The sequence below is a fragment of the Pongo pygmaeus genome, chromosome 15 (assembly GCF_028885625.2).
Source record: "Pongo pygmaeus isolate AG05252 chromosome 15, NHGRI_mPonPyg2-v2.0_pri, whole genome shotgun sequence".
NCBI classification, from domain to species: Eukaryota; Metazoa; Chordata; class Mammalia; order Primates; family Hominidae; genus Pongo; species Pongo pygmaeus.
In genome coordinates this window covers 49,381,815-49,525,993 of record NC_072388.2, presented here as the reverse complement: position 1 = coordinate 49,525,993, position 144,179 = coordinate 49,381,815, and the positions used below count along the sequence as shown (strand labels likewise).

The 144,179-nt window shown below is 41.6% G+C and overlaps 1 protein-coding gene and 1 non-coding gene across 10 annotated transcripts; one reads left to right on the top strand and one right to left on the bottom strand.

The window, feature by feature from the left end:
- Positions 1–10,138: 10,138 nt before the first annotated feature.
- Positions 10,139–10,226, bottom strand: LOC129013444 (small nucleolar RNA U83B). The gene has a single exon (XR_008493920.1). It is a non-coding gene; the product is annotated as a small nucleolar RNA U83B (small nucleolar RNA).
- A 15,556-nt stretch (positions 10,227–25,782) lies between these two features.
- On the top strand, positions 25,783–136,382 carry NIN (ninein). Of its 9 annotated transcripts, XM_054447652.2 has the most exons (32): positions 25,792–25,958; positions 26,457–26,510; positions 27,035–27,184; positions 34,398–34,601; positions 49,389–49,470; positions 63,504–63,673; positions 77,614–77,653; positions 79,284–79,474; positions 83,312–83,458; positions 83,935–84,102; positions 84,927–85,063; positions 85,403–85,543; positions 85,833–86,007; positions 89,511–89,621; positions 90,005–90,094; positions 92,181–92,319; positions 94,170–94,291; positions 95,708–96,210; positions 97,430–99,568; positions 101,181–101,306; positions 101,416–101,485; positions 103,311–103,526; positions 107,950–108,063; positions 111,752–111,874; positions 112,579–112,692; positions 114,378–114,524; positions 116,628–116,807; positions 117,830–117,973; positions 120,472–120,573; positions 126,486–126,686; positions 130,126–130,239; positions 132,522–136,382. In XM_054447652.2, the coding sequence occupies exons 4-32, from the start codon at positions 34,419–34,421 to the stop codon at positions 132,729–132,731; spliced, it is 6,399 nt and encodes a 2,132-aa protein (XP_054303627.2). In that variant the 5' UTR covers positions 25,792–25,958; positions 26,457–26,510; positions 27,035–27,184; positions 34,398–34,418; the 3' UTR covers positions 132,732–136,382. The 9 variants fall into 9 exon arrangements, with proteins under 9 accessions (XP_054303628.2, XP_054303630.2, XP_054303631.2 ...); XM_054447653.2 differs by lacking the exon at positions 27,035–27,184 and having other exon boundaries at positions 25,783–25,958; XM_054447655.2 differs by lacking the exons at positions 27,035–27,184; positions 111,752–111,874 and having other exon boundaries at positions 25,783–25,958.
- Positions 136,383–144,179: the final 7,797 nt, after the last annotated feature.

Sequence of the window (144,179 nt, the reverse complement as noted above, 5' to 3'; positions counted from 1 at the left end):
ATGCCCACTTACAATTTTATATGCCAGAGAATTATCAGAATTTTCCAAAGACTAACTTCTCGCTCTGCACATTTTGAGCCTGGTTTTCCTCTCTACCCACATGCCTCTGCTGCGAGGCTCTGTGGGACACATTAGCATCACCATGTCCTGCCCTGCAGCACAGTGGACCCTGGAGTCCTAGGAGCTGCTTCCACACAAGCATGACCAGCTGTAACCAAAATTGGCAGGAAAGTGAACAAACCACGTGGACATTCCCACACTAAACCCAAACTAAGTGTGTCTCCAACTCAACTTCCTGTTAGCTGGATCCCCAAATGCCCATGGCCACCTCAGTGCCACTAACATAAGGAAACAGATGGCATCTTAACCAACTGTGGTTAAAATATGTTGCTTTTGCAAACTCGACTAAAGCACCGCATGAACACAGTGTGAGGGCCCCTCTCAGACACCTGGAAGGGGCCTGGCACGTGAGGACTCTACCTTCACAGTGAATCCACCTCTGCCTCTAGGACACCAGTTATGGATGTGTTGGCCACAGTGAAACCACTGCTTAAAATAAAGTAGCTGACAGTTACATAGCACCTACAAAGGGAAATGCTTTGTATGTTATTAAGTTATTTAATCCTTATAACAACCCTAAGATGTTGGTGTTATGATAATCATCATTTTATAGATAGAGAAGGCCAGGTAACTTGCCCAGGGTCACACATGTAGTAAGTGTTGGACCTGGAATTCGAACCCAGGCAGCCTGGCTTAAGCTAGCACCTTATACAGTTTCCACAGCAGCCCCACAGCCTCCACCACCATTCCAGGACTCTACATTCTTACCTATCACCTTCTAACATAGCACACATTTTACTGATTTGCCTATCATCTATCCCTTGTTACTAAAATATAGACTATGAGGACAGAGCTGTTTGTTTTGTTCACTGCTGAATCACCAGCACTTACAACAGTGCTTGGCACATCATAGGTATGTAGTGAATCTTTTGTGATTCTCTCTTCCTCCCTCCTCCTCCTCCTCCTCCTTCTTATTCTTAGAGACAGAGTCTCACTCTGTCACCCAAGCTGGAGTCCATTGGCACCATCAGGGCTCACTGCAGCCTCTACCTCCCTGGGCTTTGGTGATCCTCCCACCTCAGCCTCCTGAGGAGGCACACCATCATGTCTGGCTATATATATATATGTGTGTGTGTGTGTATATATTTATATATATATATATATTTTTTTTTTTTTTTTTTGTAGAGACAGGGTTGTGATCCACCTGCCTCAGCCTCCCAAAGTGCTGGGATTACAAGTGTGTGCCACTGTGCCCGACCAAGCTTCAGTCTTAACAAAGCATCCAACTTTCAGCCTTCCCATTGAATGACCTCGAGAGCTCTTGGCTTGAAGGACACTTCTTTGACTTGCTGGCACAGCCCACCAACAAATTCTCAATCTTGGATCCACCTACCCACCTGTTTTCCTTGGCTCTTTATATTACTGGAAAAAAAAAATCACATAATTATACAGTCAGGTGCTCATATAGATTTTTAATTTTAAACCTCAACTGAACAGTCAAGATCATCTGAAAGTTTTTGATCATCCTTAGTTGGCTTTCTGTACAACTTGCCTGGTCTGAAATATGTGGGACTATGAATCACTGGCACTTAGGACAGAGCTAACTAGCTTCTTCTTTTTTTTTTTTTTTTTTTTTGAGACGGAGTCTCGCTCTTTCGCCCAGGCTGGAGTGCAGTGGCGCAATCTCGGCTCACTGCAAGCTCCTCCTCCCAGGTTCACGCCATTCTCCTGCCTCAGCCTCCAGAGTAGCTGTGACTACAGGCACCCGCCACTGCGCCTGGCCAATTTTTTGTATTTTTTCAGTAGTGACGGGGTTTCACCGTGTTAGCCAGGATGGTCTCAATCTCCTGACCTCGTGATCCGCCCTCCTCGGCCTCCCAAAGTGCTGGGATTACAGGCGTGAGCCACCGCGCCCGGCCGCTAACTAGCTTCTTAAAAAGTATTTTCTCCCTGGATTTCATGTGAACCAGACTGTTCACATTTTTTGGTGTGTGTTTTCCCTCTCTTATTTTTATTTTCTTTTGCCGTTTTCAGGAAGTAAATAGGTTACTTTCTGGGAGGAGAAGTAAAGCGTTTAAGGGAATCACAGCTGGGTGCGGTGGCTCACACTTCTAATCCCGGCACTTTGGAAGGCTGAGGTAGGTGGATGGATTGAGCCCAGGAGTTTGAGACCAGCCTGGGCAATATGGTGAAACCCAGTCTCTACTAAAAATACAAAAATTAGCTGGGCGTGGTGGTATGTACCTGTAATCCCAGCTACTCAGGAGGCTGAGGCATGAGAATTGCTTGAACCTAGGAGGCAGAGGTCGCAGTGAGCCGAGATTGCATCACTGCACTCCAGCCTGGGCAACAGAGCGAGACTCTGTCTCAAAAAAAAAAAAAAGACCGAAGCTTGGCAGGATGAAGGTTGAAGGTGTAGGGGAGGGAAAGGGTATGGGGTTGAGGACAGAGTGGAATTTCAAAGTTCAAGATTTCAGAGGAGAAGCAATTATAGGTGACGACCAGGTCTTGTAACAGGATAGGAGATATTGATGACAAGTGAGTAGAGCTCTAAGATGAGTCACAGGACAAGAGAAAATTTGATATTATGTGGAATAGGCACTAATGTGTACATTTATAAGCTGGAGCCATGATTTGTAAAACCTACAAACTGTAACTCCAGCTTTAAATGTCACCTTCTCCAACAATCTACTTTTGATTGAAAATACTCTGTTTATAGTAATTCTAGGCCAGGCGTGGTAGCTCAAGTCCTGTAATCACAGCACTTTGGGAGGCCAAGGCAGGTGGATCACTTGAGGTCAGGAGTTCGAGACCAGCCTGGCCAACATGATGAAACCCCATCTCAACTAAAAAATATAAAAATTAGCCACGCTTGGTGGCGGGCACCTATAATCCCAGCTACTTGAGAGGCTGAGGGAGGAAAATCGCTTGAACCTGGGAGGTGGAGGTTGCAGTGAGCTGAGATCGTGCCACCGCACTCCAGCCTGAGCGACAGAGTGAAACTCAGTCTGAAAAATAAAAAATAAAAAATAAATCTAAAATAGCAATCCTCCTAAAATTAACAAACCAGGATAGTAACATCACCTTAATTTGGTAGGTTCATAAAGTTGGGGATTGTGAGTTAGGCTTGTTGAAGGTTGATTCTGTTCAAAGAATCATTTGCAATTCAACACATACCAAAAAAAGTATGAATTTTATAGCTCCAGACTAAAGTCCCTTTTGAGATAATACTGAAGAATCCATATTTTATTCAGTGCTACATACATCATAGAAGATCTTTAGTCTCCAGAAGTTCACATTGCAAGGCTATAAGACACTCAATAAATACATAAATATAATGGTAAACAACGGTAGGGTGGGAAAAAAGCACTTAAATCTCCCAGACACTCAATCCATTGAAATGCTCCAATTAGATGTAACCAGCTGATTTTCAGAGAAACAAAAAACATAGTAGTTTTTTGTTCTCTGGTCACTTAAAAAAAAAAAAGATAATAGGAGGTTGAAATTACATGCAATGTCTAGTGAGAAGCAAAATTTCAACTTTTTTCACTGCCAAGTATAGCTAGGAGAGGGAGAGAAATTTTTTTTCATATTTTAAAAAATCCAGTACTTAGCTTGAAACATTGAAGAAAGAGATCATAAATCCCAAATCAACTGTAGCCTGCAAGTAAATTGATTATATTCTTCTTTGAGGAAATTCATAATAAAAGAACCAATATGTGCATTTCATTAAATTCACCTGAAGTGATAAGAAGCCTTACTGAACTCTTTCAAAGTAGTGGCTGGGTAAAAGGCTTTCCATCCTGTGAACTTTCCAACCAGGAGACAAACTAAGCAGTATCCCCTTTCCCTGCTTTGAAAGGCACAAGGGCCTGGAGCCAATGCACCTTGTTTGGCAGATTGACAGGCACCTGGGTAGTGTTGTGGAAGTTAGAAGTGAAGGAATCCATGCACCAGAGCTTACGTATGAAATAATTTTCAGAAATTTTATAAAACAAGGCAAACAATTTTGCCCTTTCCATTTTTCCTCTACTGAGTTTTCATATCTCTGAGACAGATGGAGCACATGTAACAAAACCAACCCAAGGCAGAGGATGCAATCTGGGATATTAAAAATAAAATCTTTTCCAAATCTTCATAAGCTCCTTTAAAAACACTTCCACCCAAGTGTTAAAGCCTCTAACAGAGGTATCTAAAAATGGAAGGAAGAAGAGGTGCCCCAAGGGTTCTTATTTCAAAACCAGTCAGAATTAATATTTATATCTTTACACAATCAGCAAATATGACCACATTTAGTCATATGTGAACTAGAAAATGAGTATATCCCAGAGGACCCTCCGTTAAGAATCTTAAAATATAAAAATGCTGAATTAAAAGACAAATCAGCAAATGCAACTGATGCTCACATATTGTTAATATATTACTGGACTCCAAATAAACACTCTGTACCATTGAATTTTTCAAAAAAGTTAGTAAGTATGTATGTGTACAATGCTATATATACCATTGTATGTACAATTGTATATTATCGTTGTATACATACATACTTGACAATGTGTATATATATAATTCTATATACATATATAGCTAGATTTTGACATTGTATTCTCTGTCCTTACTAACTATAAGTTCTTTATTATAGAAACATCGTAGCTTACATTTTACATTTTCATAATATTTAATTTTATATTTTCATAATATTTTAACATAGGAACCTATCAATAGTGGCTCCTGGGTTTTACATTTTCTATGAAAAACTTATTTATTTTGAGCCATATGTAATTTCAGGTTTTCTAGGGGTAGATTAACCTCATAAAATTATGTTCAAATATCACTGTTCTATTGGCACTATCCAAAAAATGCATCAATATTTAATTACATGTAAATAAAATTATTTTTTCTCCTTTATCTCTTTTCCACTGGGACATGTAAGTAACCTGTTTGAAATATATTACTGATGGAAATTAAATGTAAATTACTTACTTCTTTTTTTTTTTTTTTTTGAGATAGAGTCTCTTTCTGTTGCCCAGGCTGGAGTGCAGTCACACAATCTTGGCTCACCGCAACCTCCACCTTTCGGATTCAAGCGATTCTTCTGCCTCAGCCTCCCGAGTAGCTAGGACTACAGGCGCCCGCCACCATGCCCAGCTAATTTTTTGTATTTTTAGTAGAGACAGGGTTTCATCGTGTTAGCCAGGATGGTCTTGATCTCTTGACCTCGTGATTCCCCCCGCCTTGGCCTCCTAAAGTGCTGGGATTACAGGCATGAGCCACTGCACCTGGCCTTCTTTTTTTTTTTTTTTTCCCCCCCAGAGTCTTGCTCTGTCACCCAGGCTGGAGTGCAGTGGTACAGTCTTGGCTCACTGCAACCTCCATCTCCTGGGTTCAAGTGATTCTAGTGCCTCAGCCTCCTGAGTAGCTGGGATTACAGGCACGTGCCACCACACCTGGTTAATTTTTGTATTTTTTTTTTTTAGTAGAAACGGGGTTTCACCATGTCGGCCAGGCTGGTCTCGAACTCCTGACCTCAGGTGATCCACCCACCTTGGCCTCCCAAAGTGCTGGGATTACAGGTGTGAACCACCACACCCGACCTAAATTACTTATTTCTTGATTTATGAAGGCTCTATGCATTTGGGAACTTTTCTAGGTGATGGGTACAGCCATGAATCAGGCAAAGAAAGGCCATTTAGTCAAATAGGGAAGACTGGAAACAAACTCATAAACAAGCAAATGAGCAAAGACAATTTCAGATAGTGATGAGTGCTATGAAGCAAACAAAATCTGCCAATGGGATGGATAGTGGCCGAGAGCGAGTTGTGGAGAGAAAGGGGACAAAGTGGTCAGGAAATTGGAAAAGGTGGTATCTGGATCAAGACCAGAGTGGGGGAAGAAGCTAGCCTTGGAAAGAGCTGAGGGTGGTAGTGGGGGGATGCATGGGCAGAGTATTCCAGGCAAAGGAAGGACCAGAGAATGCAGAGACCCTAAAGCAGGAAGGAACTTGGGACTACAGTGTGGGGAAAAGGCAGGAGTGGGGCTAGTGAGAGATGAGATCCAGCAGTAAGGCAGGGCCAGATTTTGTAGCAAGGAATTAGGGTTTTATTCTAAGGAGAAGAAGCCACAAGAACTGGCTGTATTTTTAAAAGATCACTCTGTCTACCATGAGGCAAATGGAAGAGGCAGTGTACATAATAAAAATATATGTATTTGATCCAGGCATGATGGCACATGCCTGTAGTCCCAGCTACTCATGAGGCTGAGAGAGAGGATCACTTGAGCCCAGAAGTCCAGCCTGAGCCACATAGCAAGACCTCAGCTCTACAAAAAAGAATAAATAATAATATATGTACACACACACACACACACATTTTCTGTTTTCAGTTCCTGGCACAGAGCTTCTAAAACCCTTGTAATTTCCTGACACAGAGCTCCTAATCTCTTGGATCCCTTGGAATTTCCTGGGTAACAGGACAGTCTTTTGTTCTAATGAAGTGACTCTTGGTGGCCTCTACATGGGGGCTGGTCACTGGAAGGTCTAAGCCATGATTAGATGCTTGCAACTTTCAGCCCTACCCTTCAGACTCTAGGAAAGGGAGAAGGGATGGAGATTGAGTTAATAATCCATCATACCTTCATGATGAATCCTCCATAAAAATCCATGAACTAAGAGGTTGGGCAAGTTTCCAGGTGGGTGAACCCATCCACTTACCGAGACGGTAACGCACGCCAGCTCCACAGGGATAGAAGCTCCTGCACTCAGGACGCTTCTGAACTTTGCCCATGTGAGTCTTCATCTGGCTGCTCATTTTATCCTTTAAAATATCCTTTGTAATAAATAGGCAATAGTAAGTAAGCTGTTTTCCTGGATTCTGTGAGCTGCTCTTGCAAATTATTGAACCCAAGAAGGGGGTCATTGGAGCCTCTGATTTGCAGCCAAGTTGGGCAGAACCTGGCAACCTATGACTTGCAATTGGCATCTGAAGTGGGGGGCAGTCTTGTGGATTTGTGCCATAGGGAACTTGGAGATCTGCACTAACTCCAGTTAGTGGCAGAATTGACCTGAATTGTAGGACACTTAGCTGGTATTTGGAGAATTGGTTGTTGGTGGGGAAAAATTCACATATCATTGTGACCAGAAGTGTTCTGTGTTGAGTGTGAGTAGAGAAAAAACAGTTTGACTTTTTGCTGTAAAGGAAGGGACAAGAATGGAAGCAGGGAGACCGGTTAGGACACTAACACAGGAGTCTAGGGAAACACTATGGTGACCTTAGGTAAGGTGCTAGCAGTGCTCCCCATGGGGGTAGTGAGAAGTGTTCAGATTTAAAATATATTTTAGAGATACAACCTATATGACTTGCTGATAGATCATTTCATTTTCCCTAAATATTATCTCTCTTGAGCCACATTTCCAAAGATTTTCCGAAACAACTTTATATCCAAGCCCCTTTCCCTCACTTCCCCCCACCCTTTTTTTTTTTTTTTTTTGATACGGAGTCTCACTGTCACCCAGGCTGGAGTGCGGTGGCACAATCTCTGCTCATTGCAACCTCCATCTCCTGGATTCAAGAGATTCTCCTGCCTCAGACTCCTGAGTAGCTGGGACTACAGGTGCTCTTCACCATGCCCAGCTAATTTTTTCTTTTTTTTTTTTTTCTCTTATGGAGTACCCTGTCACCCAGGCTACAGTGCAATGGCGCAATCTTGACTCACTGCAACCTCCCAGGTTCAAGCGATTCTCCTGCCTCAGCATCCTGAGTAGCTGGGATTACAGGAGCGTGACACAATGCCCAGCTAATTTTTTGTATTATTAGTAGAGACGGGGTTTCGCCATGTTGGCCAGGCTGGTTTCGAACTCCTGACCTTGTGATCCAACTGCCTTGCACTCCCAAAATGCTGGGACTACAGGCATGAGCCACCACACCTGGCCTACCCTTTTTAAATCACAGTTGGTCCAAATGGCTTACCCAGCCATCCATTCCAGGGCACCAAGTGCATCTCAGTCACTGCTGTGTCTGCAAAACCCAGAAGTAACTCTCCAGCTAACTGTTCCCAGGCCTTACGATTCATACCCTCCTACAGGCTCCTAGAGAAATTCTTTTCATACTTGTGCATGACTCTTTGCATGCCCAAGACTTCTGCACCTCTGAGGGTCTACTCCGTAAACCTCCAGCAGCCCCAGTAACATGCAGTCGACGGTAATCAGGGCCCAGTTCAATACTAGGACTTTTATATGATTCATTTACTTAACTGTTCGCCACTCTCAGAGAACAGAACTATTAGTACCATCAGCCTATGGCTGAGGAAAACAGTTCATAGACATGTTTCGCAAATTGTGAGACAACACCCAGCTAGGATTCAAGTCAGGTGGAGCTCAATGTGACTGTTAACTTCTGCCCCACAGAGAACTTCTTCTCCAAGAACTGCTGCCCCAAGAACAACCCTCTCCCCTCTTAGTTAATCATCAGTTAGAACACAACTCTGGAGCCAAATTGCCTGGAGTGGAATACGAGTGTCACTACATTTTAGTCTCATTACCTTGGGCAAGGTATTTAATATCTCTGTGCCTCTGTTTCCTCATCCATAAAAGAGAGATAATCATAATGCCAGCCTCATTATAGGTGAGGACTAAGGGAATTACTATATACAAGGGTTTAGAATAAAACCTGGTATACAACAAGTGCTATATAAATATTAGCTATCATATCTCATCATCATCATTCTCCTGTCCCAACCACTGACACATCACCCTCATTTAATATTCGTGCATGTGATCACTGAGCCATTACCAAAAGCCCCTAGGCAGGTGTCTGTTGAGTGGGTTGTAAAGGTAATGCATGGGAAGGTCATTATATTAAAAAAAAGTTGGTGGGGCAAAGTGATGAGGTGACTGTCAAAGATACTGAAGAGACACTTAATAAGTTGTGATTAATTTACTCTGAATAATGCATTGAAATGAAGACACTTTCAAAGCATTATTTGGATTAAATTGCTTACTGTTCCAAGGCTCATTTCACTAACCAGGAAGTGTATGGGGTGGGTAGAGATGAGTCTGTCCTTTCCAATATCTGTTTAGTCGTTGACATATACTGCTCCCAATCAGTTTCCTGGCAACTCAGGGTTAAGGTCCTGCATCTCAAGCTCTTGCCTTCACTTCATTGTTTTCAGTACTACAGCTTTTAGGATGTCTTCTAGTCAATATAGACTGCATTTATCTGTGATAACAAGAATAACACGTTTCAGCAGCAACAATGATCAAGTTTATTTCTTGTCCATTCCACATGTCCATTGTGGGAGGGACAAGAAGGTCCTGCTTATCATAGTCATTGAGAAACAAGGCTAAAGGAGGTTCCACCTCAGCATGCTTCCCTGATCATAGGGGCAGGGGAAAGGAAGCACGTCAAACCACATATTGACTCTTGAAGCTTTTACCTGGAAATGGCCTATCACACTGCTCATGTTTTATTGGTCAGAACAAGTCACATGGCCAGGCCTGGGCTTATAAGGGAGAGTATGTACAATCTTCCCGCAGGGAAGTGCCCCAAATATTTGGAGACAATAATAGAGGCTTCTGTAGGAAAGATTTGACTGAAAGCAAAAAACCCATCTAAAAGTGGCTTAAATAATTGAGGGGTTATTTTCTCACACAACAAAAAGTCTGGAGGTGGATCAAGGCCCAAGGAGGTAAATTTGGCATCTCAAAGATGCCTTCAGGGATGCACTTTATTTCCATCTTTCTACTTTACCATCCTTAAGATGCCGGCAATATCTCCCTTCACAGTTCCAAGATGGCTGCAGCAGTGCCGGGCATCACAGGTAGACCAGCGATATCCAGAGAAGGGTAGAGCGTTTCCTCCATTAGTCTCATATTGTTTTGTTTTTTGTTTTTAATTTAAAAATCAGGCCAGGAGTAGTGGCTCATGCCCATACTTCCAGCACTTTGGGAGGCCGAGGTGGGAGGATGGCTGGAGCCCAGGATTCAAGGCTGCAGTGAGCTGTGGTAGTGCCACTGCACTGCAGCCTGGGCAACAGAGTGAGACCATGTCTCTAAAATAAATAAATAAATAAATAAATAAATAAATAAGTAAAAATAAAATAAATTAATATTTCCACAGTCTGATTCAGGCACTGTGTCCAGCACTTATTCCAGGGTCTCATCCCAAAACTCATCACAGTTAATCACGTGACTCATCACAAAACTACTCTTGCAGTTTTGAGAAAATCCTTCTCAGAACCCCAGCTTACTTCCTTTTGGGTCCCATTAGCCGCAATGAAATCGTATGTCTATGACTTAGCCAGTCATTGGCAAAAGGAATAAGACTACCTTGACTACCTTGTGGGGTAAGAAAAGACCTGTATTCCCTTTGTAGGAGCAACTCTGTTTTCTATAAGAAATATGGCGCTGAGCATAAGACTCAGGTAAATGTAACCTTATTTCACCAATTATGGGAAGGTCCTTTTTTCAGAGTGTAAATAAAGTGGGACCACAATGTCCATTAGTGAAAAGCCTTCATTTGTGCTTACGTAATTAATTTACAGTGGAACAACTATGGGCAAATAAAGCAGTCAAAACAGGCATTTAATAGGGAAGGATCATTTACCAAAGGGTCAGGGAAATAAGAAACTACTTTGGGTTGATATTACATCCGTCTCAAAAGAGTTGACCAAAAGAATTCACCACTCCCTTCTCTGTGGCCCCCTGACTAGAATCTCCATTCTTCATCATTTCACCCACCACACTTACCATGCTTTATTGCCTTTATCTGTGTACCTGTCTGTCTCCACCTGCAAAACTGTAAGCTCCTTGAAAATATAATCTGTTTCATCTTTTTATTCCTGTGTATAATATAAAAGAGTAGTGGCTAAAATCAATTGATAACTCACTGTATCCAAGAGCCCATTCTAAATTCTAAATGAATTGACTCTTTAATATTCACAACATCCTATGAGGCATGTGTTATTATTATGTATGTTTTATAAATGAAGAGATGGAAAGTCAACAAGTTATGTCCTTGACCAAACGTACATAACTATTAAGTGGGAGAGTTGGGTTTCAAATGAAGGCAGCCTAATTGGGTTATGTTTAGGACATTTGCCCAACAAATGGGTGAACCCAATATGCTTTAATATACGATAGGAAGGGGAGAGAGAGAACAAGGGTGAAGAAAAAGTGATAATCTTTTATTTATACATAGAATCTGAAATCAAGTATGATAGACTTATATTCCATGAGAGTAGAGATCGTGTATGTTTCACTTGTTTACTGTGGTATCTCTAGCTTCTAGTACAGTCCCTGGCACACAGTATGTATTCAATAATTCCTGGAAGTGGGAGAGGAAGGGAGAGACAGGGGGAAGGATGAAAGAAAGAAGGGCAGCAGAAGTGATTGAACGAATAAACACAACCAATGACCTCTTTCTCTTGCTTTCTAATTTTCTTACCTTCTCTTCCTCCATTATTTTCACGCATAACTTTACTTCTTAAATCTACCTCTTGCCTAGGATAGGAGGAAGTGGTAGAGGCTCTAAGTATTAAGGGTTCTCAAAGAGAATTTAAATGTAACATTGTTACAGAGTAGCAAGTCCTCTCTGCTGCCCTAATTCATTTGGCTTTTGAAACAATGTGTCTTGTATGAAGTAGACTTTTCCTCAAACTAAAACATTTTTTAACAATTTGGACTTGTGCTTTTTCTTCTAATTGTGTGCTGCTTAAAATGTCAAGGCAATGCAGGGATGCCAATTCTCACATGGGCATATTGATTTTTGTAAAAATCAATGCAGGCTGGGTGCGGTGGCTCATGCCTATAATCTCAGCGCTTTGGGAGGCCAAGGCGGGCAGATCACTTGAGGTCGGGAGTTCAAGACCAGCCTGGCCAAAATGGTGAAACCCTGTCCCTACTACAAATACAAAAATTAGCCAGGCATGGTGGTGCACACCTGTAACCCCAGCTACTCAGGAGGCTGACGCAGGAGAATCACTTGAACACGGGAGGCAGAGGTTGCAGTGAGCTGAGATTGTGCCACTGCACTCCAGCCTGGGTGACAGAGACTCTGTCTCAAAAAATAAAAATAAAAATAAAAGACTGTCTCAAAAAGAAAAAAGAAAAATCAATGCAGAGCCATAGCCATAAGCAAATGAACAGCAATAATTAAAGGCTAGGAAATGACCACTGTCCATTGATGGGACTATTACTCCAAAGCCCCTCTACAAAAACTGGTTACATTACACAGATAATAGTCTGTAAACACTAAAAGCACTATTTTTTCTTCTTGATTTCAGCACCATTGTCATAGGACTCTGCTTTCAAAGATGGCTTCAAACAGCCATACAGATTTAACATTTCAGATTCAATCTTTAGACCGTACAGACTCCTCACTCTAGTTTCAATAAGAAAAGTACAATCGTGATGAAACTGAAGCATTGGATTCAGAATTCTAAGTGTTCCTATTCCTATAGGATGTCCGGGTTTCTGTTGTTAATTTTGTTATTTTGATTCTTGTCTAGAAAGCTTTTTTTTTTTTTTTTTTTTTTTTTTTGAGACGGAGTCTCACTCTGTCGCCCAGGCTGGAGTGCAGTGGCGCGATCTCGGCTCACTGCAAGCTCCACTTTCCGGGTTCACGCCATTCTGCTGCCTCAGTCTCCCGAGTAGCTGAGACTACAGGCGCCCACCACCGCGCAAGGCTAATTTTTTTTGTATTATTAGTAGTGACGGGGTTTCACTGTGTTAGCCAGGATGGTCTCGATCTCCTGACCTCGTGATCCGCCTGCCTCGGCCTCCCAAAGTGCTAGGATTACAGGCGTGAGCCACCGCGCCCGGCCTTAGAAAGCTAATTTTTAGAAGTATCTTTTTGTTCTAATTTTTTATTAAGAGACAGCGTCTCATTTTGTCACTCAGGCTGGAGTGCAGTGGCACAGTTCTGCTCACTGCAGCCTCAACCTCCCGGACTCACAGGATCCTCCCACCTCAGCCTCCCAAGTAGCTGGGACCATAGGTGTGCACCTCCACACCTGGCTAACTTTTTTTTTTTTCCCTGTAGAGATGAGGTCTCACTATGTTGCTCAGGCTGGACTCAAACTCCTGGCTCAAGCAATCCTCCTGCCTCAGCCTCTCAAAGTGCTCGGATTACAGGCCTGAGCCACCGTGCCCAGGCTTTTGTTGTAAAATTGAACAAGAACTTCATGAGTATCCAAATATTCTGACTTTTTTTGTTTGTTCTTCATTCTCAGATTACTTTGATTCCATTCAAATGTACTTGAGTAATTGGGGATTTTTTTTTTTTTCCCAAAAATGAATTCATTGACTTTTCTTCAGCCTGACTTTCTCATCCTGGCTTCTCTCTTGGTTGATGACACCATTATCCACTGTGATCCAGACCAACACCTCAGCCACTTTTGACTTCTCACGTTATTGCCTCATATGTCCAGTTAGCTGCCAAGTCCAATTGTTCAATCTCTAGAGCTGCCATTTTCTTTTCATTCTCATGTCAAGGGCTCTAAGTCAGGCCTTTATCATCCCCTCTTAGAATATTGCAATGACCCTCAAACTGGCTTCCACTATTTGTCTCTTATTCTCCAACCCATCTTTTGTATATTCTCCAACCCATCTTTTGTATTTTTGTTCAATTATTTTCCCAAAAGATTTATCATATTTCTCCTCTGCTCAAAAACTTACAATGGCTCACTATTGCCATTTTTTTAGATTTTAAAAGTCAAACTCTTTAATGGCATTGAAGACTCTTCAGTTCATCCCAACCAACTCTAGCAACCTCATCTCCTGTAACTCGCCATCATTACCTTGATTATTCCTCCATAAACGTATTTTCCCCCAGATTTATCATGACATTTCTTAATTCTATCTGTCTGGCAAATTCCAAATTATGTTTCAAGGCCTTGCTCAAATGCTCTCTCCTTTTACGTAAACTTCCTTGTTCTCCAGGCAGAACTAATCCCTCCTTTCTATGCTCCCATAGCATTTTGTTCAGATTCCTATTATGCCCCTTATTGGGTTCCCAGAAGCAGTTCATGAGAGGAGGATTTGTAGGGAAAGGTTTTGTTAAGGAAATGCTCCCCAAAGAGTCTGGCAAGTGAATGAGGGAAGTAAGACAGGGAAGAGAAAGAGACCAAGCAAGGGTGAGAAATTTGGTGAAAGTCCCAAGGCGAGTAGCCCAGCTCAATTCCATAGGGGAACTCTGGACATTAATTGATGTCCTTCTCTAAGACAAGGGAGCTGAGCTCGCTTTCTCCCACACTGAGCAGTCACTAGCTAAGGATTCAGTTCCCAAGCACTTCTTGCCCTCTGCATGCATTTGCACACAGCAGCCCAAGGGCAGCCACCAAAAGAGAGTCATAGGTGCAGGCCAACGGCAGCAAAAGCACTTCAGAGTGGATGGAAGAACACACAGAAATGGTAAAAGACATCCCAGAGTACCTGGGAGGAGACTGACGATGTCAGCTATGCTTCTTAGTATAGTCTGCCTTGTATCCACCTAATCATGCACTGTCATCCCCTGCCTCCAGCCAGTGGATGCCGAAGTACTTAGGAGCAAAGACTGCATCTTAGTCATCCTCATGTCCCTACAGCAGGCAGGATATCACTTTGCACCTGGAAATTGCTTAAATAGGATTTATTGATTCAAATGGAATATTCCTTGTGCAACATTTTGCTTCTACCAATCGTTTTGCAGGAATTTTTTTTTTCCCTAGCTGGTTTTAGGTCAACAACAATAAAACATGTGAATTCTGGAGATTCAAAACCTCAAATCTTCAACTTTTCACCTCGCACTTTTATTCCTGGGACAAAAACTTGCTCAGCACATCTCTTCCTAAATTCCAAGACAGGCTGCTTGTTCTGTTCAGTCAAGAATGCCAACCCAAGAAACATTTTTGAAAGATCACAGTCAACGTCATTGCCAAAAGAAGAAGCTCTTGGCACACAAAGAACCTGGTTCAATATGAGATGCCAGATGGTGATTTCAACTTCAGCTAAATTCCTGCTGAGAAGTGTTTGAACTGCAGATGAGAAAATCTTCTATGACAAATTTCCAACTGTTAGAAGCTTCAGAGGAAAATGGCAAGTGTTGATACCCTCCCTCCCCGCAACCACCACCACCAACCACATGCACACATACCATGGAACATACCTGCATCTGGTAGCTAAGATTCCAACAAAAATGCCTCTGCCTTTTAAAAAGCCTATGGACCCTGATTTGATTTTTACTAAAATTATATTAACTGAGTCCATTGGAAGCAAATACCATTTGATTAATATGCAGTGCTTTTTCAAAGGGTGTGTTCCCTTAGCATCGGAGATAACTCTTTCCTGTCTTCCAATAATTCTATTGTAATTGATAATTAATTGATAGTCAACTGATACTCAGTGTATCTCCCCTCCCTAAATACTTTCAAATTCCAGGAGATATATGTGAGGCATAAATTGATGGTGCTCTGCCCGGATGCCCTTGAATCTCTTTTGCTGGTTCTGTGTGCCCACGCCCCAGCTTCAGTGTATTTTGCTTTCTAATGATTAGCTTCTGCAACTGTCTTCAGAGGGTTGCCCTTGAACTACTGGAATTTCACCTGTTTGCACAGAGAACTGAAAGTGCCTGGGAGCTTACTGTGGCCCTGAGATGCCCACAGCCAATGAGTTACTGGTACAAGAAATTGAAAGCCCAGCTCCCCTGAATCAAGTCTGGGAAAACTCTGAGGTGTAATATATGCTCCAGAGCTCCAGTCAGCAATAGGCTGAGACTGGGACTCTGCCTGAATAACACCTGCACTTGGCTTTTTCCCTCCTTCTTTCCCTGTGTTGCTCCTGCCTCCCCACATACCCCCTTTGAGGTCTCTCCTGTAACACATCTTTCATATAACTCATGTACAAATTCTCGTCTTGGGATCTGCTTCTGGGAAACTGACCGGTGATGATTCTGGGCAATGGAAAAGCTCGAGTATCCTGCTAATAAAGAAAACAGAAATTCTTTCTAGAGCAAGGAACATATGCATACCTACTTTATCAATCAAAGTCTCAGAAGGAAATAGTGGATAAAGTCAAAGTAGGTATTTGGAGAAAGATTAGTAATAAAGGGACTATTTACAAAGGTGTGGACTGGGTTCAGAGAGACAAGGATAAGTGCCCACCTGGAAGCTAGGATCAGGAGGTGCCATTGCCAACTCTAGGCCTCACTGGTAAAAGGAGAGTGTGGCTTTGCAAGCTGGTGACAGAAATGTGTGGAGAGGCTGTGAGACGGGAGCTGTGACTTTACAGGTTGCAGCCAGCCTGCAGAGACCCTGCAAGGAGTAAGCACCAACCTTATGCTCCATCTTGCCTCCGATCTTGTCAGCGCTACCCCATCAGCTGAACATAATGGGAACTAGGGCTTGAGGGAGCCTGTTAATGTCGTACCTCTAGGTTAGCCTCTTGGGGCATACAGCAGGTGGAGAAGAGTAGGGAGAGGATCTGAAGGGACAAACAGAAGCTTTCCAGCACACTTGCTTACCTATCTTACACACACACACACACACACACACACACACACAGTTTGGCTGGTTCTTGATCTTGACCTGTGACCAGATACACCTAAATAAACACTACTTTTCTCTCTGTTGACCTTGTCTCCTTCTATATTATTTGTTTGCACATTGAGGGACCCAGAGATAGGCTGCATGATGTGTGAGAAGGGAACATCAAAAATCAAGTGACAAAATACATTTTTATTTAAGTCTGAGTATGGCATTTCGGTATCAGCATAGCCCCAGCACTTCAGCCTCTAAGACATTTTATGTAGAGTGAAACATGACTCACAGAACCCACTGCCATAAGATTTATCATCACTTTGACTTTGTATTTTAGTACAAAGAGGTCTAAACTACATCTTTAAAGAATTATACCCATTCTCTCACAGTTGACAACAAATGCAAATCAAAGATCTTTATGTTGCTTTTTGTAATGCCCTAGCTAATCACTTTCTTATCAGTCCAGGTGCAAATATGTCCTCATTATTCAGATTACTCCCAAATGTTCTTATTATTCAAAGCAATGCTCTCTTCCTAGTGGGCTCATTTTCCGTTTTTGAAATGGTCACTTTTCTTGGATTTTGGCTTTGGCTTGATTCAGAATAGAAAGCACTACAAAGTGTGTAGAGTGGGAAAAAAAAGGTCACTCAGTTATTTTAAGGCCTTTGAGATTAATCATGGCAGACAGCTTGGGTCCTTGGGATGCTGGCAGGAGCTGATGTGGGTGGGACGGAGGATGGAGGACGGAGAAGCACCCCTTCCACGCATTCCTGGAGGATGGCAAGACCCAGCAGCTACTGCCTTCTTGGCCTCCAACCCTCTGTCTGCTGGTACCCTTCAGATGCCAATACTGCTGAGTCAAAACAGGTGGGGTGTGCTTTAACAAATGGCCTACGGGGTTGTCATTTCTAAGTATTAAAATAGTATATATTGGGGCCAGGCGCGGTGGCTCACGCCTGTAATCCCAGCACTTTGGGAGGCTGAGGTGGGCGGATCACTTGAGGTCAAGAGTTTGAGACCAGTCTGGCCAACATGGTGAAACCCTGTCTGTACCTAAAAATACAAAAATTATGGGAGGCTGAAGCAGGAGAATCGCTTGAACCCAGGAGGCAGAGGTTGCGGTGAGCCAAGATGGCGCCATTGCATTCCAGCCTGGGCAACAAGAGCGAAACTCCGTCTCAACAACAACAACAACAAAACTTAGCTGGGCGAGGTAGTCCCAGCTACTCCGGAGGCTGAGGCAGGAGAATCGCTTGAAACTGGGAGGCGGAGGTTGCAGTGAGCTGAGATTGCACCGCTGCACTCCAGCCTAGGCAACAGAATGAGACTCCCTTTCAAAAAAAAAAAAAAGAAAGAAAGATAAAGAAGAAATAAAGAAAGATAAAGAAAGAAGAAATAAAGAAAGATAAAGAAAGAAGAGCTCTGCCTCTCCCTCTCCCTCCCCCTCCCCCTCCCTCTCCCTCTCCCCTCTTTCTTCGGTCTCCCTCTCCTTTTTTCGGTCTCCCTCTGTTGCCGAGGCTGGACTGTACTGCCGTGATCTTGGCTCGCTGCAACCTCCCTGCCTCGGGCTCCTGTGATTCTCCTGCCTCGGCCTGCCGAGTGCCTGGGATTGCAGGCGCTCGCCGCCACGCCTGACTGGTCTTTGTATTTTTGGTGGAGACGGGGTTTCGCTGTGTTGACCGGGTTGGTATCCAGCTCCTGGCCTCCAGTGATCTGCCCGCCTTGGTCTCCCGAGGTGCTGGGATTGCAGACGGAGTCTCGCTCACTCAGTGCTCAATGTTGCTCAGGGTGGAGTGCAGCGCGTGATCTCGGCTCGCTACAGCCTCCATCTCCCAGCCGCCTGCCTTGGCCTCCTAAAGTGCTAAGATTACAGCCTCTGCCCCGCCGCCACCCCGTCTAGGAAGTGAGGAGCGTCTCTGCCCGGCCGCCCATCGTCTAGGATGCGAGGAGTGCCTTTGCCCGGCCGCCCCGTCTGGGAGGTGAGGAGCCCCTCTGCCCTGCGGCCCCCTATGGGAAGTGAGGAGAGCCTCTGCCTGGCCACCATCCCGTATAGGAAGTGAGGAGCGTCTCTGCCCCGCCGCCCATCGTCTGCGATGTGAGGAGCGCCTCTGTCCCGTCTGGGAGGTGAGGAGCGCCTCTGCCCGGCCGCCCAACGTCTGTGAAGTGAGGAGCGCCTCTGCCCGGCCGCCCCGTCTGGGAGGTGAGGAGTGTCTCTGCCCGGCCGCCTCCCCGTCTGGGAGGAAGTGAGGAGCACCTCTGCCCGGCCGCCCCATCTGGGAGATGAAGAGCACATCTGCCCAGCTGCCCCGTCTGGGAAGTGAGGAGCGCCTCTGCCTGGCCGCCCGGTCTGGGAGGTGAGGAGCGCCTCTGCCCGGCTGCCCAGTCTGGGAGGAAGTGAGGAGCGCCTCTGCCCGGCCGCCCCGTCTGGGAAGTGAGGAGCACCTCTGCCTGGCTGCCGCCCCGTCTGGGAGGAAGTGAGGAGCACCTCTGCCCGGCCGCCCCGTCTGGGAAGTGAGGAGGACCTCTGCCCGGCCACCCCGTCTGGGATGTGAGGAGCGCCTCTGCCCGGCCACCCCGTCTGGGAAGTGAGGAGCACCTCTGCCTGGCCGCCCTGTCTGGGAGGTGATGAGCGCCTCTGCCCTGCCGCCACCCCGTCTGGGAGGAAGTGAGGAGCGCTTCTGCCCTGCCGCCCCATCTGGGAAGTGAGGAGGACCTCTGCCCGGCCGCCCCGTCTGGGATGTGAGGAGCACCTCTGCCCGGCCGCCCCGTCTGGGAAGTGAGGAGCGCCTCTGCCCGGCTGCCCTGTCTGGGAGGTGAGGAGTGCCTCTGCCAGGCCGCCCTGTCTGGGAGGTGTACCCAACAGCTCCAAAGAGACAGCGACCATCGGGAGCGGGCCATGAGGACGATGGCGGTTTTGTTGAAGAGAAGGGGGGGAAGTGTGGGGAAAGGAAGGAGAGATCAGATTGGTGCCGTGTCTGTGTAGAAAGAGGTGGGCATAGGAGACTCCATTTTGTTCTCACTAGGAGAAATTCTTCTGCCTTGGGGTGCTGTTGATCTATGGCCTTTCCCCCAGCCCCGCGCTCTCTGAAACATGTGCTGTGTCAACTCAGGGTTAAATGGATTAAGGGCGGTGCAAGATGTGCTTTGTTAAACAGATGCTTGAAGGCAGCATGCTCTTTAGGAGTCATCACCACTCCCTAATCTCAAGTTCCCAAGGACACAAACACTGCGGAAGGCCGCAGGGACCTCTGCCTAGGAAAACCAGAGACCTTTGTTCATGTGTTCATCTCCTGACCTTCTCTCCACTATTATCCTATGACCCTGCCACATCCCCCTCTCCGAGAAACACCCAAGAATCATCAATAAATACTTAATAAAAAAAAAAAAAGAAGAAAGAAAGAAAGAGGAAAAAAGAAAAAGAAAGAAAAGAAAGAAAGGAAAAAAGAAAACAAAATAGTATATATTGGGCTATTTTCTTCGGAAATTGTATGTCTAACCATATTTTGAGAGGCCAATGGACTTAGAGGATGGTGATTGTTTAAAAATGTTAGTAAACCCTGGGTTTCATTCCATGGCAGCTGTCTGAGTCAGCCATAAGCCCTCTCAGTAGGCGAGTGCTGAGGTGGACAGGTCAGGCCTAGGGGTGTCATGCATCCACCGTGTGATCCTGAGCAAGGCATCAAAACTTCCTGAACACAGCTTTCTTTTAGCCATAATGGAATTGGGTTGGACAGATTCCGAATCCTCTTCTTGTTCTGATACTGCATTTGTGGCAGCCACTAGTCCCGTGTGGCTGGTCTGAACTGAGATGTGCTGCAAGTGCCAAGCACACACCAGGTTTCAAAGGCTTAGAACAAAAACAAATGTAAAATATCCCATTACTACTTTCTATGTTGATTACATGCTGAAGTGATCATATTTTGGGGTATGTTGGGATACATAAAATCTAAAAATTAATTTTACATGTTTTTACTCTTTTAAATGTGGCTACTAGAAAATTTTGAACTACATGTGTGGCTCACATTATATTTCTACTGAACAGAAATGTTTTAAAATGTATGTTTCTGGGTTGCCATTTCTTTTGTGTGCACATCAAATTCTAGAGAATTCAAAGTAGTCTTGCTTGGGGAAAAATGTTTCATTTTCCATTGAAAACTCTTCTAACAAAAAAGTAAAGATTTCATGTCATATTGGTTAAGTGTTTAAGAGTGTATGAGGGAGGGGCCAGGCGTGGTGGTTCATTCCTGTAATCCCAGCACTTTGGGAGGCTGACATGGGCTGATCAGCTGAGGTCAGGAGTTCGAGACCAACCTAGTCAACATGGCAAAACCCCATCTCTACTAAAAATACAAAAATTAGCTGCGCATGGTGGCGTGTGCTTGTAATCCCAGCTACTTGGTAGGCTGAGGCAGGAGAATTGCTTGAACCCGGGAGGCAGAGGTTGCAGTGGAGGAGCTGAGATTATGCCACCACTGCCCTCCCGCCTGGGTGACAGAGTAAGACTCCGTCCCGAAAAATGAAAAAAATAAATAAAAATAAAATTAAAAAAAAAGAGTGTATGAGGGAGGGAACGCTAATGTTTCTTAAAATAACATTTCATTTCCTCCCCCCTTCAAATGAAGCTACAGTGGCAGTCCTTTGGCACTTACAGTCTTTAAAACAGTAGACCATTGCCAGCATCCAGCCACATGAAAAGGGATAATTCCAAAAGTAAAGATCAACCCCCCACCCACCCATCCCATGTATACATATGCAACATCTCTTCTCCACGTGAATGCCAAGTATTTGGAAAGTACCTAAGTGCTCAGCCCATGGGATCCAAAAGACACATGTGCAATAACCACTTACTGCTATGCTTCAATTGCTGGGCCAAACAATGAACAGAGACAAGGCATTCAATACACATGAGGACTGATGATCTGGGCTGAAAGAGCAGCAGAGGGAAGATCAGAAGGTCCACATGAGCAGAGTGGAGGGAGGGTAGGTTTCCTGCAGACACTGAGGATACATACATTTGCATTGATCAGGAAGGACCTTGAATGTCAGGAAAAAGATCTAGGACCTGATGTGAAAAGCAATGGTCAGAATGATCAAATAGAAGCCATGTTTTAGGGAAATCATTGCTCTCTTCTTGCCATGCTGTAGCGTGTGTATGTCCCCCAACTGGAGAATGTAATTAGAGTCCAATGCCACCTAACATCATTCCCTTACTGTCTCAGGAGTTCATATTTTTACCTTCCCAAAAGAGAATGATGCATTCCTCAAGGGCAAGAACCAAGGTTGATTGTTGCTTCATTTTGTTTTGTTTGAGACAGGGTCTCACTCTGTCACCAGGCTAAAGTGCAGTGGTGTAATCGTTGTTCACTGCAGCCTTGACCTCCTGGGCTCAATCAATGCTCCTATGTCAGTCTGCTGAGAAGTTGGGACCAGAGGCATGTGCTACCCATCCTGGCTAATAAAAAAAGAGGAGTAGAGAAGGGGGGTCTCACTGTGTTGCCCAGGCTGGTCTTGAACTCCTGAGCTCAAGCCATCCACTCACTTCAGCCTCCAGAAATGTTGGGATTACAGGTGTGAGCCACCATGCCCAGCCTGATGTTTATTTTGAACATCGTGTGACTTTCAGGACAGTATTAGGCACAGGGTAGGCAATCAATGCTTACTTTAAAAAAATAAATTGTATGGAATCCTGGTTTCCTCTTCTTTCATTTTCTTCATAAGGAAAATGAACAGAGAATCCTAATTTCTAATAGGTGTCCCCCAGGGGCAAAAGTGTAAATCAGTTTGCCTTCTGTCACCTTCCCTTCCCTTTTCTATACTTTTCCTCTTTCTTCCTGGGTTCTTAACCACCAACATTTTGCTGCTGGAACTCTTAGTCCCTGACTTGTATGTCTGGAACTCAAATTTCTCCCTTTTTCCTTTCCTCATTCATCTTCCTTAGGGCCTTGGGGAGATCATTGATGTCCCTTTCTTTCACCGAGTGAGTTCCTGGGCCAAACTATAACTAATCATCTACTTTGACAATTTGGCTGTCTTTGACACAGCTCTGCAACTTGCCTGAAAACTGTCCTGCTGAGTTCAAATGGTCACAGAAATAAGAAAGATATCGATTAAAGAAGTTTAGAAGGAGCCAGGAGTTGCTACATGAGTGACAGGCTGTTTGACTATTCTGTGAATGAAAAATAGTTTATACCCAACTGTGACTTGGGAGAGGGTAGACTATGTTTGGTTAGAGCCTTTTTTGACTAAGGAAAAAAAAAATAACTTTTCAGGTCCCAGGAAGTTTACAAAGCCTGACTTTTTCTCTCTCTCTTTCTCTCTCTCTCTCTCGTTTGTCATCTTGACTCTAAACTGATAATTTCAAAATTACTTCAAGAAGAAACAAAAAGTAGGCCAGGCGTGGTGGCTCACACCTGTAATCCCAGCACTTTGGGAGGCCGAGGCAGGATCACTTGAGGTCAGGAATTCAAGACCAGCTTGACCAACATGGTGAAACCTTGTCTCTACTAAAAATTCAAAAATTAGCCAGATGTGGTTGTGCACATCTGTACTCCCAGCTACTTGGGAGGATGAGTCAGAAGAATCGCTTGAACCCAGGAGGCCAGGAGGTGGAGGTTGCAGTGAGACAAGATTGCACCACTGCACTCCAGCCTGGGCGACACAGTGAGACTCCGTCTCAAAAAATAAATAAATAAATAAAAAGAAAGAAAAGAAACAAAGAGTAACTTTCTCTTCCCTGGATTATTCTTTAGTTAATGTTTTAGAGCTTTAACCATCTGAGAAAGCCAGTTCAGTACCGTGAAATATGACAGAAAACCCTTCAAAAACTTCATGTACAAATACTTCAAGGATCCTAGGTCCTTGAACAAGGTTCTTTGTAAAGTGAGAGTAAAAATCAGAGGCAGATAAGCTGCAACAGATAAGAGTGAAGTTTTGTTTGTAAAGGGTAATAACTCTGAATGAACATTTACATTTCTTTTTTTCTCTCTTACATTGGTTATAATGTAGAACTGGAGCCTGGTTGCTACTTCTGCTGTTATTTTGTGTTTAACAGAGAAAAGATGAAGTAATGGGCTCTAAAGGAAGTCTCTGCTTTTTTTTCCCGTGACTCCAGTTTGGACTAAGACTAACCATTTGCTCAATGCAAACCAAATTGCAGGCCCATTGTGTTAAATAAATGATCTTTCTTGGTAGGGTTGCTCTTGCCAACCCACACCACGCAGTAACCATGCTCCATGCTTTCCCTCCTTTGTAGCAAGGCTGGAGGTGATCCCAGTTCCCAGTCCCAGCGCTAACTCACCCCACTTGCTCCTCTCAAGAAAGCGCATCTTGTGTTTTTCAAATTACACAACCCCCAGCAATTCTGATCTTCCTGCACAGGGAGTGAATGCCACTTCCAATATCCCCTGACCCCCAAGAATCACTGTTTTAAACTAATGATCAATATCATCCTTAAGGATTCTTGCAGGTTAAAAAGCGATGCTTGGAGAGGTAACCAGTAGGATGAGGCTTCCATGGCAGAGATTAGGTGAAACAAGAAAGACACCTCTACATTCTTACCTTCCAAGACTGTTGGCTGTTTTAGTGCCCAGTGAGCATTATTGTCTGTCTTCCAAGACGACCTCTATGTAAGTATTCTGGTAACAGGTTAGCTATCCTCTTAATGAACTGCTTGTAGGTGTGTGTGTTGTATCATTATTACTGGATGACTGAACAACCATGCATACAGTGTATGAGTGTGTGTGTTTCTGTGTGTATGTGTACTTATTCAAGAGTGTTTAAAAAGGAGAGAGGAGCATAAATCTCTCTTATTCTGCAGGCACGCTTATATACTGTGTTGAAAGAAGAGAGCCTGGGCTTTTGAATAAGACTGAGCTGTTTAAAATTTTTTAAAAAATTTTTGAGGTAACTGTAAATTCGCTTGAAGTTGTAAGGAATAATAGAGAGATTCCCTATAGACGCTTCACTCAATTTTTCTCAATGGTAACATTTTGCATAACTGTAGAACAATATTACAATCAGTAAATGGACATTAGTGTAGTCCAAATGTCTTATTCAAATTTCATGAGAGTTTCACGTGCTCTCATTTGTGAGTGTATATTCAGTTCTTATGAATTTTGCCACATATGTGCTCCGCTTTTGAATCTCAGTTCTGTGGAGTTCCTGCTGTGTGATCCTGAGGAAGCTCTTTGACTTCTGGGAGATCCATTTTCCTCATCTGCAAAATAATGTCTGCCTCCTAAGGGTGATGTGAGAATTAGGTAAGATAATTTCTGTCGAGTTTCTAGCATACTGGATTCTCAAGGAATGCTGGTTTCCTCTTGTCTATTGCTTGCTCTCTCGGTAGAAAGGGAGCTATCACCAGTTTCTTGCTGAAATAACCAGACCTGTGGGTTGTAATCCATCAGGCGGATCCTTCAAGGGCAACACATTTAACCCTGCGGCTCAGAAAGAACCATGGCCTGGACTTGGGATCCTATTTGACTGCAATGAGATCAGAAGAAGTGTAGGGATGGGGGAGTAAGAACGGAGACTCTGGGGGTAGGGGTAGGAGGCGGTTAATATCGAGCAACTGTTGGGCTGGGAACCACCAACTCCAAGGAGTCTCCGTCCTGTGTGGCTTGCGACCAAGGGTTAGCTTCACCCGGAGAAGGCTGCACAGGGCGGGAGCCTGTGAGGACGTGGTGGGCAGGTGCGGAAGCCAGTGTAGACCCGGCAGGAGGGTCGCGCTCGCTCTACAGGGTTCCAAGTCACTTCTAGAGCCCTTCTGCCTCCTGAACACCCTTTCCAATGTTGATGGCCAATCGACACCCGAGGGCTGGGAAATCCAGGGCCGCCTGGGAGCAGAAGAGGCACAGGGATCCCCCTCTTAAAGTCCCGCTTGCTGAAGGCGGGGGCCCTTCCTCTGCGCGAAGACGCTGCGGCCCGAGTGTCCGCGGTGCGGGTGAGTGTAGCCGTGTTGGGAAAGAAAGGGAGGCGGACAGCCAGGGGGCGAGGGTGGCAGCGCCAGCCCCAGCTCGGCGGCGACCTCGGGGCGCCAGCCTTCTCCACCCGCACCCGGAGCCCCGGCGTTTCTAACTTCAGATCTCAGAGGCGGGCGCTCGGAGGGGAGGGCGCGTCTGCGAGGGCTCAGGCGGCGCCGCCCGCTCCTCCCTTGGCTGCCAGAGCCGCGCGGGCCGCAGAGGAGGAGCCGCGCCGGGGCCGGCGTCGCCCTGACTCCTCCTCCCCGCGCGGGCCCGGCCCTTCCTCCCCGGCGTCCAGAGCTCCGGGTGGCCGCGGCCGAGCCGGGAGCCGAGCGCGCTGGGCGCGGCCGTCCCGCTGCCGCTGCCAAGCCCGGAGTGCGCCAGCGGCCATGGTTCCCGCGGCCGCGCCGGGCGCCTGAGCCCCGGGACGCAGTAAGTGGCGCAACCCCGGGGACCCGGACCCACGGCCTGGGGGTGCACGGAGGCCTCGCGCTGCCCCCGCGCCGTCGGCGAGGCCCTGAGAGCCCGGAGCGAACTGGGCACCGGATCACTCGGGGGCTTCCCATTTGGGGTCCGGGGCCAGGGGGGCGCAATCCCTGCGGGCCGGGAGGAAGCGGCGGCCGGGCGGGAGGACGAGGCGGGGACGGGGCTGCATCGGAGGCGGGAGGAGGGGCCGGTCCCGGAGGCGCGGGCTGCGCGGGCTGCGCGGGCGGGGGGCGGGCCGGCGGGGGCGGGGAGGATGCGCGCTGTAGCCCGCGGCCCCCGAGAGCTGCGCTTTTGTAAGAGCTGGGCCCTTACATATGGAAATGACGCTCATGCGGGTCCCCATTCGCGTCCTTTTGAAGGACGCCCGCCCGGAACCGCTGCGCCGGCTGCGAAGTATTGTCCCGTTTCTCCAGCCCTAACAAAGCGTCCTCCTTCGCTTTGCAGAGAGCTGGAGGCGGGCGGCCGGCTGTGCGGGCGCTCCGGAGAAACCGACAGAAGGTAGGCGAGGGCGGCGGGGCCGGGGGAGCGCGCTGCCTGCCCACACAATGGGGTGTCTGAGGTTTCTGGTAGTGGCGATGGGCAGGCGAGTTGAGGACGCATCGCAGGTGGCCAGGGACTTGGGAGGCGCGCCTGTCCTGCGGCCGCACCTCCGCTTCCCCGCCCGGCAGCACCGCTGTGTTTGGGTACCTCCAGTACCCCCGACGCCCCGGCCGCCTGCCCGGAGCTGAAAGCCGCTTCTGTGCGCTGACCGAGAGCAGACTTGAGTCCCCGAGGGAACAGAAAGGGTGGTGGTTCCGTTGGCATGTGCCGCCCGCACAGCCTTGTGATTGAGACGCTGAAGAGGAAACTGCGTGGGGAAACCCGAGGTATTAGCCTGGGCTGTCTGAGTAGCGGAGAGCTGCTTGGAGCCCGGAAAGTGGAGATTTTGGGAGGTATGTGGGATCGATGCGCGTAAACAGTTTCCCAGTGTAATGCCCAGGAGAAAGGAAAAAACAAAATGACATTTGGTTATTGCCTAAAAGGTGTGGCATGGAGGTATGGAGTGTCGGGGAAGGAAGCTTCCAGCGGCTAGGCTTCTGTAGCTACGGAAGCGGCCCCTGACAGAAGGAACTAGGTGATGGGAACAGTCACTGCTTACAGCTCTCGCTGCGAAGTTAAAAGAGATAGAGACGGTAAGAGGCAATTTCCCTAACCCCAGCCCTGACAACCCGAGGTGAAGGCACCAACAAAATGGGAGCTGGAAAGACTGCCCTACCATATATCATGTTTCCAGACAACTTGGATATTACGAGATCTGCTTTCTGCACCTAACTAGGACAGATTCTCTCCTGGTGTTGAGGACTTCTAAGATGGGCTTGCCATACAGCTCAACTCCTGAATTTATTACATCGAAACAGATTGCGTAGTTGTCTTTTGTGACTGACATGGTAGCTTTGTAGGATGAGAATCCTGATAAAGTCCATCCTGACACGTGAGGGAAGCCCCTGGAACCACAACGTTTCTCAGTTAGGTCCGCGTAAACACCATAACATACACATATGTTTGCATGCTTCCGGAGGCTTGATGATCTAACAAGGAAAATGGCTTTTTTCTGTCAGTTTAATTTTACCTTGAGTCTTCTCTCGTGGTGAGCATATTATATAGGTGGCTGACCTGGAATATTGGTGGCTCTTGCTCTGGAGTTGAAGGGAGCTGTGAGGATTTCCAGAGTGTGTATAGGAGGAACATTACAGGCTGGCTGAAAAACGAGTTTGTGTGTTGTGGTCTCTTCAGCTGTTGTCAGTGTCCTTTGGGAGGTGATGTGAACTGCCCGGGAATTTGTTTGCAGATTTGTTTATTTTCCCTGTTCTCTGGTGATTCTTTAGAGGGAAGCATTCTGCAGAGTGGGGAAAAGGTAGGATGAATGTTCCACAGGGTTGGACATCGGCAAAGTTATTACCAATACAGAGAAAGGCTTCACAGGGGGCAATAGAGAGGAAGCCGTCATACTCACAGTCTTTGCATTAAAATGTCAAGGATCAGTCATTTTAATAGGCGCTTGCTCGGAATGGCGTGGGGTTCTTTTTTCTTATTTCTTTTTCATTTTAGATGTGTAATGACCCTTAATATCAAAAGATGTTAACTGTCACAGAGGGGGAGAATAGGGCTCCAGTGAATTCTGAACAGCCAATCTTAATTTAATAGGCAGTATTCTTATCATGAGTCAAATGTTCAAATAAATTGTTTTAAATGTCACTGCAAATGACTTTCTAAACTAACATTTCAACTATCTTGATGCTTCCATTTTATGTTGATAATGAAAATACATTTTATCAGTCTTACATTGATAAAGGGTGGGCAAGCTTAGCCAGAGCATTTTAGAAGGATTTAAACAGCGTGAAGCCTTTTTAGAAGGCTTATTTTTATAGATGCCAATTCATTTGTAAGCCAATAAATTATCTGGTTTGAATTCTGGCTATTGAACTTGCATCTGTTGGGCAGGGGCTTATGGAGCGACTTAGTGAAGCTTGCAAAAAGATTTTTATGCTATTTATGAATAAAATAGAATTTTGAAAAGATTATGAGATTCTGAAAGTGAGCATCCTTGTTTGAAATAAGGACACTTCTTTATTGCAATTTAAGTCAGCAATTAACCATTTATTCAAGCATTTATTTAACCATTTATTCAACCATTTATTCCATTTGGATGGAAAAATTACAAAGCATCTATCTATACCCTAATGCTCACTTTAAAAACAAAGTTGGGAAAATATTGTTCATAGACGTGAGAAGAGAAGATCACCTTCACTTACGCCTCAGGGTACCATACTCATAGCCTCAGGCATCCCAAATTAATGTGAGTCAATATGGCTCAAGAAGTGGAAGTTGTTATAAGCTTTCTCCTTTTTTTTTTTTTTTTTTTTTGTATTTTTAGTAGAGACAGGGTTTCAACGTGTTAGCCAGGATGGCCCTGATCTCCTGACCTCGTAATCCACCTGCCTCAGCCTCCCAAAGTGCTGTGATTACAGGTGTGAGCCCCCTCTTCCGGCCCTTTTTTCAAATTTATTTAATGTGACTTTTTTCCTGTGCATTTAAGCTTTTGTGTTATGTTTTTATGTCATGATTTCATTCACAGTGATATTGTTGTGCTTTTGGTATCCAGCTAGAAGTGAGACACTGAGCAGAGAGGAGGCATTCTGACAGTAATCAGTTTGCTGCTAAGCAGCACTGGTTTTTGGCGGAAGTATTCTCCTATATAAACTCGTAAATGGCTGCAACTGCTTTTTCTATTGAGTTTTTACTAAACTTGAATTTATCCTTGTCACTCTTTCCTTTTATACTGAAATTAGTCCAATATGGTGAGCCTGAAAATCTATGCAGCCAATTAAAGTATTTTCAGAAAAGAGAGAAGAAAAAGAAACACTTTAATTTGATCATTGGCGTTATTAGGCTCCGACTTGCCAAATGGTGAAAGCTAAAGGCATAAATGGAGAGCTTTGCCCAAGTGGGGTTTGTCGGTGTTCATCACGTCAGCTGTAGAGTAAGTAAATGAGTCACTGGTGGTCACTGCCTGGTCTGTGGACCCCCAACAGCTATGTCTGCACACAGGTCCAAAAGCATCTATTATGATGCCCTCTCAAGGAAAGCAGCTGAGCCGAGGGGCATGCAGACATTCCGCAGAGCTCTTCAGCTGCTGAACCATCTGGATGGGAAATAAAAGGCCTGGGCTAGGGGCTCTGGCATCGTGCATATTTATTATTTGGTTTTCACTTGCCAGACTTTGTCCCCTTTTCACTCCCTCTGGCCCAGAACAGACGTCCCCTTTAGCTGGGGTATCATTCTTACAAGCTCCTTTCTGTACCTTGGTTGAACACTGAAAAGTTCATAAATGCACGTATCCACTCATGATTCTAGCCACACCTCCACCTATTTTGTTTGCAGTCCTATTTGGCACTGTGATTTCATCAGCTGGGGTAATGAACACCACTGTCAGAGTCGGCAGCATTTTGGCAGCCTTATTTTGAGTTATTTGGAAGGAAAATGCTCAGAATAATTGTCATTATGGGTGGTTATTGAGTGGTAAATGTTTTGATTAATGGTTCTGTGCATCTGCTTCTTATTTAACCATCCCCAGTTAGAACTCCAAAATATTGCCCATACTGGTTCTTTCATTCCGAAAGAGAAATAAAGCCTTCTAACAATTTGATTGGAAAGGTAGATGGTGAGGAGAGGCCCAGGTTTATTATGGCAGGCTTCGTAGCGCTGGAGCTCTTCTTTGCAATTTGAAGGAGAATTTCTCACTCAAAATGTAACTTTCTTAATCTCTGAGTAAGATTCCTGCCTCTGGTGGGTACCAGTTAGGGTCTGACTCTGGAAAGCATTGGATTGCACAGATTATACATACTTAAGTGTTTATTCAGGGGAAGTCATTTACAAATTATCAATTCCTGGACAATGCCCATTATTGAAGATATGGGACGCTTCATGATCATTTTTATATAAGAATTTATTTCTTTCATGCCCTAAATCCCAAAGCTGCTTTAGAAAAAAAAGGGAATGTGTATTCTATTTGTATATCCCTGGTGCCTTGTAGGCTATAATTATTCAATAAATGGATCAAGGGAGGTAGGGAGGAAGGAACTCTGCTTCTCAATTCCAATTTGGAAAAGTTTGTGGCCATGGAGTGTTCTGTGGGGATTTCTACTGCTTAGTACTATTCAACTGGCTAACACATAAAGGTGGAGATAAGTGGTTTGCCAATGGCATCATTTCAGAGGTCTCATTCATGTGTTCTATGTGCATGTGTAGGATTGAGGGATAATATAACTGAGTGTCGCACTAGAGTTCAAATCTTGGCTCCACTCCCATTTTGTTCAAGGAGATTAGTGCTGTATCCTTGGACAGTTGCTTAATTTTGTCAAGCCCCAATTTCTACATCTTGCATGGGAAAATGAGAATATCCACTTCTAAGAATTGGGAGGATTAAATGAGATGATATACATAAAGTACTTAGTTTAGGCAGACTCATAGTAAATATTCAGAAGTAATTCCCAATTACAGTGCAGCTTTCTGCTTTTATTTGACATTAAATTTATCAATAACCTGCTTTTAAAGATAGAGGAAGCTCTGAACATTACCTGCTGCCATTATCATTTAGTTATATAATGATGTTTATATACATAGTACACTCCCTGCCCATTCTCAGTCTGTTCTATACCATTTCACATCTCCTGCTTTGCTTCTTTGGAGGTAGATCTGTAGATGATTCACTTGTTACCTCCTCTTCAGTTTACCACTCTTCTGTAGCTGCAGGTATTCTTTTGGTTATCTTAAATTCCCTCTTGTATCAGCTTTCTCTGGGATTAGCCACTCTCGCTTGCTTGCCACATTTAACTCTCAGAACAAACCCTCCAGATGGATATTGTTATTCTCATGCTGTAATCGAGGGAACTTGAGAAAGGTTTTAGTATAGATTCTGCTCCAGAGTTTCATCCCATAGCAAGACAATGCAGCCGAAGTTTGTGAATCCATTTACTTAATTACTAGCCTATTGAATTAAACTTCAGACAGCGCTGCATGGTACAGATTGGCAGTTGGTGTTGGCTTTCTACTTGCTTCTGAGGCTGAAAATGCCTTTGAGAAAGGATGGGATGGGGAAAGCGGAGGTGTGTAGGTGGATGAAATAGGCATTCCAAAATTTTCATATGCCCATTTCTGTAGACCTCATTTAGGGTACGTTTCCTCTCAAGGAGTGATCTATACAGGAAGTCAATCCATGATATTTACCAAATCCCTGGCATGAAGAACAGACTGACTGTACTATGCATTTGGGGGTAGATATAAAAGAAATAGGAGCGTGGATCTTACTGTTAAAGAACTTTCTGCCAAGTGGGGAGAAAATAATTCTTGCACATGAAATTACTGATGAACATTTGGGAAATAATATCAACCAGTAAAAATGCCTTCTGTGCCAGATGAGCACTGACAACTTGTCACCTAAGCGTAACATCTCCTGGATGTTTCAGCGTGAGCATTTGTTCCACAGGGGTGGTGCTTGTCTCCCCTTCAGTCAAGCACAGTGTTTTGAGAAGGAAGGAGATGAAATAAAAAGATAAAGAAAAGAAAGCTGCCATATAATGAAAGAGGTTTGATTTAGTGAAAATCCAATGACCTCCCAAAGAGTGGAGCATGATAGTATATCAAATTTGACACCGTGGATAAGATCAGGGCTTCTCAGTACATCAGTGTTTTATTCCTCTCTTTCATTGGTTTAAGATGGACAAATCCCCGCCCCTTAAAAATAATTTTTAAAAAGGGAAGTGTTAGAATTCTTTTGCTTTTGAGTTTTTAAACATATATGCAAAATCAAGCAAAAGAAGAGTCTTGCTTTTATGAAGTTGGTCAGATAACAGCCTAGGGGACTGTAAAACTCAGAGTGAGACTAAGAGCTACCGCAACACTGAAAATCCCGGAGCACCTTGGGGATTCTCAGCAGATCTTAGTTGACAATTAACTGGTGGACTCTAAGTGAATCTCGTTAGCGAAGTGTTGGCCTTGTCTAAATTCTTAACTCCTGTGGCTTTGCATAACAACTTGGTGTTTCTTTTCTGAGGCTTTGATGTTTATATAACACTCTCAACTTATTTTGAAAACATTTACATAGTGATTAGTTAACCCAACAGACCAATCCTGGGAAGACAGCCAGAGCCTGCAGCACCTTAGTAACAGAAAAACTGATAATTAGGAGAAGAGACCTGTCCAAGACCCGGAACCTGGACCAAAATTGTGCCATGTTGCTTTACTTTAATGAGTGGCCCCAGTAAAAACTGAGCTGTGTGGCAGAGCTGTTCACATTTATCTTCTGTGTCCACCCAGTTCTGCTGAAACCCCTGGCAAGATCGTGGCCCTGTTGTAGCTTGTCATGTTTTGAACAGCTGTCTATGGAAAGAAAGCAAACACAACCTAGAGCAACACTGATTTGTTTTAGAAAGCTCTTTTATTTTCAGTTCTGGCTGTGTTCAACATCTTAGCTTACGTTTTTCATGTTGTAATGATCTGCCGTATGGACGATCACCTCTAAGTTAGAGAGTTTTCTCTAATTTGGCTTGGATTAAAGACGCTTGGTTAGTGAAAGCTGCTGCTTTTTTTATAGTCAAGGGACTGGTTCTGAGAGCCTTGTTGCAGATGGCTGAGGTCACCGTCCCAAGGGTGTATGTCGTGTTTGGCATCCATTGCATCGTGGCGAAGGCACCTTCAGATGTGCAGGTTTCAGGCTTTCATCGGAAAATTCAGCACGTTAAAAATGAACTGTCATGCAAGGAAAAAAAAAAAACAGATTTCATTTGTAAAATACGAGCTACCTGGAATTTTATGATGTATATTTTTAACAAAAATGACTCAGTTATTGACGTCTCCAAGTTTTTACTGATCCTAAGGAAAGTGGCAAAACGGAAAGCCTGGAGTATGGGTAGGTGAGAGACACGGAAGACAGGTTAACCAGGCATAAAGAGATGAGATGCTCTAGTGAGTGGAGGTTCCCTGAGATGCTGTATGATTCATATAAACCAGTCTGTGGCTCCTTTAAACCTCACTGTCTGAAAGGTTGAAATAGTGTCTTCCCTTTTCTCTAGGCAACTAAGCATTACCTAAAACTCGCTGGGACTAAAGCAAGCTTCTGGGAATATTCTTCCTGTCACACCTCATGTAACTGCACCAGTGAAGTTAATTGAGTTGCTTTTTGAGGGACTCGTGTAAAAGGCATTTAGTTTCATGTAAACAGGGAGGTGGTTTTGTAGCAGACATCGTGTTCATTTAGTGCCTCTTGCTGCAGCCCTCCAGTCTAGCTATGATGGGGGCCATCTAAGCTGAATGAAGTAGAGCGAATCAGCTTGGCCACACTGACTGATTGCAACATCGGGGCACGTTGTCTAAAGCTTGCCAGCTAGCATGGAAGCTCTGACCATGCAGTTTGCTGGCGCTAACAATTAGTTCACTTGAATAGTATTGCTGTCAAAGTGGCTTTTCACCTTCTTAAAATCCTGAGCTAGAAGAGCTGAGAGATAACTACCTTCAGCCTTGAGTTTGGCAGTCTGGCTGTCCGCCTGAGAACCAGGCAAGAGAGGAGGGTGTCTTCTACCGTATGTGACCCTCTCATTCTAGTAATGTTGCTCCCAGTGTGATCTGACCTTGTGTATATGCCCCTGGTGTGAGTGCATGCAGGAGTGTCACTGGCCAGGGCTGGTCCTACAGAGACTGGGGGTCTTGCTGTGGGATGCATCAGAAACTGGGTGTTCCTGAGCATTCCCTAGAGACTGGTGGGGTACAGAGAAGGGGAATGTGCCAGGGGGTGACCACGGTAGGACTGGAGAGGCTGCCACAACCTGTCCTTGTCTCTGTCCTACACAGGTGAGCGCTGTGGGCTATGGGATGGATGAGGTGGAGCAGGACCAGCATGAGGCCCGACTCAAGGAGCTGTTTGACAGTTTTGACACGACGGGCACAGGGTCCCTGGGGCAGGAGGAACTCACCGACCTTTGCCACATGTTGAGCTTGGAGGAGGTGGCCCCAGTGCTGCAGCAGACGTTACTTCAGGACAACCTCTTGGGCAGGGTAAGATCTGGGGAAGAACATGGCTATGGGAAGTGGGGTGCGGTTTCTGCCGGGGTGCTGGGGGTGGGGCAGACCACACATGTGGCAACTTGTTTCTAGCATCCTGGCTGTTACATGATAAAAAGAAGAATGTAATGGGTGTGACATCACAGTCCAGTTTGCTAGTCCAGAGCCTGCTTTAATTTGTGCTCTGGAATAATAGTGTACAGTGAGCATCTTAGATAAAGAAAAAGAGGTAATGAAAGGATGTTTTCCAACTTTTTCTTGTTCTTTGTGGTTTATTTTATTGACTCCACATTCATCACTGGGACAGAAAGGAGAAGGGTGAGATTTCCATTGAAGAGAAAGAAAATGCAGTAAGAAAGCTATTGTTATGACTTTTACTCCCAGTGAAGCTATTTGTTGTGTGGATTATTTCTGGGTGAAGTATTAATTAAACCTTCTACCCAGGAAATAAGACAGCAGGGTAAATAAATACAGTGCAGGTTCATTTAAAACCCAGCACGACTTGCTTCCAGCAGGGATGTGTGTGCACACGTCAATGTTAACCTCTGTGTTTGACGACAACTAGTCATGTTATTACCATAGATCAAGTCACAGATGTGAGTAAGAAGTGAGAGAGGGTCTTTTTTTCCTCTTGCCAATGGTGGATATTTGATCTGCCATGACCTGAGATTGCCTTCAATTCTCCTCATTATGATTAATAGCTTTTATTATTTGCCTTATTTATAATTAATAGCTATTTATAATCAATAGGTTTATATGGCTTTGAGTCAAGTCTTTTGCTGTTGGATTTTGGAATGATGAGAGAAAAAGAAGGACAACACTTTTTGCAGTCTGTTGCTGCGTTCTGGTTTTTATCACATATAAATTGAGGAAGCAGTCGTGAGGCTTAACTTTATTCTAGTGACTGAACTTCCTTTTCTTCATTTCATTTTCACTGTCTTTTAGCTGACAAGGGAGGTAAGTGACTTCAGATATAGTACCATGTATTGGCTTTCTGTAACCTGAGACAGACAGGAGTAGCCATCATCCTGAAATTAATGCGTAAAAGATGGTATTCTCAGTCACTTGGCACATGAATGTGATGTTAAATGGGACTCACACTTGAAAAAAATATGTGACTTCTTTGCAAAAACTGGAGCCATTCTTGGCCTCTTGTGGCGGGGGGAGGGTTAGCTGTCTATAAATACATGTGGTCCCCATAAAATGCTAAAAATCTTGCTTTGATAATCTTAAAATGAAGCTTCGAAGATTGAACCATTTGCTCCTCATCATATCATGCACTCACATATTTTCCAGTTCTGCCTCAGTCTTAGACTCTGTGGGTAGCAAAAAAACTGGCATCTCCCTGTATGGTCCTTGGGGATCTCAGTACTTTTGGTGTCTAAAGGATAGTATCAATGGGCTGATCTGTTTTAATGCTCATTAAAGTCTGAAAAGGCATGATATAACTAAGGTTTCCTTGAGTGGTTTTCTTAGAGTCTGCATAAATATGGAATGCCACGCCATAAACAGACTGCACCTTGGCAGAAGGTCAACAGTTTGCTCTCCAGATGTTGCACATCTTTGCCCTCATTTGGTAGACTCAAACAGGGAACAGTTATCGATTGATTTGTTAACGACTTGACACTACCAGCCTGCTTTTGACGCTTGCTATTTGCCTGAATAATGAATACTTAAGTGGTCTATAGTGTGATATTTACTTAGTGAGCCAGTGATAAAAGTTAAATAGATGGATGCATATTGATTTCATGTGGGAGGTCCCTGGTGATAGTCTTGAGAGTGGGGGGTTGGCATGAGTTAATGCACTACTGTTAAATTTGCATTTTTTAATGAAACCAAATTATTCTCCTCAGATGATCACACAGACTTGGCCATATGCTATTAAGATACTCTATATGGTCTATAATTTTAAATTATAAGAAAAAATGCCATAGGATTCACTGGAGCCATCCAAGTGTTATCATTTTCATGATGCATACAGTAGGGATTATAGTTGTAAAATTATAAGTGGTTTTTACTGCCAGTCATCTTTCTTCTCTTTAGAAGATATTTGTAGAAAAACTTATAAGGGTTAGCAGCTAGGTTTAATTAAAAAAGAAAGAAAGAAAGGGTAGCATAACAAATCTGAATATATTAATCTATTCATTAATTCAACAAATATGTATTGTGTGTGTCCTGCCTGTCAGGCATTCCTGTAGTCTTATGGCATGGGATCTGTATTAGTCCGTTTTCACGCTGCTGATAAAGACATACCCGAGACTGGGTAATTTATAAAGAAAAAAGAGGTTTAAGGGACTCCCAGTTCCTTGTGGCTGGGGAGGCCTCACAATCATGGTGGAAGGTGAGAGAATGAGAAGATGAGAGACACACCTTACATGGTGGCAGGCAAGAGAGCATGAAAGCCGAGCAAAAGGGGAAACCCCTTATAAAACCATCGGATCTCGTGAGACTTATTCACTACCCCAAGAACAGTATGGGGGAAACCACCCCCACGGCTCAATTATCTCCCACTGGGTCCCTCCCACAACACATGGGTATTATGGGAGCTATAATTCAAGATGACATTTGGGTGGGGACACAGCCAAACCATATCAGGGTCCAAGTTATTTATATTTACATTTACTGTAAACTACAATTTTCCATTAAGTTGGCTTTTGGCTGCATTAGTATCCATCAACTTCCTGGATGCTTCTGGCTTTAATTTTGTCTTTTAAATCTTAATGAATATAATTTTTAAATCAAATACAACTTCCAAGTTTCCTCTATGTTGACTTAGGCTGAATTATCTTAATGAATACAATTTTTAAATCAAATACAAATCCACCTTACCACTATTGGACTTGGGCTGAATTAATCCTTTTTTTCTTGAAAAAGAAGTAAGATGGAAAGCATTGTCTCGCTCAACCAGGAATGCAAACATTGTGTATTTATTTTTAAATATTACAACACATCTTCAATAACTTGTTTTTTTTTTTAAGGCCTAATGTTTAATAGTTGTTAATGAAAGTAACTTAAATCAACTTGCCATTTCTATGTGTTTTACCAATAGGTCATTTCCCCCCAAATTATTTTTCAATTCATTTGTCTTGCTTTATAGCTTGAAACCATATTCACCTGAGCAAGGTGGTTACTCTACAGGTGTTTGAAATGCCTAAAGCTTGTGGGTCCCTGATTTGAAGGAAAAGGGATATTGCTGATACGTGTTTACCAGTAGGTTATGAAAAGAATTCCATCATATCTTTGTCATCAGTTAAGCACCTGTCAGCTAGGTGAGGCCTCATCACAAGGGGCTTCTCAAGACACTGAAAAACTTACAATCTAGTTGGGTAATATACATGGCAAATGAGTAGCACGGGGAGAAAATACTACCAAAATCGAAGGGAACCATGAACCAAGTTTTATCCAAGCAATCATACTAATTGTAGATGCTTAAATGAAGTGTTTCTGCATACCTCTCTATCTCCTTTATTAGAAATCAGGACCTGAAGATAATTTGTCTTGGTTTTGTTGAAACATTTAGTTATATCCAGTGTTTTTTGTGTGTGTGTGTGTGGTTTTTTTTTTTTTTTTTTGACAGAGTCTCGCTGTCACCCAGGCTGGAGTGTAGTGGCGCTATCTTAGCTCACTGCAAGCTCCGCCTCCCAGGTTCACGCCTTTCTCCTGCCTCAGCCTCCCGAGTAGCTGGGACTACAGGCGCCCGCCACCACGCCCGGCTAATTTTTTGTATTTTTAGTAGAGACGGGATTTCACCATGTTAGCCAGGATGTTCTCGATCTCCTGACCTCGTGATCCACCCACCTCAGCCTCCCAAAGTGCTGGGGTTACAGGTGTGAGCCACCGTGCCCGGCCATATCCAGTTTTAAAAATGCATTCTTGGCCAGGCACGGTGACTGACGCCTGTAATCCTCGCACATTGGGAGGCCGAGGCAGGTGGGTTGCCGGAGCTCAGGAATTCGAGAGCAGCCTGGGCAACACCATGAAACCCTGTCTTTGCTAAAAATACAAAAAATTAGCCGGCGTGGCAGTGGGTGCCGGTAATCCTAGCTACTCGGGAGGCTGAGACAGGAGAATTGCTTGAACTCGGGAGACAAAGGTTGCAGTGGGCCAAGATCATGCCATTGTACTCTAGCCTGGCGACAGAGCGAGACTCTGTTTCAAAAAAAGCATTCTTCCCTTACGTAGTGTACCAACTTTGAGACAAAACAGCCCCTGAAGTTCTGAGGAGTTTCATTGCTATATTGTTAATATGAATTTGGGTGCTGAAATACCCTATGTCCCTGACACACTTTAAAGTGAGAATAAGCCTCCAGGCAGCAGAATCACCATTGGTTTCTAGAGTCCCGTAGGTACGTGGACTTTGGTAATCAAAGACATGTTGAAATTTTTAGTATTAAAATTTGATAGCTGTACAAATATATATAATTTAGCCCAATTTTCTTACATTTCTGAAAGGATTTGAGGTTCTTCCTAAATTTCTTGATAAATTTCATGTGGTGGATTTGTTTCCAACTCAAAAGCTTTTTAAGATTTATTTTTCTTATATACATTTTAATCATTTGAAGTGTAAATCGAAAATGGAGAAGTACTTTCTTGTAGTGCTTATTTGGACTTGTTCTCTGTATGCAAAATTACATTCAATATTAACTGCCATTAGTTTGTAATAGTGGTGCTGCCGATGGGGTTGTCATAATATAACTCATACAAAAGTCAGACTGGTTGTCTCTGACTTGTGGAAGGGAGGCTAGGGAGACTTAAACCGGTGAAGGGAAATGGCCTATGCTTTGGGAGAGGAAAGATAGCTAGGAGGAGGTTTTTTGCATATGTAGACTTGGATCTAGTCTCTAAGTTTGAACTCCTAAGGGTCCTGTGGTTCCCCATTTATAGACAAGAAGACCTGACTAGGAGACTGCTCAACTTGCTTTGACTCTGTATTAATGCTTTCTCATCAAACTCATTGCAGAATTAAGTGCGTTTTCGTGTACAGTACGTCGTTGTGTCTGTCAGAGATATTTAGTGTGACAGGGATTAAGAAGGGAGAGCTGTGGGGAGGGCCTGGACTTAGAACAGGCAGGGAGGAACAAATGCTAAATGGCCACTCTCTTCTACCGACCTGATTTTATAATGCCTTATTTCTATGATTAGGGATCCTCATTAGATTTCATCGTTATTTCATGGATACTTTTATGAGTAGCTTCCTGTCTGGACAGAGGGGACTTAAAGTTCTTCAGTGTCTTGTCTCATATTTTAGACCTCAGAGTTCATCTGACAGAGAAACCTTGGCTTTTCCAAGGTCAGATGACTCATTTGAGTCAGTGCCAGGATGGGATCCTGGATTTCCCAGCCCCTGCATTTGAATACATATCTCCACAGTTTCCCCAAACTCCAAATATGCAAAAGTGAATCTCCATTCCCTCACCCTGCTCCCCAAACACTACCACCACCACATGGAGATACTATACAGTTAGAGCACAGGCTTTGAAGTCAGTCCTGGATTCAAGTTCCACTTCTTGTCACATTTTTTTTCCCTTCAACTTTGATTTTAAACTCTGGGGTACATGTGCAGGATGTGCAGGTTTGTTACAAAGGTAAATGTGCCATGGTGGTTTGCTGCACAGATCAACCCATCACCTAGGTATTAAGCCTGGCATCCATTAGCAGTTTTTCCTGATGCTCTCCCTTCCCCCACCTCACAGGTCCAATGTGTGCTGTTCCCCACCGGCCCCCCACCCCCTGCCAATTAGTCCATGTGTTTTCATTGTTCACCTCCCACTTATAAGTGAGAACATGCAGTGGTTGGTTTTCTGTTCCTGCTTTAGTTTGCTGAGGATAACGGCTTCCAGCTCCATCTATATCTTGCAAAGGATATGATTTTGTTCATTTTGTTTTGTTTTGTTTTGTTTTTTTGACATGGAGTCTCGCCCTGTCGCCCCAGGCTGGAGTGCAATAGTGCAATCTCAGCTCACTGCAACCTCTGCCTCCTGGGTTCAAGCAATTCTGCCTCAGCCTCCCCAGTAGCTGGGATTACAGGTGCATGCCGCTAATTTTTTGTATCTTTAGTAGAGATGGGCTTTCTCCATGTTGGCCAGGCTGGTCTCGAACTCCTGACGTTATGATCTGCCCACCTCGGCCTCCCAAAGTGCTGGGATTACAGGCCTGAGCCACCGTGCCCCACCGATTTTGTTCCTTTTTGTGGCTCCATAGTATTCCATGGTATATATGTACCACATTTTCTTTATCCAGTCTATCATTGATGCACATTTGGGTTGATTCAATGTCTTTACTATTGTGAATAGTGCTGCAATGAACATATGCATGCATATATCTTTATAATATAATGACTTATATTCCTTTGGGTATATACTTAGTAATGGGATTCCTGGGTCAAATGGTATTTCTGCCTCTAGATCTTTGAGGAATCACCACACTATCTTCTGCAATGGTTGAACTAGTTTACACTCCCACCAACAACATAAAAGTGTTCCTTTTTCTCCACAACCTCACCAGCATCTGTTGTTTCTGGACTATTTATGGATTGCCGTTCTGACTGGCATCAGATGGCATCTCATTGTGGTTTTGATTTGTATTTCTCTAATGATCAGTGATGTTGAGCTTTTTTTCATGTTTGTTGGCTGCATGAATGTCTACTTTTGAGAAGTGCCTGTTCATGTCCTTTGCCTACTTTTTAATGGGGTTGTTTGTTTTTTTCTTGTAAATGTGTTTAAGTTTGTTGTAAAGTCTGGATGTTAGACCTTTGTCAGATGGATAGATTGCAAAAATTTTCTCCTGTAGGTTGTCTGTTCACTCTGATGATAGATTATTTTGCTATGCAGAAGCTCTTTAGTTTAATTAGATCTCATTCATCAATTTTTGCTTTAGTTGCAATTGCTTTTGGCATTTTTGTCATGAAATCTTTGCCCATGCCTATGTCCTGAATGGTATTGCCTAGATTTTCTTCTAGGGTTTTTAAAGTTTTGGGTTTTACATTTAAATCTTTAATCTACCTTGAGTTAATTTTTGTATAACGTGTAAGGAAGGAGTCCAGTTCCAATTTTCTGCATGTGACTAGCCAGTTCTCCCAGCACCATTTGTTAAATAGAGAATCCTTTCCCCACTGCTTGTTTTTGTCAGGTTTGTCAAAGATCAGATGGTTGTAGGTGTGCAGTCTTATTTCTGAGTTTTCTATTCTGTTCTGTTAGTCTATGTGTCTGTTTTTCTATCAGAACCATGCTGTTTTGGTTACTGTAACTTTGTAGTACAGTTTGAAGTGGGTAGCGTGATGCCTTCAGGTTTGTTCTTTTTGCTTAGGATTGTCTTGGCTATTCAGCTCTTGCCACTTTTTAACCGTATGAACATGTTATCTTAAATACTCTGAGCCTCAGATTTTTCATCAGTATAATGGGAAAAATATTTCCCTTACAAGACTGTGATGAAGGTGGACTAAGATTTGTGTGTGTGTATCAAAGGCTTATCATAGCGCCAAGGACACCGTTAACTTGCTGTATTTGGCTGTATGCGCCTTTCCCCTACCCTCTACACACCCAGAATGGCTCTTTGATAAATAGTGACTTCCTAGTAATGATTTACCAAGAAACATGGTTAGACTGAAGAGAAGATTTGCTAGAAGTTCTCTTGCGTGGTGGTGGTTTGAATTCATTTCCATCTGTAAACAGGATTCCTTGGACCAGTCTTGGAGTACAGCTTCATATAGTTGCTTTAGGTTTTATAAACTACCTTTTGAAATAGCCTTTGCCTCTCTCTACATTGTCTGCAGTAAATTAATATTAAGTTACAATATTACAATTTAATAAATGAATATTAAATACAATAATATTAAGTTAACAATTCAAGTTACAATAACCTGAATACTTCATTTAAAATAAAATGTAAGTGTATCTTTCATTACGAAACTGCCTCTTGTTTAGTCTATGTCATTTCTCTTTGCATAATGCTGTAAGCATTTTCCTGTGCATTGACTTCTGCTAAGTCCATATTTCTGTAGCTGTTTCAATTAACACAATGTTTTGAATCTTCTTTCATTAATTTCTCTTTATATTAGTAAAGACAAATCTACTAAGTTTGTATTAGTTACATAGACCTTTGTCTTGTTTCATAAACTCACCTTGTTCAGTGCTAGTTTGAGTTCTCCCACCTTGGGTCTGTTTCCAGTAGTGCCTGCACACATGTGGAAACTGCATTTGATCTCCATGATTGCACGAGATGAGTTTATGCAACATTAGTTTCCTTATTTCACTTCCTGTTACAGGGTTTTTTTGTGTGTGTGGTTTGAATTTGTTTCTTGTGTGGTGCTTAAGTTCTTTTTTTAAAAAAAAGCAAATTGTGTTTCTAAAAAAGCATTCATATGAAATGTGAAGAGGAAAAGTGATGAGGTAAGTTTCTCCTAAGAGGTGGTGACACATGACAAAAAATATCAGACTTGACTGGTCTTCCTCTTAATTTAGTGTAAATGTCATGTGTGTTTTTCGTCAGTCGTGTAATTTTCCCATTGCTGCAAACTGCCCGTTGAGGCATACAAGGTATAGGAATTCTTGTAAAATGAATGGTAGCAATTATTATTCAAATGAAGAGGTACCAACCAGTGTATGCACAACTTGGAAACTTGTTACCTTGTGAGACTTAATCGTATGGTATATTTATGAAGATTTCTACTTTTTAACGAAATACAATAGTAAAGCTCCCTTGGAGGAGAAAAATGGTACTTAAAACATTGCAGATACTGAACATAGTTAGCCCACCGGTGGGGGTGTTCATCAACATTTCGGTTTTGGGTTGTGTTCTAAGGGGCTTTTCCACCACATCAGTATTCGTGAGCATTGATGGAAAACAGTGGTTGCCTCCTCCACAAGAGAACTATCTCTTTGAAAGATGAGGCATTTACTGCTATTTAAATCCAAGGGCCCAGTGTCTACACTTGCAAGAAGGAAAATAAAGATCAATGCAAGACTTAAGCTGCTCTAAGGGTTTGGACCAGCTGCTGTGTGGTGTGTGAATTTTCAGACTTTTTGTTGGGAAAAGAGGAATTCAACCAAGTAGATGTTATTGGGCTATGAAGAGCCTCTGAGTTAATAATCCTGTTTAATCTTTTATAGAGCCCCTTTTCATCTAAAATGAGGCTGATTTACTACATCATAAATAAATTTTGGAAACCTTTAATCTCTGTGAAGATTTTAGAGAATTCAAGCGTTGCAAAACTGTCCCTCTTTTCCTCCCTGTTGGCCAAGTAGGACATGCTTGTTTATCAGAGGCCCCTACCAGCTTTTGTCTCTCTCAGACACATACCAGCTTCTATCTTGTAGTTACTAATAAACCTTCCTCTCTTTTTCCCCATTCCACCCTTCCACTTCCTGGAATCTATGGGGTAGCTGATAAACTCCTTGAGGGCAGAGGTTATGTGTCTTCTTGATCATGTATCTCCTGATCCTGCCTTATACTTGGTGTGTGCTTTACACCTGGTGGCTTCGTGTGAAGTTGAGGATTTGACTTCCAGCAGCAAAGGATTTCTCTGAGGGGTCAGACCAGCAGGGAAGTGGGCCTGAGTCAGGCAGGCTTGCTGGGCTCTGATGAGTCCAGTCAGAGGCCTGGTGCATGCCTTCTCTACCTCTCACCTTTCAGTTTTGAGGTAGGGTCTCTGTCTTGACTGTGTCACATGGATATTGTGAGATTCAAATGACAAAATGTCTAGGAAAGAATGAACCTACGATAATATCGTCATTCATCTAGCATTATCCATGACCCACAATCATAAAAAAAATTTTTTTTTTCAGAGACAGAGTCTCGCTCTGTCACCCAAGCTGGAGTACAGTGGCGCGATCTCAGCTCACTGCAATCTCCACCTCCTGAGTTTAAGCGATTCTCCTGCCTCAGCCTCCCGAGTAGCTGGGACTACAGGCACCTGCCACCATGCCCAGCTATTTTTTTTTTTTTTTTTTTTTCTTGAGACGGAGTCTCGCTCTGTCCCCGGGCTGGAGTGCAGTGGTGCGATCTCGGCTCACTGCAAGCTCCGCCTCCCAGGTTCACACCATTCTCCTGCCTCAGCCTCCCAAGTAGCTGGGACTACAGGCGTCCGCCACCACGCCTGGCTAATTTTTTGTATTTTTAATAGAGACGGGGTTTCACCATGTTAGCCAGGATGGTCTCGATCTCCTGACCTCGTGATCTGCACGCCTCGGCCTCCCAAAGTAAATTTTTTTAGTAGAGATGGGATTTCACCATGTTGCTAAGGCTGGTCTCAAACTCCTGAGCTCAGGCAATCAGCCCACTTCGGCCTCCCAAAGTGCTGGGATTACAGGCATGAGCCACTGCAAAAGCCCATAAAATTGTTTAATACCTGGATCTTTTACCCTATTTAATGGTAGACCAAAAAAAAAAAAAAAGATTGACCATTGGGGATTTAAAATTTTAGTTTTATCATATATAAGAGTGTATTAAACACAATTAGATTGTTCTTGATCATTTCAAATCTCCTGACCCATCAGTTTTTCTTCTGTGTTATAAGAGTAATACCCTCAAGGCCAGGCGCAATAGCTCACGCCTGTAATCCCAACACTTTGGGAGGCTGTGGCGGGTGGCTCACCTGAGGTCAGGAGTTTGAGACCAGCCTGGACAACATGGTGAAACCCTGTCTCTACTAAAAACACAAAAATTAGCTGGGCATGGTGGTGGGCGCCTGTAATCCCAGCTACTCATGAGGCTGAGGCAGGAGAATTGCTTGAACCCGGGAGGTGGAGGTTGCAGTGAGCCAAGATTGCGCCACTGCCCTCCAGCCTGGGTGACAAGAGCAAGACTCCATCTGAAAAAAAAAAAAAAAAAAAAGTAATAGCTTCAGGATTCACTTAATGAATCCTTGCCTCAACACTAAGCATGGATACATGCCCCAACACCAGACAACCCCAGCCTATTAAGTTTTTGAATGCACATGTTGTCTTTTAATAGTTTATGTAGTTTTTAGTAGAGTTTTAAAAATACCTTTGTAAAGTGTAAGAAGTATTATACTTTATTTTTGTTTGAAGGAGGATGGTTAATATCTTTCCTCCATCTCAATATGTCAATAATTGCTTCTTTTTATTTTATATTTTTTGAGATGGAGTCTTGCTGTGTTATCGGGCTGGTCTCAAACTCCTGGCCTCAAGCGGTTCTCTTGTTTCAGCCTCCCAAGTAGCTGGTATGACAGGTGCACACTACCACACCTGGCTAATATGTTAATAATTACTCCTTGTACTTTTAGCTTGGAGTGCCCCTGTCTTTTATTTCCTGCTCCCAATCTGCAGTGAGTTGGGAAGCAGGATTATGAAGTTTATAATAATCAGGTAGAGTAGGAATGTAGAAAATACTGAGTTGGTCCTGTGGCATTTTCTTTTTTTTTTTTGAGATGGAGTCTCGCTCTGTCGCCCAGGCTGGAGTGCAGTGGCCCGATCTTGGCTCACTGCAAGCTCCGCCTCCTGGGTTCACGCCATTCTCCTACCTCAGCCTCCCGAGTAGCTGGGACTACAGGCACCTGCCACCATGCCTAGCTAATTTTTTGTATTTTTAGTAGAGACGGGGTTTCACCATGTTAGCCAGGATGGTCTCGATCTCCTGACCTCATGATCTGCCTGCCTCGGCCTCCCAAAGTGCTGGGATTACAGGGTCCTGTGGCATTTTCTATGGGTTGAGTGCCTGGGCTTTATGACACCTCCCTCAGCTTTTGACCCCATGTGTTTCTTTCCTGGTTGTCTGTAGTACTCTAGATAGGTGAGGCTGTGAAATAAACTCCATATAAATGAGGCTTATACTGTCTCAAAAGCTTGTGTGTTTGTCATACCATATTCAAGGGATACTTAGGCATCATGTAAAGCCTTGGAAGTTTATTAGAATTAATTCCAGATTATAGATGTCTTTGTCATTTGTCAGGGAAAGTAAAATTCAGGTACATGGACTACTGAGTGACCTTCAAACAATGAATTGAACTATGTCAGGACCAAATTCAGGAAGGTTATTTCCAATGGCCTCCATCAAAACTTACACCTTTAGAAGACCCCGGGGAGACCCACAGAGTCAAGTGTAAAGGATCTGAAATCCTCCAAACACCTTCCTTTTGAAAGAGGACCTTCTTTATGTTCAACTTGTAACTCTAGCAAGGAGAGACTTACGTTTCATTCAGTCCCCTCCATTAATATCCTTAAGAGAGAGAAGAAACCTAGAATTACAGGTCCCTAAATATAGCAAACTGGATCAGTTTCTCTGATGCTGGGCAACTCCGCAGATCCTGGAGGAGAAGGCAGGCCCTCAGACCTCCCTGCTGCCGCCCCCACCACTCACACTTGGCTATCTTGGTCACTCTCATGGCTATTAGCTTTGCTTAAAAATATGACCCTGATTCTTTTTTTCTTTTCTTTTGAGATGGAGTTTTGCTCTTGTCACCTAGGCTGGAGTGCAGTGGCTTGACCTCGGCTCACTGCAACCTACACCTCCCGAGTTCAAGCGATTCTCCTGCCTCAGCCTCCCAAGTAGCTGAGATTACAGGTGCACACCACCACGCCCAGCTATTTTTTGTATTTTTAGTGGAGACGGGGTTTCACCATGTTGGCCAGGCGGGTCTCAAACTCCTGGCCTCAAGTGATCCACCTGCCTTGGCCTCCCAAAGTGCTGGATTACAGCAGTGAGCCACTGTGCCTGGCCATGGCCCTGATTCTTTATAAAAGTAATGGCAACAGTCAGTCACCCCTATACTATACCTATTGGTAGTATTAACTACCACTTGCTGGGTATCTAACAGTCCCAGGACATTGTTGATACTTTACCCAATTCTCGTTTTATCTTCCTAACACAGGGAAGCGATATTATAAATACTATAAAATACATGCAGTGCTCTTAGCAGCTGCCTGGACTCTCTGTGACATTTCCTGAGACTATGAGCATTGTGGCACAGGGACTTGTCACTCTCATTCACTACTGTGTCACCAGGGCCAAGTACAGTGCCTGGCATAGAGCATCTGCTCAATAAATATTTATTGAACGAATAATAAATATCAGTTGTTAGATGTCTCCAGTTTTCCAGACAGACAAACTAGGGCTTGGAGAGGCTTCGTAACGTCGCCAATTCACATCAGGCAGTGAAGGAAGAGCTAGGGTTAGAGCCTGGACCCACCTAGCTATAAAGCCTTTGTGTGTCCTCCTAACCCTGTTCCTGGCTTCCCTGAGAAGAATGAATGATTCTGTAGAAATTCACAGATGCCTGTCAAGTGGCCTGAGTGGCAGAGCTCTTGAGTGCGTGATGTTTGTGAACCGGCTGGTTGGGAAGCTGGCCTTGCCCATGTTAACTGGAGCCTATCCCTGACTCTGGGACAGTAGTGGGACCTGGCCGCCCCTCCCTTCCCCAGGATGTTTGGCTGTGAAACCTAATTAACATAGCCTACCTTTCTACAATCTTTTACCCTTTCAAGGATTGTACCTCCCTGGATCTTTAGCAGGTGCCTGGTTTTCCTTGACAGACTTCTGCTCTGGCTTCTTAGATTGTGTAGATTTTTTAAGTCTGTAAAAAGGTAACTATGTGAGGTGATGTATATTTTAATTAGCTTGAATGTGGTAATTATTTCACATTGTATACATATATCAAATCATCAAGTTGTACACCTTAAATATATGCAATATAATCTAATGATTTCAGTAAGTAATTCCAATCAATCAAAACTAACATGGTAGAGAAATCACATATACTTTGGGAGAGTGTGGTAAATTGCAAGGAGATACAATTTTATGACATATAAATCTCAATGAATTCCTCTCTTTTGTTTTGATTTGCATAGATAAGACATGATGTGATTTTTTGTCCACTGTTTCAATAACTAATGAAGTTTGCTGCTTTTGTAAATTTGATTTGGAAGTTTATCTGTCACCTGTATTAAACCTCTAGGCAGTGTTTTGTAATGACATCCAAACAGACCCATCCCATAGCAGAACAAATTACAAATTTACCAGTTTTGTATTTACATGGGGGTTCTATGTCAATAGGTGCCACATTATCAAACTAGAATTGTGATGAGAAGAAATCCCAAGGTGAGATTACATACATATAAGTTATAGAATATCCTTGGCCATAAGGAAAATGCTTTTACCTTTTCAACAAAGTAATATCCTAGTTCTGACTATTTACTTAAATAAAACTCGGGTTCTTTCCAACTTCAGTCAAGATAACTCTATTTTTTAATAATTCAGGAAAATACTTCTTAAGATTCTTTTATCCTTTGTGCATTTGCTATTGATTTTTGCTTATTTATGGAATCACAGAGGCCTTGGGAAATACATATTATATACCTTCCCTCAAGGAAGACTATATTGAAGTCATCCTCAAAAGACAGCTTACTCCCTTCTAGAATATCTCAAGATACGAAAGCATCTTTGGGACATCGTTATATTGGATCATTTGCTTGGGAAGGCTTTTCTAATGTCTAGCCTAACGTCTTTCTCTTCTGGTCTTGTTCAGAAAAATAAAAGGAGCTAAGAGTTTAAAATATATCTTTTTCTGAGTTTATAAAGAGGATTTTGCTATATAGCTTTTTTCCTTTGGGGTGAATAAATATCGATATGAATGTTTATGGCACTAGGTGTCAAAATGATCAGCCTATTTTCCCTTCTGTCTTTAGAGAAATGAAAAAGGCAACAAATTGGATTATGACTCACTTCAAGGCCGTCAGGATGGGAAGAAAACAGTTCTGGTACCTTGTAGATAGGTTTGCATTCTTAGAGCTGTGGAAATTACTTTAAATCTATTTTTAATTTTTTTAGGTACATTTTGACCAATTTAAAGAAGCATTAATACTCATCTTGTCCAGAACTCTATCAAATGAAGAACACTTTCAAGAACCAGGTAAGGTCACTCACTTTTCTTCTCTGCATTCCCCTTTAAAAGTTGTCCGGGGAAGAATCTGGGGACCTTGAAGCATGTATATGAAGGATTGGGGACATCTGCCTTTCACAGATTGAGCAGTTATTTTCGGTGACTTCTCTTCAATATTATCATAAAAGCTTTGCAGCTGTTGAACACTAAAATGAGACTTCTCTACTACAGCAGCATAGTATTATGGAGAAAATAATTGGATTGTTTCTAGGCAATATGTCAGATGGTGTGGCAATAACTCATTCTTGGAATGAGTAGAGTGAAGCTGAATGGTAACTGTTTTCATCCTTGTTTCCTTGTACATGGAAGGATATGATTTGGGGAAATTTTTCCTGAAGGTAGAAAAGTGACCAGTTTAGAGATAATTTTACTTAGTCGTAGTGAGTGGATAATGCTCTGCTATAGACATTATCACATTACATTATAATTATCTGTCTCCTCCTCTCAAGTGATAATTCCTTGAGGACCATGCTGTTCATTTTTGTATTTCCAGTGCCTAGAAGAATGCTTAGCATGTAGTAAGTATTCAATGAATGTTTCAAAATAAAAGACTTAATATTATACTTCACTGATTTTTTTCTAAGCACCATAGGTTGTAAGACACATTGTTATTTCATGTATCTTTAAAAAGAAAAATTGTTGCCAATTGTAATGTAAAATGACATTAATTGTAAATTCTCATTTCAGAGTGTCCAAATCTGGTGTGTTGGGGGGAGGTGTCTTCAAATCAATGAAATATGGTAGATGTGTAAAGAAAAGTCTAAACACTGTGGAAATTTATATCACAGTACAGTCTGGTTTTATCAAATTAGTGGTTGTTGGGGTAGGGGCAGGAGTTGACTACAAAGGGGCATGAAGGAATTTGGGGGACAATGAAACTTTTATATCTTGATGGTGCTAGTAGTTACAGGATTGTGTGAGTTTTTCCAACCCAGAGACTTGTGCAATGAAAGGATTAAATTTACTCTATGTAAATCATACCTCAATAAACCCTACTTTAAAAAAGAGAACATCAAAAATATAGTCCAGTTTTGAAACTGAGCATAAATCATTAAGATTTTGTCACTACAAGGAGTCATTCACTGTGACCTATTTAGGTGAGGCACAGATGGGAGCTCATTTCCCACCCTTGCCGGGTGATCTAGTTCTTCATCCTGCCCTCTGAAGTGCTCCAGATTTGTGTTGTGTGTATGGACACTGCCTTTAGCAGTGCTTTAGATTCTGGATTGAGTCTCCGCCTTTTTCGGTGATGGTGACACCCCTAGCAATGTTGTTCTTAACTCTGACACTTGATAAAGCTCTTTGGAAGCCCCTAGTGAGCCTGAGAGGGAGTTATTGCATTCTTGAAATTTTCCAGACAAACATTAGCATTTCCACAGGTGACCGCTGCTAGAACACGGACTTTTGTGTTTTTATATGGTCTCATTTTGTTGGTGTTTTCACTTTTTTAAGGTTGTCTGTCATCTTGATAACAATGGTGCGACATCTGGGGGGCCTGAACAGAGCTATGGTGACATCACCACCAGGGTAGATATTGGCTAACATGAGCATAGGTAATAGAAGCATAACTTCAGGGTTCCGTGTGCTGATAATGTACTTTTATGTGGATTTGAAACGGGCCGTCCTGCCGCTAATCCACATGATCCTCCTGCTGCCATTTCTTCAAAACCTGTACTGTCACTGTCAGCTGCCAGAAAATTATAATAAATATACAGATTTATAGTGACTACAGATGTGAAGGGTCCCCGCCCAGAGTTGTACATTGTTGGGATCCAAGCAGTAGGATGAGCTAGACCACGCTTGTCCAACCCACGGCCCATGGGCCGCATGTAGCCTAGGACAGTTTCGAATGCGGCCCAACACAAATTTGTGAACTTTCTTAAAACTAAAACATTATGACATTTATGCATGGACCTTTTTTTTTTTTTTTTCCTAGCTCATCAGCTATCATTAGTGTTAGCGTATTTTATGTGTGGCCCAAGACAATTCTTCTTCCAGTGTGGCCCAGGGAAGCCAAAAGATTGGACATCCCTGAGCTAGGCAATGGCTGGTTGAGCTTGGTCACAGCCAGGAGGTAATATTTATAAATCTAGCTCCAGATGGTGGTTTCATAGTTATGTGTCTGCCTCACTGCTATGCAGGCAAAGATCATAATTTGGACAAGTCTTCCGGGAAGACACACAGAAGGGATTTTTATAGTTTTGCTGTGTGCTCCATCCTTTGGGTAGGCAGTAAGTCTTCATCACAAAACTGCCCCACCTCAGTGTAATGCAGCAGAAAAGTACTTATTGATAGCATTTCTTGTAGCATTTATGACTTCCCTAACATTTGTCCTGGCAGGATAAAACCTAGGATTGAGCCTGCGCTTTAAGACATGAGTCAGCCTTTCCTCCCACATTCCCTGCTTTGTTCCTGAGCATCTCTGCTTTTTCTGTCTTTTGCCAATTTCTCCTTGGCCCCTCCAGTTGTTCGTGGGGATCATGCAATTCTTTCCACTCAAATATTCTTCCACTCACTCTAAAATGGGACTCTCAGCTGGGCGCGGTGGCTCATGCCTCTAATCCCAGCACTTTGGGAGGCCGAGGTGGGCAGATCACTTCAGGTCAGGAGATCGAGACCAGCCTGGCCAGCATGACGAAACCCTGTCTCTACTAACAATACAAAAAATTAGCCAGGTGTGGTGGCAGGCACCTGTAGTACCAGCTACTCGGAAGGCTGATGCAGGAGAATTGTTTGAATCCAGGGGGCGGAGGTTGCAGTGAGCCAAGATCACGCCTCTGCACTTCATCCTCGGTGACAGAGTGAGACTCCATCTCAAAAAAAAAAAAAAAAAAAAAGAAAAAAAAGAAAAAAAAAGTGACTCACCCCGCTGCAGGCAGACTGGTTTGGCTGGGCAGAGACAGAGGAAGTACGGTCAGGATTCAAATGCAGTACATCAACAGGCCACCTTCATTTACCTCTCCCTCTCCCTTTATGGAAGTAACTATCCCTTAAATCATAGATCATAGCATTTTAGGGCTGGAGAAAACCCTGCCATTTCATCCATGAGCAATTAGAGGCCCAAAGAGGGACGTACCTTAATTGAAGTCTTACAGCTAGTGGCAGAGGAGGGTGCTTACACTGTATCACCAAGGGATGTGATTCAAGAAGGCTTTAGGTTGAGGATTTTAGCTTTCAAATGGGTGAGCCAGTCTTCGGTCAGTGCAGCCTGGCCAAAAGGGTCTGACAAGTGGGCAGAGGCAGCAAAGAGGAATAAACAAAAAGCAAGTATCACCTGATCGTTAGGGACAGGGATGCCTGTGTCCTCTGCATTATTTGGCTGGTCATGCTTAGTTCATCTTATACCAGAAGGGGCCAGGTCTGTGTTTTTGTTTTTGTTTTTTTGAGATGGAGTCTCACTCTATTGCCCAGGCTGGAGTGCGGTGGCACGATCTCAACTCACTGCAACCTCTGCCTCCCAGGTTCAAGCAATTCTCTGCCTCAGCCTCCTGGGTAGCTGGGATTACAGGCACCCGCCACCACGCCTGCCTAATTTTTTTGTATTTTTAGTAGAGATGGGGTTTCACCATTTTGGCCAGGCTGGTCTTGAACTCCTAACCTTGTGGTCCACCTGCCTCGGCCTCCCAAAGTGCTGGGATTACAGGCGTGAGCCACTGCGCCCGGCCAGGTCTGTGTTATTTTTGTTTTGCCTTTTTGAAATCAATGGAGATGGTAGTCTTTGAGATAAAAGGTTACCTTTACACCGTAGAAGGAGACTGAAAATAATAGGGGGGCCATAGTGCTCAGCCTTAGAAACCAAGAGGGCCGTGAATTGATATTTTATAAATTTTTATGAATTAAAATATAAAGATTATATAAATTAATATAAAGATTTTTATAAATTAAAATATAAGATATTGTACCAGACTATAATATAGAAAAGTCAGCTTGATTTAATAGAGCCACCCTTGAGTGAGAAGTTAGGAAATGCTGGTTCTGTCCCTCTAATCGGGTGATCTTATATATCATGACCTTAGAGGTCTTTGGTCACCTTGTATGTGAAAGTGGTTGTGCTGAAAAAATACATAAAATCCTTCAGCTCCAGGATTTGATTGTGTTGCCTCCTAATATCTAAATGACATTATCCATATCTATGAAAAATGCTAGCCTTGTGTTTATGTAAGATTTTACTTAACATTCATTGAAACTATAAAGTTCTTCTTCCCAAGGACAAATGCATAGTATATCTCATGTTTTTATAGCCTCCTAATAAAAGGCGGTTGTATATAAATTCTATAAAAACAAAGCTCTCGTGGGATTTGAGAGGACATGAAATTAAGTTATCATTTCTATGGTCTTGGGCTCTGCCATTTATAACTCCTCTGAGGTACAGTTTCTTTATTTTTAGAATCAGGAGATACGTACTAGATTATTTTCAGCATCTTTTCAACTCAGATATTTATAATTCTAAGAATCTTAGCGTTTTTCCTCTAAAAAGCAATTTTTATAATAATAACAACAACACAGTGAAAAATATTGAAATTCAGATAAAGGCAGAAAAATGGATTGGGATGTAGGGAGTCTTTTGTAAATTCCAAACTGATTAGCATTGCCAGTGGCATAATTCTTTCATATCTATGTACAATCTAATTTTTAAATTATTTTTCTGGAATAGGAGAGGGGCAACAACTTAATTATTAGCTATTTATTCTATTTGCCGTGGCTTTGGATTATAGGATTTTTGTAATGGAAATGTTGGCACAAGTTCCAAGCTACATGGCATCAACATGCCAGCTGGATCCTCTCTCCAGAGATTTTGTCCTCGTTTGATGCATCTTGCATTAGATTTCTGTTCTTTACTAGATGTTAGCATAATGCAGGAAGCCCTTTCTTCCTTGATGTGATTCATTGGAAATGTCTCTTTGTTTATTCGTGGGGAAAAACTCAGGTTTGAAAAAGCCAACTCATTAGAAAAATAGGACCAGGCATTGTTTTGGTACAGATGATTGTTTTATTGTAACAGACCTTCCTAATTTCAAGGCCTGCCATAATTGTAATTATTTTCTTTATATTTTGAAGAAGTGATACATACAGTTAACAGACATTTTTTCATTTACTCAGCAATTGTGCCTTGAACCGGGTCTTATGGCCTGTCACTGGGCTAGCTATTGATTTCAGTGATTGAAGATTTGTGTTTATAACTACGTTCAGAGGCCTGGGGTTAGGCACTGAAGTCTGGCTGAAGTCCCTGATTTTAGGAGGTATTACACACAGATGGCCCAAAGGCTCATTCTGTTGTCTTCTCTTGGTTAAGTAAGATAAGTAAGAACTTAGTCCCTGTTCTGTTGGCATCAATGAAATGCTAACAGTGAGGACCAGAAGTTTTCTCCAAGAGTTAAAAGCAAAACAGGCTGGGCACGGTGGCTCACGCCTATAATCCCAGGACTTTGAGAGGCTGAGATAGGCGGATCACCTGCGGTCAGGAGTTTGAGATCAGTCTGACCAACATGGTGAAACCTCGTCTCTACTAAAAATACAAAAATTAGCCGGGTGTGGTGGCAGGTGCCTGTAATCCCAGCTACTCGGGAGGCTGAGGCAGGAGAATCGCTGGAACCTGGAAGGCAGAGGTTGCAGGGAGCTGAGATCGCACCACTGCACACCAGCCTGAGTGACAGAGCGAGACTCTGTCTCAAAAAAAAAAAAGCTGGGCACAGTGGCTCATGCCTGTAATCCCAGCACTTTGGGAGGCTGAGGTAGGATCACTCCGGATCATGAGGTCAGGAGTTCAAGACCAGCATGACCAACATGGTGAAACCCCGTCTCTACTAAAGAATATAAAAATTAGCTGAGCGTGGTGGTGCACGCTTGTAATGCCAGATACTCAGGAGGTTGAGGCAGAAGAATCGTTTGAACCCAGGAGGCGGAGGTTGCAGTGAGCCGAGATTGCACCATTGCACTCCAGCTTGGGCAACAAGAGCGAAACTCCGTCTCAAAAAAAAAAAAAAAAAGAAAAGAAAAGAGAAAAGAAAAGCAAACCGGTACCACCACCAGTGTCAACTACAACAACAAAAGAGGATATTAGGATTGTGTTTATGATCCTGAAATTGGAAACACCCATCCCCACTGATGTTTTGTAAAATGATAGAACCTTTCTAGGATTACCTAAGATAATAGGCACCAAGAACTGTAATAATGCTTTTGGCTAATCCATGCTACTCTCAGATTTTATGCTATGTAAATAATTATAGATGTACATAAAAATGTGTGTATAAGGTTAGTCATTTAAAATAGTGAAAAAATATATATGTCGGGCATCCCTAATCCAAAAATATGAAATGTTCCAAAATCTAAAACTTTTTAAGCACCAACATGATACTCAAAAGAAATGCTCATTGGAGCATTTCAGATTTCAGAGTTTGAGATTTGGGTTGTTCAACTGATATATTTCAGATTTTCTAAAATCTGAAAAAGTCTGAAATCTGAAACACTTCTTTCTGATCTCAAGCCTTTCAGATAATGGATACTCAGCCTGTATAAAGCAAGTGAAGAAATTAGACAGTGTATTCATAGGCAAATCGTGTTCTATCTATGTAAACAATGACTAAGTAGCTATTAAACTGTGCTATGAAAGAATACTTATGTGGTAAATTTACTAAGGGTAAAAGGCAACTTAAAAATATGTATATGTGCAAGAAATACTCATGTAATTTAAAATTAAATAAATAGGGCTGGTGAGAATTTTGATAATGAAACAGTTTACTTGGGAGTTGTGTGTGTGTGTATATATATATGTGCATATATATGTGTATATATGTGTGTGTATATATATATATATAAAATGTATATATATAATATACATTTTTTTTTTTGTTTTTTGTTTTTTGTTTTTTTTTTGAAACGGAGTTTCGCTCTTGTTGCCCAAGCTGGAATGCAATGGTGCAATCTCGGCTCACTGCAACCTCGGCTCACTGCAACCTCCGCCTCCTGGGTTCAAGCGATTCTTCTGCCCCAGCCTCCCGAGTAGCTGCAATTACAGGCGTGCACCACCACGCCCAGCTAATTTTTTGTATTTTTAGTAGGAACAGGGTTTCGCCATGTTAGCCAGGCTGGTCTCAAACTCCTGACCTCTGCCTGGCTCAGCCTCGCAAAGTGCTGGGATTACAGGCATGAGCCACCATGCCCGGCCATGTCTATATTTTATTTCAACCTTAGTGGATATATAAGAAGGTTTCCAAACAGGGGACATGAGGATGACGGTTTTCTATGGGGAATCCTAGAAAATCAGTGTGTTCCTCTCACATCAGCTCACTGACGCAGGGAAAGGAGACTAATGAGAAAATTGGGGCAAGAACAAGACCAGAGCAGCTCCAGTTTCTGAGGTGACGAACTGGATAGCGTCATTACACTAATCTTACCTGTTACCAAAAATTGAGGTTGAGGAACTCTTCAGGATTGAGGATTGAGAGACTCTTGCTAACTGCTCCCATGGTTGCTTGATGCTGGACACCTCTCCCTGGCCCGATGGCTTTGGGCCACCACTGGCTTCACAGGAGTCCTGGTGGAAGGACCAGAGTGTGGCTGGAGTTCCCTGGCAGAGCTGCTAGACTGATGCTGACCTTATTCCATGAAGCACCTATTGTTTTCCCTCCCTCCAGATGAGGAAACTAAGTCTTCATGAGGTTCGGCACTCCCAACCTTGATATGAACTGGGTGTCCAGGTCCAGGTCCGTTTGATTCCAAAGCACAGCTCTTTCCCATGGAAAGTGTTACAGTCTATCCGGGTAGGTAATCCTAACATGTAAAATGCTTTTAGAAAAATGTGACTATGGTTATTGTGAAATGGGAGCCATATCCCAGCACTTTGGGAGGCCAAGGCGGATGGATCACGAGGTCAAAAGATCAAGACCATCTGGCCAACATGGTGAAACCCCATCTCTACTAAAAATATAAAAATTAGCTGGGTGTGGTGGCACGTCCCAGTAGTCCCAGCTACTTGGGAGGCTGAGGCAGGAGAATTGCTTGAACCTGGGAGGTGGAGTTTGCAGTGAGCTGAGATCGTGCCACTGTACTCTAGCCTGGCAACAGAGCGAGACTCTGTCTCAAATAAATAAATAAATAGGGAGCTATAGACAGTGTGTGTCACACTAAATGCAGAGGAGAAAGGGTTCCATGAAAGTGGTGCCAAGAAATTACTTGAAAGAAATGAGTTTTGAGTTCCCCTTGAACAATGGGGAGGGTTCAGTTAGGTAAAAAAGTGTATTTCATCCTTCTTCCCAAAACTGGCTATAGATGCAGGCATCCTAACAGAGATCTGCTGGTTGATCCTCCTATGAAAAGGTTGGGGAAACAATTATATAATCATTATCAACTCAAAGATTTTTTTCCTGTTGACTGATCTTCAGTTGCATTAGGACTTAGACCATCCAGTCAGCCCTGGGGCTTGCCTTGCCACACTCATCCACCAGCTTCGGCACCTTTGGCGGGTGGTAACTTTCCCCTGGAAGCCTTCCTCCTGGGCAAGGCTAATCAAAGCCACCCCGTTACCTTTGTGTTCAGAAGCCCCTGTGTTCCAGCAAGAAGCATCATTCAGGTGGCTAAGAACTGGGTGGAGACTGTGCCTAAGATTCTGTCACTGCGTTCAGGGAGGAACTGAAAGACCTAATTGAACATCTGCATCTTGTGTGGAGGTTCCAGGAGAGAGAAGTAGTTGGGGAGGGAGGTGCTAATTGGAAAGGGCTTAGTGCACACAGAAGTGTAGTGAGGCTGCTTACTGGTGATGGCCCTAGAGGCAGGGAGTGCACTGGGAAGCAAAAGGAATGGCAGATCATGTCAGAAAGCTTTTGCTGATGTCTTTTTAATGTTTAACCTTTCTTGGCCTCCCCTTCTCCCTTCCCATCCTTGAGACGTTCCCCTCCCCATTCCCTTCTTTCCTCCACCCCAGCTCACCTCTCCCCTCCTCCTCCTCAGTCTCCCACTCCACTCTTTCCCTTCCTGGTGGTCCTCCCACATCTATATCTCTTGCTCCCCTTCGTCACCCCTCCATAGGCCTCTAGGTCCCTATTATCTCCTGTTTCCCCACCCACTTCTTTCCCTCTCTTGGTCTCAGTCTCTGTCTCATTCTCTCTCCATATCTGTCTCTGTGTGTCAGTCTCCATTGGTCTCTGTCTGTATTTTTCTTGGTCTTAGTCTTCCCTTGGATTCTCTTCCCTTCTCTTATTTAGAATCAGGCGTGGGTTTGCATTTTCACTGTGTAATCCGTGTGTGATGGTGCATTCAGCATAGGCGAGGAGGTGGGATGTAGAATGGGGCAGGGTGGGGCTCATTTGCTGCATGACTGCCTTTTCGCAAGAAAGCTTCTTGGGGATGCTGGCCTTGAGGTTTGCACATGCTTCATTTTTTACCTTTCCTTTTCAAACGGATTTCAGCACTCCTGTGAGCTCAGCAGCAATGTAACATGAAGGGCCTCCTGTGCTGAGGTTCTGTGGATGGGGGTGGTGTCTCTGGGAATGATTTCCCCGGCTCACTAAATGAGTCAGGAAGGGACATAGAAAGCAAAGTCCTATGCGAGCAATTCCAAAATGAGAATACCAGCACCCTAACGACAGAGTTTTCTTCTTCATCCTTGGAAATGGCCTCAGGTCATTTTTGGGAACAGGGAATTTTTGATTAAAAAAACAAGATAAAATATCCATCTTCTTCCTCAATAGGGACAACGTAATGTTTTGCCTATGGCAGGTGTTTGGTAAATATGCTTATGTGTTAAATGAATCTGCCTAACACTGGGGAGCATCTTTGAAAAATCTCCTTTAACTTCCAGGAAGCAGCTATGGCTGCCACTCCATTCCAGGTCCTGAGCTTATGTTTTTGCAAAGAAAGCATTCAGTTGAATATATAGTGTTCAGGCTTTTGCATGATGATTTTAGCTTCCTTTAGGTCCTCATTGCTTTGGCTTTGGCCGTTCATGCAGTGGTTTTAGGAGAGCTGAGCATTTTAAGCAGTGACCTGTATCACATCTGATGCAGATGTGGTGATCTGGTGCAGTAGTCAGTTTTAGGGGAGAGCTTTAAAAAGTGTACTCTGTATTGCTTGAAACCTGGAGTAGGGGAGGCTGTGTTTCTCTCCTCCACACTGCTGCTGGGAAAGGAATTGGGAGAGGAATGAGGCGGGTGTTGGTTATTTCCCCTGGCTGCAGCTGGCTTATCTACTCGGAGTGGTCATTCTCCCTGACACCATATTTTAACTTTCTTTTTATTATGAGTGCAAGACCTCTGGTCAAGCATCATACATGTGCATGGTGGTTTATCCTGATTTGGAAGGGGAACATTATCACAGCTCTAGAGTTTCTCTTCTTGGGACAGATGAGATGTGAAATAACAAATGTGGCATGTGAGCAACCCAGCTGTCATTTCTAAGGCCAGAAGGAATAGTATTTTCTTCATCTTTTTAACTCTCGAATCAGATGTTTTTCCCACGTGCTCTGTAGAGACTGTCACTCACCTCCACATTACTCCAGTGGAGGGTTGAAGCAAGGTTTCTCTACTGTCGCCTGCTCATAACCAAGCATTTGGTTTATGGAATAAAACCTAGATCATTAAACTAGGTCAGGTTGGACTGCCTTAAAGCCACCTTCCTCTGATTGGTGTGTCTCATAATAAGCTTTCCAGGGATGGGGTCTGAGACACCTCTAGGCAAGCTGGGCTTGTCTGCTTTCTTTCGAAGCCCACTTTAATTTTTGTAGTGATGCCAAATAGGAGAAATGGAAAATGGGAAAGAAGGAAAAATGACTCAGAAGCTTGACAATCCAGGGAGAATCATAAATACGCTTTCAAGGAACTCAAACACAGAAACACTGAAAGCATGGCAGTCCTTTATACTTTGTTTTGATAGCATTTCTTTTTGTTTTGTTTTGTTTCTGTTTTTGAGACGGAGTCTCGCCCTGTTGCCCATGCTGGAGTGCAGTGGCGCAATCTCGGCTCACTGCAGCCTCTGCCTCCTAGGTTCAACCGGTTCTCCTGCCTCAGCCTCCCAAGTATCTGGGACTACAGTCACGAGCCACCATACCTGGCTAATTTTTGTATTTTTAGTAGCGTCCGGGTTTCGCCATATTGGCCAGGCATTTCATGTCCCTTCTTGGAGCTGGTGATTGGAGCACATACTCTCACCTGTGGAAGCTCTGTGATGTCAATAATGTAGTTTCTTAATAAACCAAAAGCCTCCATGTTTTCTGACATAGATAAGATTATTCCAGAATGATACCCTGAAAAATAAAGGTTCCATCTGGATGTGCTCATAAAGTAAATAAACATAGTCCCAGGGTTGCAGTTTTGGATCTCTTCCATTAGGCATGGTCAGAAAGGGTCAAGGCATTCTTTAACTTGAGTGGGTAAGAGTGTCTTATAATCCCCCCAGTTCGGTGGACTGCTGCTGTCTCTGATTGAGACAGCAATCTCTGATTGAGATTGATAAGGAGAATCTTAGTGTTTTCAGTGCTTAACCCAGCAAGGGCTGTTGACCATGAATGTTCTCTCTGGACATCCTTACCTTTGCTGTCTCTGTTCCCATCATATCATCTTAAGTGCAATGAGGCGGATGCTCTAAATGGGAGAGGGATGTGTGAGTGTGTCATTCTAAGAGGTGACTATCTTTAAATGGTGTGATTAGTCCACTTCATTATTGGTCACTTGCATGGTTTGGAAAATAAAGTGATGAGAAAACTTTAACCCATTTTTCTTTGTGTGTGCTAATGTCTTTATTCCAAAAAGCTTACGCGGTTTAATAGATGTCTCTAGAAATTGACTTTATCATGTTTGTACATTCTATGAAGGATATTAACTTAAATTTTGCTCAAATTGGTTATTATAATAAGATAATGAAATAAACAATTTAATGCCTGGCAATGCAAAAATAAATGAGTAACTAAACCAAAACTCCACAGGGTCCCTGCTGGCTCACAATCTATTACCTTTTATTGCTTAGAAAAAGAGCTGTTTTGAATCCACCACTGCATCTACCCTATGCACTACGTGGGGTAGTGAGTAGTAAACAACCAGGGAACCATTTCATCCACCGGTAGGTTTGGGATTAGATCACAATGGATTTTTAAAAGATAGTTGTTTTCTCCCACTGCTTTTTTTTTTTTTTTTTTTTACCTCTGAATAAGTGCAGCATGTGATAAGAGCTCCTTCGCCACTTCCATCCCCAGGACACGACTTTGTTCTTACACTGGGAAAATACCGTGGTTCATTATCCAAGGTTCTAAGTGTTCCTTTTAATCTTTTCCAAACCCCTATAATCACTAATGGTGTATCTTGTTGTCTGCCACCAAAATTTAAGAATATGTAATAAATTAAGGATGGTTCTGCATTGCCTCTTATCTGACTAGCATCTGTGGGTGTCAGCTGCCAACAAGTAGCTCGGGTGTCTGGGCCGCTCCTGAATGGTCACAAGCTGACACACTGTCTTCTGACAAAAGGTACCTTCAAATATGCATGCAATTTTCAGTATAAATTTTGTATGCTTAAACACTTCCTGTAAGAGAATCACTCGACCTAATAAAATGACTTGACTGGGACTTTTTTAAAGCTGGATATAAATATCACTAGAAATTATATAGCTACCATAAATACTTCACTCTGAGCTTTGCTGAGCATTTTCAGAATGTGTCTGGCCACATTTGTGAAGATAGTGAAATCTGAGCTCGTCCCTGAGGAAGGACATGGTGGGGAGGTGGTTAGTCAAAGAGGGTCGCCAGTCCTCCCTGGGAAACTGTAAAGTAACGGCTAAACCCCAACATGGTTCCAATGATGATAAAGGAACGGTTGTTCTTTTAGTTCTTATCTAATCAACTATTGTCATTTTTATAATACGTGTACATAATCTCATTTAAAAGTCTACATGTCTGAGTTCAGACATACCTTACTAAGACTCATGTTCAAACAGAATACATATCTGTTCTCAAGAGAGAGTATGAACGTGTGGACAATAAGACAACAGAAATCAAAGCATTGTCATCTTTTGTACTTTAATGAAACATTTTATTCTAATGCTGTACAAGGTGCTAAAAAATCTGTATCTGAGATAACATTTGAATAGAGTGAAGTATTTATTTTATTGCTTTAAAGCTCCAGTTGCAGAAAAAGCTTAGCCTGTAGTTGTGGCAGTGGAGGTGGTGGTGGTGGTGATGGCAGTGGTGATGGCAGCAGTGGTGGTGATGGTAACGGGGAAGGTGGTGAATGTTGAACCTGAGACAAGTGATGTCAAAATGCTGAAGTCCTTCTTTAAGATCAAGAGATGACTCTCTCCTCATGCACATTCCTTTTTATTTTGTACAACACCGATGCTTACAAAGAGATCAATACAATTTTTTTTTACTGTGGTTTCACATTTGCTATTTTATTTTACTGCTTTTAATTTTACAGTGAGATCTTGATGCCGGGTTTCATATAAGTAACTAGCTGTCATTAATTGCTTAGAATGTGTTGTGTCCGTTTCTTTGTTCTGTCGTCTGCTTGTCTGATAGATCAGAGAGTGGAATGGTTAACAGAGGAATCACTGAGGTAGGGGAGGGTGTTTCAGACTAATCGATGTGGATACTGAGTATACAGTGCTAATTTGGTGTCTGTTGTATTACCATTTTCTAAGACTTCCTCCAAGGTGTCTCTTTGTTAATATGATGTCTCCCCATCCTGCTGGAAAACCCAGCTTAATAAACAGAAGAACAAATGTGACCCCTCACCTTTTCCTGACCTTAATCCTCTACTATTAAGTCAGATCCCTTGCTGCCATTGTTGGATTGCTCCCATCATGTGCAGATATATACTCACGGTCTCATAAATCATTCAGAATTAGAAGGCGTGCTCTGCGTCTGACCTGATGGCTCATATACACCCACAGCCACCACAATTGGCAAACAGTGGTGGTTTATTTTGAGGTTGGTAAAAGAGGCTGTGTCCGATGGCTGTGAGTGGCAGCTAAGAACTGAGATTCTCGTGTCATGTGGCCTCAACTCTTGTCTCCTCGCTCAGACTGCTCACTAGAAGCTCAGCCCAAATATGTTAGAGGTGGGAAGCGTTACGGACGAAGGTCCTTGCCCGAGTTCCAAGAGTCCGTGGAGGAGTTTGCCGAAGTGACGGTGATTGAGCCACTGGATGAAGAAGCGCGGCCTTCACACATCCCAGCCAGTGACTGCAGTGAGGTAAGGAGTTGGGCATGCACGTCCATCTGGATCACGAGTGTGGAGCCCCACGTCAGTGCAGCACAGAGGCAGGAGAGCTGAGGGGGCTGATGGCACGATGTGGGCTTTTCTCAGTTACCAACTCCTTGCTAATCTTATTACTTGCCTTTTGGACATATATAATGTTTCTATCTTTTGAATGTTTTTACCTCGTTTCAGCCTTTGGAGAGCTGACATTTCTGTGCATGCGTCATGTACACATTTAGAGTTCAGGTATTTCTACGTCATCTGAGGTCTCCCACTTCTAGTTCTTGAATATCTCTCTCCTCTATAGCATGATCGTTTTTAGTTATTTAAAAGGCGAACCAGCTCCTCCCCCTCCCTTGCCCCAAACTATAAAACAGCATCTATAGCAGGAAATGAAAGCAACGTGTTCAGGCATTTTGAGAGCCTGCATCTTATCTTTTGTAGTGTGATAAAGCAGCTCGAACACTTGGTTTTTGCCTCAAGATACTGAGCCTGGAGCGCTTTCCAGTGCCCAGCAGTTGCCGTGGTTCTTTCTGCTGGATTCCTTGCACCCAGGCCTGTCTCATTCTCCAGCATGCAGAGAGTCGCCAGCCTCCCTCATCCCCCATCTTTTCATTTTGCATATTGCCATAATCTACCAATAAAGGAGGTTCAGTAACATTTTCTTTATTCTTTCTTTATGGCTCATTTACCAGCATCCCATTTATAGAACATGATTGAAAATGCCATGCTGAGCGAGCTGTAAATATTTCTTGCAAATCCCAGCTCAGACTGGGGCTGCAGATATTTCAGATACTAATATAAATTGGAAAAGAAACAAAGTGCCTCAACTTTCTGAAAGTGGTCTGTAGATTGCCAGTGGACTCTGTGTGTGTATGTTTGTGTGTGCGTGTGCACTTGTGTGTTCATCGTGGTCTAACATCCATGTTCAGCTTACTGAAATCTACAGGAAGCTTACTCCCAATAATGGCCCCGGCAATCAGACATTTAGTGTCCTCCTCAACTTTCCAGAATACCCCAAAATCCAAAAATAACAAAAAAGAGCCCAAGTGTTGAGCCCAAGTGTTGGCAATAAATACGGAAATTTATAAGAACACATGACCAGTCTGCTGATCAGGGGTCTGCATCATTTTTTAAAAAAAAAACAAATGACACTTGTCCTTCACCACAAGTGAAGCAGCAGTGGCAGAAATGTTATTGAGAAGAGAGGGAGAAAAGCAACTAAAAGAGAGAAGAGAGAAAAAAAAACCCCACAAAAGTGGTATAAGAGTAGTGTGGATGAGAAGTGACAGCTGAAAATAGAAAAAGCCAAAAGCAGAAAAAGCTGAGAACAGTTTCAGGAGTCCTTCTCCTTTCTTGGGTCTCTTTGCGAATTGAGATAGGGGTCTTTCCCCAGTAAAACACATATACTCATATGCACAAAAATTTTACATATACAATCTCAGGGATGCAAGTAATTTACATACTTCAGTTAGTACAGTGTTCATAATAGTTTTCTTATCGTCAGGAAGGGTATCATAAAGTCTGTTCTATAACCCTGAGTGGTGTGGAATGTACTTCTTTATGAAAAAAAAATGGTTAAATGTCTCAGTACTTGAGCGGGTAAGTTTTTGTTATTTGGAAAACACTTTTTAAGTTTAATATCTCATTTCCCCAACTATTTCAGTCCCCAAGGTATTATTTGGTACTAAGAAAGTAAACGCTTACTTATTTTTTGACATGAGTTGCTAGTCCTCATCTAGAAATACGCAGAAAGCTGTTGGGCAGAGCTGACTTTGTTGCTGGCAACATGTTTCTTATATCCTTGTTATATGTTATCTACTGGTGCCCAGGGAGATTTACTATTTTTAAAGTGAGACTTTGATTTCATGTATAAATAAAGATAAGAGTTGAGGCCTGAGCCTGGGCAAAATCTTGTGGCTTATGTCTCAGTAAAATGGTATTTTGGGAGTATCATTTCACCCTTGATGTACTTACAACTTCCCTTAACTCCTCCAGAAACCTCTTAGATATGACCTCTTGATGCTATACACAGAAGCATTCACCACCCTCCATCAGCAGAACTGCAAATAGAGGCCCGGAGAGGGTCATTTCTCTGGATTTCTGTTCTCAGCGAGGACTCCAACTGACTCGACTTTGCTATTCTGTTATATCCCACACCAGAGCAATGCCTATAGGAATACAAGATAACACCTTTGTACCACACCTTTTTTTATTACCAAAAGTGGACTCAAACCAAAGCTCATCCAACTGCTTTCTTGCCTAAAAATAAAGTGTTTTGTAAGCTGAATTGTGCCTGTCAGTTTTCAAATCACTTCATCTCTTTAAAAAATTAAGTTTCAGTGCTGGGCATGGTGGCTCATGCCTGCCAGCACTTTGGGAGGCCAAGGCAGGAGGATCGCTTGAGCCCAGGAGTTCAAGACCAGCCTGGGCAACTTAATGAGACCTTGTTTCTACGAAACTCAAAAAAATTAACTGAGCATGGTGGTGCATGCCCTTTGGTTCCAGCTACTGGGGAGGCTGAGGTGGAAGGATTGCTTGAACCCGGGAGATAGAGGTTGCAGTGAGCCGAGATTGTGCCACTGTACTCCAGCCTGGGTGACAGAGCAAGACCTTGTCTCCAAAAAAAAAAAAATTAATAGCTTCACACAAGACATTTTCCATGCTCCTGTTGGCAGTTAAAAAAGGCAAAGCCCAGCTTTGCACAGCAGCTGTGGTTATGGGTCACACTCACTGCCTTCACACCTGTGTATGCAGGACTCTTGTGGTGCAGCCTTGTCAATGCATCAGTCTTGTTACTATTACGGCAAGACAGCATTCCTGTTTCTGGTCAGTTTCCATATTAGGCTTAGCAGTTGAGGGCCATTCTGTTGGCCTACAGAAGTTCGTGCAATGGGCAGCACAAGCTTGTTCTGGAAACCTCTGTCCCTTCTACAGAAGCTGTGCAGATCTCAGGAGACCCAGTGATCTTCCCTGTTCTAGAGTAGCCCCCGAGCTGCAGAGTGTAGGAAGGAAAAAAATTCTCAATGATGTGTGGGATTGATTTCTTCCTCTTATAATGAATTCTGAATCTGACAGTTCTTGTTTTTTGTCTGTTTGTTTTGTTTTGTTTTGTTTTTTTCTTGAGATGGAGTCTCGCTCTGTTGCCCAGGCTGGAGTGCAGTGGTGCAACCTTGGCTCACTGCAAGCTCCGCCTCCCAGGTTCAAGCAGTTCTCTGCCTCAGCCTCCCTACTAGCTGGGCTACAGGCATGCGCCACCACGCCTGGCTAATTTTTGTATTTCTAGTAGAGACGGGGTTTCACCATCTTGGCCAGGCTGGTCTTGAACTCCTGACCTCATGATCCACCTGCCTCGGCCTCCCAAAGTGCTGGGATTACAGGCGTGAGCCACCACGCCCGGCTTCTGACAGTTGTTTATTGTACTGCTGGCTGCTTTTTTCTCCTTTTTGGTTGCTGGAAGCCCTTCTGTCTCCTCTCTCTGGGGATGTTGGGAATTTATTCCTTGGGCTCATACTTAATCTCAGGGCCACCAGGCAATGTGGAAAGAGGGACTGGGGCCGAGTCTCCCCTGATGTGACTATTTCAGAAGGAGTAATAAGATGGGGAGCTGGAGCCAGGCCTTCCTTGTTTTGATTGCAGTTTTCCTTTGACTTCTGGATCCTGGCTTAGGGAAAGGAGGGATTCTCAGCTCACCTTTGGACTTCAGTTTCCCCTGCTCTCAGACATGTCTGATTTTTCCTCAAATGACTTTCTTTTTGTGATGAAGACAATAAAAGGGCCTAAACCCATCATCCGAAGTTAAAGAGAGGGAAATCTGACTGTTGCTACTCAACGGAAGACTAATTTTAGCTCTAGGTTGCATCAAAGAATAATTTTATTTTTCTGAGGATTGTGGAGGAGTGGGCAGTGGAATGGAACAGTGTCACAACTTTAAAAACTGTCCCCAAGGGGGCTGGCTTCTAGGAACTCATCCTATAGGGATTAGTGAGCAGACAGTCATCTGAAAAGATAAAATAATAATTTCTCCTCTTTTGCCCTCTAAGGTGATTTCATAGTAGGGGAGGTTGCTACAGGTCAGCCAGAATTCATTCCTAGGCTCTTGGGTTAGTGGTTCACAGTTTTCTCTGCATCCTTATTTGGAGGGCCTTCTCCTATTGCCCATAAGCATAACCCAAATTATGGGTCATCCTCAGTGATTACTGAGAATCATTCACTGCAGTCTACTTACAGCTCCACCCTTTATCTCCCACTCAAGAAAACATCTAGAAACACAGGCATGTGAGGGGGAGGCTATTACAGAGATCGCTTTGGAGCAACTAAATTTATATTTAATGTAAGTCCACTGTGAAGCTTCAGGCTTCATTACTTACAAGCGACTTGGAGCTCATCTGGTGCCTATTCAGAGTGCCCACTGTGATGTGGTGGCACGGGTGGGAGAGCCCGTGTTGGCACTAGGGGGTAGCAAATGTTCTGCCACCTTGGCCTCCTCTCCTGAGTAGAATGTGTGAAAAGAAATCTTGTTATGAGTTGCTTTTGATCATATTTTACTTTTGCTTTAGTTCGTACATGTTAAAGCCCCAACATAAATTGTAAACATTTTACATGTTTACATGCTTACATCTATGATGTCTTCAGGATAGACTTTTTTTTAACAGAATTCCAGTCTTTTCCTTTATTGTCTTAAGTCTTATCAGATGGAAATCCCTCCCCCCACCCCATGCTTCTATCAGACACTTGGATTCTTTCCTGCTGAAATAGAAAATATATAACCTAGCTACTAAGCATGTCTCTTCTACCAAATTTAGTTTACAAGGCAATAAAGCTACTCTGTAGGGAAAGGGTACTATAACCTAGCTAAATTTTCAGCACCAAAATACGCATTTCAGAATTTCACTTGGAAATCCCGAAGCAGAATGTGCTAATTCATAAATGACAGGTAGGTCCCACCATGAGGCTACCATGAGTGTTTGACTTCCAATTTCACATGTTTGTCTGGCAAATGGATCCCTTGGGAGTCTGGCCTCTCATCCTGGGTGATATTGAAAAGAAAGTGATGATTTTTCTTTTTTTATGGGATCATTTTCGCTCAAGTCAATTCAGTTGGCCATTTCTATTCTGAATTAATCCAGACTAACAAAGGGCACCTTCTTGATTCCAACCTAAGGTGTGATTAATGAGAAGATTTTGGTTGTCACTGTTTTTGCTTTACTTTGTTAAGAAACAAGCGAGAGTAAGAAGAGTACATTTTTTCCCTTGTATATTAATAGCTACTAAACTGACCTTGAATTTTATGCTCATGTTTCTTCTGAGGGCAGGTGGCAGGGAAAACAAAACTAAACTAAACTAATTCTCAATTCTGTTCTCGATTACTCAGGCCTGGTAGAAAAGGTTGTGCAATTAATACAATTGGGGCAGGACCACTTTGCTTTCTGCCCTGGTTGAAAACAGGGTACACCTTGTTAACTCTTTTCCTCCACAGGGAATAAATTGGGTCTAGTAAGATTTTTATCAACAGCAAGGGGTGTTATACAGTCATTTTTCCAACTGTAGACAATAGTAGTGTAAGCCAAAACCATTGGCTTGCACAGTGTGGTTTAAGTGAGGACCTGAGAGAAAAGTTAAAGCTGATTACTGCACTACAAGCAAATCCAGTCTTTGTGTTGGGACTATGAGGGTAGGAGGATGGGGAGGTGGTTGTTAAAAAGCTTAAAAAAAGACAAACTGATTTTACTACCCTACATAAAATGAAACTTCTTCAAGAAGTGTGAAACTGACTTATCTTTTCCCTTATGTTCATTTTCATGTATGCATAACTTTGCAGTTTATGAATTATTCATTTACATCGTACAGAGTCAATATTTAATTCTGGAGTAAACTTAATAACCAAGAGAAGTTCTGCTAAGAGCTTTTGTAGCCGAAATGCACCTATTTTCCTGTTACTCCCTTGTTAAATTTTCTTTTCCAGTCTTTGACAAACCAAGCAGTTTTATTGCTGATGCCATTTATTCTGCCAAAGGCTATGATGTCTTCAGGATGGAGTTTTTTTTTTTTTTTTTTAATGGAATTCCATTCTTTTCCTTCGTTGTCTTAAGTCTTATCAGATCATCCGGCTATTGCCAGAGATGAAACATTCATTCAAGATGCAATTGTAGATCACTTGAAAGTGATAGAAGCTCCTTCAAAGCTTATAAAATGTCTCTTTTTCTGACACATACTTTTAGGCTTTAGTGTCCTGGTGAGCCTTCCTGACTTGATCCCAGCGGGAATTGTCTTGGAGACCAGACCCTACCCCCACCTCCTTCCAGATCAACAATTTCTAATATTTATCTTCTAACTAGAAACTAAAACAGACAAGAAGTCAAGAATTAATGTTCATGATGACAGTAACATTTTCTGTCCTACATATCATTAAATATTTTCCAACAGAAAAGTAGTATTCGTTACTTAGCAGCTCTGAGGAGCAGGAAAGGTATTTTTTTAAATCTCTTTCCTTTAAGGACTTTAAAATCCAGTGAACCAAAACTAGTTGCCAAACTTGGTAGGAGAAGAGGCTTAAGGCCCAAACTCTTAAATTCAGCATTTCCTTGGACCAGTAGTACCAAAGGCTTTTTTAGCCTTCAATGTAGCAGGACTCATCTAAATGTGTGTGAATTTGTAGTAGGACTCATCTAAATGTGTGTACATTTAAAAATCGTATTAATTCCTGTTATCCCCCGCATGCACTTGTAGCACTTAATTGCCTTTAAAGATAAAGGCACTGATTTGCATTCTGGTCGTGACAACCCTGGCCTTAGGAGCTTGTCCCGGAGTTCAGAATGAAGAGACTGGGAGCTGGGCTGTCAGGCTCTCCATTGCCTTTGCCTTCAAAGGTGGCATAGTGGAAAATGAACCACAGTCCCAGGAAGTGTGTCCCTGCAGAAACAATAGCCAGCCCTGCCGGGCGCACTCAGCTTCCACTACCCAGCTCAGAGCACAGGCTTTATAAATACTTAGGACTGTTAGTGAAATACGCCATAGATGCTGTATTTTTTAAAAGTCTTAAAGTTTCTTTCATGAGCACTCTCCTTAAACTGATTTCTCTTTTTTTCAGAGACTTCCTGTGCTTAGCTAAATGTGCTGCTCTTCTAAATGCACACTACAGCTCAGTTTGTTTGGGAAGCTATGTTACTCTAGTACATTTCCTTCCTCTTCTCTCTGGGTTTACAGGGCTTTTTCCTTTCCAAAAAAAAAAAAAAAAATGACAACTCTACTCCAGGCTCTGAGGCTGCTGAGATCAGCTCAGCAACCTCTGCTGGGAAAGAATGCCCCGGTGTCTGCCCCCGTAATGGTTTTAATTAGCTGTACATTCTGCGGGGCGCAAAGGTCTGCGCTGGAGCAGATGGCTGGTGGGGGTGGCGGCTGGGCTATTGTGGGCAGGGGCCACACCAGGACCACAGGCTGCAGATGCTGGCCCAGCACTGGGGCTAGAAGCTGGAGATCCAGGAGGCTCGGGCCATCTGCTCTGCAGTCCAGCAAAGCAGGTGTCCCTCCCAAGAGAGCATTCCAGAAATCGGTGCCGCCTGTGCAGCCGCTGTGTGCAGGGCACTCTTGTCCAGCTGTAGGACAAACTCAAGAGCTGGCTACAATGGCCAGCATGACACTGAGATGCACGGCCCTCAGAGTGGGTTTGGGGGGACTCCCTTTGTCTGCCTGAGGGGGTGGGGACTGTCTTGTGAGCAGCCATTTTGGGGCTGGACAACCTCTGACCTTCTCCCCTCTGCCTACTCTCAATGGGGCTGTTGGCCAGTACACTGGCATAGTAATGCGGAAGGACAAGGCAGCCCCTGCCAGCCGTGGCTGCCTAGGGGACACTGTCTGCAGGGAGGGGCCCCAGGGGAAGCCCTGATCCTAAGTTGAATTGAAAGTTCACTGCTTCATCACAATCATCATGCTCAAGGCTGTAGTTCTGGGGATTTCCTTAGCTTTATTAAGGTATAATCATAAAAGTTATGTACGTTTACAGTGTACAACATGATGTTTTGGTATATGGATACATTGTGAAATAACTAAATCAAGCCAATTAACATATCAAGGCTGTAGATTTTAAAGAGAGTCTCTTCTGGGTTTGTTCTTTAAAGCTGGCACTGGTCTGTGTGCTGTTTTTTCTGCCCTTGTCCTAGTTTTACACATCCAAGTAGTAAGAATAGTCATTGTAATATTTATTAACAAATGCTTGGCACTTAATGGGCACTGTTGTAAGTGCTTTCCAAATGTGAAGCACACCATCAGAGGTACGTGTTGTTATTCATGTACTCATGAGGAAACTGAGGCACACAGAGGGTAAGTAACTTGGCCAAGGTCACACCACGAGTAAGTGGTAGAGCGGAAATTGAACTCGAGTATGGTTCTGCAGTCTAAACCCCTAACCACATCATTTTTCTGACTGAAATAATAACAATAGCTAAGGTTTCTTAAGTGCCAAGCATATGACTCCATGTCCCTTTGGGTGCACTGGAGTGTCCTCCTCACTTTGTAAGGTACTGAGGGGTCACAGAAAGTGGCAGAGCCAAACAACCCAGACAGTGTCTCTGCCAAACCCTTTTGCTTATCTGTCTACAACTGTGCCTCCAGAGTAGGGAGAAACTGAAGTCCCACAGGATGAGTTTTATGTTTATTAATATCCATTCTTTCTCCAATGAGAGGTTACATATATTTTAAGGGAAAAAATAAATCTTATCTCATGAATTCAGTCTTGTGAACACATCTCAGCCATTGTTCTCGCTTTCCCCCCTACTTTTCCAAAGATTTTTGTGATAATCGTCCTTCTAGTGCTCATGGCAGATCTGTGTCTACAGGCCACCTGCCAGGCTTCCACTGTGCTGGGTAAGCCATCAGCAATTAAAGGACCCTTTTCCAGAATGATGCCTCCCTTTACTGGTGGTGTTCCAGTAACCGAATGATTTAATCCCCCGAGCCTTCTAACCTGCCTTCCCCTCCTTCTCTCCCTGCTTTTTAATTGGAACTACTGGCTCCAGGCAGTGAGAATGAAAATAAATGAGCTGTGAATGAATTGAATCTTCCCCCACCCACCCCCCTGAAATAGCAATTTCATAACAAATGCTCAGCCACCCTGTGCTTTTCTCCCTCTTATTGAGGGAACAGACCCGTGGTGGACACTAGGTACAAGGAAGCACAGAATACCCCATCTCCAACTGAGGTGGTCTTGGAATGAAAATGGAGCCATTAGCATAAGCCTGCTTCTCCTTTTAACAGGGTGGTCCTGGCTGGATCTGTGTTTCTTACAAAGGGTCCTAGGGGGAATTCTTGGGATACTGCTACTCCCAGAAGACTTTAAAACATGTTTAAACTGGCTGGGTGCAGTGGCTCACACTTGTAATCCCAACACTTTGGGAGGCTGAGGTGGGTGGATCACTTGAGCCCAGGAATTTGAGACCAGCCTGGGCAACATGGCAAAACCCCATCTCTACAAAAAAAAAAAACAAAACAAAAACAAAAATGAGCCGGGTGTGGTAGCAGGCACCTGTAGGTGGGTCAGCGGGGAGGGCTGGAGGATCACCTGAGCCTGGGAGGTTGAGGCTGCAGAACAGAGTGAGACTCCGTCTTAAAAATAGAAACAAACAAAAACCATGTTTAAACTATCCTTCTCCCCCAACCCCCACCCCCACTTGCCTTAAGATTTTGTGTGAAATCATTGAAGATGAGGATGCTGCCTGGGCTTTCGAAGGCTGTGCCGTATCTGACGCTTTTGGGTTGGACTGTCTCAAGAATGTCTGTTTGGGATGGTCTCAGTCCACAAGGCAGGTCTCAGTCGAGTGTCTCTGATCTTGCCACTTTAGGAGGCATTGGCATCCAACATTCACCAGCCTGAGCAGCACCTGGGCTTCCCACCAAACCGCCTCATCTGTCATAATACGGGGGAGATGCTGCAGAACAATATTTACCAAAAGGAGGGAGCTTCCTTTTATCCCACCCCCAAGTCACAGGAAATAAATTTTTTGAGAATTTAGTGGGCAAATAGTGAGAGTTGTACCTATTTCTGTTGCATAAACAACATTTATAACAGTAAAAGAATAAAAGGAAATTGTTTCCCATAGTCCTTCCACCAAGATGCATCTATTTTTATTATGTCTATTTCCTTCCAGCCTTTGTCTAATTGTATAAATATTTTTGCTGGTGGTAATCATAGTATAGATAGCATTTTTGTAATGGTCTTTCATTTAACATTTCATAAGATGTTTTTCCATGTTCCTACATGGTTTTTTAATTATACTTTTAATGACTGCATTATAATGTATCATTATACTTTATGCTCTATTGTTGAATATTTAAATTGTTTTCAATACTTTCTGGTTACAAAAAGTGCTATGATGTATGTATTTACACATATGGCTTTTCTTCCTCTTTGATTTTATTGTCTTTGAATACCCAGTGAAATTATTGGATCAAAAAGTATGAACATTTTTATTGCTTTTGATGCATAAAGCCATTTACATGACTGAAAGTAATAATCACTTACAGTGCCACCCATAACATATGAACAGGCCTGTTTCAGATCGTAACCTTGATGGTAATAGAAGTCATATCTTAAATACTTTGCTAATTTAATAGGAACAAAATGACCTTTTTTGGGGAACAAAATGACTTCTCAGTTTTAATCCTTCTTTAATTGCTGTTGAGATGAACCTTCCCCCATGTTTTTTGTTTGTTTGTTTGTTTTTAATGATGTTGCCTCTTATGTGAATTGTCTGTGTTTCTTGCTTCTCTGCTGGGAAGACTTGGCATTTTTCTTACAAACGTATATGAATAACAGATACCTCCCCAGGCCTACCCAATTGAATGCTTTAAGTTTAAATATGGAAATTAAAATAAATTCTATATGTATCATATAAACATATATCCAATAAAAATAACAAAATTGTACAGAGCTTACTATGTGCCAGGCACAATTCTAAGCACTTTACCGTAACTCCATGAAATATGTACTACTTTGTTCCCATTTTATAGGCAGAGAACCTGAGGCAGAAGTCGTCAGAAGCTTGCCTAAGGCCAACCTGGTAGGGAAGCCATGATTTAGCACCAGGCAGTCTGGCTCCTAAGTCTATGCAGTGGCCTCCATACTCGATCCCTTATTAGTTAGGAGTAAGAATCTGGGGAAGAAGGCAGCAGGGAAGTACTGTCCCAAAGAGTGAATCAGACATAGGCACCCAGTCCCATAGACTCGTAAGACGTTGGAAACAGTATATTGGAGCATCATGCTTCTCTGAATTCTGTGCTCACTATTTTCAAATGAACTGAGAAGTAAATGAGCCAATGCTTTAGTAATGACAAGGATTTTTTGAAGGTGTGTGTGTTGCATTTTTACAGCTGTATATTCCAACTGGGACTCTCTTTATGGTTTGGGGCCAGTGATAACATATTCTGCTGCCATTTCTCCCGTTTGTTTCTGCTGTTAGAAATCATTCCCTGCTTGAGATTTGGTAGGTTTCGACCAATGGTTCTGAGACCATAAAACCCTATTTTATTTGTCATAGGTGGAATTAGTGGATTTAGTTCTGGGGTGTTTCCAACTGATATGCTAAATAATGAATTTTCATAATTTTGGATGCCGAAGTAGTATGAGCATTTAAATTGTCTGCCCTGTTGAATAGGGAAATAAATGTGGAGGGACAGACAGGCAGGATGGTTTTGTTGATTTAAAATTTCTAATGTGAAAACAATTTAATTCTGACCAGAAATGAGAATGTAAGAAAATTTATGAAGGACTGTTGACTTTACCACTTGCTCCCCATCCCCACCATGCCTCAGACATCCATTAGATTGGAGAGATGTCTTTAGAAATGTAGGCTGAGTGAGCTTATGAAATTGTTATCACAAGCAAAAATCACACGTCCTAATTCACTTTTCATGGATACCATGTTTATTAGTGACTTTCCATTGTAATCTACATGAATTGTAGTGAACTTAAACATTTTGAGTTACGGCCTTTTGGTGTCTTCCATTTGTCAGCAACAACCCATCTCAGCATTGTCAGCTTGGTATGGCCAAATTAAATGGACTCTCTGAATTGGTACTATCTTAAATATCTAAGTAAAACATGGACCTGTGGAACTGTGGTAGGCGGTTGGCCCTCATTTAAGAGGTGAGAACTACCACTAGTGAGTGTGGAGAATAAAGTAGATGAGCGTAGGTTGCCTGAAAGAAGAACTTCAACTCGTATTAACTTGAATGAACTACTGAAAAACAACATTTCATCTAAAAATTTTACATGGCATACCATCTGTCATGAGGAATCCAAGTTCTAGAGACAGGTATTAATTAGGCTGACTTTCCTGTTGAGTTTATTTTTGGATTCTAAGCAATCAACTAGTCTTGTACAGGTCAGCTACCCAGAAAATGTGCTGGTTATTTGTTATCAAAGGCAGCTTCATTCATAAAGCTGGATCACTGCTATGACAGCAGCCCCGTTTGGAAAGGGCGATCCACCTTTTCTAACAGGGTTTTCTTTGATGGTTATAGTAACCCCTCGTAACAGTGATTAGTTTTAGGCAGTTTGCTGGAGAGGCTAAAGCCATTTGCTGGAAGCCACAGCCACTGTGGACCTGCTTGTTGCAACTGGTCAAAAGACGACCTGTACTATCGCCAGCCAGCGGAGCAAGGGCTGGATTTTGGTCCTGACCTGTGCCCTTAGCGGGGCACTTTTATGCAGTACACAAATTACAACTGTATGCTGTGACTTTGGAGAAGAGGCAGGAATAATGAAGCCTGATAAGGTAGCAAAATGGTCCAATTCAGATAAATTGAACTGCCTTTAGTGTAATTTACTGGTAATGTACATTTTATACTTTCTCTAGCCTACTTATTTTAAGTTGCATCTCTCTCCTCACTATGCCACAGATATACCAGGCTCATTCTTGCCTCCTTGCTTCAGCAAGTAACAACTGCCCCCTTCTTTTCTTTTGTTTTTTTTTTTGTTTGTTTGTTTTTTGTTTTGGAGACGGAGTCTTGCTCTGTTGCCCAGGCTGGAGTGCAGTGGCGCGATCTCGGCTCACTGCAAGCTCTGCCTCCTGGGTTCATGCCATTCCCTTGCCTCAGCCTCCCGAGTAGCTGGGACTACAGGCACCCGCCACCTCGCCCAGCTAATTTTTTGTATTTTTGGTAGAGATGGGGTTTCATTGTGTTAGCCAGGATGGTCTCAATTTCCTGACCTCGTGATCCGCCCACCTCAGCCTCCCAAAGTGGTGGGATTACAGGTGTGAGCCATTGCGCCCAGCCTGCCCCCTTCTTTTCATTTGGCTCTCTGCAGTTTATCCTTCAGGTCTCAGTTTAGACATTGCTTCTTCCCGATCTAACAAGTCTAAAGTATCCCATCTGCATAGCAACATAGCATCCTGAACTTCCTTGTCATAGCACTTAAAATACTACCGTTGTATTTCCTGTTTTCTTGTCTGCATGTCTTCATTACCATATAAACTTCTTGAGGCAGGAAATTTGTTTGTCCTGTTCATGGTTGTTCATGGTTGTATTACCAAGACCTAGCACAGTACCTAGCACAAAGAGAAGCACTCAGTACACATTTGTTGAAGAATAAATTCAAAAATGCATGTGTACAGATACTTGTTGGTTGATGGATACTGGATATTTGCTTTGGCTGGGTTTAATTGGTTGTGATAGGTTTTGCTGTTGAATAAGTGACCTAGCAAATGAGGACAAATCCTTGCTGCAGAAGGCTGTGTGGTGTTTCTTAGGAGTCTCGTCCTGATTGGCTGGTTAACTGAAGAGAACTCATCTAGATGGATACACTAGAGAGTCCTGAAATTATGTGACTCACTTAGATGATGATTTCAGAGCCAGAGAGTGATCTGCTCTAGGAAAAGCTAGGATCGTTCTTTCTGAATAAGTTCTAAAGCACACTAATCTTCTCTTGCCTTCTCTAGCACTGGAAGACGCAACGCAGTGAGGAGTATGAAGCGGAAGGTAAGAGCCGAGTGTGTCAGGACGTGCCTGGAAGGGAAGGTCTGCCGGGTGCTCTCCACACCCCATCTTTCTGATCTCTTACGCTGGAGGCCAGCTGGGAATTAACGTTAAGAACAACAGCAACAAAAAATTTATTCCCAATTGATAGCTTTTAGTTTTAAAATCCTAGCATTTAATATCATGCAAGAGATGGTAACTAAGATATATAATTTCACTTACGGGCTAATTTCCTCTTATACAGACTTTCAGATTAATTTTCTGACAGTCCTAAATAGTGACCTATTAAAATGCATCCCTTGGCCAGGCACAGTGGCTCACGCATGTAATCCCAGCACTTTGGGAGGCCAAGACAGGAGGATCACTTGAACCTAGGAGTTCATGACCAGCCTGGGCAACATGGCAAACCCCGTCTCTACTAAAAATAGCCAGATGTGGTAGCCTGTCGTCCCAGCTACTCAGAAGGCTGAGGTGGGAGAATCCATTAAGCCCCAGAGTTGGAGGCTGTAGTGAGCCGTGATTGTGCCACTGCACTCCTGCTTGGATAACAGAAGAGACTCTGTCTCAAAAAATAAAAATAACAATATAAATTAATTAATTAATTAATTTAAAAATGCATCCCTTGACAAGTTTCAAATGTATTTAAGAAGCATCAGAACACGTTGATCCTCTGGCCACCAGATGGCACTGTGGTTCAGCTAACAACCTCAGCCCGCTTCACAGCCCTCTGTGGATTAACTGTACTTAAGTGTAATTACAACCTGTTCTCTAGGTTGAAACGCCACAGCAGTAATGGGCTTAATTCCTGTGAGCAAAGAGTGGGAGTAGCACTAAATACTGCTTTCAACCCTCTGAGGTTCTTCCAAGCACACAAAATTGTGCCAATAATTATCTCATGTTTAAGTAATGACTTTACAGAATCTCTAATGTGTAAAGCAAAATTTAGAAGTGAGGGCTTTTAATAGAGAATAAATAAGCAGTTTTGATTTTTAAATAAGTAGTTTGATCCTTAAGTCTTCAAATGAAATTTACCTTAATGTATAGATAACTGGGAACTTACAGCTTGCAACCATTGATTTGTTTTTGTTTTTGTTTTTTTCAGTTGGACTGTTGGTTTCTGTATGTCAGAATATTTGTATGTAAGGATTTGGGAACAGGCTAATCTTGAGATTTTTATCATGAAATTATTTTCTTTTCAGTAAAAGATGCTGTAGTACTTAGACTGGACAGAAAATGGAGGTAATACATTCTGGTAGCTATAGTTGAGATAGAACTTACAGAGTTCTCGATAATGGCCTTCAACCAGCCTTCTCTTATGATCGCTATAGCCTAAGCTTGTGATGTGTTCAGTTGAAATAAAACAAGCCTAGAACTTTGCAGTATTGCACAGGAGATTATATTTATTACACAGGTATGACTGTCAGGGAGCCAAAAAGTACCCATTTACTCTAGTTGCAGCTTTAGAACCATTGATTCTGTTTCATGGGAGCTTCAGGACCAAATCAAAATGGAATTGACATTTATTGCCTTTTTCTTATAATATTTATTTTCAAAAAGCACAGTTTTCTTTAAGAATAGGCACTCTCTCTTTGCAATTCCTTTGGAAACCGTGCGACATATGCTTCTCTCTCAGGCCAGTTAAGGTTTTGGAACCCAGATGACTTGAATGCTTCACAGAGTGGATCTTCCCCTCCCCAAGACTGGATAGAAGAGAAACTGCAAGAAGTTTGTGAAGATTTGGGGATTACCCGTGATGGTCACCTGAACCGGAAGAAGCTGGTCTCCATCTGTGAGCAGTATGGTTTACAAAATGTGGATGGAGAGGTAAGCCTCGCAGTATAATTCAGGAATAATAATGATGGTAAAAGTGTAGCTGGCCACAGGCTAGGAACAGCTGTAGTGTGGCTCTCTGCAGCTTGTTAGACTCCATTTTCTTTTTTCCTAAGAACTCATTCATGAAGATTCTGTCATTGAGGAGCTCTTGTTGTGTTGTGGAAAAGAAAAACTGACAAGAGCTGACACTTACCCAGCTATTGTAAGCTCACTGTGTTAGGCAGGTTACCCCATGTGAAACTGTCAGGCACTAGCTCTGTGTAGCCATGATGTCAGATGTGTTTGTAGAGGTGCCATTCACAGAGTAAATTGTGGGAAACATGTGGAGGCAGAATTAAGCAAGGATTTCAGTAGATTTGAGTTGGGGGAGTATTTTGAAGGCCAGAAGGATAAATTTAAGTTTTTGGAAAGAACATCTCAATATCATCTCTGAGTTCTTAAGCAGATTGAGCAATATATAGAAAAATCTTGCTTGCTGACGAGGAGCTAAACTGCTTTTACATATTGGCATGAAGAGAGCCTTGGGTGAGAGCAGCCAGCAGCCATTACAATATTCTGCTCATGAGAAAATGGTAAAGGGTAGATTGGTTGTTTTGAAAATACTAAGAAGAGTTTTGAAGGAGCCCCCAAAAGACTCTTCTTTGGTAAAACTCTGAGCTTTATGTTTTCTAAAAAATTAAGAGAGGAACTGGTAGGACTGGGTGCATGAATAGCCGTGAAACATAAGAATAGAAATAATTCTAAGATGTGCCTTTCAACGAGCTGAAAATAAGGATTGGAGAGAGGTTAGGGCTACAGTTGTCGCTTTGGGAATCTTTGATTATAATGATATTTGAAACCATGCTTTCTGCTTGCTCGGGGGATAAGTGGTATTATTTTCCTAAACAGATAATAGAAATATTTCTTTAGTGGTATTTTTCTAAACAAATAATAGCTTTTGATTTATTATCAAAAGCTTTCAAGTAGCCTAGCTTACAGAAATTTTTTTTTGTTGTTTTCCCCTTCTTCCATGTATATTTGACCATTATATACCCTTTGTTTACCTTTTTAATGGCTCAGTGGTAATTTATTTTTCATTGGTGACTATTAAGTCATAAAATTAAATTTATTCTCCTGAATTGTAAATCAGTGCAATATGTAGAACCTTGGGTTGTTTTTGCCAAAAAATATTGCACAAACTTGGATTATTTATCTAAAATCAATTCTTGGAATAAACTGTAGCCACTTGTGGAGAGCTGCATTTTCTTCTGTGGTGGTTTCCAAAGCTCAGGAAAAGAAGTAGCACATTTAGTTATTTTCCTCTGGCCTGAGGACAAGTAGAGGATTGCTCATTGAATATAGCTTTTACTTAGTGTTTTTCCTGCTAAAGAAAAATAGTGAAATTCTATAGTACTTAGTATTACTAGCTCTAAACCACAGAGGAGCTGGAAGTTCAAGATGATCTCGTTTACTTGGAATCCTAAAATTTTACAACTGAAAGCCATTTTAGATTTAGTCCCCTCTCATTTTATAGGTAGAGAGAGTGAAATCATGGCTGTTCCCTGCTTTCATGAAGGGGAACTAGAGTCACTGTCTTATGCCTGTAACTAGCACGCTCCTTTCCGAAAGCAAGAACAATGACAGGGCAGAGATGCAAACCAACATGCCCGATGCCAAACCTGGCCCCAAGCCTATTTTATTTGTCATGCCCAGTGTTTTTAAAATTGAACTTTTTGCTACATTGAAAAAAAAAATCAGGATATTTTTCTAAAAATCCAAAGATTTGGCTCCATTTTATGGGCAGTAAGATGCAGCCAGCTCCTTTGGAGAGGACATGCACTCCTGTGTTCAGTTTCCCAGCACTCACTACTTTCTGATGTCTTAAACCGATCTTGCCTCATTTGTTGACATCATCTTCCGGGCCTCTTTGAGTGTTTGGGTTTGTGATTATTTTCCAACTTACACTTCAGTAAACCAGCTATCCAAAGACCTGGTCCATGTAAGAATAAGGATGTCCTCACAGTTCCAGAGACAGCTCCCGCTCAAAGTGTAGAGCGTGCCCCAGTTGGCCATTTAACCGGCATTGTTTTCTGTCTAGCCCCCCCGTCTTCTGAATCCACACTCTTATTCGTCACTTGCCCACTCCACCATCTAAAATAACTGGAATGACTTTCCAGGTGCGAGGTCTTTAGGCAGTCTGGAAGCTGTGCACTGATTTGGCTAATGTCACAAGGTCAAGCAGTGTGGATCTAAGGTTAGAGCCAAACTTTTAACCTTGTTAACTTCAGTCAACACACCTGGACTTGACTGTAATTTCTGGTATGAAGGTCCTGAAAGCCTTGTCCTCCAGGAAAATATTATTTTGGTTGATAAGAACAGGATAGAAAAGTTAAGGGATCTTGGCAACCTCAGAATCTTGCCCCAAATATCTTTCCATTGATTTGATCCTCTTTTAGGAATTGTTGCTTCTTGCAAACGTTTCCAGTCTTTAGAATGGTTTTCTTGTTTCAGAGTTCCCTCCAGAGTAAGTCCTATGAAAGGAAGAATGGAAACTAATGGTTCCTGTTGGGTATGAATTGGGGAAAAAAAAGCATTTGAGATGAAAGAATTGCCTCAAGCCCTTACATGAAAAATGAAATCAACAATGAGATCATATAAATCCTAGCAGTAGTCCAGATTTACAAAATGAATATCAGAAGTTTGAGAATGTGTTGCAGAGAATTTAGGCCTGTGTTAGAATGAGTCCAGTTGTAGGCTCAAATGCAACAAGAGCAATTTGTTGCTTATTCTGTCTCCTTACTGCTCAGTGGCATGGGCCTCAACTGGGAGCTTGTTAGAAATGCTGAATCTGAGTCCCCACCACCAGACTTACCATATTAGAGTCTTCATTTTAACAACCTCTCCAAGAGATTCCCATTTTGTACATTGGAGGCATGTTCCTATAGAAACATTTTAACTCCAGAATAAAGAGGAATCTGACTGCTAGTGGGAGGGTTTTGCCTTTCCTCCTCGTTCTGTGGCTTCAGTGACTCACGTTGCTCTATTCACCTTCCCATTCCTCCGTGGAGCTAGGGAACCAGCCATTCCCAGGCAAGCCTCTAGACGGGGCTGTAGCCCAGTCTCCCCTTCCCTATTACAGGATAGGGGCTGTTTGATTACCATCAGAGGGTGCGGACGAGCCAGTCAAAACTCCCTTGCCTTTACATGTCTTGGAACCCTTCTATTGCACACACATAAAGTCTTTGTTTTTCCTGTGCTAAAACATTAAAGCAAAAAGCCAACACACTCAGTATTGTTAAAAGTAAGGTTCTAAACCCCAGGTTATGGATTTCAGATTCCAAATCTTAATTGTAATCAGATCATTGTAATCTGTCCCAGACCAAATTCTGCTGTGCTAGCCTACCAATTTCAAAAATTCAACATAAAGAAAATATCACTGAGGATCACCACAGTATGAAAGTGTAACGGATGTCCAACCGCTTTCTACCGCTATGACACTGGGAAGCTGTATCTTTATATTATTTAGATATTTTTCTTAATTTGTAAGAATAATGTGTAACAACATTAAAGACTGCCTGTTGTAGGAGTGTGAATAAAAGAGAATATAGTTAATTGCTAAATTGCATAAGATTATGAAGATGTTGGAAACTGACTTTTATTTAGTTTGTGGGAAGGAGGAGGGCATATCATTACTGGAAAGGGAAATCAGTAAAGTGAGAATAAAGGGGCATAATTATATTTCTGGAGTCCTGGGACCAACCATGGTACTGATTACTATTGGCCAGAAGTATACTTTGGGCCTTGTATACTTGAATGGAGTATTTAAAATATGTGATGACTCTTTTCTAGATGCTTGAGGAAGTATTCCATAATCTTGATCCTGACGGTACAATGAGTGTAGAAGACTTTTTCTATGGTTTGTTTAAAAATGGAAAATCTCTTACACCATCAGCATCTACTCCATATAGACAACTAAAAAGGCACCTTTCCATGCAGGTAAAAAATAAGCAAAAGTGCTTTCTTGGTGAATAAAAGTTAGAACCCATTTAAGTAATGTCTAATAAATTAATCTGTTGTCTGAAACAAAATACTAAGGAAAGAGAGGGAAGCAAAAGAAGAATTAGACTTAACCATTAGGAAGGAAAGGTTGGGTTTGAGAAATGACCATAAATTATAGTGGGAAGACCACTAATTATGCCTTGTCATGTCAGCTCTGGGTCAGAAGAAACCTGGTGTTAATTAGGGACATATCTCGTCTATGTCATAGAACTCTCTACCAAAACAGTTGGTTTTGATAAGCTCTGTAGGCTTGACTCAGTTGGGAACAGAGATCAGAGCGGCTGCATGACTTTTTTCCTGGCACTGTATATTAGAGAAACATGCCTTCTACCCATCGTGGTCAGGGCTGACCAATATCTTGTTGAAATGCCTGGAATCAAGCTAGGCTTACTCAAGTCTCTTCCTCCTTCCAGTCTTTCGATGAGAGTGGACGACGTACCACAACCTCATCAGCAATGACAAGTACCATTGGCTTTCGGGTCTTCTCCTGCCTGGATGATGGGATGGGCCATGCATCTGTGGAGAGAATACTCGACACCTGGCAGGAAGAGGGCATTGAGAACAGCCAGGAGATCCTGAAGGTGTGGCAGCTAAAATTGAGAAAAATGACAAACCGGAGAAGGGTTGAAAATTTTCAATTTTTTTTTTTTTTGGAAACTGTGATTTGATTTTATTTCTCCTTAATGGTACTTCTGTTCACAAAGTCTCAAAGATAAAAGGTAACTTTTTTGTAGCCCTTTTAACCAGGAGCCTTTTGTTAAGTACTTTCCATGTTTTTAACCCCCAGATTATTGACATGAGAAATACTCTTACAATTGTGTTTATTTACAGGGCCAGATAGTTTTGTCGTCGTCGTTATTGTTTTTTGGTTTTTGGTTTTTTTTTTTTTTTGAGACGGAGTCTCGTTTTATCACCTGGACTGGAGTATAATGGCATGATCTCGGCTCACTGCAACCTCCGCCTCCTGGGGTTCAAGAGATTCTCCTGCCTCAGCCTCCCAAGTAGCTGGGACTACAGGCGCACACCACCATGCCCGGCTATTTTTGTATTTTTAGTAGAGACAGGGTTTAACCATGTTGGCCAGGATGGTCTTGAATTCCTGACCTCAAATGATCCGCATGCCTTGGCCTCCCAAAGTGCTGGGATTATGGGCGTGAGCCACTGCACCTGGCCAAGATAATTTTTTTTTCTTTTTAACACAAATAACCATGTTATGCTTTCCTTAGAGAAAACTTAACTATGTTCTAGACTGATGGCTGTTCCTAAGCAATCACTAAAGCAATGGAATTGTCTAATTTCTAGATCATTGTCAGCTCTCAGAGTTTGTATAGCCTTCACGTTTTCTGCTTTCAGAGGATGGAATGAGTGATTTGTTTTTGAATTTACGCCTTGCTCTGATTTCTAGGCCTTGGATTTCAGCCTTGATGGAAACATCAATTTGACAGAATTAACACTGGCCCTTGAAAATGAACTTTTGGTCACCAAGAACAGCATTCACCAGGCGGCTCTGGCCAGCTTTAAGGCTGAAATCCGGCATTTGTTGTGAGTTGAGCAGAAGGTTTGCCTGCCCCATTCCCTTTCCTACTTGTGCAGCAAGTCATTCGGATGCCTTGGATAGACATCCTTCTATTCTGTATGCAAATGTTGCTCATCTTCTGTCCAACTGCTGCACACATCTTCCTTAAACTATAGGAAAATTAAGGAGAACTTAGATTAACATGTAGGCTTTTGAAGGGAAGGGTGGAATGCCTTTTTGCTTTGGGAGGGTTTTGGTTGTCTTGGTTTTGCTTCTGTATTGATGCAAGCCAGATGAGAGCTTTTCTGGGTCTACTTGTTGCTTAGAAACAGTTTCCCATTAACTCAGTGTACTTCTGATCCTAGGGAACGAGTTGATCAGGTGGTCAGAGAAAAAGAGAAGCTGCGATCAGATCTGGACAAGGCCGAGAAGCTCAAGTCTTTAATGGCCTCGGAGGTGGATGATCACCATGCAGCCATAGAGCGGCGGAATGAGTACAACCTCAGGTGAGGCCAGCAGAGTGAGGCTCCTCCTCACCCACCACCCTGGCCCAGGGCAGTGGCGCCTGCAGCTGCAGAGGCAGAACAGGGCATCGGGGACTCTTCTGGCCAGCCTCTTGGCCACACCTTGCTGGAGTGACTCAGATGTGGTCAAGCCCTAAGGGAAAGCAGGGTACACTAGATATTTTATCCAGGTGCTTTTCATCTCTGTGCCTCTGTGTTTCCATTTTTGGTAGATTGATACTGGGACCTCTGAAAGACGTGATGGCAGCTTGTCCATTTTTCTTCCTTGCAGGAAACTGGATGAAGAGTACAAGGAGCGAATAGCAGCCTTAAAAAATGAACTCCGAAAAGAGAGAGAGCAGATCCTGCAGCAGGCAGGCAAGCAGCGTTTAGAACTTGAACAGGAAATTGAAAAGGCAAAAACAGAAGAGAACTATATCCGGGACCGCCTTGCCCTCTCTTTAAAGGTAATCATCTTATTAGTTCTGTGGTCTGCATCCCTGCTGGGAACACCACGTGGAAAACTACAGCTTTGGAAGTGGGCATGTTTGCACAGGGTTCAGTCCAAAAATCCTCCAAGTTTGCCCAGCTGGGTCTTCACCCAGACTTGGCAGGGCCCTGCTAAAATCTGGATTTCAGCAGGGCTACCCAGGCTCCTGCTTTGCTCACAGTATTGATTAGCATCTCTTGTTCTTCTCTCCCACTGCGGGTTCACTAGGTCTTCAGGGCTGTTTGGCACCTGGCTGACCCCTTGATTCCTCCCGCTCCTACTCCAAACCTGGCCCTCACCCTCAGATCCCCATCTTCTTGCCTGCCCGCCCCCCCTCATTCTCAGCAGATGGTCTTGCCTCCTGCTACATGGATGCCTGTTTCTCCCGGTCTCCAAATGTGCCTTTTCTTCTCTTTTTTTTTTTTTGAGATGGGGTCTCACTCTGTCACCCAGACTGGAGCGCAGTGGTGCAGTTATAGCTTACCGCAGCCTCAAACTCCTGGCCCCAAGTGATCCTCCAGCCTCGGCCTGCCAAGTAGCTGAGACTATAGGCTCATGTTATTATGCTCAGCTAATTAAAAATGTGTTTTGTAATCCCAGCACTTTGGGAGGCCGAGGCAGGCATATCACTTGAGGTCAGGAATTTGAGCCCAGCCTGGCCAACATCGTGAAACCCTGTATCTACTAAAAATACAAAAGATTAGCAGGGTGTGGTGGTGCGTGCCTGTAATCCCAGCTACTCGAGAGGCTGAGGCAGGAGAATTGCTTGAACCTGGGAGGCAGAGGAAGTTGCAGTGAGCAGAGATTGTGCCACTGGACTCCAGTCTGGGTGACAGAGCAAGATTCTGCATCTAAAAAAAAAAAAAAAAAAAAATTGTAGAAACAGGGTCTCATTATGCCTAGGCTGGTATCAAACCCTGGCCTCAAGTGATCCTCCCACCTCGGCCTCCAAATGTGCCTTGCCTCTCAAACATCCTCCCCTCTTTCCTGTGTCTCAGTGAAAGAAGTGTTCCTTCTCTTTGCTGGACTCTTACACCAGATAATAAGGTGCAAGGGCTCTGGAGTCAGGCTGCCTGGTTCAGATCTGGGTACGGTACCACCACTTACTGAAAGCTTTGATCAGGTTCCTCAGCCTGTTTCCTAATGTTAAAAATGGGCACCATAATAATACCTACCCTATATAGCATTGAGGTGTGGGCTAAATGAGATGAGGCACATACAGTGTCTGGAAAATAATAAGTACATATGAAATGTTTGCTGTTACTGCTATCGCAAAAGGTTCTTGATACTCCACACATCAAAAACTGAGCTAATTATCACTCCCTAGCCATCAACTATTTCATCTAGTGAATTTCTCCCTAATCAACATCAACACCATGAGGTGTAAGTCTCAGAAGCTAAAATTCCTCGTCATCTTCCCTCATTACTCATCAGTCTGTAAGTTATGTTGATGCTCCGAAGTGACTCCCAGATTTATCTCCTTCCTCTGCATTTCCTAGCCTCTGATTAGGTTCAGAATTCATCATGATGTCTCAGCTAATTAATGTGTATCCTGAACAGTTCTTTTTTCCATCTCTTCCACCTCCATATGGCTACCAGTCACTTAACTAAAGATCAGTTACAATCATGCTGTTACCACCCTTTGCAAAAAAACAAAAACAATGTGTTAGCAGTCAAGGTTCTTGAAAAGGAGCTTGTCCTCATACCTTTCAAACTTGAGCTGCTGCCACCAAGTCCCAGTGCCATGCCCTCCCCCACCCCACTGCACCTACCCCAGCTCTCTCCGTGCCTCAGAGGGCAGAGCACATTTATGCCCCTTCACTGCTTTCCCCAACACTGCAGGCCAAATTACTTTTTCATTCCCATTACGTTTACTTTTTTCTTGCCAAGAGATAGCACATTTCCTACTGGGTCATATAGAGTTGTATCCACATCTGCCCCCCTCCCCAAGATAACAACAGTATCTGATTTGTCAGTCTCCAGAACACCAGCACTGCCTGATACACAGAGATTACTCTATGTTGTTCTAGCCTCTACATTTTGGTGTACTTTGAAAGATTAATATTATAGAATTGGCATTTTAGGGGAAGGTAGCATTTTTTAAATGCTCTAAGTACATTTTTTTTTTACTTATATTGCTGTATGAGGGTGTGAACTAGAATATACTAAAAATATACTGGCTCTGTATTCTTTTGGCAAAATGTGCTTAGAAAATGATGTTCTTCCAATCAGCCTTTAACACTGGAAAAGAAAAATGTCAAATGGCATGTCTGCGTGTGTGTGTGTGTTTGTGTGTGTGTGTGTTTTGGCAAATGTGGTTGGAAATCTTTCTTAAAAATACTATATATACAGATCCTTTAAAAAAAACTTTTATGGGTTTTAGTTGATGTGTTATTATAATATAAACATATACAAATTATGAGCAATTTATATGTACAGTTTTTACATCTTTAAACCAAAATAAATTTATAAATTAAATATAAACCAAATCATAATATCAATAAATTGATTTTAGAGTCACTCTACTGTTTTTTGTTTTTTTGTTTTTTTTTTTGAGACAGAGTCTTGTTGTGTCTCCCAGGCTGGAGTGCAGTGGCGCAATCTCCACTCACTGCAAGCTCTGCCTCCCGGGTTCACACCATTCTCCCACCTCAGCCTCCCAAGTAGCTGGGACTACAGGCGCCCGCCACCATGCCTGGCTAATTTTTTATATTTTTAGTAGAGACGGGGTTTCACTGTGTTAGCCAGGATGGTCTTGATCTCCTGACCTCGTGATCCACCTGCCTCGGCCTCCCAAAGTGCTGGGATTACTGGTGTGAGCCACTGTGCCTGGCCTAGAGTTACTCTACTTTTTATACTTTTTCTGAGTTCTCTTTTGCTGGCAGCTGAACAAGGTATTTTGTAATCATTTTCTTTCATTTGTCAATATTACGTATTAAGAATATTTTCATATTCTACTGTAGTGCTGTCCAATAGATACACATATGTGGCCTGCATTATAATTTCAGTTTGCAACTAGCCACATTGAAAGGTGAAAAGAAACAGGTGAAACTAATTTCAAATAATCTTGTTTAATCCAGTATCTCTAAAACGTTATCATTTTGACACATTATCAGTATACAAAAAATATTACTGAGCTATTTTACATTTTGGGGCTATTCAAAGTCTGGTGTCTATTTTAAACTTACAGTTTGTACTAGACACACTTCAAGGGCTTAGTACCCAGTATGGCTACTAGCAGCTACCTGTTTTGGACAGCACAGTTCTACGTGGTCAGAAACAAAAGGGCAAACTCATTTTGTTGTTATAAAATAGATATCAACCTTTTATATTTACTTTTGCCTCCTGTAGTCTACTATAGCTTTTAAGATAGATAAACATCTTTAATCGACAGTACTGATTTATGCTGTATATAAAATAGTACCAGAGTTTGCTGATTTCTTAATCTGTACCACATTTAATTTCCCCATACTTGTTCAGGAAAACAGTCGTCTGGAAAATGAGCTTCTGGAAAATGCAGAGAAGTTGGCAGAATATGAGAATCTGACAAACAAACTTCAGAGAAATTTGGAAAATGTGTTAGCAGAAAAGGTAAACCTGTTCAAATCTCATTTCCTGATAGGCAGCCTACTTTATGTAGTTTACTCAAAAGAACAGAAGCAATGCCACCAGAACATTTTTATTAGGGAATTACTGGGGTAGCTAAAGGGTGCTCTAACTTTTGTAGGGATATAATTTACTAAGCTGGTTATGAAGGAGAACATTGCCTGGCACTGAGAAATGATCCCTGTGTTCATTGAACACGTCACTCTAGTGCATTCTCGCCATCATCCAGTTGGTGGTGTTCATGCTTACATGTCGCATTCCTATCATACTCAAGAGACTGGGTGAATACCAGAAACTGGGCCTTTGCTGTGTTGGGTCAAAGAAGGGCACTCGGGAAAAATGACAGCTTTGCCCTTTTCCCCTTCTAGTTTGGTGACCTCGATCCTAGCAGTGCTGAGTTCTTCCTGCAAGAAGAGAGACTGACACAGATGAGAAATGAATATGAGCGGCAGTGCAGGGTAGGTAGACAAAGAGAACTGAGTAAGTGCAGGAGTGCCTGGGTTCAGACCCCAGCTTCCCCGTTCCCTAGCTCTGTGACCCTAAGCAAGTCACTTCATCTGTGGGTACTTCCATTCCTCATGCATAAAATGGTAAAAATAAAAGTACCCACCACAAAAGGTTGTAGCAAAAATTCCATCAGTGAGTATATGTAAAGTGCTTAGAGCAGAGCCAAGGATAGAGTAAGCACTTACAGAAATGTTAGCTATTAACATTATTATTCAAAAATTAGCCTTTCCTGATTGATCATTACAGATCTAATCTGATGTGATTTGGTTTTGTCCTGTGGGTTTTTTTTTTCTGAATACATTTTTTACTCTATTTATTTATAAAATGCAAATGAAACAGAAAACCACTCAAGTCTTAGCTAGTAAATCATTCCCAATTTCTGCCAGGAGAGATGGAAACATTTTTACAAATAACAAGAATCTTTGACTTAAAAAAAATTCCCCTGAAGTTAGGAATTTGAATTTTTTTCTTAAACCAGAAACACGTGTTTATTTTAATGAGACAAATATAACTGAGTTCCAGCTACTTAGATAAAAAGTTTAATTGTGCAGAGATGAGTAAAACAATCATATTATGAAGTTACTTGCAGCCCTCCTTTTCAGGAAATATACATACATGGTTAAGAAAACATTTCTACTGCTTTTATAATTAAATTTTAGCTCTGGTTCTAATTAAATAGAGGTATTTTCTAAATGTCTTTACATTTAATGAATTCATCAGTAAAATCTGTCAGCTCTACTTTCAGAAATTCCCCCAGTTCATCCACTTGTTTTCTTTCTTACTTTTTTTAAGACGGAATCTAGCTCTGTCACCCAGGCTGGAGTACGGTGGTGTGATCTCCACTCACTGCAACCTCCACCTCCTGGGTTCAAGCAATTCTCCTGCCTCAGCCTCCCGAGTAGCTGCGATTACAGGTGTCTGCCACAACGCCTAATTTTTTTTTTTTTTAAGTAGAGATAGGGTTTCACCATGTTGGCCAGGCTGGTCTTGAACTCCTGACGTCAGGTGATCCGCCCACCCAGCCTCATCCACTTGTTTTCTTAACAGCTTTATACACGATATGTTTTACCCATTGAAGATATAAATTCAGTCTTTTGTTGTATTGACAGAATTGTGCAAACATCACCGCATTCAATTTTAGAACATTTTCATCACCCCAGGAAGAAACCCCTGCTCCACTTAGCCATAATCTCTCCCAAGCCCCCCAGCTCTAGGCAATTATTAGTGTACTTTCTGTCTCTACAGATTTGCATATTCTATACATTTCATATAAATGGAATCTTAAAACATTAGCCCTTGTGACCGGCTTCCTTCATTTAACATGTTTTTAAAGTTCATCCATGTTGTAGCATGTATCAGTTCATTTCTTGAATAATATTCCATTGTGTAGATATACCACATTTTGTTTATTCATTCACCAGTGAATGGACATTTGGGGGGTTTTGGCTATTATGAATAATGCAGCTATGAAAATTTGTGTGCAAGTTTTTGTGTGGCATATATCTAGGAGTAGAATTGCTAGGTTATATGGTAACCCTATGTTTAACCTTTTTAGGAACTGCTAAACTTGCAAAGTGGTTGCACTGTTTTATATTCTCACTAGTATGATAGTTCCAATTTCTCCACTTCTTCACCAACAGTCATTATTGTATGTCTTTTTGATTCTAGCCACCCTAGTAAGTGTGAAATGGTATCTTATTGTGGCTTTGATTTGTATTTCCCTGACAGGTAATGATATTGAGTATCTTTTACATATATGTATTAGTCATCTGTATATCATCATTAGAGAAATATCAATTCAGATCATTTGCCCATTTTTAAAATTGTCTTATTATTGAGCTATAATAGTCTTTATATATTCTAGTTACAAGTCCCTTATCAGATACTTAATTTGCAAAACATTTCTGCTTTCTTCATAGTGTCCTTTGAAGCACAAAAGATTTTGTTTTGATGATATCCAGTTTATCTTTTTTGTTGCTGTTGTTGCTTATGCTTTTGGTGTCACATCTAAGACCTGTGTTGGTTTTTAAATCCCAGGTACTACAAGACCAAGTAGATGAACTCCAGTCTGAGCTGGAAGAATATCGTGCACAAGGCAGAGTGCTTAGGCTTCCGTTGAAGAACTCACTGTCAGAAGAACTTGATGCTAACAGCGGTGCCATTGAGCCCAACCACGGTAAACACATTCGGACAGGCTGTAGATAAAGCCTTTACCCTTGTTTTTAGAACCATGGTTCAATATAAAATTGCAAAACTTTGGCAACTTGAAAAAAGAAAAAAAAAAAAAAGAATTTGGCCATACTCTTTTCTTGAGCTGTTTCACTTGTGGTCTGGTTTTTCATTTGTCCTTGAAGTTTTTATGAGAACATTTCCATCTGATTTTGATATGCATCAACAAAGGAATGGAAGAATCAAACCACAAGGGTATTTGCTTTGTTAACAAAACAAACAAAAAACTGGCTGCAAATCTGGGAATCCAGGCCTTGGGAGTATTAGAATTTAGACACTGAGCTATTGCTGTTCTCTTCGAAGAGAGTGCCTAACTCATATGAAGATGGTTTTGGAGAGCAGGCCAGCCAGAAACTACAGAATCCATAACTGGTTTTCTTATACTCACTGTGCTGAATGTCTATATTGCCTCAGCAGAACAAAGAAGATAAATAAGGGCTGGCCTCCTGGGCCTTTGAGGAAGATTTTGAGTGGCAAGTTTGGAAGGCAGAGTTTGGGAGCCTCCCACATTAACTATGAGCTCCTTTGCTCTCTCCTGATAGCCTACCTCTTTTCTCGGGGGTGTTGAGTTTAAATTTCAGAGACAGCTCATAATCAGTTATTCTGTTATAAATAACTTTCCCCAGTGCTACTGGGGATAGGAGTGTCGTTCTTACACAGGTTGTTTATTCCTCCTCTTACTGCAGAATAATTAACAGATTGGGGAGGGAGGAGATGAAGAGGCCTTAAGACCTCCCCTCTGATTCTTAGCTCATTCTAGTCTGAGGATCTCATAATATGATATATCTCGGCAGCTGTTATGGACTTTTCCATAGATGGCCAAGTGTTGGGGTTGTTCCTCATGAGGACATTAAGCTGTACCATCGTGGTGTGGCTCACACCCTGGGTGTTACTTCTCAGTTGGGAATATGCCATCAAATATGAAGAGAAGACCCAAAGCAAGACTGCCCGTTGCAGCTGCTAGACCTATACCCAAGAAAAGTTCCTTTCTTCCATCTGCCTGTGTATCCCCACATACAAAGCTATTTTGGGTCCCACTGCCTTAAGAGATTAGTCATAATCTTTTCTTCTGTGTACAAGCTCAGCCCCCAACTTATGCTTCACATTTTCAGTGTCATTCTCAGTCATCATCGTGGGCAGTTGCAGAGATGAGCTCATGCATGAGTTAAGAACTTCTACCCACAACTGCCTGTATCCTGGTTCCTAACCTATGTCCTATTTTTTAAAATTTTAGCTGATAATTTAAAATGGGGATCTACCCACACTCCAGGAAATTCGTAGGAAATAGCCAGTCTTCTGTAATGTTGAGTGATGGGTTGTGGATAGTGTGACCCATGAAGCTAACTCCTCAGGGCATAGCAACAAGTATGCTGGCCTTTCATTTTCCTGCCACATTGTCATTCAGTATTTGTTGGATGGGTAGGAGTCTGGTTGGTTTGACCAAACTACCTCATGCTATTACCTCAATTTGCAGCATTTGCATTAGGAGGTAGCCACCTTTAAGCAACAATTTCCACATCCCCCCCACCACCTACTATTCTACAAGATGGATTCTATTAAGGTTTTTTCCACTGCCTGTACATGAAAGAATCTGTTCACCTTCATTTCTTCTTGTTTGCCCTAATGCTTGAAAAGAGAAAAGACTTCTCTTGGCCTCTGTTATTTCCTGTTAGTTCACATCTCTGGTCATTCAGGCTGAAAATTATTCCTTAGTTAAACTGGATGTCCCTCCTCAGATGCCACATTGTGTTGTTGAAAGAACCTGCTGCAGAATCAATGAGTCCCATGTGTTTTCAGGGCTCAGTTCTGAAGAATGCAATCCATTGAATATGAGCATTGAGGCAGAGCTGGTCATTGAACAGATGAAAGAACAACATCACAGGGACATATGTTGCCTCAGACTGGAGCTCGAAGATAAAGTAAGTCCTTCCCACCAATCCACTTCTCTAATTTCTTTTGGCTCTGACAGCCTTATGTGTGTAGGGCATTTCCAACTCTTTTTTCTCATAGAGCAGCACATTCTATGTTGGGAACCCACATCCTCAGGATGGTTTTGTAGGCTGACAGCAAGGCCCTTTTTTTCTGGAGAGTTTCTCCAAAATGTAATATCTTCAGCCCTGGCAATCACGGAACTTGAGCTTGAAACCCATTATATTATCTCCCAATTTCTTTTTTAAAAACATCTCAGTGAAACCAAAAAAAGCCCTTTGATGTTGCATTGCCTACTAAATTAGGTACAAGTTGTGAACCTTGGCCTCTAAACTCTTCACCATGAGGCTTCAACTTACGTTTCCAGTCTTCTCTTACACCATTCTTTTGAGTTACCTTATCCTCCAGCTAAATTGGGTAGTTCCCAGTTGTCCATCAAACTCTGTCCTCTTTTGCTTGTGCTGTTACAAACTATGTTGATATGAGTTTCTTTCTGCCTCTCGAAAATCTACTTACCCCTCAGGATTTATATCTAATGCTGCCTCTTGCATGAAGCCATTCTTGAATTTCTCCAACGAAAATGTGATTTTTTTTCCCTCCTTTGAATCCCTGGGTTACATTGTAGCTCTTTTTCTATACCTTTTATTTTCTGCCTCCTACTGTACTTATAGTTGTCATATCCATGTCTAGACTGGTTTCTCCTGGATAGCAGGGACCATATCTTACCCAGCGCTGTGTTCTGAGGCCTGCAAGTACCTGATAGGTGTTCAATTAATATTTGAATTTAATTAAGTATTTTAAGACCCAGCAGGGTACAGTGGCTTACGCCTGTAATCTCAACATTTTGAGAGGTCGAGGTGGGCATACCAGTTGAGCCTAGGAGTTCAAGACCAGTCTGGGCAACATGGGGAGACCCCATCTCTACCAAAAAAAAAAAAAAATTAGGGCATGGTGGTGTGTGCCTTTAGTCCCAACTACTCAGGAGGCTGAGGTGGGAGGATTGCTTGAGCCCAGGAGATGGAGATTTCAGTGAGCCATAATTACGCCACTGCACTCCAGCTTGGGTGACAGAGTGAGAACCTGTCTCAAAAAATATATATGTTTCAAGACTGAAGTTTACAGTTGGAAAGAATGCATGGGAAGACAGAGGGTATCTGTGTAATGGCTGCTCAGTTCTTATAAAGTTGTTTAGACATTAATAAAATTCAGCCACTTAAAAGAGATGTGTAAACCATGCCTGATTTAAATATCTTGCTTAAAGTGTTGAATTCAGTTACTTTAAAACAAGATAGGGAGATAAGAAATGTCTTGTAGGAAAAAAAAAAAAAGTACTTGCTGCTCCATCACTTCACTTTCAGTGACCTTGAGCTGAGTAATCTTGTAGTGGTGTCACTCTCTGCCTTCAGGTGCGCCATTGTGAAAAGCAGCTGGATGAAACCGTGGTCAGCTGCGAGAAGGCACAGGAGAACATGAAGCAAAGGCATGAGAACGAAATGCACACCTTAGAAAAACAAATAAGTGACCTTAAAAATGAAATTGCTGAACTTCAGGGGCAAGCAGCAGTGCTCAAGGAGGCATATCATGAGGCTACTTACAGGCATGAGGAGGAGAAAAAACAACTGCAAGTGAAGCTTGAGGAGGAAAAGACTCACCTGCAGGAGAAGCTGAGGCTGGAACATGAGATGGAGCTCAAGGCTAGACTGACACAGGCTCAAGCAAGCTTTGAGCGGGAGAGGGAAGGCCTTCAGAGTAGCGCCTGGACAGAAGAGAAGGTGAGAGGCTTGACTCAGGAACTAGAGCAGTTTCACCAGGAGCAGCTCACAAGCCTGGTGGAGAAACACACTCTTGAGAAAGAGGAGTTAAGAAAAGAGCTCTTGGAAAAGCACCAAAGGGAGCTTCAGGAGGGAAGGTAAGAAAGTGAAGGGAAATGGAGCTACCTGGGGCACCATCCCTCGGGGCATTAGAAGTGCCAGTTGTGGCTGGGTGCAGTGGCTCACGCCTGTAATCCCAGCACTTTGGGAGGCTGAGGTGGGCGGATCACGAGGTCAGGAGATCGAGACCTGGCTAACACGGTGAAACCCCGTCTTTACTAAAAATACAAAAAAAAATTAGCCGGGCGTGGTGGCGGGCGCCTGTAGTCCCAGCTATTCGGAAGGCTGAGGCAGGAGAATGGCGTGAACCCGGGAGGCGGAGCTTGCAGTGAGCCGAGATTGCGCTACTGCACTCCAGCCTGGGTGACAGAGCAAGACTCCGTCTCAAAAAAAAGTGCCAGTCGCTTAAGAGACGGAGAAATCAGAAGGCATAGTAGCCCATTGATTGAGTAGATTCTTTTAAATATTTTTTACTGTTTTTGCCATTGTTTTGATGGGAACCTACCTTGGGATGATTGGAACTGTTTTTATTTTGTTACGTTTGTAAAAGAGGAAAGTATTCCTCGTATTAAGATTTATTCTACTTTATAAGGCTCAAGAGGAGGGTAAGATTATCCCAAAAGTGGTTCCTTCCTAGTTCAATCCGGTTGCTTTCTGAGAAAAGCTATTAATAAACTGGATTCCAGGCAAGGTTACATTGCCTCCCAGAGTTAAGAAACAGCACTCCGTGCTTACCTTCCTCATGTGAAATCCCTGGTTTATTTGAGGGCTTTGTTTCATCACACCCTGATTGACTTGGTGCTACTTCGTTAAGTAAGAAGCAAAAGCAGAATGAATTTGTTACTATGTGTCATTTATGTGACTGATATCCTATAATGCATGCTTAATTAAAATGAAGGAATGGTATATATTTCCCAAGTTAGGGATTAGATTAATATACATTTGGTCATTTGTCTTTGGTTTAAAAATCCATAAACAAATACATCCGGGAGTATGCCAGAGAAATTAGTTTCTAAGATTTCCCCTTAACTCCAGAGAGAGGTAAGTCTTTTAAATGAATTATGGCTGCCAGTCTTAGCTTTCAGAAATGAGATCCCTTTCCAGTATAAATGAATCACATAGGAGTAAGTTAAGACCACTTTTAGGGAGTATTTCAGTTGTTTGCTCAGCAGCTTTCTCAGTGCATGGGAAAATGGTTTTTGTTTGCTTCTGGAGTTGGCGGCAGTTTCAATAATGCTGTATGTTGACTATATTTAGGGAAAAAATGGAAACAGAGTGTAATAGAAGAACCTCTCAAATAGAAGCCCAGTTTCAGTCTGATTGTCAGAAAGTCACTGAGAGGTGTGAAAGCGCTCTGCAAAGCCTGGAGGGGCGCTACCGCCAAGAGCTGAAGGATCTCCGGGAACAGCAGCGCGAGGAGAAATCCCAGTGGGAATTTGAGAAGGACGAGCTCACCCAGGAGTGTGCGGAAGCCCAGGAGCTGCTGAAAGAGACTCTTAAGAGAGAGAAAGCAACTTCTCTGGTCATGACCCAGGAGAGAGAGATGCTGGAGAAAACATACAAAGAACATTTGAACAGCATGGTCGTCGAGAGAGAGCAGCTACTCCAAGACCTGGAAGACCTAAGAAATGTATCTGAAACCCAGCAAAGCCTGCTGTCTGACCAGATACTTGAGCTGAAGAGCAGTCACAAAAGAGAACTGAGGGAGCGTGAGGAGGTCCTGTGCCAGACAGGGGCTTCGGAGCAGCTGGCCAGCCAGCGGCTGGAAAGACTAGAAATGGAACATGACCAGGAAAGGCAGGAAATGATGTCCAAGCTTCTAGCCATGGAGAACATTCACAAAGCGACCTGTGAGAAAGCAGATCGAGAAAGAGCTGAGATGAGCACAGAAATCTCCAGACTTCAGAGTAAAATAAAGGAAATGCAGCAGGCAGCATCTCCTCTCTCCACACTTCAGAGTGGTTGCCAGGTGATAGGAGAGGAGGAGGTGGAAGGAGATGGAGCCCTGTCCCTGCTTCAGCAAGGGGAGCAGCTGTTGGAAGAAAATGGGGACGTCCTCTTAAGCCTGCAGAGAGCTCATGAACAGGCAGTGAAGGAAAATGTGAAAATGGCTACTGAAATTTCTAGATTGCAACAGAGGCTACAAAAGTTAGAGCCAGGGTTAGTAATGTCTTCTTGTTTGGATGAGCAAGCTACTGAGTTTTTTGGAAATACTGCGGAACAAACAGAGCCGTTTTTACAGCAAAACCGAACGAAGCAAGTAGAAGGTGTGACCAGGCGGCATGTCCTAAGTGACCTGGAAGATGATGAGGTCCGGGACCTGGGAAGTACAGGGACGATCTCTGTTCAGAGACAGGAAGTCAAAATAGAGGAGTCTGAAGCTTCAGTGGAGGGTTTTTCCGAGCTTGAAAACAGTGAAGAGAGCAGGACTGAATCCTGGGAGCTGAAGAATCAGATTAGTCAGCTTCAGGCACAGCTAATGATGTTATGTGCGGACTGTGATCGAGCTTCTGAAAAGAAACAGGACCTACTTTTTGATGTTTCTATGCTAAAAAAGAAACTGAAGATGCTTGAGAGAATCCCTGAGGCTTCTCCCAAATATAAGCTGTTGTATGAAGATATGAGCCGAGAAAATGACTGCCTTCAGGAAGAGCTGAGAATGATGGAGACACGCTATGATGAGGCACTAGAAAATAACAAAGAACTCACTGCAGAGGTTTTCAGGTTGCAGGATGAGCTGAAGAAAATGCAGGAAGTCACTGAAACATTCCTTAGCCTGGAAAAGAGTTACGATGAGGTCAAAATAGAAAATGAGGAGCTGAATGTTCTGGTTTTGAGACTTCAAGGCAAGATTGAGAAGCTTCAGGAAAGCGTGGTCCAGCGGTGTGACTGCTGCTTATGGGAAGCCAGTTTAGAGAACCTGGAAATCGAACCTGATGGAAATATACTCCAGCTCAATCAGACACTGGAAGAGTGTGTGCCCAGGGTTAGGAGTGTACATCATGTCATAGAAGAATGTAAGCAAGAAAACCAGTACCTTGAGGGGAACACACAGCTCTTGGAAAAAGTAAAAGCACATGAAATTGCCTGGTTACAAGGAACAATTCAGACACATCAAGAAAGGCCAAGATTACAGAATCAAGTTATACTGGAGGAAAACACTACTCTCCTAGGCTTTCAAGACAAACATTTTCAGCGTCAGGCCACAATAGCAGAGTTAGAACTGGAGAAAACAAAGTTACAGGAGCTGACTAGGAAGTTGAAGGAGAGAGTCACTATTTTAGTTAAGCAAAAAGATGTACTTTCTCAAGGAGAAAAGGAGGAAGAGCTGAAGGCAATGATGCATGACTTGCAGATCACGTGCAGTGAGATGCAGCAAAAAGTTGAACTTCTGAGGTAATGTATGTACCTTCTAGATGTCACGAATCCCACAGAGCACCTCACCAGATCTAACGTCCACTGTTTGCCGTGCCTAGAGAAACTAACCTCATAGTTTTCAAGAAGAGAGCAGTACTCTCTAGACTTCCTTCTGCTTCTGTGCCGTATTAACAAATAAAATAACCTTGTTTAGGAGGCATTCCCTTCCTCTGTAGCAAACAAATGTTCATATGGGGTATGAAAGTTCACAATGGCGAGTGTTTGCTGTTTAACCACGTGCATCCTCAATGTACCTCTTTAACTTTTTTCTAGCACTTATTTCATTTGGATGGATAGGGATTTTTTTTTTTTTTTTTTTGCTAAGTGTTACTTTCCTCATTTTGAGGAAACATGTTTTATACAAATGAATGACTTTTTGTGTATTATTAACTTAGTAGATAAGAACTCACTTCTTAATGCTAATATAGAAAAAATGTTCTGTCTTTATAGTTTTGTACTCATATCACTTGAAGCACATGCTGATAACCCATAAACAGGGCAAATGGCCAGGCACCATGGCTTAAACGCCTGCAATCTCAACTGTTTGGGAGGCCAAGGCAAGAGGATTTCTTGAGGCCAGGAGTTTCCAGATGAGCCTAGGGAACATAGCAAGACTGCCTCTACAGAAAAATAAAAAAATGTTTGCTGGGCGTGGTGGTGCACACCTGTGGTCCCAGCTACTTGGGAGGCCGAGGTGGGAGGGTTGCTTGAGCTCGAGAGGTCAAAGCTGCAGTGACCCATGATCATGCCATTGCACTCCGGACTGGGTGACAGAGTGAGACCCTGTCTCTTTAAAAAAAAAAAAAAAAAAAAGAAAAAAAAACAGTGGAAATTTATCTTAGAACATATAATTTGAGGAGCCTCCAGATTCTAATAAATATGCTTGAAAAGCAGAGATACAAGTAGAATTAATTTGAACCACTGCCCACTTGACATTGTAAAATATAATTGCATAGTCTTCTAGCAAATTTGGTTTTTCAAAAAAAAAAAAAACTTGTAAACTATTACAGGATGTCTGAAATGTCTCTGAAATAATTTAATTCTAAATGTAGTTTTTCCTCTTCTTCAGACCATTTTTAGTCCTAAAAATCAGAATATAATGAGATGAATAAAATCACAAACTAAACAGTGTACATATTTCACTGTGGCCCTTTGATTTACACAGAGAATTTTCTTTTCCTAGGTACCCAGGGGCCTAAAACTAAGCTAATATAGCTTTGTAACGTGGCTTATGTGTATTCAGAACAGGTAGGACTTGAGACTGAGATAAATGAAGTCATTTGCTCAAAGCAGTATGCTTGCCATTGAGAAAAATCAACAACCAGAATGAGCATTGAGTCTCGATTCATTTCTCCAGGCTTAAGAGTTTTTTTGCTATACTTCTCTAACATCTTTTAGTGAAATTCTTACTTCCCAAAAGAAATGTGTCAATATGTCATAACTCGATTTCCAGATACTAAGAGACTACTAATTTAGACTTTTCTTTTTAACTGGCATTGAATACTCATCCTTTTGGAAGTTACTAAAAAATATTTTCCAAAGATGCCAGATGACTGCCTTGTAACTATTTTTTTCAATCTCTGTGCTTCAGATATGAATCTGAAAAGCTTCAACAGGAAAATTCTATTTTGAGAAATGAAATTACTACTTTAAATGAAGAAGATAGCGTTTCTAACCTGAAATTAGGGACATTAAATGGATCTCAGGAAGAAATGTGGTAAGACGTATACTTACATTTTCCTAAGACATTTTTGCAAAGACTAAAATTCTTTTACATCAGCTTTTAAAGCCTAACCATTAAATTTTATTTTCATCATTCCTTTTAGGCAAAAAATGGAAACTGTAAAACAAGAAAATGCTGCAGTTCAGAAGATGGTTGAAAATTTAAAGAAGCAGGTAAGGAAATACTTAATATTTCTCAATGTTTTTTGATTCCAAAATTTTCCCGTTTTTTGAAATTTATAAATTTACAGCACACAGTAATGAATAGCATATAGCTAAGGATGGTAAGGTTGTAAATTCTGAATTTGAAAATGGAAACTTACTTCATACTGACTCTACACTAGCTTCCTGTTTTATGTTAAATAATGTATATATTATTCTAGGCCCTAAGTGCTTGATAAAGCTTTATAATCAGCAGAATTGTGGAGGTGATACCTCTCAAACCATACCTACAAAATATTAGCTCTAGCCCCTGTGCAGTTTCAGTTAATGTTAGCCCTTCCTTTTTCCTCACCATGATTGAAAGCAGAAAGTTAAGGGCAGAATTTCACATATACAGAATGCCAGCTAATCAGCATATCATTTCACAGAATTACATTTTATTCAGATAGCTGGTGCCATTCAGTGTTCAATTTGTATAATCTTACAACATGCAGTTATAAAAAGGGAAGGCCATTTAAGAATCTGTCTGAAGCAGTCAAAAGACAAGGACATATTGGGAAAGAGTATTTTCAGCACTTGAAATAGACAAGGTGTTAACATCCAAAATGTATTTTGGACTCTTACAAATAAATGGGAAAATCCAGTTGAAATATAGGCCATCTGTATGAATGGTCAAGTCACAGAAAAAAAAAATACAAAAGATGGTTAGCCTTATTAGTGATTAGAGAAGTGCAAATTCAATAAGCATCTTTTTTTAACCTATTGAATTAGCAAAAAGTAAAGATTGATATCTAGTATTTAAAAGGATGTGAGGAAATGACTGTGCCCATGCATTGTTGTTAGGATTATAAGGTGGTAGCACTGTGAGGAAGACATATTGGAGATATCTGTTGAAACAGTAATGAATATATATCTATATACAGATCTTCTAACCCAGCAATCCTACTTCTAAAAAATAATTCTAAATACAAAATGCTACCACGTATAAATGGATTTTCTAAAAGATTCATTTAAGAGAAATAATGATTTTAAAAACTTTATGTCTATCAGTGTGGGAACAGATAAATGCATTATGGAATATCTTACTACATGGAATATCCTATAGCCAGTAAAAAGTAGTATGTGGTGGTTGCTGAACACACTGACTTGGAAAGAGTCTTTTTTTTCTGGGGGACGGAGTTTCGCTCTTGTTGCCCAGGCTGGAGTGCAGTGGCGCAATCTCAGCTCACTGCAATCTTCTGCCCCCTGGGTTCAAGCAATTCTCCTGTCTCAGCCTTCCAAATAGCTGGGATTACGGGCACATGCCACCACACCCGGCTAATTTTTGTATTTTTAGTAGAGGTGGGGTTTCATCGTATTGTTCAGGCTGGTCTCGAACTCCTGACCTCAGGTGATCCTCCTGTCTCGGCGTCCCAAAGTGCTGGGATTACAGGCGTGAGCCACCGTGCTCCCCTGGAAAGAGTCTTTAAGTAAGTAGAAAAAGCAAGCTGTCCAAACATAAAATTTCCAAATTTTTGCTAAAGAGAAGAAAAGAATCTGTATGTGTGTATGGGTTCTGTATATGCATAGAAAATGATCTGGAGGGACACGTATCCAGCTGTGGACAATGGGCTCCCCTGTAGAGTGGGGTTAGACTGAGTGTCTCACTTCTTCATACGCTTGTGAATGGAATGAATTTGTAATAATGAGTGTATTATTTCTGTTTTGAAATATATATATATTTCAAACTTTATATAGAGAGGGAAAAGACAATTATGTCTCTAAATCTGTTTTTTGTTTTTTTTTTTTAGCACAAGTAGGGTAACAAGTTTTAAAAACTTATTTTAATTTTAATTAGATTTCAGAATTAAAAATCAAAAACCAGCAGTTGGATTTGGAAAATACAGAACTTAGCCAAAAGAACTCTCAAAACCAGGAAAAACTGCAAGAACTTAATCAACGTCTAACAGAAATGCTATGCCAGAAGGAAAAAGAGCCAGGAAACAGTGCATTGGAGGAACGGGAACAAGAGAAGTTTAATCTGAAAGAAGAACTGGAACGTTGTAAAGTGCAGGTATGGTCTGTAGCCACCTGACAGCTTTTTTTGAGGAAATCCCAAGAAATAGAAGAAATGTTTGTATTAAACTTCCTTAAACATAAAGCCTTAGTAATTAAAACAGTATGGTCCTGGCACATGAATAGACAAGTAGATAAGTGGAATAGAAAGGCTAGAATTAGACCCAAATACAAATGGAAACGTAGTGTATAGCCAAGGCCACTTCTCAAACCACTGGGGTAAAGATGGACTTTTAAATTAATGGTGCCTGAACAACTGAGTAGACATTTGGAAATAGATAAAATTAGACCTATATTTCATTCCATGCACAAGGATAAACTTAATTGGATTAGGAGACTAAATATAAAAAAAAAAACTATACAAATATTTGAAGAAAATACGGTGAATTTGTCTTTAACCCTGGTGTAAAGAAAGACTATTTAACTGTAACTCAAAAACCAGAGGCAATAAAAGAAAACATTGATTATGTGTTAAAAAAATGTTTACTTGGCAAAAAGATACCATAAACAAAGTTAGAAGACAGCTGACAAACTAGGAGAAAATATTCACAACATATACCACAGTGAGAAGGCCTAATATCCCTGCTAGTAAAGAACTCTTTAAAATGGAGGGAAATGGGACCAAAAATTTGATAGCAAAATGGGAGAAGCATACGAACAAATAAATCATATACAAAAGATAAAAATGGGCCAGGCGTGGTGGCTCACACCTGTAATCCCAGCACTTTGGGAGGCCAAGGCAGGAGAATAGCTTGAGCCTAGGAGTTCAAGACCAGCCTGGGCAACATAGCAAGACTCCATCTCTACAAAAAGTTTAAAAACTGGCTGGGTGTAGTGGCGCACACCTGTGGTCCTAGCTACTAAGGAAGCTGAGGCAGGAGGATCCCTTGAGGCTGTACCACTACAGTCTAGCCTGGGTGAGAACCTATCTCTAAATAATAAAATAAAATTATTAAAATGGCCCTCAAATCTATGGAAAAGTGTTCAGAATCACTCAAAATTAGAGAAACGCAAATTAAAACAACCCTGTTGTATAATTTCTCACCTATAAGACTGGCATCAATTTTAAAATATGACAGCAGACTCTGTTGGCAAGGCTGTGGGGAAACAGACTCTTTCATGCTTTGCTGGGAGAATACAAACTGATACCGCCTTTTTGTAGGTGAATTTGACAATACCTAACAAAATTACATATGTACCTAGCTTTTGCCCTGGAAATCTCACTTCTAGGAATCTACCCTAAAGATACCACCCTAACAATATGAAAACTCATATGCAGAGGGTTACTCACTGCAGCAGTGTTTCTAATTGCAAAATTGTGGAAACAACATACATGCTGGTATGTAGGAGAGTAGGTGAATAAATGTGGGGGGCATGTCCATACCATGAAGTAGTACTGTGCAGCTGTTCAAGAAAAAGGAAGAAAAGAAATCCCTATTTATATGAAATGATTTCCAAGACATACTGTTAAGTGAAAAAAGAAAAGTGCAAAAAAAGTATCTATAGAATGCCTTTGTGCGTGTAAGAAAGGGATATTAAAAAGTACATGTCCGCTCATTTGTGCAAAAGAAACACCAGAATGATAAACCAGAAACTAAAAAGGGAGGGTGGGAAAGGGATGGAACAGAGGAATGAGAATGCGCTAGAAGGGACGAGGAAGACCAGTGACACTTCTCTGAGTTTATCGTTTCGTATAGCTCTGACTCTTAGAACCATAGTAATGTTTCACATACTCTTCACTTACCCCCAAAATAAGTGCACAAGTAAAACTAATCAATATGGTAGTGGTGGGGGAAGAACCCCAAAGGGAGCACATACGTGAACAGATGAGCCTAACTGTGTTATAAATGGGCAATATAACCACACTGGGGAAGAAAACAATTATCTTAAGTAATTCAGAAATTAATATCTTGACTGGATACTATCCAGGCTAAAGACAAGATGAACTGTATCTACATGCTATGATAATCTAGTCAGTAAACAGGATTCTCATGAGAGGTATGGGTAATTCTGAAACTACTATATGTATTACTAGAATTGAACAAATAAGTAAATATGTTGTGAGCAATAAGAACTAGATTTCTCACTGTTGGAGAAGAAGTTGCAAGTGGGGCAATGGGGAATGCTAAGATGAGCCCTCTGATGTTAGATTGAGATCTGAGGTATTTGGATAAACTCATGGTTTCTAATATGTATACAAAGCTAGATAGATACAGAAACATAGATGTGTATATATGCATGGATTGCCCAGATCTTGGTTACTAAGCACCATTCTCCTATAAAAGGAACCAGCGTTCCTTGGAAAAATGATTGATTCTAGGGCTGGGGCAGAGAAAAATATAGGATAAGCCTGGAACATCTCATGGGGCCAGAAGGAAAAAGGTGTTTTAAAAAAAAAGGACGTGTCAAAAGGGCCTGTGTCCTGATGGCCAAAGCTGGAACAATTTGATCACCAAAATAAATTATAGAATAAAATAAGTATAATTATGAAATAAACATAGACTACAATAAATACCAGCCAGGTATAGTGGCTCATGCCTGCAGTCTCAGCGCTTTGTGAGGTCAAGGCAGGTGGATCACTTGAGCCCAGGAGTTTGCAACCAGCCTGGCCAACATGGTGAAACCCCGTCTCTACAAAAAAATACAAAAAAAAATTAGCAGGGCATGGTGGCATGCTCCTATAGTCCCAGCTATTCAGGAGGCTGAGGCGGGAGAATCGCTTGAGCCCGGGAGGTCGAGGCTGCAGTGAGCCAAGATTGCACCACTGCACTTCAGCCTGGGCAACAGAGTGAGACCTTGTCTCCCCACCAAAAAAATTGAATAAATAAATAAATATGAGTCCATATTGGTATAAAAATTTAAGCTGGGAGGGAAAACAACAGCTCTAATTCCAATTAATAAATGAAGAAAAAAATAGAAAATCATTAGGCACACACACCAGTAATAATAGTTGTAGACAAAATGCATTGATAGATGTTAAAATTAATAAGCAGAAGTTTGAGGAGAAATAGGATTTGTATAGTCTCAAAGTATCTCCTCCAAGAAAAAGGCAGTAATTTTACAGTGGAGAAACATGCAAAACTTACCTTAGAAATCATGAAGTCCTTGCCCATGCCTGTGTCCTGAATGGTATTGCCTAGGTTTTCTTCTAGGGTTGTTATGGTTTTGGGTCTTACGTTTAAGTCTTTAATCCATCTTGAGTTAATTTTTGTATAAAGTATAAGGAAGAGGTCCAGTTTCAGTTTTCTGCATATGGCTAGCCAGTTTTCCCAACACCATTTATTAAATAGGGAATCCTTTCCCCATTTCTTGTTTTTGTGAGGTTTGTCAAAGATCAGATGGTTGTAGATGTGTGGTGTTATTTCTGAGGCCTCTGTTCTGTTCCATTGGTCTATATATCTGTTTTGGTACCAGTGCCGTGCTGTTTTGGTTACTGTAGCCTTGTAGCAGAGTTTGAAGTCAGGTAGCGTGATGCCCCCAGCTTTGTTCTTTTTACTTAGGATTGTCTTGGTTATACAGGCTCCTTTTTTGTTCCATATGAAATTTAAAGTAGTTTTTTCTAATTCTGTGAAGAAAGTCAATGGTAGCTTGATGGGAATAGCACTGAATCTATAAATTACTTTGGGCAGTATGGCCATTTTCACGATATTGATTCTTCCTATCCATGAGCATGGAATGTTTTTCCATTTGTTTGTGTCCTCTCTTATTTCCTTGAGCAGTGGTTTGTAGTTCTCCTTGAAGAGGTCCTTCATGTCCCTTGTAAGCTGTATTCCTAGGTATTTTATTCTCCTTATAGCAATTGTGAATGGAAGTTCACTCATGATTTGGCTATCTATTATTGGTATATAGGAATGCTTGTGATTTTTGCACATTGATTTTGTATCCTGAGACTTTGCTGAAGTTGCTTATCAGCTTAAGGAGATTTGGGGCTGAGACAGTGGGGTTTTCTAAATATACAATCATATCATCTACAAACAGAGACAATTTGACTTCCTTTCTTCCTATTTGAATACCCTTTATTTCTTTCTCTTGCCTGACTGCCCTGGCCAGAACTTCCAACACTATGTTGAATAGGAGTGGTGAGAGAGGGTATCCTTGTCTTGTGCCAGTTTTCAAAGGGAATGCTTCCAGCTTTTACCCGTTATGATATTGGCTGTGGGTCTGTCATAAATAGCTCTTATTATTTGGAGATACGTCCCATCAATACCTAGTTTATTGAGTTTTTAGCATGAAGTGATGTTGAATTTTCCATGCCATATAAGTGGAAAGTCTTTTACATATAAGGATTAAAAAAAATGGTCATAAAACAGTGTCATTGAGTTCATATTATTGTTTCCTTAATATGGCTTTTTGTGAACCTGGTAAGTTTCCCCAGCCTAAATATGTATGTCTGTTATTTGACTTTTTTATTTTTCTCTTAGTCCTCCACTTTAGTGTCTTCTCTGGAGGCGGAGCTCTCTGAAGTTAAAATACAGACCCATATTGTGGAACAGGAAAACCTCCTTCTCAAAGATGAACTGGAGAAAATGAAACAGGTAAGGCTGTGTGCAGCTAAGGGGGGTTCACAGAACAATATGTACCTGGTGGGCTCCTGTTGGGCTGGTATTTCTAGCCACCAGTTGTCCTTTGTACCAAGTCCTGTCAACTAGCTTGGTAGCTGAGGACATACTGCTTGGCAAAGTTGAGGACCTAAAGTGCAAAATCCTATTTGTAAAGGCTATTGCTAATTATCCATGTGTCTAACTTATATATGTTGTACACTGTAAAACCCCCCCCTTTTTTTTTTTAAGACAGTTTCCTTCTTCCCTCTGTTGCCTAGGCTGGAGTGCAGTGGTGCGATCTCAGCTCACTGCAACCTCCGGCTCCCAGGCTCAAGCAATTCTCGTGCCTCAGCCTCCCGAGTAGCTGGGATTACAGGTGCCCACCACCACACCCAGATAATTTTTGTGTTTTTAGTAGAGGTGGGGTTTTGCCGTGTTGGCCAGGCTGGTCTCGAATTCCTGGGCTCAAGCAGTCCACCCACGTCAGCACCCTAAAGTGCTGGGATTACAGGCGTGAGCCACTGCATCCGGCCCACTCTAAAATTCTATTATCATAAATGAATCCCAAGCACTTCAGTTTAAGAAATTGTTGTTCTGTCACCCAGCCAGGTTATAAAGTAACATATGTTTGTCTAAAAGGAGGGGGACTATCTTGCTTATAACTTTTCTAATTCTGTTCACACTGATTTGTGAAGCACTGAAGAAGCTGATCCTTCTGCCTTTTTCTGTAGCAACTATGAGGCATCAGTTCTAGAGGATGATGGCATGCAGTCTTACTTATGAATGTGGCCTTCAGAAGCCTATTTCAAAGTTTCAAACAAAGGCTTAACTTTAGGCCAGGCGCAGTGGCTCATGCCTGTAATCCCAATACTTTGGGAGGCCAAGGTGGGCAGATCACTTGAGGCCGGGAATTTGAGACCAGCCTGGGCAACAGGACAAAACCATATCTCTACAAAAAAATTAGCTGGGCGTAGTGGTGTGCACCTGTAGTCCCGGCTACTCAGGAGGCTGAGATGGGTGGATCACCTGAGCTCGGGCAGTCAGTCCTCCAGTGAGCTGAGATTGCCTACTGTGCCCCTGCACTCCAGCCTGGACGACAGAATACTCTGTCTCAAAAAAGAAAGAAAGAAAGAAAAAAGGCTTAATTTTAAATATGAAAATATGAAAGAGGTCTCAACTTAAAAATTATGTCCTCTCATGGAGAAATGCATTGTTGAAAAAAAAATTTGCATCCTAAACATTGTCCTGTTTTCAGTATTTACAGGAGTCTTTCAATTGGAACAATCTTGATTTATAGTAGGAAAATTTAGTTGTTCCATTGTATTTACTTCAGCATCAGATTATGATGGCACTCAATAGAAAATTTTCTTTCTTACATCTGTCTCTTCAGCCTGTAAGCACAAAGTTGTCCTTTCCTGAATGTGGAAACATTGAGTCTATAAATCTGGTATTATGTTTATGTTGATCTGATTGACTCCTATGTGTCTTGCTTTTTTAATAGCATTATAAAACCCTCGGTATGTGTGTCTTTCATAATGCCTAGTATAGTACTGGTACTCAATAGGTGCTTTATAAGAACCTTTTCAAGTCAACTACTGCTATGCAAAATGCATGTTCTGCTGTGACTAGAGAAGTCGCCTGTCCATATAAACATAACAGAAGTTAAAACTCATAGGGCCTTTCTGTGGTGTGGTGAAGTATTCCAAGGCTGTTATTACCAACTTTATCCTAATTAACTTGAGCATCCTTTTTTCCTTGACTTTTTGAAAGCCTGTCTGTTGTTCAGCCTTTAGATGATAATGATTGGTTTCAAATTCATAGTATGGGAAATGTGTGCTTTGTGGCTTTGCTAAGCTGGAGAACAGAAGGAAAGGAGCAGAGCTAGGAGAAAAACAACATGAGGGGGATGTCATTCAGAACCTTTTTATTGCTTTTGTTTTTTTTTTTTTTAAACAGGCATTGGTATAAATAGTGAGATGAAGAAATAGTGAGCCTGGTCTGCCTTTGGTAGAAAGTTGTTTTATCAGACACCTGGATCCTTTTGGATCCCAAGAGTAGGGTAGCGTCAGCCCATCATTGCTATTATACAATGTAGACCTAGAAGGCATGTGTCACTCTGTATGATATCGTGGTTCATAGTTCACAAAGCACTTCTATGTGTGTTATCTATTGCACTGAAAGGAAACACAAATAGCATCAGCAAAAGTCACATGCCAGTTTACAGACATCCAAATTGGTATCAAGCTTTATGGATGTACGGAGGGTGGGAAGATAAAGTAGAAGGTCCTTTATTAAACCAGTGCCCAGATATTTCAAAATACATTTTCCTATATCCTTCTGACTTGTTCAGATTTGTAAGGTATGCTGGATGTGTCACCAGTTGAAGACAAGATTCAACCCTGAAAGTGTGTTTTGCCATATTATTCCTACAGCTAAATATGAAAGAATTTCAGGTTCAGGAAGTAGAAAAATGGTCGTAAAATCATAATGATAATAAAGAATTGAAGAGTCAAGTGAAATAGAGGAAAGTTAAAAACCTATGAACTATGGGAAAGGGTTAAGAAGTGTAAGAAACAGCCTCTTTAAAGCATGGGTTCTCAAATAGGGTGAAGGGGTGAGGATTGTCTGGGCACATTTTTTGTTTTCACAGCTGGAAGGTGGGGGGTTACTGGCATCTTTTGAGTAAAGCCAGAGACGCTGTGAAGCATCCTACAGTGTCCAGAATGCCCCGCGACCCCCAACTCCTGAAGAAGAATTATCCAGCCCAAAATGAGACTAGTACCAGCACTGATGTTGTAAAGGAATAAAAACAGTATTTGGTTTGTCTTGATTTCATGAAGTGGAGAGGAAAAGCCAGTATATGTTCACACCAACAACATTTTACTGGCCAGTCAGCGTAGGCACCTTCTGAAAGGAGGAGTACAGGGAACAAGCTGAAAACACGGTTTTATCTTTAAACTTGCCTTTGGATTGTTACTTGTATGTGGTTCATGCCAATTCTAGGGGTTTTTTTGTTTTGTTTTGGAGACAGAGTCTCTGTCGCCCAGCCTAGAGTGCAGTCATCTCGGCTCACTGCAGCCTCCGCCTCCCAGGTTCAAGCAATTCTCCTGCCTCAGCCTCCTGAGTAGCCAGGATTACAGGCATGCACCACCACGCCTGGCTAATTATTTTTAATAGATACAGGGTTTCACCATGTTCACCAGGCTGACCTCAAACTCCTGAGGTCAAGTGATCCTCCCCACCTTGGCTTCCCAAAGTGCTGGGATTACAGGTGTGAGCCACCCCCACAGCCCAATTCTATAGTCTTGACTGATTTTTTGAAAAACATTTTTCTAGTTAAAAGTATGAGGAAAATGTAATATGCTACATGTGTTAAATTGATGATAGAATGGCAGTATGTTATTTTACCCTGAAGGTAAAATGGAGAGCTAGGATCATTAGTTAACAATGTCTGCCTGGTTGAATCTACCTAAGCAGACATTTCAACAGTCAACTGGGGAACAGAGAGAAGCCAGAAGGGAATCCTCGAAGTTTATTATAGTCTCTGCTAGAGTTTATGTCCTCTGAAATATCTACAGATAGGCAAATAGCAGCAGCTGTGAAAATGCCCTATTTAGAAATACCCCTTTGTACTTACAGCCATGAGATGTGATGGGAGGGCTCATTTGTTTATCTCTTACAGCTGCACAGATGTCCCGATCTCTCTGACTTCCAGCAAAAAATCTCTAGCGTTCTAAGCTACAACGAAAAACTGCTGAAAGAAAAGGAAGCTCTGAGTGAGGAATTAAATAGCTGTGTCGATAAGGTAGAAGAAGTAATAAGACTTTACCATCATCATATACAATACACACCATAATGAACCTTTCTCTGTGGACAGTGGCACAGGGGCCTCCTGTGGTAGTCTGTTGTTCCAGAGTGTCCTGGAGCAGCATTTCTTTGACATTGTGACTCTAGACTTCCTGATGAAGTCTAAATTAGTTGTTTACTAATTATATTATTAAACTCGATAATATAAAATTTTTCTCATTATCATATCACAGTGCTACTTTCTGCCTCTATTTTGTTATAATATAAATTATGTGTTTAATAATCTGAGATCAATTTCATAGATAAACACTTTTTTTCTATTTTATCTTCTTTAGCAAATCCAAAAACACCACCTTTTTTCCCCACTTGCCTTAATAGATATTCTGTGTTTTCTTCCTATGGTATGCTCTTGAGATTTTTAATGGCCTTCCAGCTTACCATCTTCCACCCTTAAAACATGAGGCAATAGAAAAGAAAAATAGGAAATTTCCAAAAAGAAGCAACTCCTCAAAATTAGACGCATAAAACAGTCATTGGTTTGTCTTGATTTGGAGCCAGGGAGACCATTTCCTTTGACCTTGCCCTGCTCCCCTACATAAATAGATGGTACTTGTTCTTGACAATGTAAGTGCAGGCATATAAATTAAGGCTAGCTATGTTTGCAAAAATGCCCTCTTACCTCTTTTTCCCTTCCTGAAACAGTTGGCAAAATCAAGTCTTTTAGAGCACAGAATTGCGACGATGAAGCAGGAACAGAAATCCTGGGAACATCAGAGTGCGAGCTTAAAGTCACAGCTGGTGGCTTCTCAGGAAAAGGTACATGGACAATTCTTGTTTCATCTTCAGAGTTAGTATTCTCCTAGATCTTCCAACAGAAATCCCAGTAAAAAGAATGTTCCGGGTAGAAGTAGCGTAAGAGGGTTCCAAATGATTCAATTTGACCAATGTTTGATGTGTGTTTATAGTGTGGCAAGGCTGGGCGTGGTGGCTCACCAGCACTTTGGGAGGCCGAGATGGGCAGATCACTTGAGGTCAGGAGTTCGAGATCAGCCTGGCCAACATGGTGAAACCTCATCTCTACTAAAAATTAAAAAAAAAAAAAGCCGGGTGTGGTGGCAGGTGCCAAAAGCTGAGGCAGGAGAATTGTTTGAACCTAGGAGGCGAGGAGGCGGAGGATGCAGTGAGCCAACATCACACTAGTACACTTCAGCCTGGATGACAGAGCTAGACTCCATCTCAAAAAAAAAAAGTAAATATAGTATGACAAAATGATTTAAATAATATTTCAAATATATTGTGGCAAAATAATTTAAATGATATTTCCCTCAAAGTTTATTAATTATGAAGGCTTGAGAATAGTGCATAAAAATGACTGCTTATTCCTAATTTATAAATAGGACTTCTAAGGCAGTTTATGCCCTATTTTAAAGATCTGTATCAAAATTCCTTTTATGAATTTAAATTTTTAAAATTGGAATTTATATGCAATATTAGCATAAAATAGGATTCTTCTTTAACAGGTGAGGTCTCAGCCGGGCATGGTAGCTCACGTCTGTAATCCCAGCACTTTGGGAGGCTGAGGCAGGCGGCTCACAGAGTCAAGAGATCAAGACCATCCTGGCTAACACAGTGAAACCCCATCTCTACTAAAAATACAAAAAATTAGCCGAGCGTGGTGGCAAGTGCTTGTAGTCCCAGCTACTGGAGAGGCTGAGGCAGGAGAATGGCATGAACCCAGGAGGCGGAGGTTGCAGTGAGCCGAGATCGTGCCACTGCACTCTAGCCTGGGCAACAGAGCGAGACTCTGTCTCCAGAAAAAAAAAAAAAAAAAAAAAGGTGAGGTCTCTTTGTATCCCAGGCTGGATCACCACTTGCTGCCACCTCAAACTCCTGGGCTCAAAGGATTCTCCCACCTCAGCCTTCCAGGTAGCTGGGACTACAGGCACACGCCACCACACTCAGCTTTTGATTTTTAGTAGAGATAGGGGGTCTTGCCATCTTGCCTAGACTAGTTTCAAACTCGTGGGCTCAAGCGATCCTCCTGCCTTGGCCTCCTAAAGTGCTGGGATTCCTGGTGTGGGCCACCATGCCTAGCCTAGAATAGGATTCTACAAGTATATATTTTTATTTGCAACTAAGAGGGTCCTTTACAGTCCAACATCATAGGCTAAAACATAATTTCTACAAAATTCAGTGAAACGATCTTTTGTGATGCCAGTTGGCACCCGTTGATTCTGTAAGATACCATTTAGTGATCTACCAGATGACTATCAGCAATACCTTGCTCCAGACATAGTTCATCATTGTCCTAAATATAATTTAACATCCTGTAAATACACATACTGTCCTGGGTTTCCACTGAGCTACTGACAAGAAAGCTGGATTTAGTAAAGAGAAACAAACGAACTTGAAAGTTCTTTTGTCCTTATTCATTCCTGAACATGCTAGAGGTGAGACCACAAGAGTTTGTGTAACAGTAAAAGATCGTTCTCACAATACAGGTTCAGAATTTAGAAGACACCCTGCAGAATGTAAACCTACAAATGTCCCGGATGAAATCTGACCTACGAGTGACTCAGCAGGAAAAGGAGGCTTTAAAACAAGAAGTGATGTCTTTGCATAAGCAACTTCAGAACGCTGGTGGCAAGGTGATTTGTTCTTTTTTTATTTAGGTATAAGTTATTTACAGTAAAGTACACAAATCTTAAGACCACAACTTGGTTATTTTTATGTGTATATGCGTGTATATATAAATATGCATATTTTATGTATCTGTGTTTGTATAACCATCACTTAGATAAAAGTGTAGAACATTTCCAGCACCCAGCAGGCTCTCTCTTGTTCCCTCCAGTTGGTAACCCCAAGGGAACCACTTTTGTACCCTCTGCCACTGTAGTTTAGGGTTGCTTTTTTCTAAACTTCATATGAATGAAACCATAGTGATATAAAACAGGTCTTTTTTTTTTTGTATTGAGCAAGTCAGAAGACCATGGCTGAGTTGAGTTTTGTAATAACAAAACATTTTCTTAAATGGTAGATAAAAGTATTTGTGTGACCTTAAAAAAAAATCAAATGTAGAAAAACATTGCAAGAAATTAATCTGGGAACTTATACACAGACTTGCAAAAAAGTACAGCTTCTGCTAAAAAGGCATAAAACAATAGTATTGAATTTCAGGAGATAATTCATTGCTACAAATAGGTTGCTATGGCCCCAGAAAGTCCAGGAAGAGCTGATTAAAGTGTTAGCTGGCTGACACATTATGGTGGTGTGGTAGAAAGTGTCTCATTTTAATAAGTCACAATGCTGCCTAATCTGTGTGCAAATAAATTAAGAACAATGTTATAGATGTCATTTTGGGGCAGATGTCAAGATTTTGTCCTACAATAAAAGTAGACACATTCAGTTATTTTATCTCTTGGTGAAACTTTTTATAAAACAAATAAGATAGTTGTTTTGGGCTGGGTGTGGTGGCTCATGCCTGTAATCCCAGCGCTTTGGGAGGCCGAGGCAGGCAGACCACTTGAAGCCAGGAGTTCAAGACCAGCCTGGCCAACATGGCGAAACCCTGTCTTTACTACAAATACAAAAATGGCCGGGCATGGTGGCTCACGCTTGTAATCCCAGCACTTTGGGAGGCCTAGGCGGGCGGATCACGAGGTCAGGACATCAAGACCAGCCTGCCCAACACGCTGAAACCGCATCTCTACTAAAAATAAAAAAATTAGCTGGGCATGGTGGCAAGTGCCTGTAATCCCAGCTACTCGGGAGGCTAAGGCAGGAGAATCACTTGAACCCGGGAGGTGTAGGTTGCAGTGAGCCGAGATCGTGCCACTGCCCTCCAGCCTGGGTGACAGAGCTAGACTTTGTCTCAAAAAAAAAAAGCCAGATGTGGTAGTACACGCGCCCGTAATCCCAGCTACTTGGAAGGCTGAGGCATAAGAATTGCTTGAGCCCAGGAGGTGGAGGTTGCAGTGAGCTGAGATCGTGCCACTGCACTCCAGCCTGGGTGACAGAGTGAGAGTGTCTCACACACACACACAAAAAGTTTCCATTTTTAAAATTACTTCTGGATTGACTTTTTCTGAAAATGAGAGTGTACTTTTTTTTTTTTTCCATGTTTGGTTTAAAAGGCAAGAGGCTTATCTATTTGGGTTATTTTTTATTTTTTAAATCATTTTCAAGATCCAAAAAATCACTTTGGTAGCTGAAAGCACATTTCTGAATTCAGATGTTAATTACATGGACAATATGTGCTTTGGATTCTAAAAAAAGGATGTGATTGCATATGTGAAAATGAAAGTAGAGTTTAGCCTGTGAAAGCTTTCGAGTTGGCAGTGCATTTCGGCTTTCTCTTTATGTCCTCTGTGAATCAAATGAATATCTTCTGGGCTTAAAGATAACTTCATAAGAATGAAGCAACTTTTAAGCCACCAGTCTCAATGCAATTGGGTCCTTTATGGAACTGGGCCTTGCCCTACGGTCATATTCACTATTGGACATGACATGGCTGTTTCGTCAAAGACCATTTTAAACAGAACTCTCCAAACCTTTTTGTTTAAATCAAACTTCAAGAATATTGTTTTATTCATATTTGTATGTACATACACATACTTTCATTAGAAGACTGAGGGAACAATTGAAAGGTACTTACTAGGAGTCATTATCATTGGGTAAATATGACACCTGTCTCAAAACAGCAATTACCCAATAGCTTGTTTTTAAGGCTTACACTCTACAATTCTCTTAAGAGCTGGGCCCCAGAAATAGCTACTCATCCATCAGGGCTCCATAACCAGCAGAAAGGGCTGTCCTGGGACAAGTTGGATCATCTGATGAATGAGGAACAGCAGCTGCTTTGGCAAGAGAACGAGAGGCTCCAGACCATGGTACAGAACACCAAAGCCGAACTCACGCACTCCCGGGAGAAGGTAACTTGAGAAGTTGCACCTCATGGCATATGTTTGAAAATGACTAGTTTGATAGGAAAATGAATGTTGGATATGATTGGAATGGTTCTAAGGTATGGATTTGAGTATCCTGCTATAGCAGACTTATTTTAAGAATGTATAATTTATCATTTACTCACATATAATTTTATCCTGATGTTTATAAAATATTTTTTATAAGCAGTTTTATATTAAAATATATTCGTGACTTTAATCTTCATATCCAAAATATAGACTCATGGAAATTATGTGAACCATATATTCTTCAAATTGGCCGGCCAGCAAGACTGGTAGTACAAAAATGGTAAAACTAGACTCAGGTCTTGCAGGTCTAAATAACTCCTCATGAGAGAAAAAGGTGCCTCCTTTAAAAGACAGCATTTCAAGGTTTAAGGTCTTTTCCAACCACCAACTTGGTGCTTGAATTCCTTACCTCTGCTGCATAGTCTCCCAATGATATTTAACCTATGCTTAACACCTCTTTTGAGGAGGAACTCTGAAGAGTCGCAGATATTTAGTTAGAACACCTAACTCCATGCCAGAAACTGCTATCACTGATGCTGCAGTGGTGAGCAAGACAGACATCATTCATGTCCTCATAGAACTGTTTTAGATGTGAACAGTCCAATAAGAGCAGATGGGACTGTCAGCCCATTCTCTCCTAAAAGTAGTGTTCATGTCAGAAAAAAAGGGCCTGGGACTGCTGTGCCTGTTTTCCTGGCAGCCACATCACATACACTGTTGACTCCTGGAGAGTTAGTAGACCCAGAAGTCTCCTCTTCCCAGTCTTGTTCCTACAGTGTTGGGTTTGCAGACCCAACCAGACTCACCTAGAAAGGGTCTTTTGAAATCCAGAAAAGCTAGCTTCAAGTATTTACAGGCTTGACTGAAAAAGGAAGTTAAACAGGACCCAAGTACTGAATTAAAACTTTCCCTATGTTTGTTATTTTTGCTGGCTGGGTGATTGAATTAGCATTTCTTCCTCTTACATTTGTTCTTGTTAGGTCCGTCAACTGGAATCCAATCTTCTTCCCAAGCACCAAAAACATCTAAACCCATCAGGTACCATGAAACCCACAGAGCAGGAAAAATTGAGCTTAAAGAGAGAGTGTGATCAGTTTCAGAAAGAATCTCCTACTAACAGCAAGGTGAGTTTTTGAAAATATATGGCGTGCATCTATGTTCTCACTATAATGTGTTCTTAAGTGTGTTTCTTCTCAGGTGTACTTCTAAGGAAATGATTATGATGGCATATTTTGGCATGTATCTCTTTATGCTGTTAACTTGTCAAAATAGCATCATGGTTCTTTTTGATTGAATAATGGTTGAAAAAATAACAATTTGGCCCGGGTGTGGTGGCTCATGCCTGTAATCCCAGCACTTTGGGAGGCCGATGCAGGCGGATCACTAGGTCAGGAGTTTGAGACCAGCCTGGCCAATATGGTAAAACTCTGTCTCTACTAAAAAACACAAAAATTAGCCAGGCGTGGTGGCACATGCCTGTAGTCCCAGCTACTCGGGAGGCTGAGGCAGGAGAATTGCTGGAACCCAGGAGGCGGAGGTTGCAGTGAGCCAAGATCACACCAGTGTACTCCAGCCTGGGTGACAGAGCAAGACTCTGTCTCAAAAAAAAAAAAAAAAACACACACACAATGTAAGCTTTCTTAAAGAAGGCAGTTAATCATCTTTATTAGTATTAGAAGCCTTTATAAGTTGGCAAAATATTTATCACCCGAATATTAGAAACATCTTAATATGAGCTGTATTTTTTTATTGCTATGTAACAAATTAAAACAACATTTCTTGTCTTATCTACAAGTCAGTAATTCAGAAGCAGCTTAGCTGGGTGGTCCAACTCAGGGCTCTCATGAGGATGCAGTCTACATGTTGGCCAGGCCTGCAGTTACCCGAAGGCTTCACTGGGGCTAGAGGATCTACTTTCCAAGCTCATTCATACAACTGTTAGCAAGAGGCTGCTGTTCCTTGCTGGCTGCTTGCCTAAGACCTCAGCTCTTCACTACCTGGGCCTTTTCTCAGGGTGTAGCATCTAGCTTCCCCCAGAAGGAGTGATGAAACAGACACTGAAACCGAAAGACCAAGACAGAAGCTGTGGTCCCTCTATGATCTAATCCTGCGAGTGACATACCAACATTTCTGCTGCATTGTATTTGTCACGCAGACTAACCCTAGTATAGTGTGGGAGACGACTGTATAAGGGTGTGAATACCCAGAGGTGGGGCTCTTTGAGGCCTCTTGGAGGCTGGCTACCCCCTGGTCACACCTCTGCAGTGCCAATCAGTTTGCTTTCTGTAATTTGTCCCATGAAGTTAGCGTTCTGGACCAGACTTCCAGAGTTGTTACTTTTCTTTTTCTAAACTGAAACTCAGTTTTCACTATTACCTCTTTATAAAAAATATGGCGTGTTTAGAAATCTGAGAAAAATATTTCATTATAAAATATTCCTAAAATTTTTGTTTTTTGTGAAAGTTACCATGACCATTTGCAGTAAGAAGGCCTGGTTGTGCTCTAAAGCTGAAATGCCATTTAATTTCAGGTACATTCAAGTAAACTTTGCAGAAAGAAAATGGGTTTCATTTAGCTGCTCATTAGGGGGGGAAAAAGTCTGTGATAGGCTTTTAATTAATATTGAATTTTAAAATGGCCTGGAAGACTACACTTCTGTTTCACAATTCTTGCTGTTCTCCTCAGCTCTTTTTAATAGAAGCAAAATCAGCTTTCTAAGATAGTGTTGTATGTCTTTTACTGAGCAATATTCTGACTCAGTGTCCTCTAGCTCACTAGGTTCTTCCTGTAGTAAAGAGTTATAAAAGGGAGGCTGGATGCGGTGGCTCATGCCTGTAATCCCAGCACTTTGGGAGGCCGAGGTGGGCAGATCACGAGGTCAGGAGTTCGAGACCAGCCTCATCAACATAGTGAAACCCCATCTCTAAAAAAAATAAATAAAATACAAAAGTTAGCTGGGTGCAGTGGTGCACACTTGTAGTCCCAGCTATTCGGGAGGCTGAGGCAGGTGAATCGCTTGAACCCAGGAAGTGGAGGTTACAGTGAGCTGAGATTGTGCCACTGCACTCCAGCCTGGGTGACAGAGTGAGACTCTGTCGCAAAAAAAAAAAAGTACTCATGAAATCTTTAAAATTGAAAAGTTATATAAATCAGGTTTTATGTACTCTCAATTTTAAGCCTTCAAGTTTGCATTAAGACAGTATTTTTCCTGCTGCAGATCCATAGTAGAGGATTATGAAATCAATTTAATGGAAACCAGCATTTTTTATTAATATACTACAAAATATCAGAGTACATGGTCCATGGTAAGGATATTTCAGTGATATGTACTGTACATGTGTGTGGGTGTGTGTACTGTGTTGTAAGATAAAATGTATTTCTTGCAGTGGGTGGCATCCAAGTTTAAAAGCCAGCTGCCTTAAGGAGTCTATTCTGAGGACAGGTGATTAGATTACTTAAATGTAAGCAATACACTGAATTGTATTATTTGTTTGTCACTGAATTAACTTGGCTTTCTTCCAAGAGTTGAGATTTCTGACAAGCACAGATTTGTCAAAATAACGTAGAGCAACTCAAGTGTTTTTGTTTTTGTTTAAAGGGAATATTTTGTTTTTTTAAACAGGTCAGTCAGATGAATTCCCTTGAACAAGAATTAGAAACAATTCATTTGGAAAATGAAGGCCTGAAAAAGAAACAAGTAAAACTGGATGAGCAGCTCATGGAGGTAAGTTTCTCAGCAGATGGCCTTAGCTATGAAGAATATTTTAATCCATGAATGAGCTATTTGTTGGGAGAGACTAGACATGGCATTGAATTCCCATTGTGAAAATCTAAGTACACTGCCAAGTTGAATTCTTTGGTCTGCCTTACCAAGTTTAACAGACAACTTTGCTTAATTATACTGCCATAGGAAGCCATACTGCTTTTCAGAGTAAGTAATAATGATGACCTAAAATGCAAAGACCTGTACCTCTGCAAATTCGGGGGGCAGGGACTCTCTGATTAGCCAAGGGGCCCTGAGCACTCTTGCCATCACGGTGTTTATACCAGTTCACTGATCCCTCCTATATTGCAGCATTTTATAGACATGACTGGTCTCTAGCACCCTCTTCAGTTGGGAAATCCATGCGGGAAATTTTAGAGCATTAACAGTTGGAAGTTTTAATTTCAAGTGCTGCTATTCTTCATTATTACATTTAGAACTCAGGACTGCCTTGTGAGAGGTTACCTCTGATAACTATGAAAATGTATTTGTGGCCGGACATGGTGGCTTACACCTGTAATCCCAGCACTTTGGGAGGCTGAGGCAGTCAAATGCCTTGAGTCCAGAAGTTCAAGACCAGCCTGGGCAACATGGCGAAACCCTGTCTCTACAAAAACAAATACAAAAATTAGCCAGGTGTGGTGGCACATACCTGTAGTCCCAGCTACTTGAGAGGCTGAGACAGGAGGATTGTTTAAGCACAGGAGTTGGAGGTAGCAATGAGCTGAGATCACACCACTGCACTCCAGCCTGGGCAACAGTGAGAGACCCTGTCTCAAAAAGAAAGAAAAAGAAAAAAAATGGATTTATAAAACTAGCTTGTCAGCTTGGACTTTGAGTTCCAGTCTTCTAGATTGCTTTCTGAATACCGAGTTTAATTATAGGATATAACAAACTTATGTATACATCCTTCTTAAGGATTTCATTGATATACCTTGGGTAAATGAAATTAGTCAATCTAACATTTAGTGAACTATAAGACTTACGTAAGGCAGAGAAGAACCTGTAGAAATTATCTTTTTGTGCTCTTAAAAAGTACTACGTATACACATATTTTTAAGCCAGAATTATAAGAAGAAATGGGGCCGGGCGCAGTGGCTCACCCCTGTAATCCCAGCACTTTGGGAGGCTGAGGCAGGTGGATCACCTGAGGTCAGGAGTTCGAGACCAGCCTGGCCAACATAGTGAAACCCCCGTCTCTACTAAAAATACAAAAAAATTAGCTGGGCGTGGTGGTGGGCACCTGTGATCCTAGCTACTGGGGAGGCTGAGGCAGGAGAACTGCTTGAACCCAGGAGGCGGAGGTTGCAGTGAGCCGAGATCACATCATTGCACTCCAGCCTGGGCAACAAAGCCGGACTCTATCTCAAAAAAAAAAAAAAAAAAAAAAAAAAGAAGAAAAAGAAGAAATGGAACTATTTAAGTATTTTCTTTTATGAAGCTGGCCACATGCAAAGGTAGCTTTTAAAAACCAAGCACGAAGCATTGATTTTTAATGTGAAATATGGGCAAACATATAGCACTAACATTAAATCACCAGTGAAGTTTGTCAATTTTGTGTTCTCTGATTTCTCAACTAAAGGGTTTTAAAGCTTTTAAAAACCAAGCACCAAGCACTGATTTTTAATGTGAAATATGGGCAAACATATAGCACTAACATTAAATCACCAGTGAAGTTTGTCAATTTTGTGTTCTCTGATTTCTCAACTAAAGGGGAAATTCATGAAAGTTTTAGTGAAATCTAAACCATTTTTTCTTTTTTTTAACAGCAATATAATGAATGCATTCAAAACTTTGAGCTGTGGGCTGTACTTAGATGTAGACATGCTTTTCTGATGAAATATAATTATATACTCTGAGGAATAAGATGTCTAAAACTAAGCCCATATGTCTAGTATCAAATTGAAAAGTAGCAGTGTGTACTTAGTCACTGTGAGAGTCTTTCCAGAGGCTCTGCCAAGAGGCCAGTTCTTCTCCCGCCTGCTCCCCTCTTACCCAGCACCCGTTGACATTATTAGCCAGCGTAAGCAATTTCCCCTTGTTTTTTTCCCACCTGGTAGTAAATATTTGCTAACAGAGGAGGAGAATTGAGTGTTCTTGACGCTGGAGCCGAATAGCTAAGGAAAAAGCATGGATTTTTCTATTTGAACACTGAAAAGAATGTCTCATACCTATTTATTCTAATGCAACTTTCATTAGGAAATGGAACTGAATTATTGGCCGGGAGCAGTGGCTCACGCCTATAATCCCAGCACTTTGGGAGGCTGAGGCAGGTGGATCACAAGGTCAGGAGTTCGAGACCAGCGTGGCCAACATGGTGAAACCCCGTCTCTACTAAAAATACAAAAATTAGCTGGGCATGGTGGCGTACACCTGTAATCCCAGCTACTCAGGAGGCTGAGGCAGGAGAATCTCTTGAACCCGGGAGGCGGAGGTTGCAGTGAGCCAAGATCGTGCCACTGTACTCCAGCCTGGGCACCAGAGCAAGGCTCCATCTCAAAAAAAAAAAAAAAATTAACGCTATAGATTTATACAAATTGGATTTTTTTTTTGAGATTCTGTCACCCAGGCTAGAGTTCAGTGTTGTGATCACAGCTCACTGCAGCCTTGAATTCTTGGGCTCAAGCAGTCTTCCCACCTCAGCCTCCCAAAGTGTTGGGAGTTCCCTGATCTCTCCTATATTTCTCCAGATTGAAGTTTTTAAAAACAGTGTTATTGGCCGGGCGCCGTGGCATGTGCCTGTAGTCCCAGCTACTCAGGAGGCTGAGGCAGAAGAATCACTTGAACCCAGGAGGTGGAGGTTGCTGTGAGCTGAGATCACACCACTGCACTCCAGCCTGGGTGACAGAGCAAAACTCCGTCTCAAAAAAATAAAAATAAAAATAAACAGTGTTATTGAGGTATAATTCACATACTATGTAGTTCACATATTTCAGGTGTACAATTCAGTGGTTTTTAGTATGTTAATTTTTAACCTGTGATAAATATATACCTAACATAGAATTTGCCATTTTAACCATTTAAAAATGTACAATTCAGTGGCATTCATTAAATTCACATCCTACAACCATTACCACTACTTCCAAAACCTGTTCATCACTTGGCTGTAGCTATTAAGCATTAACCATTCCCCCTCTCCAGCGCTACAAATTGGATTTTTATTTATAGTATGATATCTATAGAGTAGGTTAATTTGGGGGATGCACAGTGTGTCCCAGCTCACCTGAGGGATAGGTACATTCCTTCTCACTCTGGCAGGGATTCTTACCTGATTGGGGCAACGGGTGGTGGGCTGGGCAGGGACAGGTTTCTATATTAGAATCTCTGGAGTCAGGGGGCTTGAGCACAGCTGTCTTCATGGTTCTAATCTGATATGTGCACTCCCTTGGGGGAAGTAGTCTCTCATCTCTATATACTAGTTTAACAGTCAGGGTTCTAACATAACACATCCCCCCACTGTAATTAAAGATCACAGATCACTAGACTAGGAAAAGAAAAAAATTAGGGCTAGAATTTGACTCCTACTTCAGGGCTTTTTCAATGTGAGCGGTTCAATAAATTTGTTTTGAACACTCAACAAAAGGGTTACAGACTGTATCAGCAGTTCTCAAGTCTATTGTGTACCTCTATGATAGCTAACATTTCAGACACTTAAACAACAAAATGGCTTATAGTTTATACTGCATTCTGCATCTCCAAGTGGCAAGAGATTTAACATCAGATCCATTCTGTACTGGACCTGGAATAATCTTTTTATTTTTTTTTAAACGGAGTCTCGCTCTGTCACCAGGTGGGAATGCAGTGGCACAATTTCAGCTCTCTGCAACCTCTGCCTCCCGGATTCGAGCAATTCTTCTGCCTCGGCCTCCCAGGTAGCTGGGATTACAGGCGCCCACCACCATGCCCGGTTGTATTTTTAGTAGAGATGGTGTTTCACCACGTTGCCAGGATGGTCTTGATCTCCTGGCCTCGTGATCCACCCGCCTGGCCTCCCAGAGTGCTAGGATTACAGGCATGAGCCACCCATACCCGACCTATTTTTTTTTTTTTTTTTTTTTGAGATGAAGTCTCACTCTGTCACCCAGGCTGGAGTGTATTGGTGTGGTCTTGGCTCACTGCGATCTCTGCCTCCCAGATTCAAGCAATTCTCCTGCCTCAGCCTCCTGAGTAGCTGGGACCAAAGGCAGCGTGCCACCATGCCTGGGTAATTTTTGTACTTTTAGTAGAGACGGGGTTTCACCACGTTGGCCAGGCTGGTCTTGAACTCCTGACCCCAAGTGATCCGCCCACCTCGGCCTCCCAAAGTATTGGGATTACAGGCGTGAGCCACGGCGCCTGGCCTGGACCTGGAATCTTCTAAATCATTATATTGGGAGGGGCACAAATAGGATACAGTAAGTGAAGATGCACTTGCAGAATTAGAGTTGTAGAACATTTTAATGTCTGAGAATTTATATACAGAAAAATGTGTCTTTCATATGCTCTTATTCATGTATATAATAGACCTAATTAGTACTGTTCTTTCTCTTTTTATAACTCATACTTTTCTCTTTTTATAACTCCTGTAATTTTCTCTTTTTGTTTTGTCTGTGGCTAACCTGTACCTAGAACTCAGTGGTTGGAAGTAGCAGAGAAGGGTGCAGTTCTCTGCCTGAGATAGTGTGTGAAGGTAGAACATTCTCTTTCAATGAACTTTCATAGCATGGAGCCATCTCATTAAACCCCTTGCTCATGTTATTTCTGTTGATTGTAACAGTTAATAAGTACTTAAGGAAAGAGCCAGTATTCATTTTGTTTTAATGGTATAATATGTCTGTTTACATCAAACTTTCCCTCAGTATTTAAAGCATTATGTATGAAGAAAATTATCCCACTGATTTAAAATTATGGGATAATTCTCCATAATTTTTATCATGAAAATAAAGTGTTTTTCCGAATCTACAACTAGAGGTATTTCAAAGTGGGCAATGCCCCTACCCCCACCTAGAAATTTAGAGGTAAGGAAATGGATAGTGGCTCTGACATTTCATGGTAACATTTAGTTATAGCCGAGTCTTAGAGGTCCTTTTCCACCTTCTCACAAGCCTGGAGGTGCAGCTTCTTGAGTTTAGTCTTGGTGATGTTTGTTGCATGCTCTGCGTGTGTATAGATGTGAGGTGGCCTACCTCACTGGCCAAAATGCCGTGCATCCTCCTCCCTTTCCTCTCCCCCACTTTGACTGGCGTGTTGGTACACATTTCCTCATTTCCTCATTTCCTCATTGTCTTGAATACTTCCATTCCATGTTCTCCAGTTCCCAGATGTTCTAGGATATTATTTGCTCTATGCCCCAGAATTGTCTGTCTTGTGCTGTTTAATCTAAGGGTGTAACTACATATTGATAAACTAAAGGTAGGTTAAAATCATTTTAGATGCAAGATGAGGTTCTTCAAAAAAAATTGCTAACTTGGGGTTGGAAAAAATGTAGTCATTGAACATTTAAGAATCTTTATGAATGGTAAAGTGGTAAAACCCTAAAGCATAACCACTTTCTCCAACCCCAGTTTTTAAAAGGGGGGAGGTAATTATTCCAGTATAAGAAAAAATGAAATAAATTCAGATGTATTATGTACATCATGCCCTTAATATCACTCGAGTTTGGAAGGGCTTTTTAAGCCTAAAACTTTTAAGAAAGGCTACTTATTAAGCATATTCTCTGCTATTTTTCTCATTTCTATATTCCTCAGGCCCATATGCTGTCCTGTTTCCAAGTTTCAGTGGGTCTGGGGTTATTAATGAAGTAATAGTCTTCATTCCTCACTGCCTGACACCATGAAGGGCAGCTCTGGGATTGAAGGGACTCAGCTGACCAGGGCTTTGCCCTTGTCCTTCAGATGCAGCACCTGAGGTCCACTGCGACGCCTAGCCCATCCCCTCATGCTTGGGATTTGCAGCTGCTCCAGCAGCAAGCCTGTCCGATGGTGCCCAGGGAGCAGTTTCTGCAGCTTCAACACCAGCTGCTGCAGGCAGAAAGAATAAACCAGCACCTGCAGGAGGAACTTGAAAACAGGACCTCCGAAACCAACACACCACAGGTATGAAAGCTCTCTCTTCTCTAGTAGATCACCTGTTAATTTTACCTGTTTATTTGAAAGTTATACCAGTTCAAAGGTGGAGAGAAAGAACCTAAATCTGATGGCACACACCTGTAGTCCCAGCTACTTGGGAGGCTGAGACGGGAAGATCGCTTGAGGCCAGAGGTTCAAGGCTGCAGTGAGCTATGATCATGCATGTGAATAGCCACTGCACTCCAGCCTGGGCATCATAGCAAGACTCCATCTCTTAAATTTAAAAAACAAAACAAAATCACAATCCTAAATCTTTCAGAGAGTTATATTTTACCCGTATGACAAATCCATAGAACTGCAGTGCTACTTTTGAGCTCTCAGCTTCTAAGCTGAGTCATTTAGTGTTCTGTAATAGACGATTTGCCCATTTGTAATAGATGAAGTATCAGGATGGATCACTTAAACATAGCACACAATTGGCCTAATGTTCCTATCCCATGCCAAAAATATTACAAAATTTAAATGTTGCTAGGATATGCGCTACTAACAAAGTACACTGAGCTTTCCTGTGCCAGAGCCATGCAGCCTGCTGCATCCCATGAAAATCACAAGTGATGACCTTTCACAACAAAGAGTATAGTCAGTGACATCTTTCTAGTTGACATAGTTCATAAACTATTTAAGAAAATAAAAATCTTCTCATTGTTTGCGTTAGCATGATCCCAGCTCACCACCACATCCAATCTTATATTACTTAGGTTTTCAAGTATTCAGAGTTATTTCTCTTTAGTGCTTCATTCATCATCCTTTCTCAGAAGTTTAACTCTTGGGGCTTGCCTATTCAGAACTAGGAATAAAATAGAAAGTCCTTCTTTGTGGAATTCTACGCTAATCCTTTCTGGTTTGCATGCACTTTTGTGTTCAGATACCTTGCCTCTCAGTTAATGCTTGATAAGGAATTTCCCATCTCTTATTTGAATCCCCTCAGAGTGGCTTTGCAAAGTCATATTAGCCCTGGAACTCTACATAGGAACAGTTCTGTTTCTTCTACTATCCATCTATGCTTAATTACGAAGTACTCCTACCACTTGTCAGTTCTAATAAACTTTTCCCTCTACATACGTACCTATGCTGTATTTCTAATAAACTTTAGAAAGTTTTTGTCTTATAAGCTTTAAAATCTGTTTTTGGAAGCTTTATACATACCTCTTCAGCTTCCCAATATTAAACTTCTTAAATTGTGATGGTAGAGTGTTAGATGCTTTAACTCTCCAGTATATAATTGAACTACAAAACTTTGATCTCAGTTTTTAGTGGACCTTCTAACCAAATGATCCGCCAAGATTCTACTCATTGTTCTTACACACTATTTTCAAAGTATGCTGTTTCCAACCCACCCACCAATGTTAAAAAATATCCTTTTCCTCCAATTCCTTCAGGATTAGACAAAAACTAAGATTTTTGAAAGAAAAAAAAAAAATCCTCCAACCAGATGACAGGGTGGACTGCTTATTACTCTCACCAGAATGCTACTGCAGGCTCTCCCACTTCCCGCTGCTGAGCTGACACTAATTTTAAGAATACAGAATATTGTTAAATCTGCACGTTTCTGTGTGTGGAGTGATTTGATCTCTTCTGCATTTTGTGTTGGTTTGCTTGCCTATGTAGTGTTAACGTGTGTGCTTTTAAAAATTGTTTGCATTGTAGATGTGTGAATTTAGACTCCCCCTAAAAGCTCATCCTGACATGAGGGTGAAGTGTACCACTTGCCTTCTTTCTCTAGGCCTTGTTACCGGAGCAGCAAGCAGTGCACGCAGATTCCTACAGGATTGGGCACCTGTGAAAACTGGGCTGCTATTGATGGCATTTCTTACCATGGCAGACAGACGCACACACCCACCCATGCACACACACCACACACAGAGACATAAGCTAAAATATGTTGGAATTAAGTGCTCTTTTAAATTATTTTATTATTTTTACTGTTAAACCTTTGCAGTATTATGTCTCTTATTTATTTATGTAGAAATGACAGATCTTGTGAATCAAATTCACAAACATCAGCTTGTTACAAATCATTTTATTTATACCCTTTAAAGAGTGTGGACTTAAGATTCTTGAAAGGATGTAGTCTATATATTTTCTCATTCCATATGTTGTAACTATTTTTAACAAAAGGTACTACTTTTATATATGGAATTTGAAGAAAACCAGGGGTATTTATATTGTTTTGTATAAGATGTATAAATCTTTTTGACAGGAAATTTTTGATGAAACAATAAAATAAATTTTAAGTATGTGACTGCCTTTGTTTTTCCTGTTTTTCCACTCTTTTGCCAACTCTATGTTCTTTGAATTATCTTTTTTGTTTTGCTTTGTTGTTGGGCAAATAGACAAACATTTTGTATTTATGTTTGAATTTTAAAAAGCTATTATTTATTTATTTTTTTTAATATAGGCCTTTTTAAAAGCTAGGTGTCCTCCAGGCCCAATTTTTTGTAACTTACTTCCTCCATTAGACCTTTGCCTATTATAGTTTTTATCCTCAGGATAGTTACTACATGATTTAGGGTTTCTTTTATGATTAAGTGTTACTACTTAGTATCTAAACAGATGGTAGCCTGTGACTCATGTATGGTCATTCTGAATGTCTTTTAAAATATATCTTAACTACCATCAGCTGTTAACACCTTTATGAAATCTGAAATTCCTCATGGGGACATTTTGGCGGACTGCAGAGGGACAGGGGTTGCATTCTAATAAGTCAATTGCATTCTAATCTCTCTAGGTCTCTCTCCTAGCCAAAACCCATTTACTCCTTAACGCATCACCATTGTGTGAGAACAGGAGATTTTTCATTTTCAATCTGCTCTGATAGTAAACCCATCCTCCAATCCAGATGTGTGCTTCACATTTACAAGTGGGAAACAGATGACTAGAAAAATTGGCAGGAAGAGGCTATTATGAAGAAAGAAACACCACCCTCACAGTCAGCTACTTCAAAGGAAAAACAGACATGCATATTGCAAGCTGATTGGATATGTTAGGAAACCCTGAATATATTCAGTGCTTGTTTTGTTGTTGAGAGGCCCACAACATTGCAGAGACCCAGATCACAGATGGGAGGTTGATAACTATCTTCTAAGTTACCTTGGATGTCCATTTTACTAGAGGACATGGATACAGGTATTAAATTACGGGTTTTCAGAATTTTGCTTTATATCAGGGGGATGATGGTAACACAGGTAAGATTCTTTTGATTTTTCAATCTGATCCTTTCTCTGATAGGGTTACTTTTCTGATACGCAATCCATGCAGGGCTCAAAACTCATTTCATGAGAAATCCATCCTTCCTGTTACAAAGGCAAAACATTTGCTGTCCTTTCTCTAGGCATCTTGTGGGGAAAATAAACCAGTGTTTTCAGTGTGACATGATTTTCAAATAATATACTTTTCTTCCCTTCAGGGAAACCAGGAACAACTGGTAACTGTCATGGAGGAACGAATGATAGAAGTTGAACAGAAACTGAAACTAGTGAAAAGGCTTCTTCAAGAGAAAGTGAATCAGCTCAAAGAACAAGTGAGCCTCCCTGGTCATCTCTGTTCACCCACCTCACATTCCAGCTTTAACTCCAGTTTTACATCCCTTTATTGCCATTAACTCGTTAACTTATGTTGTCTAATAAAGGCAAATTCTATTATAAATGTCTGTAAGAACTTAGGATTTGCTCTCCCTCATACCACCCCAAAAATATGAACTCTGTATTTTTTCCAAAGCTCTGTTTAAGGCATGTTTGTCCACAACTTAAAAGTGTAAATCATTGCTAACATGATTCACATGGACCTAAGATTTTAAAGATCAAAAAAAATCTATTGATTCACATGGACCTAAAGCATGTCCATTCATATGCTTTAGGTCCATGTGAATCAACAGATTTTTCTCTGCCCAAGACAGGAAATATTCCTATTTAAATTGAAAAATGATATTGGTTAAAAAAATAGGGGGATAATAAATGGAACTTTAGCTTTCCTGTTCCCAACAGCTTATGAAAACCTCAAAAAGTATCTCATTGCTACAGCTAGACTCCAAAAAGATGTACTTTGAATTAGAATCTAGACCCCCAGATTCCAGGACCACTAAACAGCCAGCTCCTTTTCACCTGCTGGTGGCAGATGTGGCCTTGGTGTTTAGAAATTAGTTGCGCATCCACTGAAGAGACAAGCAGAAAGTACTACCCTCTGGGAGAGTGTTATAGCCTCTCTGGAAACTGAGATGAACATGTGGGATGGGGGACAGGAAATGCCCAACCTAGTTCTTTAGATACTTAAAACCTAAGAATAACAACCCCAAGAGAGGGTCTGAATTCAGCTGTAGACAGCAACTTTTGGTTGTCCTGTTTCTTAATACAGAGGGAGGAAAAAGTCCCATTCAGTGAGCATTTATCCATTCAGTTCTTTACATATTCAAGCATTCAACCCATAGTTACTGTGGGCCAGGTCCTGCCGTGGGCACATGGATACAACAGTGAACAAAGCCCCTGCCCATATAGAATGCACTTACAAGGTGCCAAGCATTTGGCCAAATGGTAGGTTCAGAAATAAGTGGGGTCCGTCCTGTTTTCAGTAGAGGGGAACACAAGAGAAGAGATATTTGATCCAACCCAGGAGTTTAAAGAAAGCTTCCTGAAGACCTCTTAAGCTGCATCTTGAGAGTTAAGATTTCAACTAGTTAAGAAAGTGTGGGGAAGGGCATCCTAGGCTGTGGGAACGTCATGGAGTTATGACCACATGTGGGGTGTGGACACATATGAACACTTCAGCATTGCCAGTTCACACTGTCCTGGGAGAGGTAGGAGGAGACTAGAGAGGAAGGGGGAACAGGACAGTAGGCCTCCAGTGCTGAGCCGAGAAAGAAGCTTAATTTTTATTCTACTGGCGATGAAGAACCATCAAAGTGTTTTTTTAAGGAAAGGAAGGGAGGGAGGAAGGAAAAAATAGTTGTATTCGGGAAGTTCAACAGAAAATAGGTTCTGAAATGTTATGTGATGTCTGCCAGTCATCTAGGTTCTGAGCTTGAGAGTGCTGTCATCCTTATCCCTGCCCTTTGAAATGCTAATAGGTTGTTAAGCTACTCTGTAGTTACTCTTTATTCTCATAAACCTTTATACTTTTAGATGCCCTACTTGAAATTTGGTGTAAAATGAACACTTAAAAGGTAACATGGAAAGGGGGACTGGAAAATATTAACCAGAACAACAATGAAAGTATCCCAAGGCTGCTAACAAGTTTTCCCACCCCAACCTAGACCATATATTCTAACTATAAAGATTAGACGAGACAAGGCCCCATGCAAAACAAAACAAAAACAAAACAAAGACAGTTGAGAAGTAACTGCCCAAATCTTGTCTCTGTTATAATACATGAGCTAAATTTTAAAATAATCAGTGGGTTGTAGTTATGAATGGTAAGTTCAAGCATCTGTTGTTACAAGCAGAGTTAAACAGTCCACACCTGACACCTCAGGAATTTAAGTGATAAAAGTATTTGATATTTTTAAAGAATAAATAAATAATGCCTATTTAGGTAGAAAACCTTTTGTTTTGGTGCCATCTAATATCAATCTGTTCTATTAGTAACTTACATAAACATCTCATGCAAAGAAATAGCTTGGAAAAAGTGGATTTGTTCCAATGGTGTCCCTGATGCCAAGTCTGATGTTAAAGCTATATTGTAAAATAAAAGAATATAATTATAAGAAGTGATTTGCCTTTATAAAACAACTGTCCTTATGTCAGACCTTAAACTGAAGGTTTAAGAAGAGTTACAGAAATGGAGTCAAGATGTTTCTGGTTCTGTTTCTAGCTCTGCAAGAACACTAAGGCAGACGCAATGGTGAAGGACTTGTATGTTGAAAATGCCCAGTTGTTGAAAGCTCTGGAAGTGACTGAACAGCGACAGAAAACAGCAGAGAAGAAAAATTACCTCCTGGAGGAGAAGATTGCCAGCCTCAGTAATATAGTTAGGAATCTGACACCAGCGCCATTGACTTCTACACCTCCTTTGAGGTCATAGCCAAACCAAAGGGTACACTCACATTTGTGCACTTTACTGAAATAGATGAACATTTCAGTAGGCTCTCAACTTAAAGTTAAAATTAAGCCTAACCTAAAACTGCCAGAAACAGAACTGGAGTTTCCATTTATCATAATTAGTTTTTCTAAATAGACCCTTACGGGAGTTTGAAAATAAATACTCACATATTTCACTATTTAAATTATTCCCAAGATTTGAATTTATTTTAAAATTCTAATAGCCACCAAGAATGTGGACATATGAAAACAATTCAAGAACCTACAAAATACCAGTTTTGAATGAGTTTTCGTGGTTTGGGGTTTTTTTTTTTTTAATTATTACATATCTATGTGTAAAGTCTAAATATTTGAAGTTTGAGATCTGATGAGAATAGTTGTTATAAACTTTATTTTAAAACCAAATTTAGGTGTTCTTACATATTTAAATACTGGAAAGTCATTGTAATAGTTTTGGTTCTTTGAATTGGTAGACAATTAATTGGTAGAGTATAATTGGTTAGGAGGCAGGGCTTATTAAGTGGTTATTAACCACTGAGGTCAGACAAACCTAAATCTGTAGAATTCTAACCTTCTAACACCTGTGACAGTATTACCACTCTTTTTGTATTATAGATTTAGAACTGATTTACTCAATTGCACTCTTAACTAATGTTAAAAGCTTACTTGCTTTAAACAGCCTTTTCTTCTTTCTCTTAAAAGTTTCATTTGAGGAGCTGGTCTTCTAAGAAACAGATAAAGCCACATAATTAAAGCAGTTGAACTATAGGGAAAGCACTGAACAAACCACTTTGGAGTAAATAGCTACTCTTAGAAAAGAGGGATAAGCAGACCATATAGGTTTTCTGTCTCTCAAATCTTGGAGTTCATGAATTTACTTGAGGTTGCCTCAAGAACTCAGGGAACAATACTGTAAACTGTCTTCCTGAACTACTGTAGGGCCTCTCTAAGAATTTGAAATGTATAAACCATGTGACCTCATTTATTTGTCTTATATATTTACAGCCATAGTAGAATTTTTATTTCTACATTTTTAGTAAGTTTAATATTCTGGGGAAAAAAAGGCCTTGATTTTAGGGTTAAAAACCTGACTTATAGAAGAGTTTAATATAGGTCAAAATTTTCTGTGTTTCTTATTCCTTCTATACCTCAAATCTGATTCTAAGAATTTCTTACTGTGATAATCATTGGCATGCCACCTGAGGTCAAGGAGTGCCAAATAGGACTTTCCACTCATGCTCAAGATCAAAACTTTATAGAACAGTCAACATTTTAGATTCGGTAACCTTTTTTTTCTTCCAATTATAATCTCTGCTTCTAGCCACTTCCGCCAGCAGTTGGTGGAAGACTTACTAGGTGCAGGGCACTATCCAAGCTCATCACAACAACCTGCTTGTTTTCATGAGACAATAATCCGAAAAGTTCGCTTTGATATATTCCTGGAGGGCCAAGCCCATCTATTTACAAAAGGTGTAACAGCAAAATCAAGCACTGCTTTACAGGCAGGAACACAAGAGAAAGCAAACTGCCCAAGAAGTCATCATGTCAGAAACTCAATCTCAACAAAATAATTTCCATCAGGGAACTTCAGGGTTTCTTGGGGCTTATGAGTCTCACCGGTCAACCCAGGAAGCCTCACTACAAGAGCCTTAACAAGGCACTGTTTTTTGTGGGACTGGGAGTTCACACTGATGAAGCAGACCATTGAATTTTTGCACAGCTCTTGTCAGAAAGCGCTGACTTCCCCCTGGATAAAGAGTTATTTTTAATCCTTCCCTATAATTATACTTCAAAATATTTGACATCTGCTATCATGCCTTCTTTAGTTCTTTCTTCTGCAGTGCAAACATTTCTAGTAAGTGTTTAACTACTTGTATGGCATTAGCTTTCACAGAAAATTGTTTCACTTAAAACTGTGGATTGGCCTAGGCTAAGGACAAAAATAAACTAAGTACCTGTAGTGTATTTATGTGATATGTGTCAAGTTACTCAAGGTTATTGCTGTTGGAACTGAACAATAATATTTCCCAGATAGCTGGCCTTAGCATGTGATCACAGTTGTTGTATTTTTAATTTTTGTCTTTTACACTATGATAGGTGTAGGTTAATTTGTTTATTTCCTATAAATTTGTATTTATGTGTATATAACATGCACAATGAATGTAAATATGACTTTCTGGAAAGTTTAGACTACATTTAGAATCTCTATTCAAAATCAAAATGCTGCTCAAATGAATTTAACCAACATCTAGGTGCTTAATTTCTCGTTTTATCTCACTTATGAGATTGGGAAAAAGATCAATATGAGAAATATACAGATACCTTAAATGTATACATTTGTGCAACAGTTTTTAAGAAGGTGAGTGGCAATTTATAATTTAGTTGGCGATTTATAATAGAGCTTATAGCTTTTAAAAGACCTTTTAAAGACATTAAATGTAAACTTAAAAATATGTTTAGATCTTGTTTCAAACTTTACAATAGCACTCTTCAAAATAGTAAGTTATATATTTTATAGGCATTTAGTTGCTTATTAAAAGCACTGATTTTTAAGCTTTTTGATTTAAGAACATTTAAGATCGTCTCAGAAGATGGGATCTTCGTTTCAAGAAAAGGGAATCAAGTTTGCCTTTGAGATAATACGTTACACTAAGAAAAGGAAAATGTGGATAGTAAAACCCACCTCTCTCATCCTATTTTGCTCACTTCTGCTTTTTAGAAGCCTGCACGTAAGCTCAGATTTGTGAAGGGATAGTAGAAGGGGAGAAGTAGAACCACAGTTTTATTTATTTTTCTAAAACTCTTACTAAATCCAGATTTTTTAAACTGTTTTAAATATGAATTTCTCCCCAGAAATTCCAATGCATTGCATATTTAGCCTTCAGCATATTTTTCATGAGCAGATCATGAAGTCATAGGCTTCCAAGGCATAGGAAGAGATCTTACAGGTCTAGTATTTTAATAATGCACTAATACCCAGGGCAGATATTATGAGAAACTGTTTCTTCTTCTAAGGGTTTATGGCAGACTTTGCTTTTTTAACATGTGAGAAATGAATTTTTTATTTTGTGATTTATGTGATTTCTTTTGCTGAGTGAAGGAAAAGAGAAATTGTTGCTATTGTCAGCATCTTAAAGGTATTTCCAGTCAAGGCAAGGCTAAGTGCTTTGTGATAGTATTAAGCAAGTCATGTTTTGAATGGATTACCTGTAGTGACTCATTGAAATAATTTTACAAGTAATGCCAAAAACCAAGTCAAAGCCTAATTAACCAAAGCACTCATTTAAAAATCATCACGTTTGGACCTATCTGGACCTCTCAGCACTGTAAAATAGTTTTGGTTTTGTGGCATATGAATAGCTGTTTAACAAATCAGAGTTAGCTTTTTGCTTCTCAGCTTTTTTGGGCAATACAAGTTAAGTTCTTAATGGGGAGACATTATCATGGCATGACTTAAGGGAACATTGGTTTTGTGAAGGAAAAACAAATTATCTAAAGCCATCTCTATATTTCTGTTCAGATAAAGATTAATGAGTTATGTGTTTATATCAGCTTTGTATATTTCATCTTAGCCATTCTATCCTAGAAAGATTTTAATGTGAGCTTAAGATGTAAATAAATAATTTTGTAAACATGCCTTTTGTTTTCTATATACCCTGACCTTTTAATAAAGTTTCAGTGTATTTATCATTGGTCTTTAGAATGATAGCATCAAAATATTTCACTAAACACATTCTACAAATGCAGAATCTCAGCCTGCACTCCAGACCTACTAAATCAGAATCTTCATTTTAAAGAGATTCCCCAAGTGATTTGTGTAGGATTTAGAGCATTGGGACTCCATTTCTATTATAAAAGGATGACTTTCACACCAGCCAGTTTGGGGTCCCTGTATACTGTGGCAATGCATAGTTTCCCTGCAGAATCATGACTTAACCTTGGGCAAGGCCCTGTTTGTGATTTTGGGTGCTTCAAAGATGGCTTTATTTCATGTTGCCATCTTTAGGGGTGTTTCAGACTTTCTTAACTGAGCAGCTCATGAATGATGAGATATATGCAGTTGGAAACACAAAAACCACCTAAAAGCATGTTAATATGCTGAACACTGAAATGTAGAATTGGAAATGTTGGCCAAACTAGACCCATCTCACAAGCCCTGTTTTATTTCATTTCAAAGCTTTTATGCCAACCTCATACTGCCTTTACGTGGCAGGAACTACCATTATTCCCATTTTATGGATGAGAAAATGGAAGCTTAGCAAACTCAAGGCCACACTGCCAGCTAAGTAGGGGACTTGGGACTAGAGGCTCAGGTTTGTCTGTGTTGCAACACTTCTATCAATTCCTACTTCTGGCAGAACTATCAGTGTTGGTTCAATGGCAACCATGTACACTGCACTCTGAAGAAAAGTACTGTGTAAAACATTCCTGCCATCTGTTTGCGGTGGAATGGTAAGATTTACACAGAAAAGAAGATTAGAAAATCTACATCCATACAGAAGATAATCAGGTGTTGATGGACTCTGTGCTATGAGCACCAAAATAAGATTAGTGTCAAATGGGTAAGGTCCTTAACCTAGCATTCAATATAATTCTGCACTTCATTGAGATTTGTGCAGCCTGTGTGTTTTGGAGTCTTATTTACTGTGCAGAATTACAAGAAGTAATTTTCTAACATGTACTTGATGTCCATTTTCCCCATAATAATAGTTATGTTTTGGCCATAAGACTGGAATTCTCACCTAAATTATGTGAAATGTCTATTATATAATCTCCTGATCAAAAGGTTAAATTTCACCCAGAAGTGCTTTCTATTCTTTGTTTGGTTGCTTCACTTGCAAATCAGGAGACATGGCTAGTTTTGACAAAGTCTTCTTTTTAAATTCCATATAAAGTTAAAATTCCAAAGCAGAGAACTATATAACTAAATCAGTGAAATGTTGTAATGAGTAGGCAACAATGTAAAATAGAGTTGGATACCCTTATATTAAAATAGTATTTAATTCTGAAAAATGATTACATGGGATATGCTTTACTAGTTAAGGCAAAGTAGACAGCTTTTAACAGTGCTTACAGCCCAGATGAACATTTACCAATCATTTTTCTTTCCTGTTTGGAGGCATATCTGTCTTCAAGATCAAGCAATAAATAAGTACTAACCCTGTGCCAGGTACTAACAGGTTATCTAGTATTTTAATACTATGAACAATAAAAGGGACTCTTTAAAAAGTGTCAATGTCAAAAAAAAAAAAAAAGATGTGGCAGTGTTCCAAATTAAAGGAGTCTAAGTAGACATGGTAACAAAATGCAGTACCTAATCCTAGACTGGATTCTGTATCGGAGAAGAAAATGTGAAACAGGTGGTCCCCAGCTTCCTGGGCATTAGGAACCAGGCCACACAGCAGGAGGTGAGCAGCAGGTGACCCAAGCAAAACGTCATCTGTATTTACAGCCATTCCCCATATCTCCCATTAGCGCATGAGCTCTGCCTCCTGTCTTATCAGCCATGGCATTAGATTCTCATAGGAGCGCAAACCTTATTGTGAACCGCACATGTAGGGGATCTAGGTTGCGTACTCCTTAGGAGAATCTAATTAATGCCTGATGATCTGTCACTGTCTCCCATAACCCCCAGATGGGACCGTCTAGTTGCAGGAAAACAAGCTCAGAGCTCCTTCTAAGTCTACATTATGGTGAATTATATAATTATTTCATTATATATTAGAATGTAATAATAGAAATAAGGTGCATAATAAATGTAATGCATTTGAATCATCCCAAAACCATCCATCCCCTTTCAACCCTGGTCCGTAGGAAACTGTCTTCCACAAAACCAGACCCTGGTGCCAAAGAGGTTTGGGACCACTGCTATAAAGGACATTGAAGTTACTGACAAAATTGGAATATGGATAGTAGCTTAGAAAACAGTATTATGTCAATATTAAATATATTGAAGTTAGTTACTGCATTTATGTAAAAGTATCTTCTACAGAAGTATATACTGGTGTATTTAGGAATACAGACTATGATATATGCAACTTAAAAAAAATTGAGACGGAGTCTTGCTCTGTCACCCAGGCTGGAGTGCAGTGGCGCGATCTTGGCTCACTGTAACCTCCACCTCCAGGGTTCATGCCATTCTCCTGCCTCAGCCTCCCGAGTAGCTGGGACTATAGGCACCCGCCACCACGCCTGGCTATTTTTTTGTATTTTTAGTAGAGACGGGGTTTCACTGTTAGCCAGGATGGTCTTGATCTCCTGACCTCGTGATCCACCTCCCTCAGCCTCCCAAAGTGCTGGGATTACAGGCATGAGCCACCATGCCCGGCCGATATGTGCAACTTATTCTTAAATGATTGAGAAACAAAATTACCCAGGCATGTGCACACACGTATGAGGGAGAATGTGAGAGAGTGAGAGAAATAAGTCAATGAAGCAAGGATTATTTGTATTATCATTGTAACCCTATTTGTAAGTTTGAAATGATTTCCAATTAAAATGTTTAAAGTGTTACGGATAAAAAAATTACTAAGTGTGGTGTCAAGCACCTTAATCTTCCTTGCCCTCGTAGCTACTCTGAAGAATAGATGGTATTCCGAGCAAAAACTCACTAGAAACCATTTATGCTAGCCTAACCATATACCTATAGTTTATTATGAAAAGCTCAGCACTGGCCAGGCGCAGTGGCTCACGCCTGTAATCTCAGCACTTTTTGGAGGCCGAGGCAGGTGGATCACAAGATTAGGAGATTTGAGACCATCCTGACTAACACGGTGAAACCCTGTCTCTACTAAAAATACAAAAATTAGCCAGGCATGGTGGTGCGCGCCTGTAATCCCAGCTACTCAGGAGGCTGAGTCAGGAGAATTGCTTGAACCCAGGAGGCGGAGGTTGCAGTGAGCCAAGATCGCACCATTGCACTCCAGCCTGGGTGACAGAATGAGACTCCTTCTCAAAAAAAAGAAAAGAAAAGAAAAGTACCATATTCAGTGCTGTCTAGTGACAAGTGTGGTCACTCATCTTAGCACTATTTCTCATGTCATTCCTTCTTTTGTCCTTGCCCTCTCCCCACCCCTTTCTCCTGATTCCTATGTATTCTCCAGATACCACATGTAAAGGTTCAACAGTGTCCATGCAAGTCACAGTGGGTATAAAAAATGCCACCCACCATATCTTAAGTGGCACGACTTAGTAGCAACTTAAAATATTGCCAGTAAAGGCCAAAGTAAAGATTTAAATTTTATACTAAGGTCATGCATAAAGTAAAGAAGTTCTGTTGAACTTTTCCAAGTTGTCTTCCTTACCCTTAAATACTGGTGTGGGAGCCCCTCTGCACTCATGGAAGCACCCTGTGAATTCCCAGGTGAAGCAGGTACTACTCTATAAGTAACTGCCTACTGACCATTCTGACCTCCACTAGACTAAGATTTTCTCAAGACGAGAACTGATGTCTTATTCAGCATGGTATTATTCCCAGTTCCCAACTTGATGCCGCAAACAAAATTGGTGCCGAAATATTCATTATGTGAATGGAAGACTGTACATTTCTACTTTGAGTTTGTCTTCCTGAAGTGGCACTCATACGTGAATGTATGCTAATTGTTTTCTGTATACGATTTAATAGTGTTTTTTGTTTTTTGTTTTGTTTTTTTTTTGGAGACAGTGCCTCAGTATGTCACCTAGGCTGGGGTACAGTGGTAAAATTGCAGCTCACTGCAGCCTCAAACTCCCAGACTCGAGCAATTCTCCCACTAAGCCTCCAGAGTGTCTGGGACTACAGGCATGTACCACCATGCCCAGCTATTTTTTTAAATTTTTGTAGAGACAAATTCTTACTATGTTACCCAGGCTGGTCTCAAACTCCTGGCCTCAAGCAATCCTCCTGCCTTGGCCTCCCAAAGCACCAGGATTACAAGGCAGGAGCCACTGCACCTAGCTTATTTTCTTTATTAAAGGATCAAATCTTTAAAAATATTTTAGCCAAGGCCTGAGGAAATTTTCTAAATAAGGAAAAATAGTCTTTCAGTATGAGAAAAGTCAAGTGCTAGATTCCAGCAGTTGAAAGAATACATTTCCCTTTCAAGCCCATAATTCACAATCTAACTACTCTGACCATAACGGAAACAAGCTCTTGACATAAACGCTAATGAATGGTTTGTAAAGACAATGTAACAAATTAGACATTGCTTTTTTCCTAAAGGACAATTGTTTTTTTTTCTTTGCTGGAGAAGCTTAAGTTATCTGACATATTGCTACAATTGTTTAATTTTTGCTATTCAAATTTATTGCAATATTCTCATTTTTTCCAGGGAAGCAAAAACTTAAAAGCAGGTTCATGTTCTGACTGCATGCAGTAGGAAGGGTCTCCACACTTGGGTTTGTGCCTAGGTGTGACGTAAGTGTCTTCCTACAATTGATTTTCAGCTACCTGCTTGAACCTAAGGATCCAACCATACATGAAGATTAAGTCACTTCCCATCACCCTTCTTTTTTTTTTTTTTTTTTTTTTTTTTTGAGACAGTCTCGCACTGTCGCCCAGGCTGGAGTGCAGTTGTGTGATCTCAGCTCACCGCAACCTCTCCATGCCCAGCTAATTTTTGTATTTTTTAGTAGAGACAGGGTTTCACAATGTTGGCCAGGATGGTCTCAATCTCTTGACCTCGTGATCTGCCCACCTTGGCCTCCCAAAGTGCTGGGATTACAGGCATGAGCCACCAACCCTTTTTTATTTCTATTCTCTTTCTTACTAGACATGCAGTTTAAAATGGAGGCAAGGTAAGAACGAAGGTCACTTTAAAACAATCCATTAAAAGCTTCCCCCAAAATGTAAAATTATTTTACATCTTCCTGAATTCAAGAATGATATACATTTTCAAAGAATATTCAAGTTTTCTAAAAAGAAAGTAAAGATTTCTCAAATCCTAGGCCTTAGTGGTAATCACTGTTAACACTTGTGAACTCTTTTCTAGACATAATTTTATTCTTACACAATATACACACAATGTTATAGAAGTGACAGTATGCACATATATGCACACATACATATGGTTTGCTTCACAACTGTCATAGAAGAAACATCACATTAGTTTGGGTTTTTGGTTTTTTTTGCTTTCTGGGGTTGTTTTTATTTTTATTTTTGTTTTGAGACAGAGTCTTGCTCTGTCACCAGGCTGGAGGGCAGTGGCACGATCTTGGCTCACTGCAACCTCTGCCTCCCGGGTTCAAGTGACTCTCCTGCCTCAGCCTCCTGAGTAGCTGGGACTACAGGTGCGTGCCACCACACCCAGCTAGTTTTTTTATTTTTACTAGAAATGGGGTTTCACCATGTTGGCCAGGATGGTCTCAATCTCCTGACCTCATGATCCACCCACCTTGGCCTCCCAAAGTGCTGGGATTACAGGTGTGAGCCACCACACCCGGCCCACATTAGTTTTCTTAATGTAAATCTGGCTTTGAGCTCTTCACTCTGGTGTCAATGAGCTGTCCAATGCTGATCATGATTGAATGGTCCTTCTCTTTAAGATGATAAAGTGTCCCAACTACTGACCTTTTCGCTACTGCCCCATTTTACCCCTATTTATTGAAGGGTTTAGTACTTAAATCATCTTCAACAACTATTTGTCATTATAATCAGTGACTTCAATTTCTACATAAACAGGAGACCAGAGGAGGTAAAGAGTTGAGGCAGGAGGCCAGGCACAATGGCTCATGCCTGTAATCCCAGCACTTTGGGAGGCCGAGGCGGGTGGATCATGAGGTCAGGAGTTCAAGACCAGCCTGGCCAATAAGGTGAAACCCCATCTCTACTAAAAATACAAAAATTAGCCAGGCGTGGTGGCAGGCACCTATAGTCTCAGCTACTCAGGAGGCTGAGACAGGAGAATCTCTTGAACCCAGGAGGCAGAGGTTGCAGTGAGCGGAGATCATGCCTGGGCAACAGAGTGAGACTCTGTCTCAAAAAATAAAAAAAACAAACAAAAAAATTGAGGCAGCAAAGGTTGACAATTCTTTTGAGAAGCAGGGTTGTGAAAGGAAGGAGAAAGGGCAGGAGATAGAGGGAGTATGGCCTGAAAGGAAGACTGGGGTTATGTAATAGTTTGGTTTTGTTTTAGAGATAGGATCTCACTCTGTCACCCAGGCTGGAGTGGAGTGGCACAATCATGGCTCACTGCAGGCTCAAACTCCCAGGCTCAAGTGAGTCTCCCACCTCAGCCTCCCACGTAGCTGGAACTACAGGTACCCATAACATCATCCAAATAAGTTTTTCAGCCGGGGGCAGTGGCTCACACCTGTAATTCCAGCAAGTTGGGAGACTGAGGCAGGAGGATCATTTGAGGTTAGGATTTTGGAACCAGCCTGACCAACATGGTAAAACCCCATCTCTAGTAAAAATACAAAAATAAATTAGCCAGGCATGGTGGCATGTGCCTGCAGTCCCAGCTACTCAGGAGGCTGAGGCAGGATAATCACCTGAACCTGGGAGGCAGAGGCTGCAGTGAGCAGAGACTGCACCACTGCACTCCAGCCTGGGTAACAGAGTAAGACTCTGTCTCAAAAATATATATATATATATATATAAGTTAAGTGTTTTTGTAGAAACAGGGTCTTGCTATGTTGCACAGCCTGGTCTCAAACTCCTGGCCTCACGTAATCCTCCTGTGTCAGCCTCCCAAAGCACTAGGATTACAGGCATGAGCTACCATGCCTGGCTGACTGTTGTTTAAAATAGGAGAGACTTTAGTTTAAATGCTGTGAGAAGGTGCCAGTGGAAAGGGGGAATAACATATACAATATTCACAATAAAAGGAGAAAATGGCAAGAGGATTGGGGGTACATTGGGTAGAGGTTTAGGGGAGGAACACAGATTAAGCTCAACAAAGAAAGCAGCAAGAACCAGAGGTGGATGTGGGCGGGTGGTTGATGTGTATGAAAAGTGATAGGGTCAGTGTTTGGAAGTAAAGACTTTTTTGAAGTGGAGATGCTAAAGTAGGTTTGTTGGAAATATTTTTTCTTAAATGATGGTCAAAAAGCAGGATATTTAAAATAAGCAGTTCTGAGGTAGTTCACATAATGGTGAAGTGGGTAAAAGAAAAAGATCACAAGACATTAGAAAAAAAAATCAATGATCTGAAAGTCCAAGATTTGGGATTGCCTTTCCCTGACCCCACCCCCATCATTTCATCAAATCTGTACTTGCCAAGGTCACCATGAACCTCTTAAAGTCGCCCCACTCCAACCTGCTCTCCCTATACAGCCTCCAAATAGGATTCTTCTAAAACAAGACTGAATGTCACACTCCTGTTTAAGAACACCCCATGTCCTAAGTCTCCATTCTTTTTTAAATTGACAAATAAAAATTGTACATATATATCTTATGCAATATGTTTTGAACTACATATACATGGCTGGGCACGGTGGCTCACACCTGTAA

Coding starts and splice junctions, on each gene's coding strand:
- NIN (XM_054447653.2), top strand. CDS start 34,419: ATGGATGAGGTGGAGCAGGACCAGCATGAGGCCCGACTCAAGGAGCTG. Junction 86,008..89,510: donor GCCTTGCCCTCTCTTTAAAG/GTAATCATCTTA, acceptor ATACTTGTTCAG/GAAAACAGTCGTCTGGAAAA. Junction 108,064..111,751: donor AACTGGAGAAAATGAAACAG/GTAAGGCTGTGT, acceptor TATCTCTTACAG/CTGCACAGATGTCCCGATCT.